Here is a 144179-nt window from a genome sequence, read left to right as displayed (position 1 = left end):
ATCTAATCCAGATTCCCTTCACTCAAGTAGACAGATCCTCCAGGTGGAAAGAAGCTCACCACACATCCCAGGTTATTGAACTGCCCAGTGAATCTCTGCAAATCATTTTTAGAGGTTGCCAATTATACAGAGGGACTATAAACATGGCTCACTTCAAGGACTTCTTAAAAGTCTGAGGTAAACTTAACTTGTTGGCAGCTCAACTAAACTATTACATTACAAAAAATTAAAAACATGTAGTGTCATTGATTCTATATCCAGGACCAACCACAGTATACAAACCTGCCTTGAGCTGTTGGTTTCTCTGACTTAAAATCTAGAAGCCTAGAATTCAAGAACCAGACAGACAAACAATCCAGGTTAAAGCAGAGGTCCCAAAAAAAGCAGGCACACCACAAGCAGGCAGGGCATCCAAATGGAGCAGGCACTAAACAGACAAAGTGTGTGTGGAAGATTATGGCTGTAAAAGCACGATATGTGGCAAAAGCAAATGGACTAATATACAAACCGTAGTGTTGGGAGTAATGGATTACAGAGTAACTGTGTAGAATAAATGTAATGGCATTTCATTAATCTGTAATGCAATAATGTAAGATGTTGCTTTCATAAATCCATTAATCACATTATAGTTACAAACACTGCTGACAACTGAGTGAGTGTTAAGTGTTTAGACTTTATTTCAAATCCAACATTGATCTGCAGATGTGGATGCAGGTGACAGTTTTGGAACCTTTTTACATAAGGCCCAGTTCACCCTGTATTTGATCATATTAGTAGAAAACATCAATGTTGATTTATTGATCTGATTAGACAGTGGCTCCTCCTGGATCCGAGGTTCGACTAGAGTTAGGCCGCTAGTCGAACCTCGGATCCAGGAGGAACAATGCGGTTTTCGTCCTGGCCGTGGAACACTGGACCAGCTCCATACTCTTGCTAGGGTGCTCGAGGGTTCATGGGAGTTCGCCCATCCAGTCTACATGTGTTTTGTAGACTTGGAGAAGGCGTTTGACCGTGTCCCTCGTGGCATCCTGTGGGGGGTACTCCGGGAATACGGGATTCGGGACCCTTTGTTAAGGGCCATTCGGTCCTTGTATGACCGGAGTAGGAGCTTGGTTCGCATTGCCGGTAGTAAGTCAGACTTGTTCCCGGTGCATGTTGGACTCCGACAGGGCTGCCCTTTGTCACCGATCCTGTTCATTACCTTTATGGACAGGATTTCTAGGCGCAGCCAGGGGTCGGAGGGAATCCGGTTTGAGAATCACAGGATTTCATCTCTGCTTTTTGCAGATGATGTTGTCCTGTTGGCCTCATCAGACCGGGACCTCCAGCAGGCACTGGGGCGGTTTGCAGCCGAGTGTGAAGGGGCTGGGATGAGAATCAGCACCTCCAAGTCCGAGGCCATGGTTCTCAACCGGAAAAAGGTGGCTTGCACCCTCCAGGTTGGGGGGGAGATCCTCCCTCAAGTGGAGGAGTTTAAGTATCTTGGGGTCTTGTTCACGAGTGAGGGAAATAGGGAGCGTGAGATTGACAGACGGATTGGTGCATCGGCAGCAGTAATGCGGTCGGTGTACCGGTCCGTCGTGGTGAAGAAGGAGCTGAGCCGAAAGGCAAAGCTCTCGATTTACCGGTCAGTCTACGTTCCTACCCTCACCTATGGTCATGAGCTTTGGGTCATGACCGAAAGGACAAGGTCGCGGATACAAGCGGCCGAAATGAGTTTCCTCCGCAGAGTGGCTGGGCGCACCCTTAGAGATAGGGTGAGGAGCTCAGTCACCCGGGAGGAGCTCGGAGTTGAGCCACTGCTCCTCAGCATCGAGAGGGGCCAGTTGAGGTGGCTTGGGCATCTGTTTCGGATGCCCCCGGGACGCCTCGTAGGGGAGGTTTTCCGGTCCTGTCCCACCGGGAGGAGGCCCCGGGGAAGACCCAGGACACGGTGGAGGGACTATGTCTCTCGGCTGGCCTGGGAACGCCTCGGTGTCCCCCCGGAAGAGCTGGAGGAGGTGTCTAGGGAGAGGGAAGTCTGGGCATCTCTGCTTAAGCTGCTCCCCCCGCGACCCGGCCCCGGATAAGCGGAAGAAAATGGATGGATGGATGGATAGACAGTGGCTGATTCCAGCGTAAGAAACTTTAGCCGCTGTTATCGCAAGGAAAAGAGGACACAGACATGAAACAAGAAAATCAGGCAATGTGGGGTTATTTTCACAAACATTTCCTCTCATTATTCCACCATGTAATGATGCATCTTGGAGAGGCAGGCGCATTGACACCTTCTCAACATCTGTCTAGAATGCACGTCGAACCAGCTTCAGAGAACAATCTGATTTCAGGCCATCGCGATTGCGTTGGATTCATTAACACTTGTTTTTGATCAAAAAGGCGCCTGATGAAAATGGAAGCAGATTTCAAAGCAAATAACAATTAGATGAAGGCAGAGGTTGCATTTTTTATTCATCGTTTTAAATATTAAAATGTGTGTGTTCTGGATTCTTGTGCCTTCTGATTGACATGAACCTCATAGAGTGATGTAAGGGTTGATGAACTGCACTAATATGAATTACTGCTCTGGCAGTCATGTCATGCATCCGTGTGTCAGACATCACACACAGTCAGTAAATCCATATATGTCAGAAAAATGTCACAACAAACATTAGAATTAATGCTTTTCCACAATTGAGCTGATGGCCGGATTACAAAGGCTCACTATCATTTAGTATTTTATATGATAAATAGCAATTCACTGTTTAAATAATGCATGAGAGAGTAGTTCTTGCAGGGTTGTCTGTTCAAAATGGTCAGAATATGAAATCACATCATCCAGATAGTCCTAAAGATGGATGTGATGCCTCTATAAATCTGTGTCTGGGTACTTAAGAAAATGTCTCTTCCTGTTCCAAGGCTTGTCCACACGCTTCAGTCAGGAGGCAGACGAGGTTTTAAGGATCTCATCAGATCTCTAGGTTGCATTTGGCATTAGAGCACAAAACTGTGCTTCATATCACCCATTCCAGTGGCACAGGAATGCAGCCGCGCCGAATGGTGTGGGCGGTACAAGTGTACGGGTGTAAGGAAAGTTGTGAAAATAGAACCAAATGAGAAGGTGCTTCGGTTGAATACTGCATTCAAAGTGACTGGTTCTCAACCCTGTCAAAAAACACTGCCTCATTAGGTTATAAATGCTGCATAATAAGACAAGTCCTCAGTTTTTCTCCGACGTGCAGGGTCACAAGTCCTGCAGGAGTCAGTGAAGACGAAGTGACGAAAATACTAGCAGTGTCAAAAAAAAAAAAAAAAGGACTTTACTTGTGTGCCACAGGCAAACAGGTTGGAAATAATGAAAAATGAAACAAATGAAGAAGTAAGGATAAAAAAGTGAGGATAGAAAAGGACGTGGACGCCGAAACATGTAATGGGATAATAAAAAGGTCAGGGTGGAGGGTGGGTTGAGGCTTGTTAATGTTGATATAGCTCTCCTTTCTTCAAAGGACTCATCCTCATCATTACAACACATCTCTCTCACTCTGTGACAGCAATGGAACAAAGATATTTTTATTTAATCAAGATCCCATCTCTGTTTTCAGGAGACATTTTTTCCCCTTTAATAACATTCTCTTGAATATTAACAAGAAAATGAAACTATGTTAATATAAGGGAGCTTCCATCTGCTTATATGTGGCAATAATTAAGTCCCTTGAGTGGTGCTGTGTGTGTATGTGTGTCTTTGGGTGTGTGCGCGTGCGTGTGTGTGCGTACTGTAAGCACATGCGTAATAAAGCGACGTCAGTTGTTATCAGTTTTTAATGAGTTTTGCAAAGAGTTCTTCATCTTCTTAAGATCCAAATTCAGCCTTCACTGTCTATCATGCAGAGCTACATTTCCTCATCGAGAGAGTGTATGCGCAGTGCTAATGTTATGCATAACTCGGTTGCAACCGCACCTGCAATTAACGGGAATCAATTATGTGCCTTCAGTGAGACTGCAGTGAGAGGAAAGTTAATTGCTGTCACCGTAACAGAAAGTTTCCACGAGTCATAAACAGATCACGAGATTTGTAACTGTAAATACGCAGTGTGCACCAGCACCAGCAGGTCCAACGGCTAAAGCAGAAGCGGGAACATGTGAGTTTCAAGTCCAAATTAACCGCGGGCTGTTTGTGGATACGCACCACACATGCGAAATGAGGATAAAACCGGCCATGCATAGGTAATCCCACCTTAATTGGGGTTTGGCGGAAATTTAATATGGCACACACAGTAATGATCTGCGGGCTTGATTATGCAGATGGGGTCCAGTCACAGCGAGAGCAGGATTTTGCAAACAATGTACCTTTGTTATGTGAGGGACTGATAGTGGTGTATGCGGGGAGGTTTGGCCAAACAGATGACATTTTTACACAAAAAAAAAGAGGAAAGCACTAGAGTAAATATTACCATTTAGGATTCTACCCAGTCGAGTCCTTGAATTTCAAGTGGCCAACCTGTGGTAATAAACTGATACATATTAAAATGCCACAAATATTATGTACACTTTTAGCCTGTTGAGTTTTCTCCTCTTTTTTTTTCCTCAGCGCCTCAAGTGGGTAGATTCCAGCTGTTCCAGCCTCAAACTGTGAGTTCACATCATTTTCTCCATTTAACAATAATCCTTTAGTTTTCTGCTCTTTTGCTTAATTATTGGAATAGCACCGTCACCTGAACACAATCTGCACCAACACCATCCAGATGAAGCCCACTGGTGGCATTGTTTGAGCATAATTAGAAACAATGAGTCATTTTTCCACGATTTTTCAGGATTACTACGGTGGATTATTAATGTTACATAAAAATACTTACAATTTGAAAAAAAGCTTGTGAAGGCATGATTTTGCACTTGGGTTTAATTTGTCTTTTGAACGCAGCAGAATTGTGTGTTATGTCAGTGATAAATGTGCCTGTAGTGAAGTGTGATTTTCAGCTTTAAAACACTATGAATAAGCTACAAAAAAATAGCTACTGTTAAAGCAGTGTTTTTTTCTCCAAGAGTATAGTTAGAGCTGTGTGAGAAAAAAAAAAAAACAGGCAGACTTAACAACACTCTTGGTTCTTCTGCGTGCATATGTGCTAACAGTATGCTGATTCCCACTTCTGTGGATACAGACACTCTGATGTCAACGCGTACCACAGGAACAACCTGTGATTTTAGCACATAAATGATGACCAACACAAGTTATTAGCACCTAGAGCAAAATGAGATACACAGTGATGTGTTATTAATTAAAATGGTCACTGAGATAAAGTAATAAAAGAAAATTAATCACGGGTGCAAGGTGACGAATGAGGATGAAGATGCTGTGACTTCGCTCTGTGGCCCCTTACTACGGAGTTGGAAAGAAAGTTTGGCTCTCGACTGCTGATCTTCTTCTCGGTCTGGGGAGCAGAAAGTTGGCACCACCGTTCGTGGGACACTTTCCCATTGCTAAGGTTGTGAACCATGTGGTAATCAGATTACATCTCCTCAGACCACTGAGAATCCATCCAACCTTTTAAGTGTCCCGAGTTAAGCCGGCTGCCTGGGAGCGACCTTACCATCAGACTGAGACCTCAGGAAGCCCGAGGGGGCTCAAAATTGCTGGATTATTTATATTCTTAATAATAATATAATGTCAGTGTGACGTAAATCTGTACATAACAACATGTTAAGTATAACCATCCATTTTTTTTGGCCTCACAACAAGAAGGACCTGGGGTTCGATTCAGCCTGGCATCAGCACATTCTCCCCGGGTCTGTGTGGGTTTTCTCTGTGTAATCTGGCTTCCTCCCACAGTGCGGAGACTAGCAACCCTTCCAGGGTGTACCCTGCTTCACGTCCAATGACAGCTGGGGTAAGCTCCAGCACTCCTGCGACCCTTAAGAGGACACACGGTTAAGATGGTGGATGGATGTACTAAGTACCAAAACAACAGTTTGCAGTTTGTTGGAACATTTTTATTATTTTTTAATTACTTATTTCTTGTTTGAGTTCACTTGCATAAATAACTCTTTGGACCTCATGTTGACATTTCATCCGCCAAATGTAAATGTCTCACTCAGGACAACCACAAACCTTTTATATGCTTGATTATCGAGTAATGAGGAAACAGGCCACACTTTACCATGCAATTGGTGGTAAGCCATTTGTTCCATTATTTCCATTATATGTTTCCATTATTTATGAGCCCCCCAAAATAGGGTTGTGAAAATGGCTAGGCAGTAATTCCTAAAGAGTTAATGTCACACTTTTGTCAAACCAAAACCAAGTTTTTTATTTCATATTCAGTGTGGTGGTGGTGCACAGGGAACAAATTAACATCTTCATTGCTTTAATTTTAATTTTAATTACAAATGCAAGAAAAAGTAATGAGGGATTTGAAAACACATTTGCATACTGCAAATAAAAAAACAAGCAAATGCACAAATGCTTAAAACAACACACACTTGACAATGTGTCAGTCTTCAGTCCTTCCTTCCTTCAGTCATCAGTAAGACAACAAAGTATTTTAATTTACACGTCAGTCTTGTTTGCTAAACTACATGGTGGCTCAGCACTTAATAAAAAGTGATATGATGTTGATGATGATGTATGACGATGTATATATGATGTTGTTTGATATCGAAAGATATATATACTATATTACCTACCTGAAAGAATATGAAAGTTGTTGAGTTTACAAATAAACAAATGTAGTTTAGATAAAACAGACAAACAGTTATGACGCCTTAACATACTATCTAAAGTGTACAATAAAGTCAGTAGTAGCTTTGACAGGCTGTTCTCGCCTTTACTGTTTTATTTCAGTCTAACTATTCTCATAATCCAAGTTTTAGCAGCACTGTTTGCCTGTTTAAAACAATAACTTACAAGAAATTACAAGAAGCTGAGGATGTCTGGTTTAGCGCTCTGCTGGATAATGTCTGTTAACTATCTAGGTAAACTTTCAAGGTATCTTGGTGCATGCTGTAAGCTCTTATTAGCTCTCCACCGGAGTGCCCCAGAGCACTGTTCTCAGCTCTCCTCTCAGTCTATGCCACATTCCTAGGTTGTATCCCCTGCTCACTGGGCTATGTCTTTTGCTATGCTGATGACACAAAAATGAAGACTCCTTGTTCTCAGCATGCAGTTCTTCTCTATCTTGGACTTACACTACCAGTCAAAAGTGTTTGAAGTCCAGTAGTAACTAGTACTTTAGTTCTGGTTCGATTCACTAACTTCTGAGAGAAATATGTTGTGTTAACATGTTTTTAAAAGAAAAGCTGATTTTATAACATCAAATGATTCCAAAATAGTGGACAATGCTGATATTGTAAATGACTATAGTATTGCTATTTTATAGTTTTTTTTTAATAGAGTATTTACATAAACAGAGGCCTATCATCAGCAAACATTAGTACTGTCAATGTGTCTTCCAATTGCATATTGTGTTTGCTAATGCAAATGTATTGATTGAAAATGGTTAATTGGTCATTACAAAACTCTTGCAATAACGGCAACACATCTAAAGACATGTATTTAGTTGACCTGCCCAATGTTTTTGCTGCTTGTTGTTTTTTTTTTGTTGTTGCCCGCTGTTCTTTTCTCTCTCCTCTTTCCACTCACCCCAACCGGTCGAGGCAGCTGGCCGCCCACCATGAGCCTGGTTCTGCTGAAAGTTTCTTCCTCTAAAGGTAGTGTTTCCTCTCCACTGTTGCCTTAAGCTTGCTCAAATGGGATTGTTCCTTTTTCTATGTAAGTTTCTATACAATATACTCTGTAAGGTCTTAAACCTTAAACATTGTAAAGTGCCTTGAGCTGACTTCTGCTGTGATTTGGCGCTATACAAATAAAATTGAATTGAATTGAATTGAATTGAATTGAATTGATAGTGGTTCTATGTGAGTCCAAACTTTTGACTCGTAAAGACTAAAACCAGTTCTCTCCTGGCACATCACTTCCAATGTCTTCTTCCTGATTAGCTAAATTACAACATTTGCACTGTACCTCATTTATTTAAGTTGCTTTGGATTAAAGTATTCGCCCAATATAATTGTGAACATAAATACTCTAATAGCATGAGCCCTCCCCAAACAAGCAGTATATTTATTATTATTGTCCATCACAGTAAATCACTGATTGTGGACCCCAAGTGAAACTGGAATTACCAACAGATCTTTTAAAAGTAGTTCAAGGCAAGTAACTGACTTTTATTTTGCAATATATACAGAAGGCAAAGGTTGCATGTTTTGGGGATTCAAAATGTACAAAATCACATTTTCCAAACATATAGCATCAACTGAGGCAAAGCCTGGACCGAAGAGTTTAGCTTTAACACATACTGCTGGTTTGTGTGTACGTATCATACATTTATAAAAGGCTACGTTTAAACTGCAGGTCTTAATGCACAATTTGTATTTTTTACTGAGATTTTCTGTGTCTGTCTTTGTGTGTCTCTCATCTATGAGACAGGAATTCATGTCATTTGGGCTGTTCAGACTGCCATAAAAAGATCAGATATAGGCACAAAAATTGGATTTGGGCTGTCTGAACATAGACTTAACTTACTTAAATAGTTGCATGATGTTGTTTAATGTGTATTTAGTTTACCACATGTACTGTTGTATTAGAAAACTATAATTCATTCTATAATAAGATATGAAATGCACACTGTTTATTAAATGAGACAAAATGCACATGTCCCACATGCAGGCCAGGTGTGCAGAGAATCTGTTAGTTAGTTTTGTTTCTTGAGTACACCTTATTGTCTTTATAACCTTTATGAGCTAATATTTGCGTGTATAATAGACTCTTTTGACTGCTTTCTTTTTCTGTGGGTCTTATCATCCCATAGGAACGGGGGGGCTGTTTAATGCTAAGTGCCGATTACTAACACTTCAAGGTTAGCAGGCAATGCCAGCCCGTGCAATGTCTGTCTTTTCTGTATAGCTGCAGACAAACCTCCAGCCCTCAGACCAGACACACTGTCTATCATCACCCCTGCCTTCCTTCTTACTCCCTCAACTTTGCTCACATGTTCAACTTTTCTCATGCTTTCAGTTGTTAGCTATCATACCTTTGTGTGACTCAGGTTGATCTCTCTCTCTCTCTCCCTCTCTCTTATCCCCTCTGCCTAAATGAGTAGGATCGAGAGTGTTCATTTTAAAGCACTGGAGCATCGCTGTAATAGAATAGATCCAGAGACTGTGCTGAGTTCCTGCAAATGTGCGTCTGTGTGCCTGTGTCTTTGTGTCTTTCTGGGTCTTTGTTGGTCTTTATGCATGCTGCCCGTGTGTGTGCATTCAAGGGGATCTAACGTATTGCAGGAATAGCAACTTTCTCTTCCCTCTGTGTGTGTGATACAGTGATACGGGCCGTATGCTTCCCCTCAGCGATCAAATCAAATAGGCCCTCATCTCCCAGTGACGCTCATTCAAAAACGACAGTGGTGACTGACAGGTGCCGTGGGCGCAGCATGCACACACAGACGCACAAAACCACAACTCGGATTTATCTGTCACAGAGAGGCAAAACAGCATGGCTGTGAGTTAGATCTCGACTTGGCTTGCATAATGCATCCAAGCATGTGTACACTCAGGAGGAAGGAGACCGACTCCGCTTAGAAGCATGACATGGGTGATTTGCAGCAGTGGAATCCAGGTCTCGTCTTACCGTGCTGGCCTTTGTTTCTTGTTACACAGAATATGACCTTGTTCAAGAGGAATTAGGATCCTCCCGGTAATAAATTAATATTGTCACTACGTAGGTTTTAATACACACAGGTGAGAACACATATATCCGCACTATTACCAGTATAAAGACAACGGAGCCGGTTTGAAAATATATGTGTGTGTGAAGGGATTAATAAATGCTCAGTGCTTTGCTGATAGAACTGTGAGACAGTACCTCAGGAGACTGGCTCTGTTTTTGGTTTCCACCAATTCCAGAGACAAACACGTAGGTCTTTAGCTGCTAAATCGTCGCGAAACCAAGACAATAAGCTAAAAGGTGCCGCACCACCCGGTACAGCTGAGGGGAACCTCGGAGTGATAATTCTCTGTGGGTCCCACAATAAGATCGACCCCTTTCACATGAGCTTGTTTCATACTAGCCGGTTTGTTGACAGGCTCGAGCTGTCGACATTACTGCACATGCACAACTTCAAATCAAACAGCCATATGGGGTTAATTTCTTGGCAGCACACGTCTTAATGACACACACAGACTTAAGTCTCGGGCTGTGGTTTGGGAGCTTTTCTTTGAGCCTCAGTGTTGGAAAAGAAAATCTGCGATTTACCTAAATTTTGGTTCAATACATCTGGTTAACTCACAAATCCTCGTTTTTGGAGTATGGCCTCCATCATAATCCCCCGATTTGTCTCACTTAACTCTCACACAAGAGAAGAAAAGAAATACAACACAAACACATACTAACACTGGCCGTGTTTTGTTGTACTGTAAGTCAGCTTCTAATTCTGTGTTGCGTATTTCTAATGACATAGCTGTGACAGTGGAGGGAACAGAGCACTACCATACAGTTAACTCAGCTTGTGGTCAACTAAAGCTTGGAATCTTTGCACCACTGGATTGTTACACCAGCTGAGTCGAGTTTACCACTGCAAACACATGTAAATCTGTGAAAACAAAGGAAAAAAACTGATGAATTGATCCAAAATGTAAAATTTCCTATGTGAATTACTCATTCACTTTGCATTTAAGTTTTACAGTGGCTGGCTCCCAGGTGAATTGACCATTTTCATCTTCATTTTACAGCCCCTCTTGTCTAAATGTTTGTGCTATTTTCATTTCCAAAGCACAGCACTGAATCCTCTATTCAGATCTTTGCAGGATGAGAGAAATTGTCTAGTCTGGCTCCCATTTAGTGATTTTCGAATACAGAAAACATGCGAGGTGCATTGAGATGCACATAAAATTTGACTCAGTATGCCACTCGTCTGCCTTTTAACTCACCCACACTATGTGGCAGAATAACTCAGGCTCGGCCTACCTGGGGGAGGCATTGATCTCACAACTAGAGGTTGAGAGAGAAAGAACAAATCAGTGTATGTGTGTGTGTGTGTGTGTGTGTGTGTGTGTGTGTGTGTGTGTGTGCATGTGTTTGAAAAAGGTAGAAAGAGATGCTGAAAAGGGAGAGGAAGGTAGGTAATTCTCTTTACAGTCAAACCCCGAAAAAAGCTGAATATACTGTAATAGAGACACAAATGGACAGAGGCTGAATAAACCAGTAAGCTACTGACAAGTGAGGAAGAAATAGGAACAGACAGGCAAATAAACAAAGAACAAATCCAAACAGTACATAGTACTGTATACAGTAAACCCCTTCTTTCATTATAGAGCTGTGACGCTCTACTGAAGCTGAAAACCTTCTTTTCTACTGGAGGACCAGTAACTCATGACAGTAACAGGATCCACGTTTATTTACCATTAGTAGTACAAACCCAACAAGGCCTTTATGTTGGGCAATCACTGTGAAATGGAAAGCCTGAAGGAGGAGGAAGTTTTGTTTCATAGTAATCACTTTCTACTTGTCTGTTTGTCCTTGATCTGCAGCATGTAGGGCTATTCCCCAACAAGTCAGCAGAACCCCGTCCAGAGTGGGCAGCTTATGAACTGAGGCCCTCACTCGTGAGCGTCAGGAGTCCCTTTGCACTTTAGCAAAATCTACAACGCTCTGAAGAATATTGATGCAGAGAGGTTCTTACTATTGTGCCTTCACACGGTGCTTCTTCAGGCAGTGAACACGTCCACAGGCTACCTTTAGTAGACAGCTATAGCTGGGGGTTGTGTATATGAACATCGTCCACTCATGTGCAGTACAACACATGATGGCATCTCTGGGCAGAACAACAAGAACAAGTACTCTTTTGTTTATGGTATTTGACTGAATAATGTGAAAAAGCAGGTAACATAAAACAGGAAGTGGAACTACTTCGGTGAACAGTGTCACGGATGTTGAAATAAACATCACATATCTTCAATGTATGGAACAAGTCCCTGCTTTACTTTTCTGGCACATGCTGCAGGGAACTGTGGACACACATATATATCACTCTGAACCTTTGCGGACTGGCTCACTTGGATGAGGAAAATCTGAATAGGCCTTAAGTCAGTATGCATATACGCTTTCACGCCATGTTTTTCATGCTGAAGTGAGTCAGTGTTTATAAAGTGAATGGCACTACCTGGATTTGGGGTAAATAAAACTGTACACTATTTGAATCCCGTCTTGCCTCCTCCATGCTCTACCCAGGCTCCACCCCCGATAAAACCAAAAAGAGGTCGTCTAGTAGGTGAGAACTTGTCTTCTCTTCTGTGTACCACATGTGAAAGAACAACTCCAGACAACATCCAGACCTTTCCTTTGAAAGATACCGAGCTGTTTAGACCAGCTTGAGAGCATTCTCTGTGTTGCTGTTAAACCTCACAGGCTGTGAAGACCTGTGGTATCATTAACTAATTGAGGTACCTGAGTAATCAGCTGGCACAGCTTGTATTTATTAGCTGTGCCTTTGTAACCTGTGCCTCCTCCTCTGCCCTTGTCCATTTTGGGATTAGCTTTACTCTGATGTGTGTTGAATATTAGTGAATCATCTGGTCTTTTTAAACAGAACAACAGGAGACTGATAGAATTACAGTCCACATCCAGTCAGCTCAATCTTTTGCTCGAGCCAGAGGACTTATAGGTCTAGGTTTAGTATTATGTTGCCTGGTAAATACATTCGTTTTCATGTTACTGTAGTTCATACATTTTAGAAAACACGGTGCTGTGTGCCCTAAATATATGGGTTGTTACTGAGTGGAGGTAGTGCAACTTATCCATTATTCTTAGCAACCTTCACAGCATTCAACTGTCCTCGCCAAAACTCATAAGAAAACAAATGCTATGTGTTTTATCGTTCTTACTGTGCTACTGTATTTTCCAGTGAATACCAACATATATGCTGCATCTTTACAGTTGCAGAAATACAATAAGGAACTGAATTCCCCAGCAGCAAAGTGAAATCTGGTCTAGTTGAACATGCAGGTTTGTAATCCTGGACAATCTTGGCAGCAAGCACACAGCTACCCTAATCTCAGTCAGTACTAATGTGTGAAGGAAGCTTCCTCACACTGAACTTTATTGCGTGTGTAACAAAGTTGAAATGTTTCCATTCTAGCACAGATGTAAAAAACTGTGTACATAGTGGAATGCCAGTCCTTTAGCCAGTAGGGAGCCAAATCGAAGCAGGAACTTTGGGGTTGAATTGTAATAGAAGTAAGAAATCCTCTTTCAAAGTCCCATTGAGATTTGGAGCAGTGGTAGCTCAGTTGGTGGAGCAGTCACTGAAACCTTGTAGTACCCAGTATGTACTGTAGTACGTGTACTGTAGTATGTACCACAGTACATGTACTAGCAGATTACAGCTAGAACATTGAAATAACAACTTCAGAAGACAGCACTGGTGAGATTCATAGATGTGGACAAGACCACGTTAGAAACACGTACCTAACACTACATATACTGTAATTATACATGTTTTATAGGAGCTTCATGAGATGCTAAAACCTAAATTGTTAATTAACTTTATTAAATTCATGAAGGTTTCAACCTGTATTATCCTTCCACTGTTTCTCCTGGTTTCTCCTGGTAGCAGACTGAGAACCATCAGCACTCTGGAGTCAGCAATGGTGACTGAAGCCTTGTCCTCTACTGAACAGTCTATAGAAACAGATAGGCCGTAGATGTTACTTACTCAGAGACTTCTGAGTTTGACAATCCCATTACTGAGTCATTGTCAGAGTATGACAAAGCAAAGTAAATATACACAGAAGGGCCAGAGGAGAGGGTTGGCGAGCGGGAGATTGGGCGGGAATAGACAGAGGAAGAGAGTCGTACAGTGGAAATGGATGTCACCCTCTGTAGACTTGTGGAGAGCGTAAATCCTGCTATCTGTGTCGTAGATACTGTACTGCTGCTGCCACTGCACCAGAGATCATCAGCACGCACACCCACCCACACACACACACACACACACACACACACACACACACACACACACACACACAGACACACACAGTTCATCAGCACACTCACACACCCTCATCTCAGAACACAGACGGACACGACACACTTAATGTCTTCCACCCCTCTTAGCCCCATCTGTCTGCGTCTGTTCCTCTGCTCTTCCTTCTCATGCACACATAAACACTGTTGTCACTGTGACAGACACAAACAAACACAGCAACGCACACCAGCAACTGAGCGTATCGGGGCGCGCACGCACAGACGCACGCTCGGGCGGGCGCGCACACACGCACGGGGGCCCTACGCCTGCTTGCACGCCGTTCAGGGCTGCGTGTGTTTTTCATTTTTGCCTCCGTTTTCCTTTTTGTTTTCTTACCTTTTCTCTGCCCATTGTGTCACCTCATCACAAGCAACATCATAATCAGCTCTTTTACGTCTCTTCATCCTTCCTTTTCCATCGTCTCTCTCCACCTCTTTCCCATCCATTTGGTCCCTCAGTGTCCACCATGCTGCCTCGAGTAATTAAGCTTTGCTAAATGCCTACAGGATAAACTTGTTTTCAGTTTAACCTGTTGAACCTACCTCCTGTTGTATTGAAATGGCAAGCATGACTTATTCTCTCCCTTTCACTTTGCCTCCCATTGTCTTCCATCTTTTGTGTTCTGTCTGATTTGTTGTTCTTTTCCATTCAGATCTTGTCTTACCTCTGCAAGTTCTTTATTCCTGGCTTCATTTATGCATTTTCACTTTCTTTGTATTCTGCAGACCATTCTTTTTCATTTTAAAAACTCTGTCTCTACTCTTTCTCAGTGCCTCCCACTCTGATCATTTTCTTTCTTTCATCTCCAGCTATTCATTTCTCCCTCTCCTAAATTGCCTACCTCCCCTTGCTTGGATTCTTGTTTTGTCTTTTAAACCTACTCTCCTCTATTTTCTTTTCTCCTCATCTGTTTCTCCTTGTTTACATTTCCCTGATCCCGTCCACCATTCTCCCCTCTCCACTCCTTCTCTCCCTTTGCTATATCATTTCAGAGATATTTACATTCAGCACCATGGACAGCTCCTGTTACGCAGAAAACAAAGAGCTGCAGTGCCACCTGTTGGCCAGCGTCGACACTGCAACGCACACATGATGCTGGAGGAGGAAGAATTAGTGTATTACTCATAACGCCGGACACATAACTTCCACAGGCTCATACATATGTGAATAACAATATAATATAAGAACGGAGAGCTGCTCGTATACCTGCACCCACAAAAGTCAACTTAAAAAGAACAAGCTTTAACTCAGAAATACAGAATACATAGAGGATATTCCACCGGGAGATCTATGAGAGAGGTTAAGCTGGCAGGCCTCTGGGTAATGGCAACCATATATTACCCTGTAGTTTCATCCCACTACATGTCAGGCCTCATAGATGCAGTGCAACTGCGAGGCGGTTGAGCCAGAATGGGGATCTCAAGTCTCATTCCGTTCATGGCAGCCAAAGGGAGGAAACAATAGCATCTGCTCTCCTCTGAGACAAGGAATTTAATCACAAGCACAGCCAGGGTAAGATTTGAATGTAAAGTAGCAGAGTGAGGGTTCGTCTGTGCGTGTGCCTGGATTTGTGTGTGAGAATGTGTCTATAAAAAGGAACAGAGATGTTTATGTTGGCATTTAAACTAATTGCAAATGTCAACAAGGGAGGTGGATGATACTGATACTTGTTGTGTAGGAGTGTGGGAGAAGTGGAAGGTGTACTGTTGTGACTGAAAGCAGAAAGTTTCAGCAAATGAACACAGTCACACACACACACACAAGTGTGTCTACACAAACGCACACAGGGGCACTGTGGGGATTACCGGTGATCCATGACTGGGCTCACACCGGGCTGCACCGGTGTGTGTCTTGTGTCTCAGTGTCCCATCCTACTGGGGCACCAGTTTGTGTGCACACGCGGTATGTGTTTCTGTGAAGTCGCTTGTGTTTGTGTGTGTGTATTTCTGTGTCTGTGGAGGGTTTCGGAGGAAGAAGAAACAGAAGGCGCGAAGTAGGAAAGAGGAGAAATCAAAGCTGCGTGGTGGCGAAGCGAAAGGAGGCAATGACACAGACAAGAAAATGTGCTATCTTTCTCTTTGTCTCCATCCCTCCCTCACTCTCCCACACACTGTAGTAAGTACAGTGATCACAGAAAGGTGATCTCAAAGCTTAGCCAGTCAGAAGACAGTGAGCCGACAGAGAACCAGAAGAAAAAACACAGATAAGGAAGGAGACAGAGGGAGCTTGGGTTGGAACCAGTGTGCAGTTTATATGTTTACAGAAATGAACAGTTGTTTAATGAGAGCATGGAAAGAACCCAACACTGATGTAGGCACATATTCCACATCTTTACCAGTACAATTGGTTTCTAATTATATTTATATGTATATTTTAACATTTTGCATTTCCTGCATTTACATTTCCCTCTAAGCAGATGACCTTCAGTTCTGAGATATCTGCAGCAGTTGAACACCCCGACTCAACAAAAGTAGCCTAACCTGTTTGCAGGCATAAGTGTCCATTTTTGTTGGCAGTTTTGTTTTTGTTGCTGTGCTAAATAAAAAAACACCAGCAGCGTGACAGTTTAGAAAAAATAACATACATATGCAGCAATGACAACATGTGATGCGGCTTCACTGCGAAGCGTGGATTTGAGCAAATGCTCAGCTGAGCGCAGCACACATGTGCACACCAACACATATGTACGCCCTCCTCGACGCGCAGTCATGCATGCCCAGACAAGAGGGATTCAAGTGGTTTTTACATTCTATCACACCCTAAGCGGTTTGGAGAACAGCACGGGCACTTGGAGCTAGTGTTAGTTATAAGTGACAAACAAGAGTTCATTCCTCTTTAGATACATATAGCAAAACTAAAACCAGGAGGAAATGCAAGTAGGAACAGTAAATCCACTGTCACTTTGTTACACTGCACAGCCAAATGACAACAACAGCATTGTGAACCCTCTGGTCAGATCTCGGTCAGTTTTAGATTAACTAATAGCACATGAATCCTTGTATTATTCTTGTTTTTGCCAGTTTATGTTGCAAAAGGTATGTGTACGCCGCGGTTAATGGCACAGACAGAAGCTAATTGTCAGGTCAGGAGTTGGCAATCCTAGAGTCCAATCGATGAAAGCAGATGTGGTGTGGATTAGAGCTAGCTCGACTGATGAAAAGCATTCCCATTGATTTTGAATGAAAAAGCTTCAGCTGATGTGTACTGTGCCTCTCAGAAGACAAACTGTCTACACATGGAGACAATTTAGTAATGTGGCTACTCTCTGTAGAAGTGGACATCCACATAAGATGGCTCGCACCTGAGCATGAAGATCAATGAAATAAAAAAACTAAGTAACAGTTGAAGGCTAAAAGGACTCACTGGAGCTGCTGAGACTCTCTGTTAATGAGTCCACGCAAATCACGGAGCACGGAGGAAGACGTATAACTGCACACTTGATGTTTACTAAAGAGTAGCACTCGCTTTGATGCTACTGGGCACAGCATTGCACAAAAAAGGGAAATGCTGCAATAAAGACCTGGCAGAGAATCACAAAGGAAGAAACCCAGCATCTGGTGCCTGCGGGTTCCAGCCTTCAGTATTAAAACTGACAAATCAATGTATGTATGAGTACGATGGTTTGTCCGAATTCTTTTGAGGCTTTTAATTCTAACATGTGAACACTTGACTGTACTGAACATATCTGTTCACAGAGGAACAAGCTTGTGTAATATGAAAACCTGAATCTCTCGTCCAACCACTTGCAAACTGATGATAGATTAACTTTTTTAACGTTTTCTTACCTCAAAGATAATGTACAACGCTTACAAGAAAAACTGTTTGACTGGCACTCTAATAATTGCATCATCTTGTTTATTGCGCCGCAGCAGCGGATGGAAACCAGCGTCAGTTCACTTTGTCATTTGCTGGATCTGTGGAATTTGTGTTAAATTTTGCATTGCGTGTGCGGTAACGCATCTATTCTCTTTGTGATGCCCCAGTCACAGAAGTACGGTGAGATATTGACCAGTCATTTGTAGAATGTAAATCAATCAAGAGCACGGAGTGAACAGCCAACAGTTATTTGCTCATTGTCATAGCTGCGTTGACCCCTTTGATGCGGGACGGATGACGAGGGGGGCGGGTTGCTTCCTGGATGGGTAGTTCCACTAGTTGTTACTTGAAAAAGTAACAATGTCAAAATGTGAGACTACACTGGATGCATACTTCATACCTCTGTGCTCGCTGATAGGTACAGAAACTCTGGTTGGTGGAGGCGCCCGGCAAAAAATCGGCAGGAGAAAAGAAAAATCCATTCAGCCACCTTAAAGCTACACACAGAACTGTGCACAGTGGGGCCGACGCACTCCGAGGGCAGTGGGATTTCGTGTGGGTCTGTCACAGAGCTCTGACCACAGTGGGGCTCACGCACGCACACACTCGCATATACACGCAGCTTGACCACCCATCACTGCCCTCTGATTAGCACCAGCTTCCACAGCCACCCTCACTCCTCTCGCTCCATCCCTCCTACACACTCCAGTGATTCTCCCTTCTCACTCGGCTCCCCCACATCCACCCCACCCTTTCAACCTCCACCGGGCTTCCACCTTTTGTCACCGCTGCTTGCCCTCTCATTTCTTTTCACACCACGTTCTTTCCTAACTTTCCTCTCTGGCACATTAACATATAAAATGCCTCAAGCTCTCTAGGCTTAAGTGCTTGGTGACTTAATCAGTCATACGCATAGTTACTTACCAGCTCATTCACTCACTTGATTAGTCAGGCACTCGCTGGCTCACTCACTCATTTACCTGTTTACTTTCTTTGTCCGACTGGTTCATTTACTGGCGCTCTCCCTCACTCGCCTGCCTGTTGCCGGTTCACTCACTCTTTACTCTGAACAGTACCTGTTCAATCCCAGTTTAACAGTTATGTTGGTTTGATAGTTTTTTTGTCTTGACAGGGAAAAATACAAGAGAAGAAGTTTAAAATTAAACAACTGCAAGACGATGTTTGAGTCTTAAATTTTTCTGTGATCATAAATGTCAATGGCAGATTTACTGAAGTGTCTTAATTTCCCAGAGCTTCTTTCACCAGTCTGCTCAAATCTATTGCTACTTTTATAGGTTCTTGCATGAGGCCTCATGTGTTTGTTCACTCAAATGTGCAGACTAGCACACGTTAGTGCTGTATGAAACTAGCAAACCAGCTCTCTACAGTCTGAGCCTCCTGCTACTCCCAGCTTTACTCTGTCAAAGAACCAGTGAGACACACAGTCATAGACAAACACCTGTGTCCAGTCTCTCAGGGCTGCAGTCATGGCTTTGGTTTTGTGAGTACACGGACACGTGTGTGGTTGTGTTATTCCATGTGGTTAGCAAGAGAAGCACCATGGAGTGTATGCGTGGCCTGGTGTGTTCATCGATACATAAACACAGACACACTCACGCTGACATGCAGAAGGCTTCGCATCCCTGGTGGTCTCCTTAGGGTGTGTGTGTGTGGGTGGGTCCATTTGCACACACACAAGTGTACATTATGTGTGCTGGCGTGTGTGTGTGTGTGTGTGTGCTTTGGTGTGTGCGTATGCGTGGTATTAGTGCTATTTCATTAGCACTTTTCTTAATTGCCAAGGAGTGTTCTCACCCAAATTAACATGCACTTCTGAAACCTCCCACTAATACGCTGTCACTCACTGCACGCTCACCTAATGTCGAACTAAGATACACACGAAACTGAAAGTAAGTGAAACACAGGAAAACATGCACACCTCTTCAACTTTACAGTACCACCTCCCTCGGTGTGTCATTAATCACCAGGCGGTTATATTGGCACCATCTGCACTCTAGTGCTGTGCTCATCTGCTTGCCCATCACATTGTAGCAAAGCCAGTGGTTGTTCAATCAGGCTGTTGTTGAACCATTTTGGATCTTAGGTTTGTCCTTGCTGAATTCCTCAAGGAGAGAGGGAGAAAACAAAGCAGAGGCAAGAGAAGCAGCCACAGCGTGGCTGAGAGAAGGCGATACGCAGGGAAGGAGAGGAGAGTTGAAGGCTGAGTCACTCACTGACATACTGAGTGAATGAATGATCAATAAATGAATCAGTTTGAGGGCAAAGAGTTGCTCACTCTTTGTGACTGACAGAAAACTGACTGAGAAAAATAACAAGTATCACAGTGAAATAAAAGGAGCCTAGGAATACTACATATATATAAATAAATATGCATGTGTGTATAGATCTATGAAGTCAAAGTGGAGATTTTCATGCCCACGTTTCCTGGTCAGAAAATCAGGAACCTATCCCAGCATGGATGATAACCACATTTAGAGAAACCAGTTGACTTAATCAAGAATGTGTTTGTGTATCTATTGTGTCCGATGTTATTTTTGTTTTATTTCCCAATTATAGAACCACTGTCAATGCTTCATAAAGCTCCAGGTAAGCCTCCATTATTCTAACTTATGATTTGATGCCAGGCTAAAAAGCAGTGCCTTCTCTGGTTTGGGTTTCCAGTGTGTTCAACTTCCCTCACAGCTTTCCAAGCTCAGAATTGGTGGGTTGCAATTTTTAGAGTTTCACAAAACCAACAATTCATTCATCCAGCTCATGCAGATATGAGAAAGTAGGCTGTGCAGGAGAACTTCATACGCAAACATAATGTGCATAGACTGTAGAGGTGAGGCAACAGTTTGCTTTGGAAGAAATTTATAGGAGATTTTTAAGTGTTAAGATATTTTTCATATTATTACAACATACATTAGTTTGTTGTATCGTGTAGTAAGTTGCATAATTATTTGTTTTCAGTAATTATCAGCGCACTGATCAGTGCAATGATGGAACCACAGATGATAAAATGGGCATCTAACTGCTCTGGACGACATAATCTCAGTTAGGTAAGGAGTGACCTGATGTTATAATGTCTTGTACCAACAGAATTAATCGATATCTCATAATATTAAGAAACCAATGAATCTCATTGCTTGTGGTCACAACATGAAAAGATCTTGCAAAACCAAGAAAAGTATCTGGTGGTAATTGACTACCGAGCAAATTTTGTTTTCTTCAGGGTGGCAGCAATCCACTGCTGTACAGTGAACAAGCATACACAGATATTTCATATAATTAATATTAATAAGTTCTTCTAGAGCAGAGACGTCTTCCTTCCTTTTTCACTTTTCTGGACCTTGTGAAAAACCGCGTTGCAGCATATGTAGAACCTTGCATCTGTTACAAATGGGAAAAATACAGATACTATAAAGGAAAATAAAGGGAGAACAGGCCAACAGAAAGTTGCTGCACTCGTTTCTCTTGGTCAAACGGGACTATTACTTTACAGTAATAGTTATTTAGGTGACAAAGCAGCTCGTATCCAGAACTTCATGTTGACACTGTCACACAGATGAAGTTGACCTTAGATCTCTTTTAACTGACGGTTTCAACATTAAGGACGAGAGGCCTTGGGATTTTTTTTACCTTTGAGAATTGAGTTTAGGGCTCATCAATTCTGTTTTATATCTATTGAGCAGTAAACTTTCTTTGCAGGCCACAAATTGATGTCTGCAGTGCAGCTAATGAAGATGTTCATTGGATCCAACTCTTAAGGTGAAAAGGCAAAATAAACCATCACACCTCATTGCTCTTGTGCAGTGAGGCAGTGGAATGGTATGGATGATATGGTATCTGCTTGTCCAGACTTTGTGCTCTATGAAAAATAAGTGTTATCTGATGAACAGGACCAAGGACTTATCGTTGTAATAGTGGATTTTCTGCCTATTTCTGTTTCTTCAAGCTCTAAATGTTAAAGAACAAGGCTAGTCATTTTCTACATTGATGTGTTTTTTCTACAACATCCCATAAAGAGAATCAATTCTTGTATCTACTCTCCATTATGTATCTGCACCAGGTCCTTGTGTATCTTATTCATCTGTACCATAGGCTTCCATTGTTGTTCAAAAACTTTAAAAAACACGTCACACTGCTGCCAATGGGGCATGTGTTTATTCATTACAAAACCGTATTAAAGCAGCAATATGTACTAGCTGCACATGAGAGTCTAAAGCAAACCACTCCAATCCACCTAACCATGCCCCTCCCTCTTCTACTATGCTCTTCTACCATCTGCTACACTGTCACGTTTCATAAAACACCACAAGTAAGTTTTAAGAAATGTATTTACACAACAATAAGTGAATGGAGGAAGTTTAGTGAGGAGAGACTTGGCGGCAGCCGGCTGGACTCGCCTCTTGTGGAGAAACAGCAGGTGACTTGACTGACTGGTCAGCAGACAAACCCAGAGAAGATGACAGTGTAGGAAGTGAATTATGTGGAGAGATGGCCAGTTGGCAAAGTCCAGTCGAGCAGGAGAAAGTTCCAACATCCAATATCCACAAACAATCCGATAACCAGAATCCTCTTGATCCAATAACATCCAATATCCAAAATCCTTATCCTTAGCTCCAATCCACTGGTCCCAAATCCACAGAGAAAAAAAAGAGGAGTAAACAAGCAACTTGCAGGTCAGGGAGTAAATATCTCTGCACCACTGTCAGGCTGTTCATTGAGTCTGACTTCACCGGAGGGTTTAAGCATCTTTTTCACAATAAGTTAAGAAAAAAAAAAAAAAACATTCAACAAAAGTTCAAGTTCAACATACCAGAGCTGTGATAGTACCTACATTGTCTACAGTATCTCCCAATACAGCTCATTCTGCATCACTCGCACTAAAGACACCGAGCTCAGTTGTCATATGAAGTGATTCAGCCGTTTTTAACGTCAATTCAACAGTAAGTCGTCGCAGTTTACCGGATACCTCAGGAACTTGCTAGCTGACAACAGGGGCAGACCTCGCTGAACAAGCTGCGTGGGTGTGACATTTACACGTCTGAAATGTTAGTGATGTCAACAAACAAGACTTTAAAAGAACGTCGGATGATACATCACACTCTGGGAGGTGAGAGAACGCGGCAGATACAAGGAATAGGGTTAGGGGTGTCTGAAAAGAATATAAAGAATATAAAGAATGACAGGGACTGGGTGTGTGGGACAGCACAAAAGAGACATGGACAGCAAGACAAGAAAAGTGATGACAGCTTGTATTCAGACTGGTGTGTCAAACCTGACAGCTTGAAGTGTGTGTGTGTGTGTGTGTGTGTGTGTGTGTTAGTGAGGACACGCATGTTGGCAGCGAAGAGAACATCATAAATAGCTAGTTCAAACCTATCCATATAGGTGCAACAGCACTTCCCTTTCCAAATCCCATACTCTATACCTGCACCTTTTTCCCTCCAGTCAATTTAATCTTATTAACTTATGATAGTGAAGGTCGAGATTAAAGTATCTTTATTTCTAGTAGCCTATGGTTAGTGTGCATGTTTGAGTCCAGCTGGGGACCTTTGTAGCAGCTCACTCCCTGTATTTCTCCTTCTTGTGCAGGTATGGGAAGTACAGATTCTGCATGTGCTACAGCATTCCAGCCCCTCTGTCATGTTTCCTAGTTTATACATTTACAGTACACTGTGCTTAAATGATTTAATGCATAATATTACTGCATTTATTATTTCACTAAAGACATGTTGGTAAGGTTGTGTTGTGTGATCCCTCACCGGTCATAACTTAGTGATCTCTAGTTTATCTATATATATAAGTTCATATAACAACAAATGTTCTTGATCATAAAGATTCTTTATCAGCTGCATTGGCCAACCTTTTGTATCAGGCAGGCTGATTTGGACTCAGCTGGCCCTCATAGGAAAAAAAACTTGTCACATTAATTCCTTAGTGTGTGAACTGTGGAAAAGCCAAGACAGCTCTGCACAGGGATCTCAGGCTGTGTACTGGCTGGTAGAGGGTCAAGAGCGCAACACATTGTTACTGTTTGTGCCAAAAATAGGAGCATTGTGAAGTCAGACAGGTAGCAACAGCAGACGAGATTGAAAATCACATCTTCTCATCTTAATGGGATATTACTAATGGCTACTTTGACTCTGATTCAAGACATAGCAAAATTATTCTTATTTTCTAATTTGGCACTGATTTTTTTTTTTATATAAATTTTCTCACTTAGTAATAGAATTACACTTGTTTTTCAGTTTGGTTGCAGAATTCTTGGCAGCATAATTTTCTGCTTTTCACTCCAGCTACAGGGAACTAGCCAAATTAATGAGTTTTACTAACAGTTACAACTGGGTATCTCTCACAGCAATAACAACAGAGGCAGGGACATTGGCAGAGAAAAAAAACTGGCTCCAGAACCAAACCTTGTGGCACACCATATTTAGTCAGTCAGTGTGATAAAGGATGATAACCTGAGGCGTAATGGGGGATAAACACATCCACTAAATACTAATCCAGAGCTGTTCCACAAATGCCAACCCAATGGATTACAGTGTCAACAAGGATGCCATGGTTCGCAGCTTGAATGCAGCTTCCAGGTCAAGCAGTACTAATGCGGTGCACTCACCAGCATTGACATTCATCAGGAGGTCATTAGTGACCCTGAGAAGTATATGTGCTGTTGATGAAAGCCAGGCTGTGGCTGTTTAACATGGCTATAAAAGCTGCCAGTTGTCTACACCAAGGACTGAAGTCTCAGCCTGGGCACAGAAAAGAAAGCTCTTTATACAGTGCTGCTCTCAGAACATTAGCAAAATGGTCTAAGATGTCCTGACACAGGCTGTGCTCTTTCAAATGTGTTGCTATAGGCAATTATCTTACATTAGGGGAACCAGCAAATGATTTAAAAAAAAAGATAGTTTAGGGGATAATTTGAGTGAATTATAAAAAAGAAAAGATAAAACTTCTATAGTTTGGAAGAAACTGAAATTGGAAATGCTTAGAAATGTTAAAGGTTAAAAATTATACAAGCAATTTGGGGAAAAATGCACTTGAAGCAACTTTCTCAGTTTGCAGCCTCTTTTCATCATGTTTGTAGCTCAGTCACATCCCTTTTAATTGGTAATGGTAAAAATATACAACCATGCTGATTATGTACTGAGTTGGCTTCTGTGTAGACACAGATACTGATGTTCACGCTGAGCCAAATTCTTTACTCAAGTTGACATGGTAAGGATATGCTCAAATGTGGTTTTTGGTCATCACCTATACCTTCAGCCAGCTCTGCATGCTGTTTCAAGAAACGGTCTGGTCCAACAATAACAGCTTACAGTGCACAGTTCTATACCTTATATCTCAACAAAGCAAAGCTCTTTAAAAAGTGAAATACATAAAGGTGAGATGAGGTAAAAATAACTCAAAGTGAAGTTAAAAGAAAACACACAAAACGAAATGACTTGACATATTGAAAAAGTGCTGTAGTTGGCTCAAAAAAGTGCGTTACAAAAGGGATTAAGACTAAAAGTAACATAAGCTATTCTGCTAGCCACTTAGCACTGTGTTACAGACCCTAGATTAGAGAGGAGCAAGGAGTTGAAATGTCAAGTTTGGGAAGAACGTGCTCAGATTGAAATTCAGTGCCATCCTTTTAATCACTGAGTCATGCAGTGGTGCGTGGAACACTGACAAGGTGTGCATGTGCTGGGTGCGAGCGCGTACTCGTGTGTATATCATACACATAAAGAGAGAGAGCAGCCACTAATGGAACCCCACATCCATCTCGTTGTCGCTCCAAATTTAAATGAGACATTTTCCCTTCTTGCCTTTTAGCGATCAGGCATATTAATAAGCCGGGACAAGATGCTGAAAGGTTAGACAACTTTTTTTTTTTCATACCCAGAAGAAACTGTGTGCGTACCGCGCAAAGTGCTGCGAGCCTTTAGATGTGGCACGTGTGTGGAGGTGAGGCAGGAGAGCGGCAGAGATTACACACAGTTGTGCAGATCAAGGAGAGAAAGGTTGATCAAACACGAGTTAGAGGTCCATTTCAGTGCTGACAGTTTCAGCAGACTGCTTCTCTTCGGAGTATTTGTACGTGCTTGAAAACAATAAAACACAGCATGGCACCCAATCCCGTTATTTCCTCCCTCTCCCCTCTCCTCTCTCCCAACACACCTACCTACTCTCTTTTCATTACTCTCCTTCTTTTCTCTTCCTTCCCTCTCTCCATTGTATCTGTTCCGCCGCTTCCCTCAGTCCTTATCAGAAGGTGACAGAATGGTTTCGCAGCACAGCTCAGTCTCCCTCTCTGCAAAAGGCCATGAGCAACTCTTTCCCTTTTTAGAGAGCACTTGTCATTCCTTAATCTCTTTTAATTCTGTCATTCCCTCATTTGCAGGTGGAGGCAGTGGTGTTGGAAGACGGCAGCATTCTCTGATGTTGTTGTCACTTTTACAGCGGATCTTGTTATCGCCTAGCCTCAGTGTAAGGGTGCCTCACTTGGAAATTTCTCACACGGATCATAAAAGGCTCTATGTGACGCATACGCGACTCTTTGGTGATATTTACAATGTGGATGAGATGGACCTGTGTACCGCACAGAATGAGCAGATGTGTGTTGGCCCGTGCATGAGCACGCTAAAAGAACACTGTTCATTGTGCATTGTATGTGCTCATTTTGCAACTTAAGGGTGTGAGCATCGATCATGTGCAGGTTGAACGTGAGCCGCAAAGGCTGCGTTCCCCTGATGTGCTTCAGCTACAGCTCTCCCTCATCCTGCCTACTTGACATCGCTCACTCAACGTATGTACATTATGCAGTTCAAGGAACGCACAGTGTAGTGTAGGTTGGTGCGTTTTGGAGCCAAAGGGTCTACATCACTGCTTTTTTTTTTTTTTTTTAATGAAAGCTGCATTTATTCCTTTTAGGCCACTTGACATCCCCAGAAAAAACCTTAACACATAACTGCTACAGTATTGCCCTTATGAGTAGGTGTTACGTCGAATGCGTTAGCAAGTAGTTGCCTATTTTCACACCCAGCGGACACGGAGCCCATTATTCTATTTAGCATTTGTTTAGCAGTGTGTCACAACAAGATTCAGTCTCCTTTAAGGTCTTTATTTGGTGTTAACCATGTCATCAGGGAAATATCACGCTCTTGGAATCGGGATGTCGTCCCTGTGCTTGCACGGCTTTCCTCCGGGTACTCCGGTTTCCATCTACAATCCAAACACATACAGGTTCATTTATTTGTTGACTCCAAATTGCCTGTAGGTCATGCTTGCCAAACCTCCCAGTTTTCCCAGGAGACCCTTGTTTTCCACAGCCCTGCCTCGATTTCGTCTCACAGTCAAAGTTATTGCGCATTTCTCCCAGTTTATGACAGAGTTTGACACCTTTTCCCCATTTTGTTGTTATATTTGTCAGACATATTGTTGGCGTGTACAAGGTGTACTGCCTTTCAGTCAATAACAGGTGGGAGTGGCTAACAGATAAGCGTTATAGCTACTGGATGGATGGATGAATGGATGAATGGATGGACTGCTTATTTAAAAGAGATTCATTCATTTCAATACCTTACTTTTTAATTTGCATTCAGCAACCGTGTCTTTACCTTCAGGCCTCCTGCCCCTGCCTGATTCTGAAGAAGCTGAAATGAACAGATAATAAAACGGCCATTTTTAGATCTCATTCAGAGTCTAAGGTTTGTTCTGGTGATGTCAAGTGGCCTAAAATGAATGAATACAGCTTTCATTAAAAAAAAAAAGGTGTGATGTAGACCCTATAACCGCCGCCGATGAGGAATGAAATCACAGGTGCTGCTTTCATGAATCCATCTGGCAGTCGTTCCATAGCCTCACACTTGTTCTATCACCAGTCCACCCATGGTCTGGTGGTTTTTGCTGTTGAATGAAATAAGAAGCTTCACTTTTGATAATTTGTGTGTATATGAGAACATTATTTATGAGCACATAGACATCACAGTTGGCTATGGCATGACCCCTCCAAAGCCTCTACTGTATTTGCCTGATGTCATGTCAGTCCCTGGCAGTCGCTCTATTTCGAGTATTCCAAACACCACTGAATGAAAAATACAGTATGATCACTATAAGCTGATAAACAGTTTTTCCATTTTTGACACAGTGATGTAGACTATAATTAGTAGGCATGCCAGGCTGACTGACTCTTAGCACATCAACATGTTGCCAAGTGCGGGGTGTGTTTGCACATACAGTAGTTAACATGCACACATACTGTATGTGCACAACACGCGTCCAAATTTCAAAGACTCCGCGAGGCTATTTTGACTGTGCAAGCTGAGAAGATGTGAAACCAAAAGCAATGAGAACAGTTGCAATTATACATCTTTCACGTGGAGAGCAAGGTGGTATTAGGCAACAAATGACAAGCTGTGAAGAAACTAGGAAGCAGTGGGGATAGGAGAAAGGCAACGGAGAGAAGGAGGAAAAGGAGTCACCCCGCCAAGTGAAACTCCCATGCAAGAGAATTCTGTGAAGTCTGTGAAGGATGCGCCTCCACTTCCTCGCTTCTGCATTTATTTAAAAACTGACACTTTTGAGAGAGATTTTTTAAATCATTTATTCCACATGGTATTATGAATAATTTTCTCTTTCTATCCAGAACACAGTTCTTTTCTGGCTGCTGAAGAGGCTTTAATGATGATCATCACTAATATTGATTTTCTCAGTTTGAAATGTCCTTTTTTTTTTTTTTTTAATCACCGGTGGTCTATATAGGGCATTTGCACATTCCTTCCAGTAAAGACATAACTGTCTAGTCTGTACTCCAGGCTTTAGATCTGTCTGTCTTTGACACACACACACTCACAACCACACACAGTAGGTAGAAGCAGCATTGGCTCGGGCTTGGAAAGTAGTTGGTTTGGGCAAAGCGTCGATGTGCTTCTCAGGAGATAATATGAGATTCAGCCATGACAACAAACACAGAGAGTGAAAGAGAGAGAAGAAAGGAACGCACAAAGAAGGAGGTTAAATATATGTTGAAACAGATTATGTCAGCTTGAGATAGAACGACAAAGAGAAGTGACTGTATACACTATGTGGAGCGACTGACCCAGAGTGAGAAAGGAGCTGTCAGGGAGCTGTAATGTATGTGTAGAGAACGAAAGGGAAACTGACAAAGAGAGACTTATCTCAGTGCGGAGGATTTAATCACAGTCCCAGCAGTTAACCAATAACATCATCATCCTTTTTCTCGCCCTCTGTCTCATTCTCTCCATCCAGCTCTGCAGATTTCCCCTGGACACAGACCATTGATTCCAGGCAGCTTCCCCTCCCTCACAGCTTTCCCCTTAATGGAAAACTAAAGGTGTTCCGGCTCATTCCACATTCATCCGAGTCAAACACAATAAGTCTCCAAACAGAGCTTGTTATTCCATTATCACCAGTGTGTGTGTGTGTGTGTGTGTGTGGCTGAGTGCACGATTCCATAAGGAGCCCTGGCAGAGTTTCATATTTGAAAACAGACCCATCAGATGTCACAATGTGAGTTTTTTTTTTTTACCGCTTGATTCACAAAGGATGAGTCAGTCACGGCAGGAGAGCTGATTGGAAAGACACGTGTCAGACATGAGCTCTCCTGACCGAGTCAGTCTCTCAACTACAGACCCTGAGGCGACCCCCCGAGTACACGGAAAGAAACTTGAAAGAGCCCCTTCCACTTTAGAGGAACTGGTTCAAACACTTTGCTTACATACGTATGGACCAAATGAACTTTTAGAATAGAAATACAAGTGACATTTGAGACATTCTTCCTCATAGTCACCAGTTTGAGTTTTATTTCCTCTGGTACCCAAGGCAGTTTCTTTAGAAATGTATGTCCATAGCTTGTGACAAGACAAAATAAAGCAGCTGCATTGAACAAACAAGACTTAAATCTTGGAACAAAGTGTAGCAATTCATTACATTTAAATTTACATAAAAAAAATATTAATTTCCCTTCATTGTCTGATTTGTTTTTTAGCTTAATTGGACAAGTTAATAAGAATAAAGTCATCTCACTGGGTGTGGTGTGAAAGTACAGCAAATAGAGAAGATGAGATTTCTCTTCTACATGGAAACCGGTAAGAGAGGGCACAAATACACTGATCAGTCACAACATTAACACCATTTAATGGATGAACAACCTGACCAGCCTGTGGCTACGCAGCTCCATGTACAGTACAGCAAGCTGCAAACTGTGTGTTCTGACACCTGTCAATCACTGCCAACATTAAATCCTTCCCATGGTGACCCTCTGTCCATCATACCATTAACATCACTATTATTCTATGAGATCTACATATTGTCTAATTACCTGACTTTCGCTTTATAATATCTTCTTTGACCCATTTTGGCTTGTTAATGTAACCAATAATTAATACTTGAATTCCCAAAAGTTACAGAATGACTGTGATTTAAAACCTTACAATAGTGCACATAGTGTCCCAAGACATATTTACATCCAGGACATTGTGATTATATGATCTGTTTGTTCAGACGCATTAGTCTGAACAGGCTGCAGGGGAAATACTTTCTGTAATAGTTCCTGTAAATAAACTAAACTAAACGGGTCTCATGTCTTATAAGTCTCTCAATTACTTAACAAATGCCTTGCGAAGTATGTCGTTCATCAGTAATGAGTAACAGCATGAGAGCTGTCATGGCAGTCTGTGGACTAACAAGACAATAAAATGTGGGTATTATGTGATATTATTACATTATTATTGTGTAGAATTCATATTGTTACATTAAATAGATACACCTTTGATTACAACAATGTATAAGTGATGAAACTATTATAGACTGATATGACTGTGGTCATAATGGGACTGACTAGGTGACAATTTAGTTATTACTGGGCATGAAAGTCAAAATTATGGGGTGTGTTGGCATAGTGTGATGGATAATAGTACTAAAAAGTAAAAAATCTGGTAGTGGTCCCAGTATGGTTTAGTAATTGGACTAAATACACAATTTAGTGCTGTGTTTGGCTATATTTGCTTTTAGTGAACATGCACCTTCTCTATTCTCTTTACCAAATTGTAATTCTTAAACAGTTTAAAATAACCGATGGTACTGCAAATAACACATTTGTACATATTTCTGTGTAAGTGTTACTTTACACTTACACACCTGTGGCTAAAAGTGTTGCTACCTTTACACCTCGCTCGCTGAAGCAATGTTTTATTCTTTTTGAAAAGAAATTAAAAGCTCTTTTGTCATGCATTACCTCAGAATCAAATGAACAAGCTGAAGGTCCTTATTCTACAAAGAGCTTCTAAAATGCTCTGGACACACTGTAGCATGGTCAACACAAAGGCTACAAGACCATCTCCCAGCAACTTAATGTTCCTGTGGCCCAGTTGTGAAAAGAATTAATGACCATTGGAGTGTAGAAAAAACAAACAAACAAGAAAATCTATCTAAACAGATACAAGCGTTCATACAGGATTAACGTGCAACACTGTCAAGTGACACACTCATGTCTCAGGCTACAAATAGTAAATAACAAAACGCAACATGGGGCCGTGGCACACTTCCTCTGGCCAACTAGTAGGTGCACTTTGACTAAAATCTTAAATGTTACTGATAAAAATGTCTCATCACAATGCTGTTGTGTTAATAGAGGTCATAACTACTTTGCAAGCGTGTCAGAATTTCCAAATCATCCCAGTGTAATTTGCAGTCTGTGATCTTAAAAACATTCAAAACCAGAAACTTGAATCAGTTCTAATAAGCAGTATTTTCCAAACATCATATTGCTTCCAGTCTTTCTCTCTCTCTCTCTTTTTTTGTTCACAAAGACAGCCTTTGCACACAAAGCATGTTTTTTTTTCTGTATGGATTTAAGGCCAAAGTATGAGCCTGAGGTGACTTTGACTCTATAAAAGGTTTTTTTGTTCACAATAGTCCATTGTGTGAATGCTGGAATAAAGTCTTGATTTCTCCAATTCAGCATTAATATGCGTTTGGAGTGTTTGGGGTGAAACAGTCCCTTTACCAGGCAGCCAAAACACATTGAATTATCTCCTCTTACAAGGCAGAGTTTATATAATATTCCCACTGCTTAGTACAGGACTAAGAGAAAATGTGTTCCTCTGTGTTCCGCTCCTTTTTTTCTTCTGTCCTCTTCCACAAGCGGAGTCTGTTCATCTGGAGGAAGATGAAAGGGTGACTTTTGCTCATTGATATAAATAAATGGAGAGAGAGAGAGGGACGAGGCGAGGCCGTGTAGGAGGGGAGATATCCTTGGGGCAAAAGAAGGAGTAAGAGAGAGGGATGAGCCGACCACAGGGAGGAGAGGGAGGTGGAGGGTGAGGGCGAGGAGGGAGGTGGAGAGTGAAGGGAGGAGATGTGCATGGAGAGAAGAAAGAAAGGGAGAGAGAGAGAGAGAGAGGAGCTGTGGGAGACAGCAGAGAGGAGAGGAGAAAGGAGTGATGGTGAGAATGCACGATAAGAACGCTCACTTTCTAAAGATTTTCCACCACACCATCATCAAAGGGTGCAAGTGGTCGAGCGTGCACGAGCGTTGCCTATGTGCAGACGCGTGCACGTGCCAGCTCAGAAGTGTTCGCTTTTTGCTGCTGCCTACACTCTCGCATATACATTTGCATGCGTGAGTGCGTGTTGACTCGTCTGTTAGCATTTCTTGGTTTTTTACGAGCTCATCTGTCTACTTTACCAACAAGCCTCCATGCTTTTGTGTGTGTGTGTGTGTGTGTGTGTGTGTGCGGTTGCTTACCCTATCCACGTGTGTGTGTGTGCGCACAGAGTCTTAATCTCCTCCACCTGCGCTTGTTGAAGTACATTTATATGAAGCACCAGTTAACCTTTCTCTCCTGTCTAAAGCCATGCCGTCGTGACATTTTATTAACTGTGGCAGGTGATATATTACCACACTTCCCACTGTAAGATTACATTACCTTCCTCTCTGCTCTGCTCTTATTCCACTTTCCAACTTCTCCTCTTTATCTCTCCTCTGTTCTACTGCTTCTTCCTTCTTTCCCCTGCATCCTTGTCCTTCTTTCTCTTTTTGCCCTCCTTCTCCTCTTAATATATTTCCCTTTGCCTTCCCATGTGACTTTATCTACCATGGCTATAACGCTGAAGCAGGCGGCAAAGTAGAAAGGGAGGAAGAAGAAAGCCGAGAAGGAGGAGATCTTAATGTAAGCCACTTTCTGAGAGAGACACAGGGAGAAAGAGAAGAGACGTCCCAGAATTGAGAGTGACAGTGGAAAAGAACAGGGTTGAGAGGTAGCGGGACAGGGAAGGGGTGTGGTGTGGCGGGGTTGGAGAGGATTTAAAAGCTCTTTAGCTCGCCATGGAGAGTTCTTTGCCAAGCAGGCACTCCCATCTGGTTGCCAGAGATGACTCTGTCACCATGGTCTCTAAGATATGTGGACTTTAATAACAGTACTTTCCCTTAGTGGAGAGGGGAAGGCACAGAGATGAGGGGTTATTAAGACAGATGTGTGCGGGGCGTAATGATAGCGTAAGAGGAAGGAATGAAATAGAAAGAATGCACAAGAACTGTGAGATGCGCACATTGTTGCTGTTCTACCAGTTCAAATTAGTTCAGCAGCAATATTAGTTCAAGATAGGAAACGTGAGTGATGAGACTGGGAGGGGGAGTGGTGGTGTGTGGGGGGGGGGGGGTGATGTCTTAGACGCCCACTGATGTATGAAAATGAGGAGATAGATGATGGCTTAGTGAAAAGGATGGACAGGTGAACAGATGGATGAAAAGGCAAGGATGATGAATGGTGACTTCTGTGGTCAGGGTTGTGAGTCATTTGTTGATGTACCTGAAAAAAGTCTTATTAGAAACATCAGAATGAGTAATTATCTGTCTTTATGAACATGAGGACTTGTCCACTATATCAGTCCTCAATAATAAACACAAAGAGCACTGCAGCTTAAAATACCGTGGCTGATATGTGTAAGGAAACGCACTGTAACTGAAATCCCAGGGTCAGAAATTTAATATTAACTATGAAAACAGGCAATAATCACTTCAGTCTACAGGTATCTGATGAAGGTCGCAGCACTGAACAGCCCTGCCTTATTTTCTCAGAGTTCTTCTCATTTCCTTAAGAAGCGGTTTTGAGAGTCTTTCTCTTATCACAGCTCATTCAAACTGCATGTGACAGCATTGCATTATGGGCGTCTGTCTCAACTGTCACTTGAGAAATCAGCATCTCTCAGTTTCTCTACAGTGACTTTAAAATATTTGAAGAAAATGACATTTTGAAATTGCTGATTATATTATGGATCGTGTTTTAGGTAAATTTTGGAAAATGTCATGGTATTTATGGCATGTTAATCAGAGCGAAGTGCTACACGTCATGATAATTGTTGTTCTTCTAAGTTAATTATGTGTATAGACAAGCTGCACAAAGTGCAACAATTTCATTGGTGCGTTGACATTTTTTGGACAACTTTTGTCGTTTAAGGGTAATGTTGCCTTTAGGGGGGGAAAGATACCAGTATTGGGTCAAATAGTGCCCTTGTGTATTTTTTCATGCAACACATCAATACTACATTTAAGTAAAGTTGGCTGCAGGTCTCTACAGCCTTTTCTAGACAAACATGCTCACATTTGTTGTTAATCTGATCCTTCTATAAGACAGCTATTGTTATTTATACTAAAACAGAAAGAATTACAGTTACTGGTGTATCTTAAAGTACTTATATTCATATCGATATTCTTTGGCTGTTTCCTGTTGACTGTGCAATATACAAGTGAAACTTAAACAGTACAACAAATAGTTTGCATTGTAAAGTCTGTCAGTAATGACCAGACTGTGTTAGTAAAACCTTAACACCTTATCCTAAAATACAGTTACATACAGTAACCTAACTTTGAAATGGGTTTAATGTCAGGGTGGATGCTAACTTTCAGGATGAAAGTAAAGTCACACAGATGAACAGACTCGCATCAACATTAAGAGCAGAAGGGCATGTGAGGCCATTGAAACTATAGCCTAATTAATAGCTGGCGTGTTGCTAGTCCAGCCTAACTGCTGGGAGAGGCCTACCTATCACACTAATTTGACAGACAGGTTTTGGATGGGATTTGGTCCACCGAGAGTCGGCCACTCACCAGTCCAGTCAGTCACCTTCATAGAGTCTGACACCAGACTGCTTTCCTTTAATTCAAACTTCACATCCAATCACTTTTCATTTTCTCATAAATCCTTTTAGATCCCGCCTCCCTCCCCTGTACTCCTATTAGGTGATTGTGTTTTTAATTTGGAGCAGCGAATGAGCTATTAGCTGTCACTGACACGTTCCCCGTGTAATGCTGGAAAGGAGCGCAGCAGCTGTGACAGTTTATCCACGTTCACTCACTCACTCGCCCACTCGTTCACTCACTCACTCACTCACTCAATGAGCCATCTGCACACACAGTTGCTAACAAAATTAAAGGCACCTACTTTTGGAAATGAGATTAGCCAAGCTGCCCAAGTTTGATCCAATGCAGAGACACTGAGAAACACAGCGTACAGTAGATCTGATGAGGGAAGCTGGCTTCTCCTGTTTCTCGACTGGTAGGTTTAAAAGTTAGATGTGTGCCAGCACTCTGATCACATATTCATAAGGTGGCTGAGAGTGAAAGTTAAAGGACAGGGGAGAAATACAGACAGAAAATGATTTTTTTTTTCCCTGAAAGGAGACAGAGCTTTAGTTAATTGCGGTTGCAGGAGATGTCAGAGCATTATCAGCGTCTGCTTGGCATTGGAGTTGACTGGCAGCTAGATAGAAACCTTATCAGCGAGATAAAAAGTGAGAAGGGGGTGTAGAAACGGGAAGATGTGAGAGAGAGAGCTCAAGTGATGAAAGTGAAGAAAAAACGGGAGGGAGGAGGGAAAAGGATTGAGCACAAAAAAGACACACACACAAAAAAAAAAAGCCGAACGAGGAAGGAGGAAAAATAAAAGATATTATTTGGCTGTATTGTGTTTTATCTTCTTCTTCTCCAACCTATGCTGCTTCACCAGAGCAGTGCGACTGGTTGCCAGTCAGCACGCATCAGTAGTGATGCAGTATTTACAATGTATAATAAATAAACCCCCTCTGTTGGCTTCTTCTCTGTCTGCTCCCCTTTGCTAACCTCCATCTTCTACACATTCCCAGTAGGATCCCAGTTGTTAGTAGGGTCCCAGACTTTTAGCTTTTTGCTGCAGTCTTTCTGTCTAAGGTTAGCTTCTGATTCTCTTTCCCGTGCAGATTCTTGTCTGAGACAAGTTTTTGTTACTTTCATCTACTTTTCTTTTTGTTGCTGTTTATGTTTTTTTCCTCTCTCCACTTTCAACTCTGTTGCTTTATATTATTCTGTACCACCTTCTCTTTGTATATCATCTCTTCCTTTGCTGCACTATACTTGTACTACTCCCATCAAATTCTGATCACATCTTTATATCAAAGATGCCATCCCTCCAGGAGGCACTACTTTCATGTGATGAAACTTACTTATAATCCTTTCAAAGCTGTAAAGCTGAGGCTGAATATTAACACTCCACATTATTGACCTCACCTACTTACACAACGCTTCTTTGGCAGTTTCTGACTCAGAAAGTACTGTTCTTGGTGTACCAACTACAAGCTGCAGAGCAGAAAGCACTAAATTTAACATTTCCACATGAGGTCAACAGTGGAATATGTTAGAGGGAAGAGGACGCAGTGATGATAAAATGTGCTTCATGTTCCGAGTATTTCAAACGCATTGCATTGTATACTATCTATCTCAGTTTCTTGGCTGCCTGAATGACCCAGCTAAACTCAAAAATTAAATGTAACTTATTTCTAACCTATGCCTAACCTAATAAAATGTGGATTTTTCTAAAAAACTATCTGTGTCACATGCTAACCTAGTTATATGATGATGATGATGATGACGTATATACAGTGGCAAGAAAGGAAAGGATGTGAACCTTTCGGAATTTCATGGTTTTCTGCATTAATGAAATAATAAAAGATCTGATCTCATCTAAGTCAAGAGTATTAACAAATATAATGTACCTAAAAAAATCTGATCTTTCATGTCTTTATTGAGAACAACCATAAAAACATCACATCAATACCTAACTCATAGTGATAGTGGAAAAAGTATGTGAACCCTTAGAATAAAGACCTCAAAAAAAAAAAAATTAGTTTGGAGGCATGAACTAGAGCTACTTCGACTGACAAAAATCACTTAAACCTTTTTAAGATTTGAAGGCTTCATTGGAACTGGCTAACATCTGTGTTCATGAGTCTACAGTAGGTAAAACATTGAACAAGTAGGGTGTCTATAGCTGGATACCGTGAAGGAAGCTGCTGCTTTCAAAGAAGAACATAGCTGAACACCTGAAGTTTGTGAAAGAGCACACTGACACTCCACAGCAGTATTGGCAAAATGTTTTGTGCACTGATGAAACTAAGATTTAACTATTTAGATAAGAACACACAGCACTACATTTGGCATAAAAAGGGCACAGCATATCATCATGAAAACCTCATCCTAATCGTAAAGTATGTTGGAGGAAACATCATGATTTGGGCCTGCTTTGCTGCATCAGGGCCTGGCCAGCTTGCAGTGATTCAGGGGAAGATGAATTCCCAAGTGTATCAAAAAAATCTTCAGAATAATGTGAGAATGTCTGTACGTCAGCTGAAACTCTGTAGAAATCGGGTGATGCAACAGGACAATGACCAAAAACACATTTTATGAAAAATTATGTAGAAAACCATGAAATTTCAAAAGATTCACATACTTGCCACTCTATGTAATATTTGACCCAACCTTTATACATTGACTGGATAGCTCTGAGCCAAAGCGTTCTAATCCTGGAGACATCAGCAAGCTGGGAACTGCTTGGTTTTCCTCAAGTCATTTACAGTCACTCCTGAGGAGCCTGCGTTGTGTTGATTTTCCTTCTTTTACCGTTCACTCCCCCTGTTTACTTTTTATCTGAAAACCCAAGGTCTAACAATATTCCTTGTCCAGATTGTGGATGTTGGTTTGATGGAAGAGCAAGGTCTGTTATGTCAGCTATGTTGTCTTAAGTGCACCCAGGAGACTACTAAGCTGTAAATGTGCCCAACATGCCACCAGCATACAAAGGACTGTGTTTTTAATAATAAGAAGTGGGGGAGTATTACCTGGCACACCACCCATATGAATGCACAATAAACCATCTGGTATGTCACATTTGGGGTCATATAAACTGTCGCTTTATATTCCACACACACACAATAGAATTATACGTTGCATATACAGATTCTCACCGCTGGGTTCAACATCTTGCAGCTTCATGCACCTCTGTGCTCTTTACTGGTCGCAGTCTTTAACGAACTTGGTTAAAGGCTTGGTCACACCACACCCTGGCAAACATAAATTCACCCACGTGTCTTGGTGCCATAGTGGCACGTCATTTAATTCAGTAAAGAGTATTACTAACAGGAAAATACTCTGTAGCCTCTGCACACTTACATGCTTGCAAACTGCTTTCTCCTTGTCAATTAGCTAACTTGTTAGTTTGGTCGCTAACAGGGCACTGAAAGTAGTGTTGATTTAGTTATTTTAAGTCCTGACATCAGAAATTCCCAAGAAAAAAAATTAAAAGAAAACCCAAAAATAAGAATAAGCCATAAAATTAACTGAATAAATTTATTGTTGTACAGTGTCATTTACTGTAAATACATGTGAAAGGTATAAATAGATAACAATTTCTACATCTGCCTCTTCTTTTCTACAGAATAATCATGCATTTATAAATATATATATATATATCAGACTCCAAATGGTACCATGGCTGTAGCCTCTCTGGTTCTCTCGCTGTTGCAGTCTATGCTGCTCACTCACTTTTTCACTCAACAGCATTACATAGTAAAATTTTTCTGTGGCGACTGATTAAAAGCGATCTGTTTTTATTCTATTTCCTTCGGCTTAATAGACAGACTGTATCTTTTTGTGAGAGTTTAATTTCGCTCTGCATTATATTGAGCTCTGCCCCCGACTGTGTTAAAATTATCTGTCGAAGTTATCATACGTCACAGAATATCACATGTTCTGCCCGGTTCTACGGATCACTAGCATGTCAAGGTTCAGCAGCAAATATGACAAATTAGTGTCTACTACTCTCCTAGGAAGGAATTTCCTTGGTAGAAAGATATGTCAGTTTTCACTTCTCATTATTTGTGTGTAGGAATTAAAGTAGCATACAGTGCCAGTAATGTACAGTACAGCGATTGTACAAATTAATGGTATTTATTTAATTAGGGGCAATTAGAGAATCTTAGTGAAGTTGTCACTCTGTTGTGCTGATTGATTGGCTTAATGACAGTGTTAGCAGTAACTGACTGAGACTAATGGCTGATCCAGTGACATTCAAACCACTGATTTGTCTCTTATCTTAGTTAATAATATGCAGTTCGTGAAGGACACAGAGACAGTGGTTATACAGACCTAAGCCACTTAGTATTACCTGATTATCAGTGTGTAACTGATTAAACCAATTATAATTAAAAACTGTTTAGTTATCTATCCCAATTAACAGTAGTTGTAGGACAGGTAGAAGCAATGTATTGATAGTGGTTGAAAAAGCATTTGTCTCATGAATACAAATGCTGTTACACAGTTTGCACTGTGGTGAGTGGGAGGGTATCAGCCAATCACACACCTGTGTCTACAGTCACTAAACCATGGATAGATTAGGATTGAGGATAAATAAATACCAGATCATAACATCAGTACTGATGTTAATCTGCATTAGTATGTTAATTGGGAATTCCATTATGTATTAGCATTGAGCTAATAGACTAGTTTTTAGCACATCGTGGCACGCTTCCATTGTCGTCTGACTGGGATGGGAAGTGTGTCATCCTGTTGTAGATATTTAAATGTGCTGTCAGTTTTTTTTTTTTTTTTTTTTTGGTTGATTTATATATATTTTCCTTTGTATGTTTTAGTTTTACAGTGTTTTCATTTGGTGGCAAATAAACAGCCTGAACTTGCAACTCTTGTCTTTCATTTTGGAAACTGTTCTAAATATAAATATCAATTGGCAGAACTAATTATTTTAAGTTTGGTTTACCTGAGATTTAAATAGTAGAACTTTTTAAGCTGTGTGACCACAACACACTGAGTTGTCGAACTGAAAGACACGCGGCTTTAGCTTATTTATTCCAGTTATCTAAAATTATACATTTTTTACAATATAACTTGTGATTGTATTCATACTGAAGTGAATAAAAGATTGAAAATTGAAGTCAGGTTTTTAGTGATCTAAAGCCTCCCGAAGAAAAACAGCAAAATTACATCCTTAGAATTTTGACTTATAAGATTAAACTTTCACTTGGAGCAGCTTGACACACACTAGCCCAGTATTCTGTTTTGATCTGGATTGATTTCCTGGCAATTTATACTATTACCTGTATAGATACTCTATATTCATGATGAAATGAAATCCTCTGTAACCACCTTTAGGCCTCATTCAGCCTGCATTCTGCATTTGAAAAAATTCACTTCAATTATGCACTTCATCTCTTTCCTGTATGGTGTGCTCCCTTTAAGAAGTGAAGTGCAAGTGTAGAATTGATGGAATGCAATGAAAAGGGTTTCATCCTTTTATCAGTTCATAATGCGGTATAGGCAGCCATGACACCTAACCCAGATAAATACTGTAATTACCAGTTCTGCCTCTCACAGCTCACCCGTCTGCCGATCGTCTGTCGTATCCATCATGCCTACACACACACACACACACACACACACATATGCACTGTTTTGGAGTGTCAAATCTGTATCCATCATAGCAAGTCAAAGTGAGATTTAGTGCAGCAGCCCAGTGAGGTAACCACACTGTGGGCGAGTTCATATTAAATTGTCTACTGAAGTGAGCCAGATTGTGTTAGGCCAGCGGATTCATTCATCTATGCTAACGCCTTTTCTGTCTCCATCCATTTCAAGAGCTGAAGGTACTGGAGAGAAGAGAGGACAGGGCCCAGAAGAAGGACAGAGAACGAAAGAAATAAGTAATAATAATGGAAAAGGAGATAAAGGCGAGGAATCACAAACACAGAGTGGAAATAGAAGAAATGCATGGGTCTACTGTGACACCTAATGATGTAATTATTTCTCTGGTTCACTGTATGCGATTAACTACATTGTTATTTCAACATTTGTCATAGTTTTAAATGAGCAAGTTCCGTCTATAAGAGCAATGCAGACAAAACAAGACCTAATGGAATGAAACGCCATGCCATGTACAGTACGTAGCAGCCGCTATACTAACAAGGCTCTATGGTAATGAGCTTGAGGTGGTGAAAACACACATGCATGAGTGGACACGAATGCACACACACACACACACAGAGACACACACCACCTCAATGTGCTGAGACACTATCAGCATGCTCTCATTTTTCCATTACCACTTTTTTAAGTGTTTGTTACTATAGCAACGGGGTGATTTATTTCCCAATTAAGAGTTAGTGAACTTGCTCACTTACAAGCAGTAATATCAAGCAGCACATAAATTACCTTCGAGCGTAATGCGGTCTGTTTGCTATTTTAAAAAAAACAAAGGAATCTCACCATCTTCTATCTCCCAAACAAGTAAACTTCTTTGTGAGTTTATTGTACACCAACAAATATTCTCTAATAATCCTGTGCCGCACCTAATTGGCAATTAATGTGCTTACTAAAAAGGATGGAATTCAGCAGGCATCGCATCCAATAACAGCCCTATTTCATCCATCTAGCTGAAAATGAAGATAAACAATACGGGGATGAATGAGAGAGTTGTCAGGCAGGTGGGAATGTAATGGAATCAATTAGGCAAACACTCATGATTTATATTCTGTGGTGATAACAAAGAAAGCTTAATTTACTTTCTTTTCCCCTCTCACTGATATCACTTGTTTGTAATGTTTATGCAATGATAACACATGAATCCCATTCACACTTGCGACAAACAAATCGAGCGGCAGTGCCTACTTCTCCGTGTATGCACATCCGCTTGTGTAGTATGTACAGCGTGTTTGTGAGGATTTAAAGCAGGAGCATCTGTTCATTATTAACACTGTCTATAAAATGTTAATGTATGTATTAGTGCTGATTAATAAACATGAAGGCAATTTCGGTATGTATCTGGTTGGGGTAGATTATGCTTGCTTGTTTGTGTGTATCTGGGTATACTTTGTCTTCATGTTGACATGAAAAATGTTTGCATGTCTCCGGATGTGTGGATGTGAGAAAAGAGACCCTTGGTTGCTTGACTTTGCAAATGGTTGCCTAACATTCCTCTGTAATGAAACCCCTCTGTTCCTCTTTCGTTTTTCTATTCCCCCTCATTCTCTGCCTCTCTCTTCTGCTGCAACACTGCAGTGTTATTGAGAAGTAGAACTTGTCTGGCCCTCATTAACGTCCCTGGCATTCGCTTGGCTTTGCATCTCTCTTTTCCTCTCCCCAGCCTCTTACAGCTTCATCCCACATTCTACACATGCCATCCTCGTACGCACAACACTAGCAAGCTTCAACTGCAATTAGTACCTGAGCCATCACACATTCGCTCGCACACACACACACACATATACTCTCATGCACAGCAGAAGCATTTAGATCCAAGTCTTTTTTGTGCCCAGCACCACTCTTCCCTTCCTTCACCTCCGCAGCCCTCTCAGTAATGATGGACGTGTTTGACAATAATTAGACAGAGTTAATAAGCATTCAGTTGGTCCAGGGAAACACTGGGACGCCATGTTCGTCTTTGCTATAGGCCTATCTACTTTCACCTTAGTGCAAGACTGACAGAACACAAGACCGATGATGTATTATTGTAATTTAATGTGTTTTAGCTTTGTTTGTTGTGGAAAATAGATTGGGGACTAGGCTGTCTACAATTTAGGCCTAAATTGCACTTTGGAGATTAGGTAAGATGAAGTCCCACATAAAAATGATCAAAGTTGGCTTGTGTTTGTGCGGTGTGGTAGACTGGAATCCGGCCATGCAAGGACTGTGTACTGCAGTGTGTCGATAACTTCTATCGCATTGTACAATCTGATTCTGTTTTTTGGCATTAGCATGCAAAGGCTACGGATTGTCCCAGTATCTTATTAGCTCCAGTATAAATCTTTCATTGGGGCCTCTATCACAGAACCCCTAAAATTAGGCAAAGTCATTACCGGTTTTCGCTTTTTCAATCTCTCGCCCTTTTCATGTTGTGAGATCACTCCTTTATCCCTTTGCGTTCCATTTTTCATCACAACTTTATCCTCATTCATACCCTCAAACACTCTTTAAACTTGAAGAAATGAGGCCCACATCTCTTAGGAACTAGGTCTGGGGTGATCACCAGAAAGTTTATGACACGCAGAATCACCCTTAAGCTGGTGTTGAATGTTTTAGAGCATGCCCGGTCTCTTTTCCAAGGGGGATAAGATGGCTCTTGTGTCTACTTGTCTGCTGGGGCTTAGGAGGCAGCTACCTGTTCTGCTCTCCCCTCTCATCTCTTCACACTAATTAGGGAGAACCGAGTTTAAATCTTCGTAGGGACACACATCCTCTGCCTGCCTGCTCATAGACGGGCGTGACTAATCACATGTATTCACTAAAGTGTTTTACTGAAGATCCTGTCTTGTTTGAATGTGTCCAAAAAACATTTTAGGGTAAACATTTTATTAGTGAGAGACACGCTGGTAAAATACCATGTATTAGCATCTGTGTGTATGTGAACAGTGTGCAGTGTGGTGGCACAGCACCGCAGGCGATGATAAGGTGGGGGCTTAAGCATTGGGCTCTCTAGGCCTAATCACTGCACAAATTTCAAAGGCAAGAACGCCAATTAAAACTCATAGGGCTCAAAATGGGCTTTTGGGCTGCCACGGTGAAAAGCAACACAACCAACATGAAAATCAATTGGCCCCCCCATCTCCTGGTCAGGAGAATTGGTTTGCCAACCAGTGATCCGAAAGGAGCCTCACATGAATACATAGGCTCTATGAGGGGTTATAGCAGGGGCAAGGGGGAGAGGCTTGTGGGGTCATGGAGGGAAGAGATTTGAGAGTCCCCAGTCATTGTGTGCGTGTGTCGTTGGGGATCAGAGACGCTGTGATCTGAACTTCTAAATGTAGGTGGGAAACTACTGTAAGCGAGGGGGACTTTAATACATAGCTATATGAGTGGGGATGGACTGCAGAGTGTCAAGATGAATCAATTCAATATTTTATGCAGATTTCAACTCACTTCATTTATCTGTCATGATGAGTTCCTGTTACACAAGCATTCAACATAATGAGAGGACCTACATTATATTTCACATCGGACCAGTCTAACGATTAGCTCTGAGTTTTGGTTGCTATGTAACATGGATGTAGCTGCAGCCAGAAGTTGGTTAGCTTAGCTTAGCACACATGGCATATTTATTCTTTATAAAAACCCAAAATGTAATAACAGTGGTTATGTTCCAGGTGGGTGCAGTTGCTTCCTGCAAAGTAACACATACTTTTTCTACTGTATTCAAGAGTTCTTGTCATTTACTTGTAAAATTATTAACAAAATCATACAAAAAAAAGGTTGGAGAAAAGTCCAAAAAATTTATACAGCTTTGCTTAAAGCAACTTCTTTTTTTATTTGCGGTCTCATTTAATATCTCACAACTGCTTGGATTTACCTTTTGATCGTTTGAAGGGGACCTAAACCCTATGTTGGTTAAATAAATAGACTAGTTAAAATGTAAGTGTAATAATGTTATCAAACTGTATAATAGTAGGAGCACTTTGTACCTGTCAGTAGAGTTTAATGGTATATTTTTACAGTGTTGTTCTGGTCTATAACACAAGAAAAGGATCTAATGAGCAATAAAGGAAGCAATTAAGCCAAAACATCACACATTTACTTCAATAGGTAAACATCACACTAAAATATGATTATGTATCAGAAATATGATAAAAGTTGCACTTGTCAAACAAACAGAAAATAAAGAAGAGTATCAGTATGTTGTCAATTTGTAAACATACTTCATTATAAAAGGAAATCAATAAAGCTGTAGGAATGATTACAAAATTAATTACAGTACAAATGTAATTCAAGTGCATCCCTTTTTTTTTTTGTTTACTGTATTAATGTTTGTTGTGTGTCCCCTAAAAGTCAGAGGGAAAAACAAAATCACCAGAACCTGCTGTGTTTATCTCACTGAGGTGAAACACACAGACTACACAGAAGGTGAATGTCAAAGTGAGCATTTCTTGCCACCATCCACAGTGTAAGCACTGTAGGGTACACTCTGCCGAGGCAATTTATGGTGACATCCAATACCTTCTGATGTGTCTGTGTCTGCGTGTAAAGGCTAATGTGCTCTGACAGGCTGATAACATATTTCTTGTCATATTGTTTAACATCATTAACTAATAAAGACTGATTGCCCTTTGTTCCTCGTCAGTAGCTGTTTGTACTATTGCCCCACAGCTATAGTGTGTGCTGTGCGCTTGTGTGTGTGTGTGTGTGTATATAGAATAGACAGACCGAGAGAGAGAAGGGAAAGAAAGTGTTTTTGAAAAGTTCAGGGCTTTCCCTTCCACAGATCGGATTCCGGCTGGACCCAACCTTCTCCCATGATGCTTTGTAGGCGGAAATTTTGGAAATACTCCAGGCGATGGCTATGAGACAAAAAGAGAATCCAATATATGGTGTGGAAAACGATTCCATGCACATATAGGGTGTAATGTATAGTATAGTCTTGACTCAATAAAAACAAAAGTATTTTGCTAAGGATACTTCATGTGTACAAAACCTCAAACAACTACACAACAGTATACTCACAAATTTGGTTGTTGACCTTCCACTATCTCCTCCTTGGGGATGGGATAGAGAGCCTCATATGTGCGCTTCTCTCCTGAGCCATGGATGGCATAGGAGTTCATCTTGTTAACGTTGGGAGGGAAGTACGACCAGGGGACGAGAGCTTCACCCTTCCACGTGTCCCCTGTAATCTTGGTATTAAATACCATGGGCAGTTGTTGCTGCAGAAATATAAGGAAAAAGGTAAGATATGTTTATTACATAATATAAGAAAGAATCTTCACTCCCTTAATCTCTACCTACCAGGAATGCTTGGCCGGCGCCTGACAGCAATAATATCAGGTGTTGTCCATGTCTACAATAGAATCAGGGACAAGATGTTTCATTGAAGTATTGTATTGTGACCGTCTCTAAACATATGTTGAAAGACGTGCACAGTACAACAGCTCTGTACTTACGGACAAAGCTCCACCTCCAGGTAATTTTCTGTAGTGCTATCAAGGAAGAAGGATTCCACAACTGAAGAGATAAAGGAAAAAAACATGAAGACCTTAAATCCTACATTAGTACATTACTAAAAATATATTGTTTACCTCATCCTCACCTATTCCAGAGAATAAAGAAAATAATTATGTAATTTGAATAGTTTAACAATGTTCTACAAATATAACAAATAAACTTTCAAATAAGATGTGAAGACCAGTGCTCCTGTTAACATAGCAGCGTGCTCATTATCTACCTAGATTATAATGAGGCTGGTTTCCAAACTAATAAGTAACATTATTGAGGCCAAATATGTGGGGCTCATTAATCAAAAATTGAGCTTACTTAAGGTCAATTACATAGAATTGTTAATACTCTACCTCATTACAGGGTTTAATTGCTATGTTAACATAATAATGATAATACAATTACTATTATGGCCTCATAAACAGAGTTACTTATATGATAGAGACTAAATCACTAAATGATTTCCGGAATGGTCCTGTATAACATGTATAAAATTATGCAACCTATAAGAATAGGCCAATAAATGTGACCTTTGATAAGTTTTTAAAGTTCAGTTTGAATCAATATAATCCAGAGTCCAGAGTGTTTTGAAATAAATTATACACTTGTTAATTGTAATGAGTTACAGGAACAGTTTGACAGTCATTCACTTTCTTGCCAAGGGTAAGCAGCAGTGTTTATTTATATGTGTTGTTCAGTATAAAGCAGGACCTTAAAGACAACTATCTTAGCTTAGTATAAGACTGGAAACGAGGAAGAAGCTGAATTATAGTTTTTACACTGTTTTTTTAGGAATGCATCCAAAATTATATTTCTATAGTATTTCCTTGTCTAGAATGCTGCATAGTACTGCACATACAGTGTCTCTAGACCTTTACTGCTACAATCTTTCCCACCTTCGTAATTCCAGAGCCCGGGGAAGGTATGACTGGGGGGTCCTGCAGGAGCTGCTGGGTCATTGAAGAAGGGACCAGACGCCTCAATCTTCAACCCTCCTGGTCCAGGAGAGAAAATGATCTTGATAGGGTCGTGATTTACAGGATTGCTATCCCAGGTGTGCTGGATGGCAAACTCCATTTGCGTACGAGATCTGGAAAAAAAAAAAAAAAAAAAAAAAAAGAATTCAGTCAAGATGAGAACCTGCATTGTAACTACAGTGGTGCAGTAAATAGCAAACCTACAGAGATTCACAGCACAGCAACATGTGAATAAGAATCACAAACTGAAGTCCAAGAGCTACCCTCATGCTGTCAATGAATATAACACTTCACTGGACTGAAATGCCTCCGACTGAGCTCATCCTCATATACTTATCCTCATATACTTATTGTTGGGCTCTTTAGGTAGTTTGTTATCAAACTAGGTTACTGTCAGATACAATGCTGTTACTCAGTAACTTTTCACGACAGTAAAAGTGACTTCCTGGTGGAGAAATATGGAAATATGGAATTAGCAAAGTGACTTACTTAATGTCCCGGCTTTGGTTTCAGAGTAGAAGTAACCAGCTAACTACCCAGAAGAACAACACAGCTTCAGTATCATCAGTAATAACACTTCATCCAGAAATCAAACTTAGCAAATCACATGACCAGCAGGAGAGCTAGTCAGTAAAACGTTACACCGCTCCGTTTATAACATTTTACTTTCTGAGTGACCACACATGCTAACCGTGGTGAAAACATCTGATATATTTACACCCACAAACTGTCCCATATAATAACTCAGCTCCACCTGATTGAAGCGAAGTGTGGCTAACGCGAACTAACACGCTTCAAAACATATCCGACTGAAGCTCGCTAACACAGACCGGAACCTTTTAGCGTGTGTGTGTGGGTTGAGACGGAACTATTTCAGCGCAGCACTTCTTCATTGCCATTGGTTGTTATTTGTTTGCTTCAAACAGGACGGCGGCCCGGAGAATTCAAGTATAAAACCCAAATATGATTCTCTATTTTAAAATAGCGCTTGTCAAACAACACATATATATGTCTTTGGAGTGGCAGCGTTATTTGGAAATCTGTTAAAAGTCAGCTATTTGCTTAACATATGAAAAGATTAGTTAGCGTTAGCTAGCTAGTTAACCTAATGTTAGCTGAGATTGATTTGCGTTACCTGTTAGCCGCATCAGTGAACCACAGGTAACGCAAGCTAGCAGTGTGTTTAGCAGTTTTGTTAAGTCCGTAGTTGAAGACATGTATTGCTGAACCACATTTTTAAAGCTACCGCACTAAAACGTTGCCTTGCAAACAGCTGTCGACATGTCAACTTCAGTGGACAAACTATACAAGCTTCTGTTTTCACGCTAGCGTTAATGTTTACGTTGCGAGGTACTGTGGACCGTTTTTAACGTGTTGCTTCTGTCACAGCCTCAGTATGGATGCAGAAGTGGAGTTTTTGCGTGATCAAGGTGAGAACTAACCCCTAGCAGGGCAGGGCAATGTTGTACATTTCAAAGAAGTTACCATGACATTACGAGACAGCCCTAAAGGGAATTACAGCGTAGAAACGTTTCTCATTAGCGACACAATAACTGTCTGCGAAAACACTTATTATAAATCGTGTGTCCCATGTATAATAGAATGCATGTATATTATGGGGAATATTAATAATAATCCCAGAATCAGTGTTATAAACTATGCTGGGTCTAGTATACTTCTGTGTTAAATAAGTTATAAACAAATGTCTTTAATTTGAAGGGCATGCGAGGCTCCTTAAGAGCTGATGAAGGCTAGTAGTGAATTTTCTCCAATACCAAACTAAGTCTCAAAATGACACACACTACAGAAAACTTTGTTGATGGTACAAGGTTTTACTTTTACTCCAGTAGGACTAGCTGTTTTGTAACTGTATCTCTTCTACGAAAAGCTTGATGATCATGGGTATTGGTCTGTTTGCATAATTCATAACTCTATATTTCTGTCTTCTAGTTTGCTGCATGCTTCTCACACCTCTCTCTCTTTCTTCATCATCTTTGCTCCCTTCTTATAAAGTTTTCCCAGCTGTCATTTATTATGTTTGTATACTGCTCTATGATCTTTTGAAAGTTTTAAACAAAATTAACCTCTAGCCCTAAATTTGGACTCCACTGGCAAATACTCAGTATGTATGTATAATATACTTGTAATGGCCTTTTTCAACTTGAACTGTACCTGATTGGTAAATGGTGCTAGAACCTAATTTGTGAAAATGTACATTTGTGAGGACATCTTGTGACTAAATAGTGGGTGTTCTTGACCGTGTGTCTGTTGGACTCCAGTTCGCAGGTTAAATTCTGCTCTAAGTCAGTATCAGCATGGGAACGGCACCCAATCAACATCTTCTCAGGTAGAGACACATCTCCATATAAATCTGTAAACTGATAAATATATGAATAATTTAGGCATATTGTTTCAACAATCAGTGTACTTCTCCTAAATGTCTCAGAGTTTTTTCTTTTCAAGGTAAGTGTGTCCATGACTTGGACAACAGTTTTAGACCACACATACATTTTGTATGTAGTAGACTGCCACTAATTCTCTTCAATTGCTTGTATGTGCTACATAAGAACAGATCTGTTTATATGACATGTTTCCTGTTGTGTTTTGGTACATCTATGTTAGAAAATGAGTTTCTAAGCAAGATTTACCCTACTGAAAAATCTGTTCGTTAATGTAAGAAACCAGACAATTTTTACTCCTACTTGATATTCATAAACTTTAACCCTTTTCCCCTGCATATCTTATGTTTATCAGGCTGAGGGCGTGAGACACACAGAGTCTCCTCCACCCTGGATCTCCGACAGAAGGTCAGCCTCAACAACAGTCTTTCTAACATGAAAGTGAATTTGGTTTTGTTCCTACTCTGGGCTACTGTATGGGAGTAAACAACCATCTGTTAATATGAATGCACTGGAGAGCAAATACCTTTTTCCACACAAATGACATCATTATTCATCTGTGTTACAGTGTAATGGCGCCTCTCATAGCCGAGTATGATCGGCACATGGATGAAATGACTGAACAGCTGCAGCGATACCAGGTGAAAAAACAGTGAAACAATGAGGCACAAAATCCAATTCTCACAGTGATATGAAATGTGAAATATGAAATGTTATGAAAAGTCTGTGCAGAGCCATCAGAGCGTACCTGCCTACAGTTTTTAGCATATTACGTACATAATAAAATATCTTGACATCATCTATGGAAATAGTCTAAATAGATATAATGTGAAGCAGTGGGATTGAAAAATATAACCTTCTAAATTGAATAATAGAAAGCCCACAATTTTAAAAGTACGACGGATTTCTAGATCTGCGTTTGTTTTCATGAGCCAGAATACATAAGAATACTCATTATTTATAGTTAGATTTGATAAATGTGGAAACCAGGATTTGTTTTTTGCTTTCAGGTGCTCTAAAATGTATTACAATGTCTTAACTGATCAATAACACTGAGTGTTCTTAAATCAACAGGCACTGATGACAGATGTCAAAGTGAAGTTAGACAGAGTTGTTATGGAGAACGAAAGGTAAGAAAATTCCTCTGGTGTCAACACAGGGAGAGCGGTTACACAACCTGAGACAACAGCACACAATTACCACATCAGTCAACACCTGAAAAGCATTTTTATTATGACAATATACTTAATTTTCTAATTATACACTCACAGGCTATACCTGTACAATCTTATACTAACAAGTACATAATATAGGTTTATTACTGACGACATAGTAGGTAAGAGTGATACCTCTTACCTACTTTTTTTTTCTTTCTCCAAGTAAAGTCCAATTGTGGGAATCTATATCAGTTCCATCATATCTAAATTATGAATTCCTGCTATAAGATGTTATATTTAAAATCCAAGACTATCAGCAAATGTGAAACATTTTTTAAATAGATGACACCTTTTCCAGGCTGCATGCAGAGCTGAGAGAGTCTGTTGAGAAGCAGCTACATGCCCTGCCGGTAGCTTCAGGAATAGAGAGCAGCACACTAGAGGAGGAAGCTGTCATCAAAAACCTCCAAGAACAGCTCCAGCTCTCTGAGCAGGTCTGCATATGTCTTTATGTGATGTCCAAACCCATGTAAATTAAGTGCAGAAATGTAATTAGTGTGTTTACAGCTCTATCTGTTGTAGTGTATTAAATAGAGGAATACTCTAGCAATATAGGAAAGTTGTTTGCTGTCCTATGGCCAGTCTATACAGCAGTCAGCTATATTACCAGTCTGTCACAGCTCTTTGCTGCCATGCTACCCTGTGTTTGTATCCACCAGGTCCATGTCTGGAGCAGCTCACGTGCAATTGTGTCCGTTCCTAACAATGGATTAGTTAAATTATTTTTATAGAGAAAAATGTCAAACATTGTTTGACTGAATCATCTTCATTGTGAAAATTTGACACCTTTCTTTGTCATAAATGGTAAACACAATATATTGGTCTAGAGTGGACTGTTAGGCAAATAAAAACTGGACTAGATTGCCTTGGTCATTGGGAAACTACAAAAGTTTTTACTTTATAGGATAAAATGATTAAACGGCAAAATAACCAGTGGATTAATCATAAAAATGTGATTTGGCGCCTCAAATATCATGACCAGCAGCCAACTAAAATGCTGAGCTGAAGAGAAAATCATTATTTATTGACATTGTTATACAAATGAAATGTAAATATAAGTTAATGACTACAGCTGTGCCGCGAGATCAGCCAGACTGATTACAACAAGTGACGACAGTGAAGTTTAGAAAGAACAAAAGGCAAATTCAATCCAGGCGAAAAGCATCTGCTACCACATCTGAATGAACAGCAAATTTGTTGATTCTCTTTTGGCTTGGGGAAACATGGGTGTCAGCAAAACAGTTTCCAACTATATTATAAATGTGGCTGTTAAAGAACAAACACAGAACAGTCTCGGCAAAAACGTTTTTTCTGTCGACATGCATATTCAGCCTTACTGAAAGTTAGTTTTGGAAATCTTATTGTTCTTTCTGTGCATTCAGTAGAGAGCGTGGCTTTAGTCACATGTCAAGTAACAGAAGACAAGACAAGTAATGGTTTGCTGAGTAGTGAGTCACATGTTGGAGTCACTAAGTGACAACAGCACCATTAAAAGCTGTTCTTATAATGAAGTTGCCATTCTGGCACACAGGGTTTACTAAATGCACAAAATAGTTTGGTGGTGTTCTTCTCCTCTAATTCTTAATAAGAAGGCACAGGCTTCTACGCATAAATGCCTCTGACTATGTGTAAATGTGTAAGTATATTTTGTGGGTGTTTAGGAGCGACTGCAAACCATGGAGCTGTGGCAGACAGCAGCCCAGGAGCTGGACCGCCTTCAGCAGGTCTACCAGAAGACCATCTCTGACAGACAGATGCACGATACGGAGAGACAGCAGCTCAAGGTTCAGTATTCCCACATCAACATGCATAGCGCATCATTAACACGTCAGCTTCTCGCCACTAGATGGTGCTGTTATCACAGCACAGAGGTTAATTAGAGCAGTTTGGCCTCAGCTAATGCTTGATATAAGGATTAGGTAATTAAAAGCAGTTAACTTTCATTGAACGCCCCCTTTTCTTCCTGTCACAGGATCAGCTCGTTCAGTTTCAGCAGCACACACACAAACTCCAACTGGCCAATCAAAAATTGGAATCGGTAAGTGACGGTTAATTAAAAGCGTGTTTAATTATTGCCTCCTAATTAGCCATGGCATCAAAATGCTGTGCACTTCACCGAAATGAACCCTGCTCTGATAATTAATCTTGTAACCAAGTGAGTCAGTTCTAAATCAGTCTGGTAGTCAGCCAGAACTGTCTTGGTTGTATTAAAGACTGCCGCCTCACTTGGTTATCCTTTAACTACCTTAGCTGTCTCTTTTTCCAACACTTACTTGTGTTTCTTTCTGCACACTACTCTACTACTAGTCTGTCTCTCACTAACACTGACACCTTAAAGCCAGACAGTTTAACCTCTATTTATAGAGACAGTTCACCTGACTCTAGCTTGACCTTGGAGATTAAAGCTTACAGCATACTGCGTATACTTGTTAACACAAAAACCCATGAACACACACATGCTGGTGCTTGCTTAGTACACAATACAGTGTGTGAGGAGGGAGTAATACTATATCGATGTGATACATTTTTTATGAGAGGGCAAGCCTTGGGCTTTCCCTACTCTGACTTCTCACACAAGCAGCCTTTTTCAGTCACTGAATGTGAGAACGACTGACTTTGTAGCTGGAAAAGACTGACAGAGGGTCCTTAGGGTTTGTTTTAAAAGGACATAGAAAGTTTAGAGAGGGAAGTTTAAAGGGAAAGTTGACTTCAGCATAAAGTTTTGAGGTGTGTGTGTGTTTGAAGTCATGCCACACAAATGGCAGTCTTGTGTCTCTTGCCACACACAGACAAACCAGCAGTTACTGAAGACGGTGACAGAGCAGAGCACGGAGATGGAGGAGCTGCACAGCCAGCTCAGGTAACCAAATACCTCAGAGATTCAAAATGGCTGCCTCCAGAGGCCTTGCATTTTTGGAAGCAGAATACCATGTAAGCGATATACTCAGGTTTGACAACAATCTCTCAGAACATGTGTTCTGGACAGGACAGATAATGCACTTGTAAATTTCACGAACTAACACGTTTGATATTTTTAATTCTAAATGGTAAATAAAGCAGCCATACATACATTCAAAATGGCAGCTTTTTAATGTTGTTATATGCTTTACCTGTTATTTTCTCTGCTGTCTTGCTGTAGGCAGACCAAGGCTGAGCTGAGAACAGCCACAGCAAAGGTGGAGGAGATGACGAAATTGCTACAGAATGTCCAAGACCAGATGCAGAGACGGGTGAGAGAAGGAAAACAAATGATGAATAAAAGGGATATTGCATTCTAGCCCACTAATGTCAGTGGGGATGGTAGTGGAGAACATGTAGTACTAAAACATTAGAAACAGCAGTACATGATTCCATAAATCAATATAAAATATAGTTTGGGTTCTGAGCTGTAGTACCCACCATTTGACCTTATTTTTGATAGTATTTTAAACAAGTGAATTTCAATATGTGGCTTTGATAAAAAAAAAAAAAACAACTTTAAAATAGTTTTTCTAATCAATCAGAGAATTTCAATGATTTCTGTTTGATTAGTAAGTTTTGCAGCTTCTTATTTTGTCTAATTCGGTGATGAATCATACATGAGGGGCTTTGCACAGAGTGGAGACAGAGAGACAGGGGGCTAGGGTAGCTGGAGCAGAGTTTGAGGACAACATGTGGCCTTAATCTCTCATGAAAATGCCCTTTTCAGGCAACGCTGATCTGATACGACGCGTGTACTGTGTGTGTTTAGGAGGAAGATGTTGCTGAGGCTCAGGGCCGAGAGGACGCAGCAGACAGAAGGCTCCAGCAGCTTCAAGCAGCCCTGAGCCAGCTAGAAGCCAGGTAAACATGTATTTCTCTGCTGCTTCACCTGTAATCACTTTTCCACCTTCGCTCTGACCTTGGCAAGCATTTTAATCATATATGAAATGTAGTCAGTATTGTGGAATTCTCATCAATGTGACATAATTGTATAAATTTGTCATTGTGAAATTGAAAAATCTCAGCATGTGCTAGCAATTACACATTCTATTTCTCAAATGGACTAAAAAATATAAATATTTAGTAGCGGCCCGGCACAACAATCAACATCAATTTGAAAAAAAAAAGAGCTTGTTAAAGTTTGGAGGTAGTGCTGTTAGCCCAGAGGTATAGAGTCAGTTCCCTGTCTTTCCAGCTGCTGTATGTTCTCACTCCTTTTTTCTATTGCCAGGCTAAAAGCTGCATCTCAGGAGGCAGAGGCAGTTCGCAGAGAGCAAACTGTGTGGGAGAGGAAGGTGGGGGAACTCCAGGCTCGTTGCACCACCCTAGAAGAGGAGAAGTACGAGGCCCTGGCCAAAGTCAGAGAGAGTGTTCAGATGGCAGAGGAGGCTGCATTGCAGAAGGATCAGGTGACTAAAAGTCACTCTTATCTTTCCCCTCTCTTGCTCGATTGTTTCCCCGTTTTCTTTCTTTTCCACTGGTCAAGCTTTCATCACAGTTTGTTGTGTTCCTCTGACAAGTCTCGACACCCGTTTCAGCACCAACAACTGAAATGTGGAACTGTGTCTGTCTTTGGCTTCTCCCTTCAGGCCCTGTTAAGAGAGAAACAGAGAATAGAGGAGCTGGAGAAGACAAAGGAGGCCATCAAACAGTTGATCCAGGATGCTGCAGTCCGCACCAGGAAAGAGGTAGGCAGTTTAATGACTTCCTGGGCAAGAACTGCTGTGCTGTTTTTGTGTGCCTCTCTGTGTGTGAGTAAAATCTGCTTTTCAACTACCAGTTAATAAATGACTCATTTTTTTTGAGTGATGTTAAATCATGTGGTGCTAACTTTTTATATTTTATATATTTACATAAAAATGACAGAAGCTGCAGACTTTTTGTTTTATACCTTTTACATGTAAGTAGTTTCTCCAGCTCTCTCTGTTTTTTTTTTTTTTTTTTTTTTTAACTAATGCAAAAGCAAAGCCTCACTCATTTGCCTTGTATAACCACGGTAGGAGACATGGTGATTAATGTTATATTAATGGGTCTTTTTCATCAAACCCTTCAGCTGTTTAATCCTGTTAATGAGGCCTAGTATGACTGCAGCTCCAGTTGTCATCTTAGTATCTGGATGGCCTTTACAAGTTGATGGCATTTTAAAGATGCATTAGACTTTTCATATTTGTGGGCCTTTCTGTGGATTTGCTTCTCTACCTTCTAAGTAATTTCCTCATGAAGTTAGAGGTTGAGGCTGAGGTTAAACTTTACAGCAAAGGTGAGTCATCTTTCCCCTTAATCTTCTCTCTCTCTCTCTTTCTCATCTTAGCTTAAAGTCACTTAGTGTTGAGATAAGTATGGGTAATGAAGAATTAATCCCAAAACTGCTTACGTTAGTAGTCAGATCTCAGACCTGCCTAAGGATTTAGGGATCAGTCAGACAGAAAATAAAGGTTTGTCCATAGTTATCCACTATTCAGATATCTACAGTATAAGGATGCTCTGTGGAGGTCTGACCACTTGTGGTGCTAGGGAGCAGTATACCTAAGAGTGGCCCCCTGTTTGGTTACTGTCCTCTGTAAATGCGTTAATTCATATGATAAGCAGTCCTGTTGACGCTTTTGCCCGATCACTCTGATAGACAGTTGGTGGCAGTAAAGTGTAACAATAACATGCTAACACAGGTTTTAGCTAAACATTGAGTTTAATTGTTGCGTTTTTGTAACTAAGACAATCCAGATGGTCCTTTTTAAAAAGTCCTGTAAATAAATAGTTTTTATTTTGTGCACATCTTTGAGAACAACCTTTTTTTTTTGTATGCCCAATATTATAATATTATTAATATTACTGTTTGGGAAAGCATTCGGCATCATATTTAAAGTGGACAGGAGAAGGGTCACTGCCACTGCCTCATCCATACTACCTACGCAGATATACTTTTATATGCCAATAAGACGTTAGAAGCAATTTGTTGTTGCCTTACTACAATAATTTTGCCATAAACCTAATCATTCAGGAAGTAGCTGCATTTTGCATATGCGAAGAGCAAATCAAGTGACAGGAAATGAGGGGACAGACAGAGAGACACAGCTGTTTAGAAAACCACAGCAGGACTCTACGGTACTATCATGGGAATGTTACTGAGGTCTCTCTGTCATGTTGCTGTAGTAGTATTTTCTTGTGTTCCCTTTCAAAACCTTTGTCCCTCTATTTTTTTTTCTGTCTAGGCAGAGAATGCAAATCAGTTATTATCACTGAGTATTCAACTTAGTGAATACATTACATTAAGTTAATGCTAGATGTTTATTTGCATCTTGACCTTTAATTTCATCATCCTACATTCAGTTCTCGCTGTGCTATTTCACAGGCATTTATTGCTTTTCACACATGATTACCATTTTCTCTATCGCTCTGCTTTTTCTGTTTCCCCAAATAAATGCAAATGCCTGCCTGACACATTGGAAAACTTTATTGCAACAAAATGGTCCAAGCTAGAAAATCTTTACAGCCTCAGAGGCGTGGGCTGCTAATTTGCGTGATTTTGATCATTTTATGTGTTTTTGCCAGAAGTCAGACTAAGCACAGTCGCAGCAGACGTCTGTTGATACATGTGACTTATTTTTTTCAAAAATGTTTAGACTTAACTTTTAAACGTAAGCTGGTGAGAAGTCTTCCCTTCACTTTAAGTATCTTCTCTTGTGTCTAATAAAAGTTAATGTCTAAAGGAAAGAACAATGCCAACCCATTACACTCCTCAGACACCGATATCTGAGCTGCATGACTTTATCTTAACAGGTGGAAAATGTGCGTAAGCAGTGCAATGTTCAAATCCATCGTATGGCTGAGGAGCTGTCTGCACTGCAGCTGGTAAGAACCTGTCCCTGCTAAGGACAAATTTGTTTCAAAATCACACTAAATCCTTTTTTCAGCCTCTGCCTGTCTACTGGTCTTTTTCATCGTCTTCAACCCTTCTTCCACCTCGCTCTAGGAGTGTGCAGATAAAGAGTCTCAGATTGAAAGGTCCCTGCGAGAGAGAAAAGCAGTAGAGGAGGAATTGGAGAAGGTATATATGGAAGTATATATTAGAGCCACAGAATGAAAGAAGCTGCTAGTCCAGAGTTCTGACAGTGAAGGAGTGGAGGCAATGCTGCTTTTTGTTTTAATGCTGCCTGTAGTGGTTTCTTCTTTTTTTTTTTTTGTAAGGTGTATAAGGAGGGCAGGGCAGAACCAGAGTTCAGGAAGATTGATGTCCTTCATCAGAGGTGTCTAGATGCAGAGAGAATGAAGGAAGACTTGAGCCTCACTCTACAAAGCACCCAGAAAAAACTGAAAAAGATGGAGATGGAGTAAGTGGGATAGTTACTACTTAGCCTTATAGACAGGAGGTTAATCTTTCTATGCTTCATCTGTTCCTTCTCATATGCTGGCGTGCTTCAAACAACACTTTGTCCTCTTCTCCCTTATCTCCTGATCCATCTGTAGCTACAATGAGGAGCTGTCCCGGTGTCAGGAGGAAGTGCGGCGCCTGCAGGGCTCTCTGGCTTCCGCTCGAGATGACTGTGTCAGCATCAGCGAGGAGCGCCTCCAGCTGCAGCAGGAAAACTTGCAGCTCCGCAGGGAGATGGATGAGCTGCGCAAGGCCACTTTGCTGGTCCAGAAGAAGGCCAAACAACAGGTTTGTTGAAATGAAGTGACCTGCAGGGCAATATATGCAACTACACAAGCTGTGCTACAGGGCTATTCTAGTAATTAAGGTGGAGAACCTCAAGGAAATACTTCAAAACAATAGTGGTGCCATGTCTGCACTGTTAACATGTCAACTGTGTATCACTAGCGCTATATGCATATAAATGTAACCCAGCATGTATTTCTAGGCTTGTAGGATTGTGCACTGGGCTCTAAGGTCACATGCTTCAAAAATGCATGTGACCAACACTTTGTATTGGACACAACTGCCTCCTGTGGAGACACACACTTAGGACCAAAGCTGCTGCTGTTACCCTAATAATGTGCTGCTCGTGCTATGCTTTCTGTAATGGCATAAGTCTTAGAATAGTGCTCGCAAACACTTCTAAAATCGCAAACTTCGAGCACACACACGTAGAAGAGAACATATTTTCACGAGTGAAAACATGTGCTTGCTAGACATACTCTCACCTGATCAGTGGGGTGCTGAAAGCTTCCTGATTTAAAGTGTTATTCAAGGGTTAGTCATTTTTAAGGGGAAAAAATGTGACTAATGTCTCCCACATGGTTGTGTTAGAGAAGTCAAGGACACTTAAAAGCAGAAACTACATGGTGGTGTTAGAGGGGATCACCAAAGTTATTAGGCTATATGCTCTGGCTACCTTAAATGTCATCAAAAATCCATCTGAGATATTTCACTAAAAGCAAAAAATGCCAATGCCATTGGAGGTTAAATCAGCAGATCAGCACAGTCAGAATGATTGATCCTGTACAAAAGTTCTTTCCAAAAGTTGTTGAAATATATTAGATCTCAACCAAAGTGTTTTAACAGCTGACAGTCAGATATCACCATCCGCTTGAAAATAAAGGAAGGAAAAATAACTCATGGGTAGAACAAATGATCAGAATCTGTGCAGCAGAGACCAGTTCTCAAAATACAACTTGATATGATCTTTCATGAAACCCTCCCTGCGTGTTATGTTTTTGAAGATGCAAAGAACTTTATTAATCCCACTGGGAAAGTACCCACATCATTTAAAACTCCATACCATCAGTTTGCAATACAGGATTTCTGTTATAAATTTGTTGTCTCCAAGCCCAAGCTGAGATATCTGTGGTGACAACATCAGTGTTATTTTCTCAGACTCCCTCTAAAGCCTCAGGAGACATTGTATAACCGTTTTCACTGGCTCAGTAGTTCTCGTCACCATAAATAAACGGAGCTTTATGTGTTAAATCAGTGGAGTGCCCCTTTAACAAGAGTAGGGCAAAAATGAAAGCAGTAGGGAAAGAGAAATGTATTTGTTTAGCCTGAAGTGTTCGCCAAACAACCATTCTGATTAACAGCTGGAAAGCTATTACTGAAAAGGATGTTTAGAAACTTGCATGCAAAGAGGTGGGATAGTTGGCAAATATAGAAAAAAAGGGGAAATAAATTATATATTTCACACAGGTTTAGCTTATATAACCGTATTAAATTACAGTATGTGTTATGACAATGTAATGTAGACTTAAAAGCTGTGATATGCGAGTCCTCTGACTAAATTTCTATTACCTATTTCAGACCAACTCTGTGTCTGCTAACCTCCTCACTACTCTGCCCTCCACCAGGTGTCACAGATGGAGCAGGAGTACAGCCTGAAGGAACAGGGACTCGATGCGCGTGTGAGGGAGCTAGAAGAGAGCAGCCGAAGCTCCAGCGCTGATCTGACTCGGCTCCTTACAGCGCAGCAGAAAAGCACTCAGCGCTGGAAGGAAGAGGCCAAGAATCTGGTTCAGGCCTTTGAGAGTAAAATCACAGGCCTCAAGTAAGAATCTGTAAAAGCAGGTGGAATGGTAATAAAGAGAAAGGAAGAATAGAAATATAAGCTGAGAAAGTGGCTTTGGGGCTAAAATGATATAAGTTTAGATTCTTATAGAATATAATAGTAGATTCTTACTCTAATAAAATTTGTCAGTATGGTTTTACCTTCTTTTTTTCTTTGAAGTAGCACGTTGGTAAAAAAGAGATAGAAACCTAAGCAAATATTTTCTGGTTAAGTAAACACTGAAAAGTGACAAACAGTCTAATGGAAACTTGTGAGTAACTGACAACTGGTTGAGACTGAGTGAAATTATTAATGTTTAATAGCTATTTAAAATGCCATACGAATAGTGATATTTAAAAAAAAATGCAAAGAAAAGAATCTTCTTCCCAAACATGCATCACTGCCCAAGCAATCTTTTATCACAAAGACTGAATCAAAGACTAAGCAACAGAAAGGTGGAGCACCAAAGATTCTGATAACAGTTGAAACAAAAATTGACTTACCACTTGAAGTTGTATTGCCCTCAGCGACAGCTGTGCTATGCTGACTTGTATTGGAAATATACTGGAAAATGTGCCAGAACACTTGAAAACAAAGCTTTATAAATGTGTTATTTTTGTTATCTGTGCAAGGTTGGTTGGCTCTTATTGTTTTGTTTCTTTCAGGGCAGAGCTGAATCGGCAGAAGCAGCGTTCACATGAGCTAGAAATGCAGCTTGAAACTGCCCACAATAGCATTGCTGAGGTACGACACACAAACCACTTTAAAGTCAGTACTTAATACTTTTAAACTAAACATGAGTATATGGTTTGTCCTGCACCGTAGAACACAACCTTCTAACTGACAGGAGGAGCTACTCTTTAATGTTCATGCCTGTTCGGCTGCTGTTAGCCTCTGCAAATGTCAGGCCTTCGTTGTAACAATGCAGTCAGACAAGCAGATCCAAACGTACAAGAAGCATGTGGCATTTTTCTGGAAACCTGCAACATTAGCATTAGGAGCTAAGCAATGTGTCAGAGACAGTTGGGAAAAGGTCAGCTTTATGCAGTCCATCCATGAGCATCACCAGAACAGATGCAAACAGTTTGTACTGTATGCATAAGGAATTACTTAGTACGTTTGCTATTTCTAGTCTGTCGCTGCTCTGCAGTACATTTCAGAAACTGGAAATAAGGCTGCAATATTATGAACTGAATCAATATGATGCTTCGCTGACAGTTTCCGTATATTTCTCAATGCAAATTTTGCCAGTGGATACTGATAATTATGTTTCCTGAAACTTGGGTGTGTTACACACAACAGTTTTACTGCAGTGACTTTTGTGTGTTTAGACTTCAGTTACCTGACTGGTATGTGTGTGTTTGTGCAGTATGAACGGCAGCTAGCAGAATATCAAGAGAAGACAAGTCGTCTCCAGAGACGACTGACACAAGCTGAACAAAGGGCAACTACTGCTACTCAACAGGTATGTGTACTGATATGCCGTTAAGAGATATGGTGACATAATGTGACTCTCACGCGGAGCCATATAGATAATTTGTTATCTGATTGAATAGTGATATTATTTACCACATTGCTTGTGCCATATCTTTGTCTTTTTCTTAACAGCTAACTACACTGGCATCACAGCGAAGGAAAACAGCCGTGGTTGATCCAGAGACTCTATAATGGCCACTTGTCACTGTGTTTTGGAAAAAATAATGCCCTGTATGTTCTGAGCACTTTGTTGTTTTTTTGATAATATGATGTGAACATTTTGGTTAAAGGGACAAGACAACAATGCTGATGTGGTGCCTAACTGGCAGCAACATGTTTCAATTGTAGGTACTAATGTTGTACCAAGACTGTTTTAGTGCATTTTATTTCTAAGGATGGAAAAAATAACTGATTTATAGTATATGAAGTGAACTTTTTTAAATTATAAAATAAAATCAGTGCGACTGGAAAGTTTGCTTCGTGTAATAAATGTGTGATGTGCTACATTTATCCCGGGAGCGAGGAGAGTGATGAAACGTGAGACCAGCAAGGTGCCATTGTTTGGCCGCGTTGCATGCCGGGAGTGAATCGTGTTGCTAGGAAACCGTAAACCTCACCGTTGACAGCAAACCCCTGCAACACATTGTATCTTGTTTTTATAATAGTAACCTTATAAAAACATTTTGGACCTTAATATTTGATAAGGTAGGCATGTTTGAATATCTCTCGCAGACAATGCTTAGCCATTAGGTCAATTCTCAGATATATTGTTATAATACAAGTTGGGAAAGTTTACTAACAACAGTAGCTGTTAGCGTAGTGACTTCTTAAAATGACGTCATTTCGCTAGCATTGACAAAGTTAGCATTATTTACGTGATGTAGCTTAATATGTTAACTCAGAAAAGTTGATGCCGCGCTTGTTCACAATTTATTTTAGCATAGGAACTAGATTATGTCATGCTCATTACACTATGTGTGAATTTTTTAAATAGCTAACGTAAAAGTAACTAGGCTAACGCTAGAGTTAAATTGTTCTTAGTACTTCACCGTTAAATATAGTTAATACTTAGCTACGTCACTTATGTAACTTATGGTTTAGTATCTTACATAATACAACGTGTCTGTCAAGTTACTTTGCTACTTTTTCTTCGATATGTTTATCTTCCTTTCAGCTGGCAGAGCCTGTGACAACACATGACATGGCCTCTGCATCTACTAGTGCCTCTCTTCCTAGCCTGCGCGGCCAAAGCAGGGAAAATGAGTCCAGAGGTAGGTCAAGGCCATTTAAAGAAAGGCTGTTTAGATTATATGAAAATGTATTAGGAAAGTCTTATGTGTCACATAGTATAACCAAGACGCTCTGGCTAGTGAACTGTTAGGTGTCATGTCAGTACTAAACTTTGATTCTGTTTGACATCTTGCCCCAGAGGGGCTTCACAAACTGCCTGCACTACAGCGCTCCACCATAATACCACGACCGCCAGTCCATGTCAAAGACCCACAGGTGAGACAATATGAAAATCCATCCACTGCACACCAAATTTAGATTTGCCCATTCATACTGTTGGTTTAAAGTAAAGCACAGCCTTCAGACAATAGTTTTCTGTAGATATAACTTTTTTCTCCTTAATGTCAGGCTGTGCTGAAAAGACGTGTAATACGGAAACAACCCAGTCTCAGTCACCTACAGGCTCGTGAGCAGATGTTCTTTCCAGGATGGCACACGAAGTCACCGACAATACAACATGTACAGCAGCCACACAGACACCGTGAACAATTGCCTGTCCAGTTACCTCCTCTGCAACCTACCACCAAGGTCAGTGATGTTTGGAAAGAGGATTTTAAAACACAAGACTACAAGGATAACTCTGACAAATGTATGTTGTTAATACTGTGGTTTAGTAAATGATAAACTCTAAACAACATTAATTTAGTTTTTAGTCTTCTAGGCTACCCATTTAGCTTCCAGAATAAGTGACAAAATAGTGCATTAATGTCTGAAAGGTTTTGAAAAAGTCTGGTGCAGGCAATAGAAAAATTATCTTTGCTCATGTCTCTCCACAACTAATTCTCTCCTCCCAGAAAGTGGTCTCAGCTCCTACTCTCCCTAGAAGACCCTTTTCAATTAAGAGTGGTGGACAGCTGGACACTCCCTCCAAAGTTCAAATATATGAGTACAGTAAGGATGAGTATTTGATGATCAGTAATGCAGGTGTGGTATCGGTGTGTGAGGATGAGTTTGATTTTGTAACCCTCAAGCGATGGGAAGAGGAGTATGAATACCACTGCAAGATAATGCGCATCCCATTTTTTGCCCTGTTCAAAAAGTGGAAACCCTTCTATTTCTGGCGTGTCAGAGTTCGTGCCAAGAAGATTCATATGGCCAGGGAAGCCCTCAAAAGCAACTTGTTTATTATCAGCCAGGTAAATAACTGTGTTCAGAAACTGAAATGTGAATTTTGTGTCAGTCTGTCCATGCGGTCACTGAAAGGAACATTCAAGATTTGAATTTATGTGAGTATTATGGATATTATTTTATTTAACATATATATATCAAACAGTCCCTCAGTCCTGCACTGATAGACATCAGGAAAATGTGTCATCAAATTAGTGACACAGGCTTGTGTCACATAGAGAAGAAACACACTTACACACTGCAGGAGTTCCAGGACACCCAGTTAAAACAACTGAAAGAGGTACAATTGGACTTTCATACAGAAATTGGACTTGATGTTTGAACTATGTTCATAGATTTTTGTGTTTTAACATTTACTATTGTATGCCTTCTCAGAAACTCACTGCCCTATTCTTTTCATTATATATCAGGTATCAAATGATTTGAAGAGGTTTCAAGACCTGGTAAAGGAGGTGACATTTTGTGCATGTCACAGCTATATGTTGGAACCTCAGTCTAAATCTGATAAGCCAAGTATGTAAACACTGTACAGAGCATATGAATACACAGAGATGTCCAAACTGTACATAGATCACAGTGTTGATAGCACTCTGCTTGTCACAGATGATCAAAGGGAGAAGAAAATGATTTCTCAGATCAACATGACTGTTCTCTCCAGTCGTCTTATCTGGTAGGTAATTTTTCAACTTTTGCTTTCTTATCATTCTTTTTGCTTTCTATTTGGGTGTACAGGCCACTTCCTACCCCCCTTTTTGTAAGTGACAGAAGACATTTGGACATGAATTCCACTGTGCTAACATGGTTTGTTTTCCTTCTACTGCTGCTATGAAAAAGGCCTTAACCCAGTCCATCCAATTTCTGTCCCTCATCTACCCAGCTTCATCCGTCTTGTTGACTATTTAGTTGTCAACACTTTGCACTCCTTGGTGGTGAATGCAGTGACTACACTACTGGCCATGCTGCAGGAGAAGATACAACAAACGCCCAGCCAAGACACAATTCAGGGGTGGGACCAGCATACTGGAAATGCTGATGAAAAGGTGGATAAGAAGGTATTATAAAAATAAGGCCACTTCTGTCATTATCTGCAATTAGTTAAGGCATTAAACAGAATTTATTTCGGTTGGTGTGTGTCTTTATTAGCTTCTCGAGTCAGAAACTCCATGCCATGTCCAACCAATGTTCATCTCTGAGCTGATGCTGGACACCAATGCTTTGACATACAAACCCTCTGAGGAGAACTTTCAGGTTTGTTTTCTAAAATGTTATGATCTGTTATACTATAACTTATCGTATGACCTATTGTTACTATATTATAACTTTTCGTTTATACTTTAGTTATTAGCATTTAATTGCAATACACTGTGCTCCTAAAACATGTGTTTTTGTGTGTTTGTTTTTTCTTTTAGGAGACCATTTCAGAGGTCATTAGGCTGTTTGAGAAGACAGTTATGTCAGTTAAAACACTCACGGCACATCCTGAGTTTGATTTGATGGTACCTGAAGAGTTTGAGGTAGTAGAAAAAATACATGAACCTTTTGGAATTTTGTGTTTTTCTGCATTTGTCATAAAATCGTATCTGATCTTCATCTAAGTTAAGAGTATTAGCAAATATAATGTGCTGCCCGAAGTGAAGCCAAAGAGCACATTGACACTCAACAGCAGTATTAGCAAAACATTTTGTGGACTGATGAAACTAAGATTGAACTATTTGGAAAGAACACACAGAACTACATTTGGCATAAAAGAGTCACTGCATATTAATCGTAACGTATTGTGGAGGAAACACTATTATTTGGGCCTGCTTTGCTGCTTTAGGGCCTGCCCAGCTTGCAGTGATTGGAGGAAAGATGAATTCCCAAGGTATCAAAAAATTCTATATTGTGAGAATGTCATCAGCTGAAACTCTGTAGAAGTTGAGAGATGCTACATGACAATAAACAAAAACACCAAAGCAAGTCCACAACAGAATGACTTCAGAAAAACAAAATCGGCCCTTTGGAGTGGTCTTAATGACTTAAAGAGAGCCACACATGAGACGTCCAAAGAATATGACACAGCTAAAGCAGTTCTGCAGGAAGAATGGGCTAAAATTCCTCCTGAACATGTCTGATCCACAGCTACAGGAAGGACCTGTTTGAGGTTATTGCTGCCAATGGGGGGTCAACCAGTTATTGATTCCAAGGGTTTACATCCACTAACATGAAAATTTTTTGTGTTATTTTAGGCGCATCATATTTAATACTCTTGACTTGGATGAAGATCAGATAACATTTTATGACAAATTAATACAGAAAAACATGAAATATGAAAAGGTTTACATTCTGTTTCTTGCCACTGTATGCATATATGGAGGATAACCTTAGTGTTGATAATGCTGATACATTAATAATGTTACTGTTTTATTAGATTTTACATTTTAATTAATCTGTAATATTGTCGTGTGTGTGTGTGTGTGTGTGTTGTGTGTGTGCGCGTGTGCATTTGTTAACTGTTAGAAACTAGATCATAGATATGAGAAGGGCCCCAGTTTGGAATCCATCGTAGAGTCTGATGGCCACCTTCAAAGTATTATCCAGAAGATCAAGGTTAGTTTGTAGTTTGCTTTTTCTTCTATATCTGTCTTGTTTGTACAGTGCTTTATATTTGTGGACCTGATTTGTTTTCCACTTAGGAATCACTCCAATTTGCTTTTGATGCGGCAAAAGTATATTCACACACTTTTGAGCATTTCCGACTTTTCTATAAGGAGAATGACGGTCTGGATCTGGATGTGATGCGGCAACAGGATCATGGTGATGCACAGCATATCAACACAGACATTGTTTGTGTAGCACATCTCCCACTCACAACACGAAGAGCAGTTCAGTCGAGAATAGTGTTTTTTTTATTAGAAAGTTGCCTTTATTAACAGATGCACTTTCTGCTGCCAACACTTTGTTTTTTTGTGTGCCTTTTCTTCTTAATATTCTAAAAGATGCATTGTTCCTTTTATTTACTTCTTGCAAGTGCATGTGGTTATACTTTATACTGTATATACAGTATGTTTAGCAGAACATTGCTCCATAGTGTTACAAGTGGCCATAAACAACCTTTCATCTACCTTTAAAGGTCATATCATAGCTTTATTTTATACATATACCGTATTTGCCAGAGAATGATAGTGATAGATTTTTCTTCTATATAATGTAAAAATTGATTTACAGAAATTCTTATTTCAGACATAAGAAAAATGTCATGTAAAATCAAGTAAAATTGAGCAAAGCCTTTTTAAATACACCACCATTACCTACCTGGTTTACATTCACAAGCAGCATTGTCAAAAACGTCAAACCCTACTGTACCATTTAAACAGCCACAATAAAGAAAATGGGTCAAACAGTATGCAAAACACTGACAATTTGTAGTTAAGCAGGCAAAATACCAAGCATTGTTGTTTTAGATTGATTGACTGTTAACTCCATTTCACAGGTTTGTCCTTCTTTAAAAAAGCACTGGAGTTATACCACAGTGAGCATAAGGAGGCCTTAGTCATCCAGCAAAAGAGGCATCTTGGTTTGCTGCTTGTGGACAAAACCCAGCTCAAAGAGAAGCTTGTGTCTTCCCCTCTCCGCTGTCTAGAAGTATGGACAAGCATATGTGCACACAAAATCTGAGCATGCACACGCACATTTTTGCCAAATATCATTGATATGGATAGATTTAGTATTTAACATTTTTGCTCCGCCACCTTTAGCTGGCTTGAGCATTTTGTAAATTCTTTGACCAAGACAAAAAAATGAATTGAATTAAAGGGGAGTGGAGTTTTACTGGGTTTAATATATCTCACTAATATGAAAGTATAGGCAAGGTCCACTGACCCAGTGAGTGATCTGACTAGAAGGAATGCTTTGCAATCCAAAAATGTTAACAGCACATAGAAGTAATTGCTTTGCTCTGAATATCCTTTCCAGGTCGTCAACGAGATGCTCACCCAGCTGGCTAAAAAGAAGCTAGATTCTGTCATTGCAGAGGCTTGTGAAGCCCAGTTCAAACTAGAGTTTGCTCCCTCTACAACAGCTGAGTTAGCCAGCTCCCTCATATTCCTGGATGAGATTCAGGAAAGGGTAAGATTTTTACAATAGAACAATTTTTTTTTAAAAATCAAAACAGCATGAATTTCTCTTCTTTTCTCCATCTACCTTTCTCACATATATATTTTTTTTACTTTTTGTGTTTGACTCCATCCTTCTAAACTTTACATCTTCACTTTCTTTTTCTCCCTCTTTCCAGATTACAGTGTTAGAGGAAGAGCAGGAGACAGTATGTCAGATGTACAATCTTATCAACATGTATTCAATTCCCACGCCACCTGAGGACCTGGTTGTTTTCGCCACCTTGCAGCCTTCCATTAACTCATTGCATATCATCATTGATAAGGCAGTGGCAGAAAAGGATGCCAGCATGGACAGATTTTGCACTTCTATGCACATGGACATAAAAGAGTTGAATAAGGAGGTCATGAACATCAAGCTTAAGTTACAGGTGTGGGAAGTTGAATTAAATATTGGTGTTATTCAAATATAGACACGGTCCTAGACTTAATTTGCAACCTATTAAGTTGTTTTAATATCGAAGCTTGTTACAGAAGGTGTGTCTATGTACTGCAAATGTCTGCTTGTTTACCCTGTGGTTTGTTGTAACTAGGATCCACAAATCTTAGACATCAGTGCGGAGTCCTCCCAAGTGCATCTGCTGCTGGAAGAGATCCAGATTTCCATAGATGAGATGCAGTCCCAGGCTTCCACCTACACCTCCTACCAGAAGAAATTCAAGGTACTGTAATTCTCTACATTCTACATGTAATTCAAATTGATCCTTCCAATAAAACATGTCAGGACAAGTCATCAATTTGTTTTGTCCCTTATATGGGATAATGAAGGTGGAGGTGACCAAGTTTGATGCCCTGGATGATTTAACTGCAGAGTATAGGCTGAAGCAGCTGTTGTGGGACTGTGTGGAAAAATGGGATGTTCTACAGGACGGATGGCGGCAGGTGAGGTGCATCTAACAAGAGTGTACTGTTTGTGTAAACTTGAACATTCATAAGGTATAATGTGAAGAGAAGTGTTAGCAGCTATTCCTCTATTCTAAGCTTTACTGAGTTTTACTGAGCTTTACTGAACCCACGTTCACTCCTCCCCAGAGCACAATACAGCAGTTGGACCTGGAGCAGTTCAGCTCACAGGTCAACAAATATAGTAAATATGTCAACCAGCTGGAGAAGGGTCTGCCACGTAACAACGTGGTTACACATGTAAAGGAAAAGGTGGAAGTCATGAAACAGAGGGTGGGTATTGTGTATTGAATGACATATACATACAGTTTAAGGGAAGAATAACACAATTTATGTTATTGCAAATGTTCCAAACATGGAGAGCAAGCATGTACTGGTTATATAGCCAATTTGCTTTAGATTCTGTCTAAACCATATTAACTTGTTTTTCTTTAGCTGCCTGTGATCACTGATCTTCGCAACCCGTGTATGAAGGCAGAACACTGGAAGAGCCTAGAGTCTGTTGTGGGGACATCCCTGAATGTAGAAGAGCTTACTGTGGCTGTTTTGGAGGAAATCAATGTCTTTTCCTATGGCATGGAGATACAGGAGGTAACATATAAAAATAATTATAGATGTGAGCTTTTTTTGAAAAACGTCCTACCTCTGATTATTAACTCTGTGAAATAATTAATAAATAATGTTACATTATACATCTTTATGTTACCTGAAACTGGACTCTTGACTTTTAGGTGTCAGGACAGGCTTCGGGAGAGGCATCAGTGGAGGCAATTATTGCAAAGGTGCGTAGAGAACCTCTTGATATGTGTAAAGATATTTTATGTCCATGTACACTATATTTATTAAAGAAACCACACTTAACTGTTTGTTAAAACATCAATTACTTTTGATCATACAATTTTTGCACCCACATATGCCGATTTAATGACTAAGATGACTCAAGTTACTTTTACTTTTTAAAATGCAGGTCATGGCACATACTCTTTGTTTAGGAAACCATTGTTAACACATCACTCAAAGAATCAAAATGGTGCTGCAAGGAAATAGCACTACATTTTTCTACTGTAAAAGCAATGCCCTCTCCACCATAGCAGACTGACAATTTTGATGAAAAGGAGAGGACAGGCAGGCTTTTCACAATAGGAAAATAATGTGTGTGTGTGTGTGTGTGTGTGTGTGTGTGTGTGTGTGTGTGTGTGTGTGTGTGTGTGTGTGTGTGCGTGTGCGTGTGTGTGTGTGTGTGTGAGAGATTTGTGGGGGATGTACAGAGTTGAAAAGAGTGGCTAGATATATAGTATTTCCATTTAAATGAACAGTTTTCTTATGCTTATTCCCTTTTCTTACCAAAAGTTAGATTGATACTAGTCACATATCTATGAGGAAAAGCCAAGAAGACTAATTAGCTTAGAATAAAGTGTGGAAACAGAAGAAATAGCTGGTCTATCCAAAGTTTTTGAAATCATTTTTTCAAACATTTTCATTGTTTTCTTTTGTTTTGTTTTGTTTACCTTTTTTTATCCAGAGCCGGGCTAGCTGTTTCTTCTAAACATAAGTCTTTGTTCTAAGCGGATATAAGTGTCCTGTAACTAACAAGAAATTGAATTAGTCTCATTCCAAAAAATATCAGATTTTCCTTTTATACATATTTATATTTCTGAGGACAATGAAAACCTTGTTAACATACTTTCAATACCTAGAGTATATAGTTAAATTTTTCATTTTTCATTTTCACTATTCATAAACAAAACAACAACATCTGTAGCATCAAGTTATTTTATATAACAATAGAACAATAAACTGGAGTGATATGTTAGTATAGCTAACTGATTTAGCATCTGTACAGTCTTGATACATAAGTGTAGCCAGGAGTACAGAGTCACTTTGTCAAAATGAGCTGTGACCTCTATTCTTCTCCCTGAAATATCTCTTTGTCTTTAGAATAGAACACATACATGCAGAAACATGTTTCGGGAATAAATTAAAGTGACCCTCTGTTGTTTACTCTCTGCCCTCTTAATGAGCCATGCAGGCAGAGGAGGTCTGGAAGACCACTGAGTTCACTGTCCTGTCTCATGGGGACTCCAAAGAAGTCTTCATCCTGGGAGGCACAGATGAAATCCAGGTAGTAACATTCTAAACTCCCAACAGAAGAAGAATCGGTTTTAAAAAAACAGCAGTGTTTGAGCATGTCTGAATGTGTGTTTCCATGTTTGTTTACTGTGAAGGTACTCTTGGATGACAGCATAATCAATGTGGGTACAGCAGCATCTTCTCGCTATGTAGCTCCCATCAAGCTCAAGGTGGATAAGTTTCTGAGACAGCTGAACCTCTTCAACCAAACACTGGTAAAGGTGTAGAATAGAATGGTGTAGACTTATATTTAATTCACCTCCAGGTCTAGCTAAATGCAGGTTTTGACTTTGATTTTGGTTTCAAATGTTACACAGTTGCTCTCCCTAGTGGCTGCAAAAGTAGTTATGCTTTGTTAATGTTTATTGATTTCTATATGTCAGGTAATGTAAAGAAAGACTAAACAGTATCACATTTAACACTGCAGATTACTAATTATTTTTCTTTTAGCCCTTTAATTCTCCCTGCTTTTACATTGTAATCACTATTTATCCGACTGTTCGAGTTGTTTCTTCTCCATTTCCTCTTTGAATCTTCCTTTTACAGGATGAGTGGCTTACATGCCAAAGGAACTGGCTGTACCTAGAGAGTATCTTCTTGGCCCCAGACATTAAGAGGCAGCTACCTGCTGAATCCAAGATGTTTCTTAAGGTGGACAAGTCCTGGAAGGAGATCATGGCACGAGTGAAGAAAATGCCCAATGCTCTCAAAGCAGCCACACAGCCTGGTGAGTGACCTTACAGCATGGGTTAAAAAATACAAACGTGAATAGCACATGCTCACACATGCTCACAGATGCACAGGAAATTACACTGTCACATTGAACACAGCCTTTTTATCCTGTACAGATCTGTTGGAGACTTTTCAGCACAACAATGCTCTTTTGGATGAGATACAGAAGTGTTTGGAAGATTATCTGGAGTCAAAAAGAGTCATCTTCCCCAGGTACACATGCTTGGTTGCATATTAGAAAAACACACTTTTACCATATTTGGCATTTTTATTTTTTATTACCAACTTTTTAAATCCTGTGGGAAATGAGTGATATTCATAGTTACTCTATTCCCTGCAGGTTTTACTTCTTATCCAATGACGAGCTCCTAAAGATCTTGGCCCAGACAAGAAACCCTCAGGCCGTGCAGCCACACCTCAGGAAGTGTTTTGATGCAATTACGCGGCTAGATTTTGCATTATTACGTGAACAACCTTCTGGTGCTACAGCAACTACTCTGGATGCTGGAGAACAGGAGACCATTTACAGCAAAGACATACTGAATATGGTCTCTCCTGAGGGAGAGAAGGTCAGGTTTAAGTAACCTTAACACTTTTAGTCATCATTCTCCCCGACTGTGTTTTGCTCCCCCTGTCCATGGCAGAGAGGAACTTCTTTGTTATAGTCCTTGCTGGAAAAAAAGAGAGAAAGTGAAAAGAAGATCACAATTTTATGCTACTTTCCTTAATGTACGTATATCTTGCGTAATAGTTATCCTGTGACCAGGCATGTTTAGTGACATTTTGAGTTGACTTACTGCTTAGACAACCCTAAAAGAGTAGTAGTAGTAGAGTGCTTGCATAAAATGTATTCTCAAATTTAAAAATGCATAAAACATATACAAACAGTAATTAAAGCAAAAACCAGACGTGATAAATTACAAACATTATGTAGTATCTTTTAGAAACTACAGATTAGTTGAGAACACAAACACAAGAAAAAGTTCATAGCAGCTAATTCTAGTCTGCCAATGTAGGAATGACAAGCCTTGTCCTCCACTATACAGTAGGGCTGGTCTGTGACTGCTGACTGTCTTTGCTCTGGATTTAGATTTCTTTGTATGTAATAGAGTCCTTTCTCCTTTGCAAATTTTACGACAGCTATCATTGTGGTATTGTTGATATCTCAAATTCTGTATCAAGGATAATGATACATTTTTGAGTGCAATGACAATTTTGCATGCACTGATTGCTCATTCACTTGCTCTACCAGACTTTGCGACCCCCCACAAGGGGTTATTAGTTATCACCCTCCCAGTTCTTCAATCACAAATGGTAAATATAGGTTGAGGGAACCGACCATAAGAATTCACGGTGAACCTTTAATAAAAACACAAGACAGATGTAATCATATTCTCAACTGTAACTAATCTTGTCTTCCTCTGTGTGTAGGTGGGCTTGACTAAAGGTTTAAAGGCTCAAGGCAATGTGGAAGATTGGCTTTGTAAAGTGGAGGAGGCTATGTTTGTCTCGCTGCGACGCCTCAGCAAAGCCGCAATCGCAGACTACCAGGTGACATCTAGGGAGGAATGGGTGGTGGCTGGACATCCATCACAGGTACTCATACAGATGACACACAGAAATTAGTTTTTTTTTTATATAGTTGTGAGCACACTTACTGACATTATGCATTATCTAACCTCTTTCCCTGAACTTAATCATGTCAACTAAATGTATAATTTTTAACCCTTTACCTAACGCCAAGCCCAACCAACTAAACCTAACCCTCAAACAACTCATCGAAGTTGTGAGGATTGGTTAAAATGTCTACTACTAAGGTAGTGAGCTAAACATACTTGACATAACTACATAAAGACTTGCATAAATGCGCATGGACGACAAACATGAACATTTTTAAGAAACAGGCTCGTATGTAATTGCTTGTACAGTAGACCATAATAAACTGGATGGGCTAAAAACATGAACATATAGATAAGTTACAGTGAAAACAGTTGTTTTGCTCACTTACAGGAGCCAGAACCAGTACTAAATTATTGCTGTTGTCTAAAGCCTGGATCGATTTTGCAGTTGATTTTCATCATTTAAGTTGATGCTTTGAGCTCAGTCGTCTTTTTTCTCAGACAAGCATTTCTTATGAGTTTTTCTGTTTGTCCACAAGGTGGTGCTGACCATCTCACAGATGATGTGGTGCAGGGATATGGATGCCTGTCTTGAAGGAGACCATGACCACTTTGCTGCCCTGCAGGAATTTGAATTGACCAACGTTGATGTAAAGTGCACTGGTTTAAAATTAAATTGTATAAAATCAGTTATTTAATGATTTAACACTTATGTTTGACCTTATTTTTACATTTTAACTTCAACCTACTTAGTCAGTAATGTGTGTTTTTGTCTGTGTGGTTGTGTATTTGTGTGTATTCTAGAGGCTGAATGCCCTTGCAGCATTGGTACGAGGACAGCTCCCTACTTTACATCGTAATATCATCACTGCTCTCATCACCATTGATGTCCATGCCAGAGACATTGTCACAGATCTAGTCCGACAGAAGGTACAGTATTGCAGTGTTGGTACAGAAGGGCAAATACAGATAATCATCATCAAGCAGCTCTTATCTTCACTTGTCTTTTTATGCTGTAGAATGATAGGTACACATATTGACCAGGGATTTTCAGGTGACAAGAAAAGTTTTCTAACAACCAACTATCTTAGGGTAACATGATCCTTCTTTTTCAGGTGGATACTAAGTCTAACTTTGAATGGCAGAGACAGCTACGCTACTACTGGGACCTGGATTTGGACAACTGCGTAGCCACAATGGCTCTGTCTACTTACATTTATGGCTATGAATACCTGGGAGCCTGTCCCAGGCTTGTCATCACACCTCTCACGGTATTACCAAATTTAACATAATAAAACTATTCATAAAAAAAATAGAAGCACAACGTTTATCATTAGTTAGAGAAGCTTTCACTGAGGCAGACTTTCTTGAGCACTGTGTTATCTAATTTAGCCACAGACATGTACCACAGTGCACGTGCATGGTAGAACAGAAACAAGTAGCATGTCATGTGTTTATCTGTCACACCCAAAATCTTACCCCTGGTCTGTATCTCACCCTGCTCTTATGCTCAGGACCGTTGCTACCTGTGTCTGATGGGGGCTCTGCAATTGGACTTGGGAGGTGCTCCAGCTGGGCCAGCGGGGACAGGCAAAACAGAGACCACCAAGGACCTGGCTAAGGCCCTGGCCATCCAGTGTGTGGTCTTCAACTGCTCTGATGGCCTTGACTACAAGGTCAGCAATGACATTTGAGTTTAGTCTGAAAAGTGCTCGCTCATATAACTGTAATTGCAAGGTAATACCATTAGATGGCACTATGACAAAAGCATTCAAATCACATGACCTGTGCCAGTTAAAGCACTGAAAAACAGACTTTTAGTTATCTGCCTTAAGCCATGTTTGAGCTTGAACATTAGCCAAATCTAAATAATTAGAAATATATTATTCACCACACAGGATTGGACGATTGACTGATTAATATGATTGATGGATCTTTTGATTCTTATAGGTTCTTTGTTGTTTCTGTATGTGTAAATAATTCATTAAATTTTATTATCAGTTATAATCAGATGTCACACACATGCTCATATGTTCAAATACAATAACCAGTTATATATAAGAAAAAATCTTTATTTTTTTTATTTTTTTGTCTCAAAAATTCCGTTAGGGTCTTTAACCTTGAGACACACTCTGCATTGTAATTTATTGTTAAATAGTGTTGTGATGTGCAGCTCTAAGCACATACCAACAAGACAGCTGGAAAGCAATTCTCTTTACACCTGCTGTACCTGAAATGCAAAGTGCTTTAAAGTATCACAGCCAGGTTTTGTGTGTTAATACTCAGCTCCATTGTGCCTTAGATGACTTACAAACATTTAATTGACCTTAAGTACTACTGTCCATGATATATTATTACATTTCAACAGTGTTCTTTGTAGCTCTCGTAGAAGAAAATGTAATGCATGCATAGTGGAATTTGTGTAATTGTAGTTACAAATGTACATATTGTGTGTTCTTAATGTGGCAGATATTTTTGGAACTATATGATTTAATTAAGGTATTTTATTTTATGGTTATTTAAAAAAAATCACTATCAATTGCCACAGAACAAGTTGATCCCAAGCTGATTTTAAAGGAATTATGTGTATTAATGTAATTATTAAAACAAAACATCAAACAGTTCTTTAAAGAATGTAATTGACAACCCAGGCTTGTATATGTCACTGCATTACGATCTTCCTGTTGTAATTTTCTTCCTGTTTTTAATCCATCACATGTCTCTCTTCCAGATGATGGGTCGTTTCTTCAGTGGACTTGCCCAGTCTGGAGCTTGGTGTTGTTTTGATGAATTTAACCGAATAGACATTGAAGTGTTGTCTGTAATTGCTCAGCAACTCATAACAATACGAAATGCTAAAGCTGCTAAGGTACGCCCTTACTGTACGTAGAGAGATTATTAGGCACTGCTATGACTTTGGCTTTGTCTGTGTAAAATGATTTGCTAGCTTTACATCTGTTCTGTAAGTACAGTAGCTTCAGAATGTAATTTAAAATGTGTTTTGGAAGTTCATTAACCTATATTGAAATTTCTAATTTACAAAAGGATTCAGATTCATTGATTTGCACTCCTCATTGTGGTCCGGTGCTTTCTGTTAGCTTTGGTTGTCCTTTAGATATATTTAAAACCTGACTGGGGTCCACCTGTCAGGTTTTATACATATTTTATAAAGGCACAGACCTACAAATATGAGATCTCATAATTCACACTGAACATCAGAACAAAAACCAAACCATGAAATCCCACTCCCATCAATCATGCCTATATAAACTGTCCAAATCCAAGTGTACAAAAGATGTAGGAACTTACCCATGAACAAAACTGTAATTGCTGTCCAAGGGGTTCCATGTACACAAATAAAGAGTCTGAATATTTTTGTGAATGAGAATTTCAGTAACATGTTTTTACTTTGTCATTATAAATTAGTGATTGTAGATATTTACATCTGTCACAAAACACTAATAATTTAAATAGATGAAAAGCAGTGTATACTATGTGACATCACATTAAACAGCCAGCCAGCTAGTTTGCTGTTGTTTGAGATGGTTAAAAGACCATCATCTTGGAAACTACTACAACTAACATAAAATAAAGAGGAATGAGTGCCACACATCACTTCTGTACACACTTGACTTGCTTGTTAAGGTGTTTAAGACATTTTACTCAAACATAAAAACAAATATCTCACTCAACTCTGTTTGCTATGCAGCTGTCGAGGTTTCAATTTGAGGGCCGGGAGATCAAGCTGGTGATGACGTGTGCTGCGTTCATCACCATGAACCCAGGCTACGCTGGCAGAACAGAGCTACCTGACAATCTTAAAGCTCTCTTTAGACCCATAGCCATGATGGTGCCAAACTATGCACTCATTGCTGAGGTAACAGGCTCTGTGTGTGTGAGTGTGTTGTTATATACGCTGGGTTATTTTTCTATTATGTCAGTTTCCCATTGCCTTATTTCTCTTCTCTGCTGATTCCAGGTGATTTTATATTCAGAAGGTTTTGAGTCCAGTAAGACCCTAGCGAGGAAGATGACCCAGATGTACAAGCTGTGCTCTGAGCAGCTGTCCCAACAGGACCACTATGACTTTGGCATGAGAGCCGTCAAGTCTGTCCTGGTCATGGCTGGGTCAGATCATCACATCAACACTAAAACACATGTCAATTCAATTTTACGCAGATATAAACAATCATTTGCTTTTCTGAAATATCCCAGTCTGGACCACTGTGATTGTGACACACACCAACACACACACCTTAAGACATTCAGTATATTTATCCCCAGTGCACCAAAGAGAGCGTGCTCTGAAAGGTTGTTATTGTTAGATGTAAAATCTGCTACTCAGTGCACATCTGTATTATTGCAGAACCAGTAATCATTAATGGATTAGACACCCATTGTTATTGCTGAACTCACTTTTTTAGCAAGTTTTTCAACAGAAATAAGCACTAAATTCACTTTGTGTCTGAGTAAAATTCCTTCGCCTGGTCAAATGTGCATGGACATACCTCAAATGGTAAAGCATTGAGACACATGAAGAAGAAGATTAGCTGGGCAAAAGGAAGATTTGAGAACAGCAACAACACAGTTGTTGCTTAACTGCGTGGGTGCACAAATAGATTTAACGGATCCTCTTGACCATATGTAGTGAAGTCATTCCTACGCACGCTGGTTATTAGCTGAAGCTCAGGGAACTCTTGTTATCGACTTGTGGTTCATTGTTTGTCTTTGCCTACATATTACTCCTGTGAGCCTTCTCCTACCACGCTAGGCACACATTCATTATGTCCCACATTAATGTCTAATGTTTTTTTTACCCTGTTTTTATACAGTCAAGTTGAGCCAGCTTGTTGTGAAAATTAGGTTGTGCAATATTAGCTCACCTTGCCTGCTTGTTATCTTTATTGCATTCATTGCACTGTATTTGCAATGAATGTACTTTGTATTATAAAAAACACGCTTGATGTATGATAAACTTTACGTGAAAATGAATGCAATTTGTAAAGCAACAATTTACGTGTTCGTAGGTCTCTGAAGAGAGATAACCCCAACCTCAGTGAAGACGTGGTTCTTATCAGAGCTCTGAGGGATTCCAACCTCCCAAAGTTCCTCACTGATGATGCTTTGCTGTTTGGGTGAGTCTATAAAATACGGTGAGAAGTGCATCTAACTTACGGTTCTTCAACTGCATACATGTTGTAGTTGAAAATAGAAGGTCATTTAAAATGGATGCCAGCACTGTGTGAGATAAATTCTAGTGAGTAAAAGGTGTGATGTTTTTTAATATTGTTATATTGTACTTGAAAGCAGTTATTTTCTTTTGTGTGTCTGAAAAGTATACACTGAAGATCAAAATTAGAGAACAATTTATGAACACTTGATTTTCTCGTAAATAGTGTAATCGTCATTGCTCAACATTTAAAGCAATTTTTGTTGTGTACCATTCTACTAGAACAGTGTTTTACATAATAGTCAAATTACTTAAACATAAAACCTTAATTTTGACAAAAAAACACATTGTTAAAAATTTGACAACAACAATAACTGTAGCACGGAGAAAGATAACAACTAAAGTTTTTGAATGTTACAACAGTCAACAATTAGTAGGAACTGTACAAGCCCTTGCTTTGAATGACTAGAGCACACCTGAGGCCACAGGGCATCACTATTCTCTCACACTGCTCTGGAGTGATTTTGGTCCACTCTTCTTTCGGTCTCTTCCACAGTTCTTTAACTGCAGTAGTTTTTTTGGCCATATCTTTGTCTTCAAGGATTTTCCAGAGGTTTTCTATTAGGTTTAGATCAGGACTCTAGGCTGGCAATTACATTATTTCAATGCTTTCAATTTCAAAGAACTGCTTTACCCGTTTGGCTGTGTGACAGGGGGCATTCTCCTGCATGAAAATTGTTGGCTTACAAATGCAGAGAAGGAACTGCATGTTGTGGAAGAAGGTCCTCATAAACATTTGCATTCACAACAAACATAATGTTTCCTATCGGACCCAAATAAATTAAAGTTGCTTTCATCACTAAAGTGGACTTTGGACAAATCTGTTCACATATCATGCTCCTCAGCAAAGTCTAGCCTTTTGATTTTTTCAGCTAATGAGAGGTTTGGTCACTGCAGAGCGGGCTTTCAGTCCAATTGCTCTTAAATGTTGAGACACTGTATGATGAGACAGATCCTTACCCTGCTCAGTAATGAACTGGTGGAGCATCTGAAAGTGTTCTCTAATTTTCATCAGTGTTCTTTTTCCAATATTTCCAATTTTTTAGATTCTGTGTTACTCTTGTTTAGATCATTTCAATTAGGACTAAGCAGTGATTTTGACATTTAGGAAATTGTAGTCTGTTGTCTAATTTTGATCTCTAGTATATATGTGTTCATTATGCCATTCCGCGCTGCAGTGGTATCCTGTCTGACCTGTTCCCTGGCGTTTGTATCCCTGAGCATGACTATGGTGTGCTGCACTCCACCATTCTGGAGTCTCTGATTAAGAGAAACCTGCAGCCACTTCCCAGCATGACCAAGAAGGTACCGTAAAAGTGATGATCTTTTATTAGTTTGAATATATTGAATTATTATTTTTATTTTTTTCCTTAAAACCAAAAATCTATCTTAATGTGTGCTGTCAAAGCCTCCTGAAGCTCATTAACCTGGACCTCCAGCAATGCAGAGATGTTAACTTCAAACATGTATTTGCTTCTAACCAATCAAAGAATCTCAATTATTTCTGCATTAATAATAACTTTTGAGCATTCACGTTTATTGCATCTATAACAGAGCATACCAAAGCAGGAAGGAGGAGGAAAGTGGATGGATTTTGATTCTGCACATTGTATCTCTAAGATTAAAAGATAAATAATTTCAACCTTCATTTCTTTGTACTGTCAATAAAATACTATGAGAAGAGCATGTTAGATTGTCACTCCATGGTTTCTGACTTCTCTACCCCAGACTGGGGCACTCAACCCAAAACCCAGCTGATGTAAATCTTCAAAAAAATGTTTGAAATATTTATTATGTTATGAGAAAAAAATGTATATTGTATATATTGACCCCAGAGATATTGGATTTTTATATTGGATTTGATGTGTACTTGTATAACTGCTCCATGTTTCCAATATTTTCTCTGCTTTTTCTTTTTTTATACAACTAGGTGATTCAACTCTATGAGACCATGTTAGTGCGTCATGGTGTGATGTTGGTCGGGCCAGCTGGTGGAGGTAAGACCACTGTATACACCATCCTGGCAGACACACTGGAGACCCTCCATCGCACAGGGCACACGGCTAACAACCCCTTTTATCAGCCTGTCAAGACCTATGTCCTCAACCCAAAATCTGTCACAATGGGAGAGCTCTATGGAGAGGTACTGTAGACAGGAGTATGAATAATACAGTTGCTTCTTAATTTTTTTTCTCTACACACATTAATTATTCACTTCAACTCCTTAGGTTAACACACTAACACTGGAGTGGCGTGATGGACTGATGGCTCTGAGTGTCCGTGATGCAGTCAGTGACACAAGTGATGACCACAAATGGGTGATCTGCGATGGGCCTGTTGATGCTCTGTGGATTGAGAACATGAACACAGTGCTTGACGATAACAAGATGCTCTGTCTGGCTAACAGCGAGCGCATCAAACTTACTCCATCCATACATATGGTGTTTGAGGTTAGAGCAGGATAGAGTGAGAGGAGCATTTGTTCTGTTGAGTTAAGAAGTGACTCTACTATATGTGAGGCTCCTTTATTTAGATGCCTTCATTACCTGTGTTTTTCAGGTCCAGGACTTGGCTGTGGCATCGCCAGCCACAGTCAGCCGCTGTGGCATGGTATATATTGATCCTGATGAGCTCAAATGGATGCCCTATGTGCAGACATGGATCACTAGTCTTGGAGACAAGGTTATGCATGCTCTATCTCTATTATTCCCTCTCTATTTATTGTAAAAGAGATTCAAACAATTGTTTAAACATCAAATCCAATGTTAAAAGTTCATGTTTTTCAACCTTCATCAATGCTGTTGTATTTTGTGTGTGCGAGTGCACTGATATATGAATTGTAATCTACCTTTTCAGACCATAGTGCAATTACAGCTTCAGCATAAACATTGATGACAGCACATCACATCAAAGTTTCTAGCTTGCAACGTTAGTTGTGATACTCTTTAGCATAACTTAACACAGCAGTGAGAGCAGGTCATTGCTCCTATCAACTGTCTCTCTGTCTCCACGTCTAATTGACTGAGCCTTTTTTTTTTCTTTGTAGAGAGTGTACTAATTTCTTCCTTGCTTCTGCTGTCTCTCATTTTTCTCAATCCTTTGTTTAGTTCAACCTCTCCATTAGGCTACGTCAATTAGGTTTTTAACATTCTTTTGTTAGTTTAAGTGTTGCTTTATGCTTTGTATGAGATAAATTTGATTATACTTTCAACAAATTTGTTAAAGATAGAGTTTATTAGAGTTTTTAATTAAATGTGTATTGATTTTCACTTAGATGTTTTTACTGAGAGAGTCCGATTCTCTGCGTCTCTCAGGGACAGGGAGAAGATAACCCATATTTATTGTTCTTGTTTTTCTTCTGTCTAATACAGTTCCCCGTACTATACCTGTTAAGATTATGTTAGTGCTTATGTAGTTAAAGGATTGTGTAAGCTTAACCTCATCATCCAACGTTGTGGTTTAATTTGTTCATTTGCAGAGTAGGAAATACAATAATTGTAACATATGTCATATATGCACTATTTTACCTGCACACATCAATATAGAAACATCCTCTACCAAATATATTCAGCTATGCATACACTCACAATATGCAGAAAAAAAACTTTTGCAGAAGAAATAAGAATCTAAGAAAGTGAAAGCTTATACAAAGACGTCTTTAAATCTGAACATAATAACAAAATAACATTACAATACCCCAGAGATATTGGATTTTATATTGGATAAAAATATAAAATTAAAAATAAAAATATAAAATTATAATTCCATCATCTGTTTAGTAAACATTCTTCCCTTCATCCCTGCTGTTTATCTAGCTCCCAGACTCAGTGCGCCAGTACCTGCTGGAGCTGTTTGAGCAATATGTGGAGAAGGGTCTTCAGTTTGTGTTAAAGCATTGCTCCCAGGCAATTCGCCAGGTGGACATCAGTAAAGTCACCACGCTGTGTTTCCTGCTGGAGGCACTGCTACTGGGCCAAGGAGGCCCAGACCTCAAAATGGTACATTAAACACAAAGTTTACGGTCGCTTTACTCTGTATCGGTTGGTGCCACACAAAGACCAATTTTGCACAATCAAACAAAGTTCTGTAATGACAAATACAATCAATGTTTGACAAGGGCATGTTGGAACATACTGTGGCTTACTGATTGAGCTTGTTTGTCTTTTGTGTTTGTCTGTGATGGTGTCAGGATCCCAAGTATCTGAACGGTGTATTATGTCAAACCTTTATATTCTGCTACCTGTGGGCAATAGGTGGCAACTTGACCAGTTGTCACTGGGATGCTTTTGACTCGTTTGTGACAGAGCAGTTTGAAGACAACAACAATGTTAAGGTATGTACCTGTGCACAAAGACAAAGGTAATACCTGAAAGGTATTCAGGCAGATTTTAACTTATCATCCACCACCTATTATTAATACCCTGATCAAGACAATGATGTTATAACAGCATGCAACATGTACTGTGCTGTATTACCGAAAGGTTTTTTTTGGTATAAAAGCGAAAATGTGAAAAGGCCTGAATGTAAGCTTATATTGTATATTACCATAGTAATATATTATATCATATATTATCTAAGTACTTTTGTTACTGTATGTACTGTATCTATGTGAAGCACAGCTAATCTAAAGCAGGATACTGTGTTATCAGTTGAAATGAAGACAGTGAAATGGAGTGTGCGTATTTTACATTTTAATAATATCTTCAGTGGACTACAAGGAACATATTGGAAAGTTAAATCAGATAACAAGGATGTGTTTTGTGCCAAAGGTTTAAGTCTGTTGCATATCATTATTCTACCTCACCTACTAGTCTTATAAAATGATTTGCAAAGACATATGGAGAAGAATTTGGAGGCTGATATTATGAGTCCTTCAGTCTAACAGGAAATGGAAATTTAATTGTTTGAGTGTTCTGACTTGGCTGGTGGTTTGGCAGATGATTGAGGGAATATCTCACTGGCAGAGACAGAGCACAGTAGGGTAGGAACATGACTGACTTAAATAAGAATGTGAGTGAACAACTAACTGAAATGTTCATGGCGGCAGCATCTGGAACGTCCACATGCGTCCACATCTGTTTATCTGTGTGGGTATAAGGAACTGATGATTTTGTGTTAGTGTGTTTATCGTGAATGCTAAATAACTTTTACTTTAGAGAACTGTTTGCGTTAGTACATTTTGTGTGTTTACTATGAGATTAATTCAGTGCAGGCAGTGTGTGGCTGTGAAGCTTTAGGGAATATAAACTGCACACACACCCATCAGTATCAGAAGTATGCAGGTAAACAAACATACAGAGTACATACAAATTCACATTTCACAGAGAAAACCTCCGAAGCGCTACAAAATACAACTTGCAAAGCAATTAGCAAGGGAGTAAATTTAGTTTCTTAAATGTTGTTTTTTTTTCTAGCTAACTACATACAGAAGAAGATACTTTTCTGAGATGCATTAAAGCATGTATATGTGTGTTGAATAATGTGCATTTACTTGTACTGTGTAGCTCCCAAAGTATGGTACCCTGTGGAGTGTGTACGTGAACTTTAATCACAAGCGTCTGGACCCTTGGGAGACGATAATCCCTTCATTTGAATACAAGAGAGAGCAGCCCTTTTTCGAGATGCTGGTTCCTACTACAGACACTGTCCGCTATGGCTACCTGATGGAGAAACTGCTATCTGTGCAGCGTTCTGTACTTTTTACTGGTGATACTGGAGTGGGAAAGGTAAGGATTGATGGATACTGTAGAATCTGTAGCACACCACACTTTATCTCAGAGTGGTCTAAAGGATATAAGTAATGTGAGAGAACCTATGTACAATGCAGATAAATATTTGCCCACTCATGTCCTTTAGCAGACATTACAAAGTATATTGCTATATTTTTTTATTCTCGCCCCAAGATCGTTCACATTTTGTTGTCATTTTGTTTTCAAGATAGTTATTATAATTTTGCTGAAAAAAATAAAATGCTGGTGTTGTATTTTAGGTGTGAAACTAGACTTAGATATGAAGAAGTTGGGTTCAGTACAGTACTGTCACTCAGCATTTCTCTGTGTCTATCATTGCAGTCAGTGGTGGCTCGGGGCCTTCTTAACAATATCCAGGAAAAGGCAGGATACCTTCCAGTTTATATCAATTTCTCTGCTCAGACGTCATCCTCCCGCACACAGGAAATCATTGAATCCAAACTGGAAAAAAAGAGGAAAAATGTCCTGGGTATTGCTTTTTAGTTGCTTTAGTACAAAATAATTAATATACTGCAACATAAAAAAACTGTTTTGGTGGTATGTATTGTTAATGATTTATAAAACTAGTGGAATTGTCATTGAAAGAGGCAGTTTACCTATATATCTACAGTGAGGGAAAAAAATATTTGCTGAAGAAATTATCGTCATTATATTTTATGTCTAACATTCCAATGGTTGACCAAAAAAAATTTCATTTCAAAGAAGTTAGAAACTGAGTGAAATAAGTATTTGATTTCTGGCTCCTAAAAAGGGATTAGGAGTGCTCCCTTTAAGAGAGTGCTCCTAATCTAAGTTTGTTACCTGTATAATAGACACCTGTCCACAGAACAAATGAATTCATAACCTAAACTCTCCACCATGGCCAAGACCAAAGACCTGTCCAAGGATGTCAGGGACAAGATTGTAGACCTACACAAGGCTGGAATGGGCTACAAGACCATTGCTAAGCAGCTTAGTGAGAAAGTGACAACAGTTGGTGCGATTATTCGTGAATGTAAGATGATTTCAATGCAGCTGGGACCACAGTTACCAAGAAAACAATTAATAACACACTACGCCATGAAGGACTGAAATCCTGCAGCACCTGCAAGGTCCCCTGCTCAAGAAAGCAAATGTACAGACCCGTCTAAAGTTTGTCAAAGAACATCTGAATGATTCAGAGGAGAACTGGGTGAAAGTGTTGTGGTCAGATGAGTCCAAAATCGAGCTCTTTGGCATCAACTTAACTCGCTGTGTTTGGAGGAAGAGGATTGCTGCCTATGACCCCAAGAACACCATCCCCACGTTAACATGGAGGTGGAAACATTATGCTTTGGGGGTGTTTTTTTTCTAAGGGGACAGGACAACTGCACCACTTCAAAGGGACAATGGATGGGGCATATACTTACATAAATTATAGACTGATAATTTTTTTGTCAATGGGTAAACATACAAGATTAGCAGGGGATCAAATATTTTTTTCCCTCACTGTAGTTGATCATTGTTCATATCATTGTCCTTCACTTTTGTGTTTCCTCAGTCCATCTACACAATCTGTCAGTCCTTGGATGTGTTTCTCCTTCACTCTTCATCTTTTCTCCTCCCTCCTTGCAGCTGCTCCTGGTAATAAGAAGGTTGTGGTCTTTGTGGATGACCTAAATATGCCCAAGCTGGACAGTTATGGCTCCCAGCCACCCATAGAGCTTCTTCGTCAGTTCCAGGACTTTTCAGGATTCTATGACAGAAGCAAGTTCTTCTGGAAGGAGATTCAGGTACACATTTATATATATGAGATGAGCTACATCATCATGGCATATTCTACAAGAATATCTGCATGCAACTTATTGGAGTTCAGCAGTAACCAGCAGATGTGTGTTAAACTAGCTCCAGTCTATAACACTCAAGGTCGTTATGAAACAAAGTCAGTTTTTATTTCTATTTCCAAACGTGTTAAACACAGAAGATACAACTGGCAAACAAAACTGTTTTGGCACCCTGCAGTTTTTTGTGCTAAGCAAGGCTATACCATGCAGGGGCTGCAGTTGACTCTCAGAAATGAAATTGATATTGATGTTCTCATCTAACTCTGGGGAATGTTGCAGACAAACACATTTCCTAAAATGTCAGTGTTTATTAAGTGTTTCATATTTGTTTAAGATTTGTTATCTGTTAAGTTAAGAAATGTAGCTACAGCTCTTTACTTTTACAGTCAGCATTAACAGCCACAGTTTACACAGTCAGCATGAACTTAGATTGTTTTCTAGTTGAATTTAAATGAGGACTGTCCGTTTGTGTAAGAAACCCATTTATCTTGTGCACTATTGTTTGCATCTGTAGGATCAGGTACCCACATTTCTATATATTTCTAGAAGATTTAATGCATGTCCTATACAACCTCACACAAGACTGATTAAACTTCAGACCACATGTGATGTCTTGTAATGTGATTCAGTCTGTATGTAAGTGTGCACAAAGAAAGTTAGGCATAAGAAAGAAACTAAGAATGAACCTTTGTGACAATGCACTACACCACTGACAAGGTTATTCGGATGCAAACAGTAAATACGATATATTCTTCAAATTTTCATTTGGAAACAAAATGACAGAAAGCAACTTCATGTTTTTGTTTCCTTACTATGAAAGTTTTTTTTGTTTCATTTTTTGCATTATATGTAGCCTGAGTTTAAAATCTCATTGCGTCCAAACACAGTACAGCATAAGGCAGCTACAAATGGAGAGATTATATTTTTGTACACTTACCTGTATCTTACTTATTACTTTCACTGGTATGAGTTATATTTTTTAGCATCTGGAAAAATAAGACGCATGTAGCCCTAATAGATTATTTGGATTTAAGAATCTGCTGTATGTTTTTTCAGATCACAGAATGACAAGCTTTTCAGCAGCAATACTGTTCTTGCTTATGTGTGGAGACATTTAATGACTGGGTTTCTGATAAGAGATATCTTCACATTATCTATGCCTTTTATTCTTTTGTAACTATGGCAATCCCTTCTCCCTTTCTGCCCCTCCTCCTGTTATTCAGGATATGACCATTGCAGCAGCATGTGCTCCTCCAGGGGGAGGACGCAACCCAGTGACCCCCCGATTCATTCGCCACTTCAGCATGTTGTGTCTGCCCACACCCTCGGAACACAGCCTCAAACAGATCTTCAGAGTCAGGAGACACTTAAACACACACATACATACCCACACAATATGCTTAGAGTTATTGCCCTCAATGAGTTGCTACATTTACAGGGCTGAGGACATGCCACGCACTTGTACACAGTCAGATACTTTCTTAGCTCTCATTTCTGTTATTGTATCAATGCTTTAAATTATAGTATGCTCCTAAAATGACAAGCTAAATGTACGTAATGTTGAAAAGCTGCAGTCATAAATAATTACATAGTTAACTGGTTTAGCAGTCTTATTATGCAGCCTGAATGCAAGTTGTTCAAGTATCTCTCTCTATGATATCTCACTCTTGCACTTGCTCTTGCTCCCACTCGTTATCATTTCTCCATTTCACCCCACTCCCCATTACTAATTTTCTTTAATCACACTTTATTCCTTCTTTCATGCTCATTACAGCCTCTTTTCCTTCCCAACCTTCCTCTAGGCTATCCTCAATGGTTTCCTCAGTGAGTTTTCCCAGGCAGTGAAGGACTGCGCCGGACAGATTGTGGATGCAGCTGTGGAGATTTACAACCGTTTGAGTGTGGATCTCCTGCCCACTCCAGCCAAGTCCCATTATGTCTTCAATCTCCGGGACCTCTCCAAGTGTGTCCAAGGTGAGACATGAGAACCCTACTGTATGTAGCACATACTTGTAGACAGTTTATTGGACACCAAGGACTTTGCTAACTAATAACAGCCCTAGGGTGCAGCACACGCAGAGGGTTGTGCAGTAGAAACCCTTTTATGTCAGTTTAATTTAATGTTGGTTTTAATTTTAGAAATGTTATGGAGGAAAATATGGACATAAATATGAGGGGGATAAAGGAAAATGTGTATACAATTGAAACACAGAAAGGACTGGAGGTATTGCACATGATATACACCATCATTTTTCTTTACCAGCAAACCCCAACCTTTGGCTTTGCTGAAAGACCAACAGAGACAGATAGTATGTAATCTTTTCACCTTCACAGGATGAGCACAGCTCTGATTTATCTCTTCAAGCCATATTACCAACACTTCTAAGCTCTGTCTCAGCCTCATACTCAATTGTTCCATTCTTCATCCTTCCCTTCTTCCTCCCTTCCTTCTTTTACCCAGCAGTCATCATCACACCACACAGATGAACTAAAGTGACTTCTGCACACATGTATGCACTACTTATTCAACGTGCATTTCTTAAACATGCAGTGGTCTGTGCACTGTGGTGAATTTGTTTCATCCTCTTTTGTGCAAATTAAAGTGACAACAGGTGCAATGGGTAAACAAAAGCAAGACAACATCCAAAAAGTAAATGGTTTTGAACTTGGTTACCACAGACAAATGCTGTCTCCTTATCGGGCCTAACTGATTCTTCTTAGGTTTTATGTTTTGCTTGTGTCCTTGTCAGTTCTGGTAGCATTAGGAAGTACTTGCAACCAAATTGGGTTGCACAGGTAGTCCAAAATGGTACGTACAAGAAGTTCCTGGCACAGTCTCAAGAGCATGGAAGGAGACCAGGACCAATATTTGCACTTTGTACTGTGAGAGCTCTACAATATGACCACCAGAGTCAGGGTACATTGAGTGCCAGGAGGCAATGGGATAAAGCGTGTTCCCCTAATTTTTAGGATCAGTGCAGTATGCATGGAAAAGGTATTTGAGGTGGAAAAATGCAACTCTTACACTTTCGATAAATATTTTCCTCTCTTGATGTTTAGGTATATTGCAGTGTGAGTCTAGTCAAGTAAGAGACAAGAACCAGATATTCCGTCTTTTCTGCCATGAATGTCAACGAGTGTTCCACGACCGACTCATCAACAACCAAGATAAGACTTACTTCAACACCATCGTCTGTGAAATGGCCAGTAAGAACTTGATCACAAAGACCACACACAAAATGTGGTCTTGTTGGACTACTAAGTGTTACTCTACACTTTCCACTTATTTTGCATCTTACTAAATGGAGAACATAATTTTTTCCTTTCTACCTTTCCCTGTCAGGCAAATATTTTGGCATTAACTTGGAACCCTCATATTTTGTGACTAAACCCATTATATTTGGAGATTTCATCAAGGTCAGATTCTTCTCATAAAAACATATCATACATTCAGAAAACATTACATTTAATAATTTTACCTTACAACATTTATTTTGCCTTTTATTATCTGCTCTTCATCTCATTATGCCTGTAGGTGGGTGCAGAGAAAGAAGATCGTCTATATGAAGATCTCACTGACATAAGCAAGATCCAGACTGTTCTCCAAGACTACCTTGATGATTATAACATGACCTTTTCCAAGGAGACCAAGCTGGTTTTTTTCCAAGATGCCATTGAGCATGTCTCCAGGTGTGTACATGTGAAGTTGCACCATGAATTTTAGCTGTAGTTGGTCATTAAACTACTGTATGACATAAAAGTTACATCAAACAAGAAGTTACAATAACAACCATAAAATATCTGGAAAAACTTTGCCTAGGAACTTTGCAAATAGCAATAGTGTTTAGTTCTAGTTTCTCTTGTATATAAAGGCATAGATTACAAACCATGTATTAGTGCATTCATCCATTTGCTTGCATACATCAAGACATATATTTGATTGACTTATCTTTATCAACAGTGTTGTATCCAGGCATATACAGTACCACTAACCATATTTTTATTAATATTAGTGAGTTTTTAGCAGTCTAGTTTAAAAATCACTTAACAGTTATTTGGTCTCTCACCTTCTAGGATTGCCCGTATGATTCGGCAGGAGAGAGGCAATGCCCTGTTAGTAGGAGTGGGTGGTACAGGGAAACAGTCACTTACTCGGCTGGCAGCCCACATGTGTGGGTACCGCTGCTTTGAGATTGAACTCAGCCGAGGCTATAACTATGACAGCTTCCATGAAGACTTGAGAAGACTCTACAAGATGGCTGGTGTGGAGGGCAAAGATATGGTGTTCCTCTTTACAGACACTCAGGTTTGAAAGAAGTTAACTGAATCATCTGAAAGTAATATGCATTTCTTTGCATACTGTATTTTGGGGCATCTAAGTATATTCACACCAAGCTATTTTCACTTGTGTTGTAGATTGTGGTGGAGGAGTTTTTAGAGGACATCAACAACATGCTGAACTCTGGCGAGGTACCCAACCTTTTTGAGAAGGATGAGCTGGAGCAAGTACTAGCTGCCACCCGCCCTAAAGCCAAAGAGGCTGGAATCAGTGAGGAGAACAGGGATGAGGTAAAAACAGATACAAATCGTTTTTTTGTACCGGTTAAAAGCCAAATAGAAGTATTCTGAACTAATTACAGTCAAGCAAGTGTTGTCTGCGTTGCAGTAGTCTAAGCGAGTTGTGATAAAAACATGGATTAAAATCTCAAAGTGATGGCGTGAGAGAAACGATCTCACTTTGACCAGTTGTCTCAGATGAAAAAAGCTGGACCTGACCACTGACCTGATCTGTGCATTACATTTGAGATCACTTTCCAGCGTTACACCTAAATTTGTTGCCATAGGTTTCAAATACTGACTTAAGGAACCTAGGTCAATTCAACTGTAAGGCTTTGAGGCTTATTCTAAATCAGTGTCTAAAAACAATCTGTTTGTTAAGTTGTTTAAGCTTAAGTTGTTAAAATAAAATCAAGAGATTGTATGAATCAAAAGCTGCAATAGGTTTTAAGAAAATAAAAAAGTGAGTGGAAAGAAAACACCTGCCTCCTGCTACTAAACCTCCAGAAATTATGACATTTTTTCTACATATCTGTGCATCTTGTTTGTGTCGTCATGCCTTTAGGTGTTCCAGTATTTCATTTCCCGTGTGCGTGAGAAGCTGCACATTGTGCTGTGTATGAGTCCTGTGGGTGATGCTTTCAGGTCCCGCTGCCGTATGTTTCCTTCATTGGTCAACTGCTGCACCATTGACTGGTTTGTGCAGGTATTTTGTGATAGCAATTTATTTTCTGACCACATCTGTTGTGTTGTATGTATATTATTTTGCTTGCTCTTAGTTTGTAAAATTTCAAATTTTTATCACGTAGTTTGTAGAATACAATGTTAGAAAAAAATCAACGTAATATTATCTGGTACATTTAGTACTATGTCTAGTACATAGACATTTATTGGGCTCAATTACCAGGTTTAATAGGACAAAAGACCAGGTCCTGGGTACTGTACCTAAAATAGAATTCCTTTTCTATTCTGACAAAATTTCTTTGTTTTTCTGACCTATTCTCTCTCTCTTTATCTCCATTTTGTTTTTTGTACAGTAGTTTGTTTTTTAAATTACACAGTATCATTCAGTTTTTGTTCTTTGTTAGCACATGGCGCTTTTGTTTGATTTCAGGGGCAGAACCTTGTAATTTGTTTGTTTGGTGTATTGAATTTAGATATTATTCCCTTTACTGAATATTATGCCTTTACTGCTACTGCTTTGTTAGGCCACTGCTCAAATAAACTAAAGTTAAAAGCTAAAGCCACATTTCCATGTCCTTTCTTCAAACCTGATCTAATTCTTACTTCTCTCCCCCTGTACCCTCTGGTGTCCAGTGGCCTCGTGAGGCACTACTCTCTGTCTCGAAGGTCTTCTTTCAGAATGTAGACTTTGGAAGTGAGGAGCTGAGGCAGAACTTCTCAACCATGTGCGTGGAAATTCATGTTAGCGTCACTGACATGGCTGAGCGCTTCTACTCAGAGCTAAGACGTCGATACTATACCACACCCACTTCCTACCTGGAACTCATCAACCTCTATCTCAGCATGTTAGAAGAGAAGAGACAGCATTTAGTGCTTGTAAGTCTAACCGTAGAAATGCACAACTATTATCAGTGCCATTGATTTATTTGTTGGACGTGTAGTTGATGAAGAAGAAAAAGCAGCTAATGTAACTACACTAGTGTAATCTGTTATTTTTGTGAACATATTTCTCTCCAACTGTTAATGTGTCTGTGACTTGAATGCCGCCAGTGTCTTATTTTGTAGCTTGTGTCTGCAAGCATTATACTGTATGTATAATACATCAGTTTGTGGGGGTGTTCATGTTTAGGCCAAGGATCGTGTGAAGAATGGTCTGACCAAACTGTTGGAAACCAATGAGCTTGTGGACGAAATGAAAGTGGATCTGTCTGCTCTGGAGCCAGTACTTAAACAAAAGTCCACTGATGTTGATGCCCTCATGGAGAAACTGGCTGTTGACCAGGAGAGGGCTGATGAGGTATGAGAGAGAAGTGAAGTGCTGTTTCTACTGAAATATCAACTATTATCTCTTAAAGGGATTTAAAAAAAAGATTAATATTGCTTTGTCATTGCTATAGTATTTGTGCATAATACTGAAATATATCCTCTCTTCAGGTGCGTAAAGTAGTGACAGAAGATGAAGCTTTGGCCAAGGTCAAGGCTGAAGACACCCAGGCCATAGCTGATGATGCCCAGAGGGACCTGGATGAGGCTCTGCCAGCCCTTGAAAGTGCAAATCAGGCCCTGAATTCTCTTGACAAGGCTGACATCTCTGAGATCAAGGTGTTCACCAAACCACCAGATCTGGTCATGACCGTCATGGAGGCTGTCTGCATCCTGCTTAACTCCAAGTCAGTAGGCTTTAATCTATCAGTATGCTTTTTAATAAAAAAACACTTCTTTTCTAGTAACGTCAGAAAAACGTGGAAGAGCATGGAGGAGAAACTGGATGTTTCAGACTTTGTGAAATGTAACAGCTAATCTCTACACTATATGATATACTATAGAGATGATATACTGTATTTCTGATTTGTTCAGCAACTCAATCAACTGATATCATGTAACACAGTTGGAAATAGTCATCTGTAGACACTGTCTAATTCTATCAGAACCTAAGAAATTATCAGTGTCAATCCCATTCCTGTCTAGGAACAGCAAACCAACTAAATAATGAGCAAGAATAACAAACAAGAACATATACTCACCTGGTTTCTCTGTCCCAAACAACATTCATCAGGAGCTTAATCCTTTCACAGTCAGTCATTATGATCACAGTCCCCTCCTTCCTCATCAGTGATGGAGGTGGTTGATAATAATTATGAATGTTATTATGTCATTTTAGAAATATATAATCACAGTTTTCTCTGTTGTTTCTATTGTCATGCTGTGAGATTTAGACTTATTTTTTTAATGCCACGTTTTTTTTAACCATCCAGAAGGATTACTCTACCAATGTCATGACCTGTCAACACTTACATTTCATCAGTCTAAATCCAGTCTTCCCAAATATCCGATCTGTGTTAACCTTTTACCACCGAGTCTTTTGGCCACGGGATAGTGACATTATGTAGACCTTTAATTTAATGCTAGTGCTGTGAAAAATTACAATAATATGACTGTACAATACTGTTCTTGCTCTCATCTTTTTTTGTTTTTTATGTCCTCAGGTATGATGTGTATCTTAGTGTTGACTTGTGTGATCTGATTTTTAACCATTTTGTTTATCTTGAAGCGAATACCCCACAATATATTTATACCATGACCTGCTGTTTTACATTAACATGTTATCAAAAAGCAGTGTTTCATTCTTATAAATTAAATTTACATAATATTCTTTTTATGAGAATAAGTTGAATTAGACTGTAAGTGTAAGCAACTTGTTATTTTGACAATAAGCATACTGTACATAATATTTTTTTACAGATTTACCACACATAATAATTACTATTCTTAGTTCTCTTTTTTTTTACAACTCCTCATAGTATGCCTTTCTTCTCACAGACCAGACTGGCCCAGTGCCAAGCAATTATTGGGAGATGCTAATTTCCTCAGGCGTCTGATGGACTATGACAAGGACAATATCAAGCCCCAAATCCTGCAGAAACTGCAAAAATACATTAACAACCCCGATTTCATACCCGAGAAGGTCTGTTTGGATTTCATGTCAAACACTGATATGTTAAATACGTTAGAGTAGATCTCAGAGTACACAGATTATGGTGAAATTGGAGTTAAAATACTTGGCAGACATCCAAGTTGGAATGGAAACAGGAAAATAACTACTTGTGTATTATGGTACATATACACATGCCATTGCAATTAGCTATGCAGATGTTGTAATTGCATAGCATAGGCTATTAATTTAGTGAACGTTATAAAGCATGTTTTACTATCTGTTACTTGGTGTTGCGGCTGTTAGGTGGAAAAGGTATCCAGAGCCTGCAGATCAATGTGCATGTGGGTCAGAGCCATGGATCTTTACTCCAGAGTCCTCAAAGAAGTTGGCCCCAAGAGAGAAAAACTGGCCAGGGCTCAGGTCAGTGATGTAAAGTACAGTGTGAATATACACAGTACAATAATTACAGTTTTACACAGAAATTCTGTTTAGCTTATATGTATTAATAATATTATTTTGCCAATGTCATGTTTGCCATTTAATTGCTAGTGGTGAGATTTTAAATCACCACTGGCAGTTCATTTATTACAATCAAAGCATTCATCCAATATGGAGGAGTGCCCTGAATAAAGTAATGATAATAGAAAATGTCCCACATATTGTCTCAATAGTTTATTAATTGTGTTTCCCTCTCTTTAATGTAAACCCATGCAGGCGGAACTTGACATGACAATGGCAACCCTGAGGGAGAAGCAGCAAAAGCTTCAGGAGGTGGAGAACCAGATAAAGGTCCTACAGGAGCAGTTTGACAGAAGTGTAGCTGAGAAAGAGGATTTGGGTAAGGGGGTGTTAGTTTACAGCCATTTCAAATCCTACCTGGCGGTATAAATTTGTGTATAGAAATCTCAAGTGATGGAGCAAATACTACCAGGAAGTATTCTGTTTTAAGATATGTCTACTATTTATTTTAGTGTTAGAGAATTTTCTTTCTTGTTGTTCAGAATTTAAGGGAAAGAAATTAAATTTTGCTTTTATGTGTTAATAATATTATGGTTGTTTTTTTTTTCTTTCTCTGAGTCTGTGACCCTTTGCTTTTTTGAAAGTTAACACCATGGCTCTGACACAAGCTCGGTTGACCAGGGCAGGGAAGCTAACTTCTGCTCTAGGTGATGAGCAAGTACGCTGGGAGGAAAGTGTGGCCCAGTTTGAACAAGAGATCATCAATGTTGTAGGGAATGTCTTCATTGCAGCTGCCTGTGTGGCTTATTATGGAGCATTCACGTCCCACTATCGACAGCTGGTAAGTACAGTGTGTTTTGGTATAGTTACTCACATATCACTGCTATAAAGTGCACTGAATAAGTAAATAACTGGACCTAGTTGACTTATAATTGTACTTCTATAAGATGCTATCCTTAGTACAATAGTAGTACAGGACTGAATTTGGATATACAGTATCATCTATTGTTCTTCCTTTCTCCAGCTAATTGACCAGTGGATTATACAGTGCCAGGAGCTGAATATTCCCATCAATTCCAGCTTCAGCCTCATCAACATCCTGGGTGACCCTTTTGTCATTCGCCAGTGGAATGCAGAGGGACTGCCTCGTGACACTGTTTCTACAGAGAATGGGATCCTGGTGACACAGGGCCGCCGCTGGCCTCTTATGATTGACCCACAGGATCAGGTGAATTAGAAATCAGGATCAAGGCAGATCAACCCGGGGGAGCAATATTTTATTTCACAATGTTTTTCCCTTTTTTCTTTGCATATGCTGGGTTGAAAGTCAGACAAAGTTAGATATTCTGAGGATGCCCTACAATTGTGCACTCCCACAATGCTGAGATCATACAACATTCTTGTTTTTTTCACATTGCCTGCCGTTGCTTTAGTTCCCCTTTTGTCACATCAAAGGATAAAACTAAAAGGTTATTTTTTCTCACCCTCAGGCCAACCGATGGATCCGCTCCAAGGAGGCCAAGAATGGTCTAAAGGTGATTAAGCTGACGGACCCAAGCTTTCTGCGTACGCTAGAGAATGCCATCCGCATCGGAATGCCTGTCCTGCTGGAGGAGGTAGGAACACAATACCCATGACATAGTGAAGAAGCTTTCTCTTACATCATACCTTCAACATACTGTAATGATACAATACCTTTCTTAATTGTCTAATCCCATAATTCATTTGGGGAATTTGGATTTTATGTTTGCACATTCTTCTACTCCCATACTGTGTATGAACAGTTAAAGGAGTCGTTGGATCCAGCGCTGGAGCCCATCCTGCTGAAGCAAACATTTGTAGCTGGTGGGCGAACGCTGATCAGACTCGGAGATTCAGATATTGACTATGACAAAAACTTCAGGTTCTACATGACTACTAAGATGGCCAACCCACACTACCTGCCAGAGGTAAAGACGTCACACACATGCATAGGCACAATATCAGCTCAATATGAAGTCTTAGGTCCAACATCAAAACACTGGCTTCCTGAGGGTTTTTTCAGATGAGATCCAAACATCTCTCAGCTGTGGCAGGCAGGGATTTTCATTTTTAAAGCTAATATAAATGTGCCTTTTTGAAATAGATGGGGCAATTAGTGCTCAGCTTCCAGAAATGTCAGAGACAATCACAGGCTTTCAGGTATTGTAAAGACCTATGCATTTTTATTCAGCACCAGCCTACGAGATGAGCAACACCCTGTGAATGCCAACTTTTTCTCCAGTGTTAATTCAAGCCACCTGTCAAGGCAGGAAGTGAGAGCGCATAAAATCATTTGACAGTTGTCTGTAAACCTTTCATATTGGCTGTCATCTGTCCAGTCATCAGCTGTACAGATTAGAATTTTGGCTAACTGTGGTATATTTTCAAAAATGTAATCAATATGCATTGTCCCTGTCAAATAAATGAATAAACAAAAAATAAGCAAATGACTCAAAAGTGACAGGAGAGTTAAAGTTGTGTGTGTGTGTGTGTGTGTGTGTGTGTGTGTGTGTGTGTGTGTGTGTGTGTGTGTGTGTTCCTCTTGCCTTTTAGGTGTGCATCAAAGTTACAATCATTAATTTCACTGTGACCAAGTCTGGCTTGGAGGACCAACTACTTAGGTACATAGACACCCATCAAAAATGGATATTCTGCCATACACAAACCATCTGATTGACATTTACAAACCAAACTAGAACTAGAACATTTTCCGTACATCTACACTACACTATTTGTACTTGCACCTTGACCATGATCTCAGAATTGTTTTAATATCTGCGACCTCACTTTCTCCTCTCAGTGATGTTGTGCGCCTGGAGAGTCCACATCTTGAGGAACAGAGGAATGAGCTCATTGTGCGCATCAATGCTGACCGCAACCAACTGAAAGGTATTGAGGAGCGCATCCTTAAGCTTCTCTTCACCTCTGAGGGGAATATACTTGACAATGAAGAGTTAGTTCAGACTCTGCAGGAGTCAAAGGTAAATTTGTGGTTAGACATGGATGTTTGTCTCTTCAAAGTAACTTTTAGTAGTCTTCCTGTTATTCTCCTGTTCTTTTTCTTCCATTAGGTGACATCAGAGGCCATAAAGCATCGTCTGGGGGAAGCAGAGGCCACTGAGCTGATGATCAACTCTGCAAGGGAGCGCTACCGACCTGTGGCCACCCGAGGCTCAGTCTTGTACTTTGTCATCGCCAGTCTTTCTGAAATCGATCCAATGTACCAGTTCTCTCTCAAGTACTTCAAACAAGTGAGTGGATGCAAGCAGCTTTTTATTTTAGAAGCCACAGACATAGTTGCATCAGCCATTAAAAGCTTTTAACCAGAACACATTTTGAAAATGTTAGAAATCTCAGTCTAATACAATAACACTGAATCTCTCTCTCTATTCAATTTTTTTTTCCAAAACCTCAGCTCTTTAACTCCACCATTGAGACATCAGAGAAGAGTAGTGTGTTAGAAGAGCGTCTCCAGATCCTGCTGGATCAGATCTTGCTCAACTCCTACATCAATGTGTCCCGTGGCCTCTTTGAGCAGCACAAGCTCATCTACAGCTTCATGTTGTGTGTAGAGATTATGAGACAGCGTGGTGAGATCTCTGAAGCAGAGTGGCAGCACTTCCTAAGAGGAGCTGCTTCTTTGGAAAAGGTGAGAGGGAGAGTCAAGTCAAATGCATATGAAACATTTTTGTATGGCAACAGTTGCTGCAGTTTTTCCTTTTAACCATAAATAGAAAGGGCACTCTTTATTGAGTGTAAATAATCAGTTTATTATATCATACTGCAATACTAAGCAAACATTTGTCAGTCAGAGCTAAAATTATTAATTAAAAATTTAATCTGCAAATATTTTGTTCATGAAATAAGTTGTTTTAGTTTCAGCAAACTGCCCTGCTCAGCTTTTCTGTTTTATATCACAGTAAACTGAATAGTTTGAGGTATTTGGGCAGAACAAGAGATTTAAAAATCTTGGATTGTGGGAAATTTTAACCTTGTACCTCACATGAAAGTCACTGGAGAAAAGCATCTGCCTAATGACTTAATCTAACTGACAATATACTTAGTTAGTTGGTGTGAGAGAGGGGGATGCAGAGGATAGGGTTAAATAGAGGCAGATGATTCACTGTGGCGACCCCTGAAAGAGAACAGTTGAAAAGAAAAAAAGACAAAGATTGTTTATTACTGTCCATATGATAGTTGTTGTAGTATGAGCAATCAGATGACAACATATAAACTGAAAAACTAAAAAAAAAAGGTGTTTAGCTAGAAGCACAGAGATGCAGTTATGCAGTTTAAAAGTACCAGTAGTTAAATATCATTGATGTAGATGTACTCCCCAAACTAGAACCTTAGAATGCAAGTCGAAAATTGCTGAATTCATCCTTTAACTTCACTCCAACCTACGCCTATTGGAGGGTGTATATAATTAAAGTTATATTGTAACTCTTTTCTATTTTAAGTTAAAGGGCTACTTCCCAACACTGTTCAACCTTGCATGTAGTTGGTACAACAAGCTGAAGACCTATTGAGTTGAATAGCTGAATGGCATCTGCTCGGCTATTCAGGATTTGAATATACTAGAAAACCAACTGCCAGCAAGAAAATGTTAACTATTGAAGCCAGAACAAATTATAAGGCATAAGTCTTGATTGCCTGCAGGAACAGAAAGATAACAACCCATTTCTAACTGTGTCATGAGTTCTGAATGAAGAAAAATGTTTTTTTCTTTGGCTTATGAGTTTTCTAATAATTAGAATTAAATAGAGAAATTTGTTACAGCTTGTTGGCAGGTTCCTCCACTTAACTGCAGATAAACAAGGTGGTGTTTTATTTTCCCCTTCAACTATCCCCACAGGTTGGCCTGTGGGCAGTATCTTCTTCCTCTTATATTGCCACAAAGTGCCATTCAGGCATTCTCTCTTTCTTAGCCAGCTTGCTGACAAACTAGTGAGACTGATAGAAATGCAGACAGTTGGGAAGACAAAGGAACATATGAGAAAGTCTTTCTGTGGAGAGGTTGACAAAATAAATATTTCTGTGAAAGAGAGATAAGAAAATTGGAGTATCTCTGTTTCTCAGCTGCCCATCCAACGTGCATTTAGCATGTTAATATGCTCTAAGCAATCACTGCAAAAGCATCGGTACCTCATGTCAGATGTAAGGCAATTGTGAAGACCTTCAGTGGGGTAAATGAAGTCGTCTGAACTCCTGGGATTCCAGTGCGGTCAGAATAATAATCTTATTTTTTCATTGAGTGATTCTATCTTTATTTTCTGTATATTAACTCTTATCTCTTAACTCTGGCTAATTTTGAATGCTTTATAAGTTTGTCTTTGCATGTTGATGCCAACATATCAATTATCCATTGTGTATACCTTTTTTAGGTGTTTTGAATTATATTGTCTTATAGAAATCCTTCACTCTACTTATTCTTTATTGAACACACTTTATTGTGTTCAAGGTCTGTCCTCCTTTTTCCCACCTTCAGTCTTTTTTACTGTTGTAATCATCTGCTTTTTGATTTCGCCCTCTCCCAGGACTTTGCAGAACAGCCAGGTGTACCATGGCTAAGTGATTTTTACTGGCAGACGTGTTGTGAGCTGGAGGACACACTGTCCTGCTTCAAGGACATCTCCAAGGAAATTACCAGAACCCATATCCACATCAAACTAGGTAATAGGTTGTTGTTCTAGCAAGAAGCAGCATTTTTAAAACATTATGTTACTGTAAATATAACAATGTGTGACGTGTCCAATTAGTCACAAAACCTAATTTTTCACTGTCAGGCCTCCGTTGATCAGCCACAACATCCCATTCATCTAGTGCTACTGCCCAATAACATTAAAACACCATAACATTAAAATAACTTGTCTAATGAGTCTTTAACGGTTTCTTTATCTCTTGGTGTACAAAGCTGCTGCTGTATGTATTATTGGATACTTAAGAAGATTTGTGTTGCATTAAATGATGATTGTCTATCCTTTAGGACGTTTCCAAGCATCTATCAATCCAGAGACGTGGGAAGGCTATGTGTCCGAGTTGCTACCTCTTGGGGAGTCCAAAGAGGAGAAAGAGAAAAGCAGGATTAGGGGCAACTGGAATGAGAGGTTGGGCGCCTTCCAAAAACTAGTCCTTATCAAGAGTTTCATGGAAGAGAAGGTAGGCATAGTCTATGAGTCTACAGTATTATTAAAGTTTTAGTGATTTAGTGATCCATGTCTGTTGATCAGCTTTTTAAACCAGCAAATTGTGCTAAAGTACAAGCTCTACCCTTTTCTTACTTAGGTATCTCTTACACTGATGCTGTTTCTTTACCTTTACCTTCACTGTTTCCTTTCTCAGGTGGTGTTTGCAGCAACAGAGTTTGTGATTGTCAGTCTGGGAAAGCAGTTTGTGGAAAACCCTCCAGTTGACCTGGCAAACCTTTACAATGACATGTCCCCCTCCACGCCCCTGGTCTTTATCCTCAGCACAGGATCCGATCCCATGGGTGCCTTCCAGCGCTTTGCAAAAGAAAGAGGCTATCTTGACAGGTAAAAAGAAAAAGGAGCTTCGCTAAAGAGATGTTAAAGAGGAATGTTGTCTACAGTTGCAATATTGTTCCAGCAGGCTCAGTTAGAATCCCTCAAGCTTTGCCGTCTAATAATTTAACTAAACTGCAACATAAAATATATTCTGATTATAAGACATGCATCAAACTAATTTTTATATTATTCAGTATGTACAGCTGTATGCAGGTAATCACAATGATATTTCCATCTCTCTCTGTCTGTATCTTCAGAGTTGAGTCCATCTCACTAGGCCAAGGCCAGGGACCAATAGCAGAGAAAATGATCCATGCAGCACTGAAGAATGGCAACTGGGTCTTCCTGCAGAATTGTCATCTAGCTGTCAGCTGGTTGTTAGCCATGGAGGAGCTCATCAAGACCTTTGCAGAACCTGGTAATGTAACATAAGCACACAAACACCAATTTGTTAGTGGGTATTCTATCACTTTTCATATTCGTATACCGGCACATGATCAATTACTTATATCTACTAGAATACATTTTGGCCCTTGTGGATATCTCTGAAACTTTCCTGTCACAGCTCTAATGTGTGGTGGTGCTGAGCTCACTGCAACTTGGAAAACAAATGCCACAAAAATGCACTGCAATGTGCAGCACAACATAACTTAGCTCACGGGGATACAAACAACTAAATGACTGTCCTAATGACTGTTTTGGCTGATAGTTTTCCATATCCTTCACAAATGACTTTTTCTGTAGTCACATAGACACTTGAGTATTGAGTAATTATTATATTGAGATTGAATAATTTTTGTCTCTGTTCTTGTGTAGATACAATAATCCATGAGAACTTTCGTCTGTTTCTAAGTTCCATGCCTACCAAAGTATTTCCAGTTACAGTACTCCAAAACTCTGTCAAGGTAAACCCACATACTGCAATCCCACTGTAATCTCGCTTCATTTGAAGGGTGTCTGTCAAATACTGCTTCGAGGGATTTACATTCTCAGTAGATACAAATGTGTTGCATTCATCTACACTGTGGAAAATTGAAAAAGCTCCAGCTTATATAGGATTTACATTTAGTTATATTTAGCAGAAACATTTATCCAAAGCCACTTACAAGGGTAGGCAGGGTAAGCGTAAGGAGGTTCTTGCCTACGGCCCACTACTAGATGTAGGCTACAGCTGGGATTTGAACCCCAGTATCCCACATGGAAGGTGGTGATCTTACCACTACACTTACCAGCCACTTAAATGTCTTCAGTGCCGTACATGACTTGATTATCCAGGTTTCAGGATTAGCACCAAAACAAAACAAATATGATGAGTAGGAATTATGCCCAGAACAGTGTAAGTGAGAATTGTGTGAGAGCAAGCAGGTATATATCTGTGCTTACTGACTGTCTGAACACAGTAGGAATAGCCAGAACCCAAAGATGTGTGCGTTCTTGTCCTTTGCAGCCATCAAGTGCTTGTGTGTTATCATTGCCAGGTGACTAATGAGCCTCCTAAAGGCCTGCGAGCCAACATGCGACGGGCCTTCACAGAGATCTCGAGCAGTTTCTTTGAAGACCACATTCTGGGACGACCGTGGAGGAAGCTCATCTTTGGAATTAGCTTTTTCCATGCAATTATCCAGGTTTTATGATCATTACTTCTTCTTCTGCTTCACAATATGTTCTAGTGTCTTGCACACTGTTTGTGTCTTGTCATTTTTCATTTGCTCTTTTTTGTGTCTTGTCTGCGTGTGTCAAAGGAGCGGAAGAAGTTTGGTCCTCTGGGCTGGAACATACGTTATGAGTTTAACGACAGTGACAGGGAGTGTGCTCTGCTTAACCTCAACCTCTACTGCAAAAATGGCACAATCCCCTGGGATGCTCTCATCTACATTACTGGTAAGAAGCCCACACAAAGGGATGGACGTTGTATGTTTATTTACACATGTACAGCACAACCCAATGTATTTCGGGGTGTTGTGTGTGTGTGTGTGTGTGTGTGTGTGTGTGTGTGTGTGTGTGTGTGTGTGTGTGTGTGTGTGTGTGTGTGTGTGTGTGTGTGTGTGTGTGTGTTAGTGTGTGTGTGTTAGGGATTTTTTTTCTGTTGTATTCTGTGTGGTAAATTAGCTCTTTTGCTAGTGTTTGGCACAGAGAACACACTGTTGTTTTGTCAACAGCACACACATTTTCAGCATCAAGTGAAATGGGACAGCATTTGTTTATTTTACAAAGCAGGACAGTTTGGTAACATGATTTCACTCTGTTCTGCAGCTGCGATCCTGTGTTTGTTTAACTCTCACTGAGTGAACTTTTACCACTCTTTTCCTCTTGGCTGTCTGCTTATAGAAATAAAGTAAAAAGACCAGATGCTCCCAGATATGTTAAACAGAACTAACACAGGTTTACATTTACATTTCCACCTTAGATCTTAGAGGTTTATCTCTCTTATTTTAAATTTAGTGATAATTATGCATTTTCAAACATAAAAGTGAAAACGACTTTTTGAAATGTGGTTCAATTGTCTTCCTATATTCCAACACAAATTACATTTCAGCTGAATTCAATTATGCTAACTTAACATTGTTTACCTTTGTCTTCAAAGTTATTATTAAGTGAGGAGGAATCCTGTTCATTAACAACACTCATCAAATCTCTAAAGTTTATTTCTTTCCATAATCTGGTTTTCAATTACACCTCCCAATGATTATGTGTTGTGTTCAGTCTCAGTGGGGCACACCACATCATACTAATGTCTCACATTGATACACTAATACTTCTGTGTTATTAGGTTTATCCTTATTTCTGACAGCCCTCATGAGCCAGAGATCTCCTCTTTGAGGAAAAGAGTTTGGGCTCAAACCAAGCATGATATTGCCTTTCCTCCTTTAGAAGGAGCAGCTCTTTTGTCTGGTGTACAAGGAAAGAAAGGGCTCTGCAAGCCTTACCATGCCTGCAGCTTACTAAAGGCGTCAACATAGATTTGTCTGATTAATCTTTCCTTTTCATACTCTCTTATGTAACTGTGTGGATATTTACAGATATCTGTGTATTGTAAGTGTTGAAATGTCAAATGTTAGCTATAATTTAAGATTTTTGCTCTCTTGGTAATATTTCTTCTATGCTTCAGTTATGCCTGCCACAGTTCTTTTCCTCTTTTGTCTTGATGTCAATGCCTGGTTGCAACACAGGTGTTTCCCTCTCTGTGCTGGGCATTATTGGACGAAAAGTCACAGAGTAAAACCAAATGTTTTATTTGTAGATTTGAAATAAAACATGAATTTGAGCGTGGCACTCAAAAATCAAACTTAAAAGCTGAGGCACAAAACACAAAAGTGAAGTCATCTAAAAGTTACAAAGTAATTTTTATAGCATAGGTCTTTGTGTCTGTCTCTCCAGGTGAGATCACATATGGAGGCAGAGTGACGGATGCCTGGGACCAGCGCTGTCTCAGGACTATCCTCAAAGGCTTCTTTTCACCTAATACTCTGGAGCCTGGATACACCTACTCCTCCTCAGGTACTGTTCCGTCTCCTATGCTCCTTTTCTCTCTTTCTCTATACTGTATAACATAAATACTTTATCTTATGGACTTCCATACAGCAGTCCATTTTTACATTGCATCCTTACATATAATTGATTTCCTTTCCAATATTGTTTTTCTCATCTTTGTGTTAAGGCATTTACTATGCCCCGGATACAGATGAACTAGAGCAATATAAGAAGTATATCGAGAGTCTTCCAATCATAGATGATCCTGAGGTATTTGGCATGCATGACAACGCCAACTTGGCCTTCCAGGTGAGGAACTATAATGAAATGATAAAAACAGTGTCTCTGAATTATATAAACCAAAGTTCTTAACTAATGAACTACAAAGAACTTTATTAATCCCTTTCTTAATATGATTGTCTTTATTTAAAGAGGGGAATTGTTTATTATTTGAATGTGTTTGTTTTGCAAATGGCATATTCAAGATTTAATCTAGATGTATTTAAATAGTTGATGGCCTGTTATGAATGCATTTCATCATAGAGTTCTTCATAGAGTTTGACAATGCCACAGTAAAATATCAGAGTGTGTATGTTTGTGTTTACCCTCTCAGCGCCAAGAAACTATGACTCTAATCAACACCATACTGGATGTTAACCCGCGCTCTTCAGCCCAACGCGGAGCTAAAAGTAACGATGAGATAGTCTGCGAGCTGGCTGAATCTATACTAATCAAGCTACCTGGTATATGGACATACACAAACACACATACTCATACATACACTCACAAACATTTAGAATGAAATTGGTTAGCTGCTGAGAATGGGTATTGTCATGAAAATCAATAATGAATGCTGTTTTTGATATCAGTCTGTCTATATATTGATTTGTCCTTCTGACTGTGTGTGAGTAGAGTGTGTGAACATGGATGAGGCTATGGAAAGTCTGTTTGTACGAGATGCGTACGGCCGCCTTAACTCCCTCACCACTGTGCTGGGCCAAGAAACAGACCGATTCAACAACCTGCTGAGAGTTGTAAAGGTGACACATAAACACACACATTCAAATGGTAAAGATCATTTCACAGAAGCTACACAGTGGCAGAACCATACTGCTGCCATACAGTGGCCAGGCTGAGATCAGCATTCACTTTGGGGTAGAAATGAAAAATCAGTATCATAGCTTAATGTAAATCTCATTGGAGTTTCTCTGTTCCTGTGTTGTTACTGTGAAGCAATCCTGGGACATGTAATGTTTTTGTCACAAATATGAGTGCAGTTATTGCTTAGAAAGAAAATACATCTTAGAAAACAACGCATCCTCGCCACAACGGACCCCATCAGCTTCGTTTTATGTAAAACTATGAAGATCTCCTGCTACACTGTTTGTGCAGCAAATTCTATCTCTGTTAGTTTTATCCCATATCAGTCATGGCCAGTTTATCTCACTCAGCCAGTTGAATAATGTTTCTTTAACAGTTTGGGTTAAAGTTTCCTGTCATGTATTGATATCAGAGACACTGCACCATGAGCAGAACATGGGCATACTACAACAATAAGACCCCTTTTTTATTATTTCATCTCATTGCAATATTTGATTCTCTTTGTGTTTCCCAGATGTCTCTAGTCACTCTGCAGAAGGCCATAGCAGGTCTGGTGGTGATGTCAGAAGAGATGGACCGTATCTACACAAGCTTCCTGAACAACCAGGTCCCCACCCACTGGGCAGACTCTGCTTACCCTTCTCTCAAAACCCTGGCTTCTTGGGTCAGGGATTTGGTTCTCAGGACCATCTTCATCCAGGTTTGGAAGAGAATGCAGATACTCTCACAAACATATTTCCATGTTTCGTCTGTGTGAATTATGCAGAGCTGTACAAATTGATTTAATTAAAATGTCTCAATAAATACAAAACAGAAAACAGTTACTCAGAGACGAGTCAAAACAAAACGCGGTTGGTGACATTATTCACTTCCTTTGACTGAAGTATTTTACTTGTATCACTGACTCCCACACACACTGAATAATGTGAATATACAGTACATCCATGTGTGTGTCTGCATATGTGCTTGTATTTGTGTGTTTTGCTTCATATGTGTGTTACATTCTGCAATGTATTAAGACACACACCATCACTCCCTTTTTCCTCTTTTCTCCTGCACGCCCTGTGTCAGCTCTTGGTTTATCTCCCCTTGCTTAAGCTGTTCTTCCGTAACACTGGTCTGAACAAGTGCCTTGCACAATCACTAAAACTCACTCTCATTACGTATAAGCAAAATGGTCAAATGGGGTAGAGCTGCATGACTTCATTAAGTGATGGGTAGCCGCTGAGTCATACTGCACATGTTTTCTACCTCAGAAGCGAGAATCCACCTAACTGTGCCAGTACAAGTTGAGTCACTTTCAGGTCCCATAAGTAGCAATCTGTAATGCACCATGGCTTGTCTAACAGTGAGCATAACACATTAAAAGGTTTAGCTATTTAAAAATACACACATTTAATTGCATCTCTCTCACTCACTCTCTCTGTCAACTTTTCTGTTGCTAGTCTTGGATCACGCGTGGTCAGCCTAAATCTTTCTGGATCTCCGGATTCTTCTTCCCCCAAGGGTTTCTTACTGGTAAAACAAATCAACACCAAAATATCTTCATGGTTTAATTGACCCATAGCAGTACGGCACATTTCTAAGCTGCTAGTATAATACACATTGCAGTGATCATTCTGATCATTTATCAAATTATGCATGGAAATAACTTCTGATTCAGCAATATGCTTAGTTGAGATGTTCTTTGTGTTGTCATCTGCCTGCTGACCTGCAGGGGTCCTTCAGAATCATGCCAGGCATTACAATTTACCTATTGATGAGCTGAACTTCCGCTTCAACATGGTGCCAGCATACAGGGACCAGGTAGCGGTCTGTGAGGCTCTACGCGATGTGCCCAACAATGCTCAACTTGACATGGATAAGGAGGTACAGCACTAGAATGGAAGTGGGGATTTTGTGAAGTTAACATATTCTGCTAAATTTAATTTGTTACAGTTGTACCCATAAGATTATTTTAAAAGTGGGGTCACCAAGCAGTGTAGAAGTTAGGGTGGACTGTGCACCATCCCTGCTTTGTGTATAGGTAGGAAAACTTGGTGTTGCATTATTTCATCTAATGTCTTATGTGGCATACCTAATTAAGATATAAACTGCCGCCATAAAAAGTAAGAAAAAAAAAAAAAAGTATTACAACAGGATCGTTGGTGCTAATGTCAAGCAGCAGAAGTCACTAATGTCTAAAGGAGAAATAATAAATAATCAGAAGTGTATACGAAGCAACACTGCTGCATAATTTACTATGAAAACAAAAGATATGATGGAGTCAAAAGAAAGGTTTAGTGAATGATTAAGTTGTGTTTTCTTTTATAACTCACCTTTGTTGCAACTCATTTGTGTATACAACAGTTACCGGAGCCAGAGGACGGCGTGCTTGTGCACGGTATGTTCATGGATTCCAGTCGCTGGGACGATGAGAACATGGTGATTGAGGATGCACTACCTCGAGTGATGAACTCCATGCTGCCAGTGGTGCATTTTGAGCCTCAGCAGAACTATGTACCTGAATCTAACCTCTATCAGGCCCCATTGTACAAGACCTCAGCCAGAGCAGGGACTCTGTCCACCACCGGTACATACTGAATCATACAGACATACAGTTGTTCATTTTAAAGCATTTGTGTGACACATTTTATACTAAATGATAACACTAAGACGATGATTAGCAATTGCTTTAGCAGAAGCTAATGGGGATTCAAATAAATACATTGTTTAGAGTTTTGGGAGTACAAGGTTGTAGTGCAGAATGTAAAGAGTAGTAATTTGGTTTATGCATTTTATTTCTGTCTCCTTGCAGGTCACTCAACAAATTTTGTTGTGACAGTAATGCTTCCTTCCAAGCGACCCAGCGACTACTGGATATCAAAAGCCTCTGCTCTCCTGTGCCAGTTGGATGATTAAGTTTTTATTCAGGGACAAAAAGGGAATTTCAAATGTGACTGAAAGACATACCTCTATGCACTATTTTGAATTAACATTGTATCTTTTTTGGAATTATTTATAACAATTTTCACAGGCACAGTTTATGCTGAAAGTGCACTTCCTTCACATACACACTTAATAAACACTTCTGCACTACCCTTGACTGATCTTTCTGCTTACATCGAAACACTCACGCACCAGAGGAGATTAATGCCAGTCATATGCAGCAACGAAGTTTTATCTTGCTGACACTTGATGAGAGTTGTGCAGAACATCCAGATCTTTGATGAGGAGACATTTCATCTCCACAGTGATAACATCATATAGTAGACTGCCATACTGGAGAGCTCTGTTCACACTAAGTGGTAAGTCATTGGATGGATGTGCTTACTAAAATGTACAGTACACTTACAGCCTTGGGGAAAGAGAAGTCAAAGGGATTGTCAGCAGAATACATACAGAAGATGGATGAACAGAGATGGGTAGACAGACACACAGATGTTAATGGTTCACAAGGAAAAAAAAAACACAACATAGCTAGGAGGGATGAGTTGAGACAGGAGACGTGATGATCATCAAATGATGAAATGTTTCCGCCACAGCCCCCACACACATCAGCGGCGAATTTATGTCACTTAGGGCATGTAGTGTGCACGCATAAAATATAGCACTCCAAACACATTAAGTACACCCACTGCTGTACTGGGGCAGGGTCCAGACACTCAATCTCTGTCTCTGTCACACACACACGCTGCCTGCTCCACACCTTAGTGCTCCAGTAATGGCAAGCAAGAATGGGTATATATAAACATTATATTGAACATTAGAAAAGGAAGCAGCTGAGACGAGAATAAAAAAAAAAAAACTGCAGTAGCTCGTGCTAACGTTGCTGTAGAGTGTAGAGAGAAACGTAACTTATTCACTGGGGGGAAAACTTCCAAATTTCAAACCTTACAATATTTAAAACCAACGCTCCCCAGTTCTGCACCAGACTTGTGTGCACTGACTTGTGTTACTTCAGTGGCTGGGGTGTTGTGAACATTTTGGAGGTTGAATGTCCTTTTTCTTATCTGTTCCCCTGTTCTTCACTGTACTCCACATGCACAGCCTACCATGCATTGTCGTTATTGCACTAACTAACACTGTGTTATTGTACAGGGTTGCGAGCTGTGGCAGAGGCAGATGAAGTACGTGTCATGGAATTGCTCTCCTAAAGCTGTAAATGGTGATGAGTTGTCTGGCTTTGTAGGCTTTTACGTTCTCTTCATCAGGGTGTCAGGACACTTCAGAGGTGAAACCTTTCTATTTATTAACCTCACCTTTATGCAGATTAAATCAAGGTTAGTTCAAATAAACACAGTTTTACTGGCTGCACATTAAATTATATTTCTGCTCTGTGTTTTTTCGTCTTACGCTGGAAAAACACTGTGATTCAGTTCAGTTCTTTTTCAGTTTTTATTTTGTTTTTTTTGCTTTGACTACTGCATGCACAGTGACAGCACACATGAATAATTTTGTGCAGCTCTTGTATCATCAACAGTAACATCCACTGACCCTCTCCTTTATTAACTTCCTCTCTCATGATCAATCCTTTTATGAGCCAAGTTTATGCACTGTGAATAACTGTGAATGTACCGTACTGTATTGTTATGAGGATTGAAGTCATAATGAAGAGGGTGGAAAAGGATTGAAGGAGTAAATGAGATTATATGGCCCAGTCACTCTGAAACCAGATTAACAATGCTTTATCATCCCACACATACACACACACACTTTCATCCCGGGTGGATTAAGTCAGAGGGAAGAGGACATGGTTGATGTCTGAAACAGATGGGTCCAAAGGAAAATTGAGGGTTTTTTTTTATGGTGGGAGTGGTGTTTGGGGCATTAAAACATAATAGAGGAGTGTGAGTGATTGACGTATAAAGCACGCCCAGTTGATGACAACAGCTGTAGGACAATGGGGACAGCTGTTAGCATGAGCGTTTGACAACTAATGGACATGTTTGTAATAATGAAAAGCGCAGATTGACAGTGGGTCAGTCTTGCGCTATCACTGGAGTGATGTGTCATTTGGTTTAATGACGCTGACAGCATCCATTTGAGCTGAACAGAAAATGTGTGATTACCAAGTGTTTGCATATATCAGATTAGATTGTCTAGGTCACACAGGTTATTTGACAATAAACGATTTCATTAAAAGTTTCGCCACAGCAGTGACTTTCAGGTTTTTGGCCAGATACTTTTATTCTGAATGCTGTGACTCACGTTTAAATGAGTAGGTCAACATATTTGGACAAACATCGATTCCCTTTCTTGCAGAGTTAGATAAGAGAATGAGCAACGGCATTGCAGCTGGAGAAAAGTGTAAAGCTATAGGCAGCAACTGGTTAGTAGAGATTTTTGTAGAGAGTTTTTGTATAGAATAAACAAGTGAAATGTGACAGGCCAGAATGAACAGTATCTCTGAACTATGTCATGTTAGGGTCATACAGTATGTGTTCAGGCATTGTCTGACGTAGTGCAGAGTACCCATCTGAAGACCAGAAGGCCAGGTGCGTGCAGGCAATTATCCTACAAAACAAAAAGCCATTTAGATCTCACACTACACCAAGTCCACAGAGATATGTTCCAGCTAACCTGACATCAGCAGTGCCACCAAACAGAGCAATTGTTGTTCCCTCCTCCCCACAACCCAGGTGTTCCATCCCAGGACTAGGAAAGAGAAGCAGCACAGGGACAGTCAGTGGGTAAGGGTGGAGTGGGGACACTGGCTCTGTCAGTTCAGTTGGTTGGCTAATGGAAGGTGTGTGTGTGTGTGTGTGTGTACGGGTGTGTTTATGATGTGATACAGTGTCTGCATGTTATGAGGCCTGATTTTACATTTGACCAAAGTGAACACGTTATCACTCTGCTGAGCATTATAGTGTCTGTGTGTGTTTGTGAGTGAGTGAGTGTGTTTGCCGGCAAATGTCTTGACTAATATCACGGGCTGTAGGAAGATTGGAACCCCCCTGGTGTGGTCTATCTTAGACATTCATTCCTGCTGGGAAATGAGAAAGGTTGCTGAGCCTGGGTGGCTGTGTGTTACATGTTGGCTTATCTGAACTCAGGTTAACCTATCAGCTCAGTGTGCAGAGAAACTGATGGCACTTCTTTGCTCACATAGAATGTATTGACAATGAATGATGGGAATATGCTAATTAGGGTTTTTTTGTTTGTTTAGTTTTTTTTGCCAAGAGTTATATGAGATTAATATTAAAATCACCAGTCCCTTAAGATTTATAGAAAAAAAAAATCTCCCAATTCCTGCCAGTGTTATGTTTTATGGTAACTACGTTGCACAGCATGTGAACATCACCAAACCAATCACATGCTATGATTAACCAGACACTTGAGATGACAAGTTGCCATTAAACTGTCTGTCCAGCTAGACTGACAACAGCAACCCTTTCACTTCAAGAAAGGAACAAGGACAGTCTGACAACTTTAGTGAGTGAAAGCATTTTTAAGTGTATTATTTAGTGAATTAGCATGTCATCCGCTCAGATGCCAGCAATTAACACATTTCTCCTTTATTTTTCTCAAAATAGTCATGATCACTTATGTACACCCTTCAAGCGGAAATGAATCATAGGAGGCAAATACTACAAAGAAAGAAATATTCAAAATACAACACTAGTGATTAAAAAGACAATGAACAGTGACTTATAACGGCTTCATTTGAAGAGTACTTTTTAACATTAATAACACAACTTCACATGTGAACAGATTTTTGAGTTCGTTGTGTGGTTACTGCTTCGACAAAGCGTTGACGTTTCAAATGCACATTGTCTTTTACCCTGAATTCTCTTTATATTTTCATCACAGTCTTAGTAAAACAAAGCAGTGCCACAAATGCTGGTTAGACATCAACATGATTAAGTAACAATAAAAATTATCTACATAATTGGATGTCATGTCACTTCAAGTCAAATGTATGTAGAAGACACTTCTCATCCCATGTATCATATGAGTCTTTAGAGCTCATCCTGTATGCCACATACTGTCCAAGATGAATCACTGATCAAGGATTTACATTATTCCTTAATCTACAGCATGCTTACTTGAGCAGCCAAGACCCCTCTCATGGACTTTGACAGACAAAATAACAAACCCAGCATGCATTCTGGGAAAACAACATCTTTGTTCTTTCTATCCATGCTTAGCTTTCCATTTTCACTTTCAGTAATCTGCGTAACTTAGGCTCTAAACACGCCGTAGACAGTAATAAATACGAACAAATCAATGCATTGACTTTCTGGACTCTCCGCTGGTTATCTTTATCAATCAAAACTCACTATGGCTGCTAACTTTCACATCACATTAAGTTTACTGAAGCTCACTAATTAATTTATACAAGAACAAAAATGTAAAACTACTAAATTGTGTTGATTAGTGCTTTCCCCTATATGCTTAAGCTAAGCTAACTGCAGTGCCTGGGTTTAGTGCTACACATTATAAAGTGGATGCAAGAGAAAAAGAACATATTCTTATCTAATTCTTAACAAGAACCTCAAAATATTGAACTGATCTTTGTGATATTAAAACCTAATCTCATGTATTATTCATTCATCATTACACCCTGATCACATAGGGGTGTAAAGATTATGGAATTCTGCTTCGAAAAGCTTTATGGAAGTAACATACAAATTGCTGCAGATACGGTGTGTTGCTTGTATCCTTCTTTCATTTCCTCTTAATACACTTGCTGGTAAAATTGCCAAGTGTTAGTGTGAGAAGTCTGTGAATTAGTCACGTGTACGAAAATGGGAGTTCCCACATCACTGGCTGTTGACTCTTGTAGGGGACACTAAGAAACAGGGTTTATCACAAATCTGGTACATAAGGTCTCCTAATAATCTGTGTTGCATGTTGTGGCTAGAGATTATAGATGAATGTGCCGGTTCAGTATTAGACAGTAAAAACAAAAGCACTCAGCGCTATAAAAGAAAAGCACCAAATGCATCCCATCTGGAGTGATGTCCCTTAAGAATATATTTAAACCCCCCCTCATAACAACAGATATTGTCTTTCAGTCATTACTTGCTCAGATCTTTCTTCATCATTACATAACTAGACCACAAGTCAAATAGGCATTGAACTCAGGTCACCGTTTAATAAACTGTCACATTTATAGGAACGAGACCTGCATAAGAGCTGAATATGGAGAAAGTGAGAAGCAAAAAAGAGGAAGAGCAGGAAAACAATGAGGCTGACTTGAAGGACAGGAAAGGTGAGAAAGAAACAATCTGTACACCTGTGAAAAAGATAAATCTGCAAATATTTTGATCATTTTCAAAGGAAAAAATTTGCTGTCGCCCACTTGTAAAGTGTTTCTTTGTTTCGCAGCTATCAGTAAACAGCGTGTGTCTGGGTTTAGGACTATGGAATAAACAAATCAATCTGAACACATCAACAGAGAAATGATAAAGGGCACTGAAAATGAAAGTAATGGTTTTGTAGTTACTGTGCTGCTAGTAACAACATGTCAGTGGCAGCAAATTCACCAACTTAATATAAAACGATTCAATATCAACTTCACCACATTTATAAAGTAAGATCTGCATTTATTTACAAAATACAAGAAAAAAATGCTAAATTTAAAAAGAATACAAGCTGGAATGTTGATTTCTGTTGCTGTTAATTGGACTGTTTGACTGTACTGTATATAACTGCTGAGGACGTTCAGAGTCAGGGGGGGAAGCAGAAAAGAAAGAGCTGGATAGGTGAAATAGTATGAATAGTATTCAGAATAGAATAGTGAATAGTTTATTCTGAAGAGACGTGAGGCCCAGGTGGTGGCAGGTAAATGAGCTGGTGCAGCAGGGTTACATGAGAAGTGCAGCAGTGTGACTTTCTACATCGTTAACTACTACATGTAGCCTCAACCTCCTACGTGGCATACTCATTGTCCAGCACTACCTTGAAATGGAAGAAAATCAGCCCTATACACCCAGAAATGACTAACAAATATGTAAAGACAGAGGGGAAGGTTTTTGCTCTGAAGAACTGTGACTTGAAACAACACTTTAAAAAGCAGGATCTTGTTACTTCACGTAGTAGCAGGGAGACTTGTGCGGCGCAGTTGTAACTGTGGATCAGGATTTTAATGTTAGGTTTGCCTCTCATTTTTCCCTCTCAGAGATGAGATCAGCCTTATGTGAAGTCTTTGGACACAGCCTCAATAAAATTGGGAGCTGACATGAGAATGGTGAAGGTGCAGATGATGGAGAAGAGTGAGAAGGCCACCAGGCATAACCTATCCACCACCGCCGCTGCAAACTTCCACTCGCTGCAGATCGCCTCTCCCTCGTCCTGCTCCCGGAAGCGCCTGGCAATGTACTGCACTTCCTCCAGGATCTGGGAAATTTCCGGAACGTGCTCCAGCAGCAAAGTCTGCCGCGTCTGCTCTGAGTTGACGTTGTGCGGAGAGGTCTCACTGCTCGGCGGGAAAGCAGGGTTGTCTGTGCCCAGTGAGTGGTAGCCAAAGAATAGATTCATGTTCCCGTTGGTCGTGGTCGACTGGGTGGTTGCCTGTCCTGGTATGGTGCCCATCTGAATGCTGCTGGTGCTGCTGTGGTGTGGAGGAGGGTGGGAGTACTTGTAGGTCCCTGGGGTGCTGGAGTTCACAGCTGTTTTGTTTTCCTCTCCAGGCTTTTTCATGCGGAGAAACCATGCGCACCAGTTAAGGAGGATGACACGAACCTGGAAACAGACAAGGGGATTAGGCAGAGAGTGGGTGAGAAACGGAGGAGAGATTAGGACAGATTATAGGTGAAAAGAGGAGTTGTTGAAGAAAAGAGAAAAACAGGCAAAAGAAAGAAATGGAGAAACTGAACTTTTACTCACATTTGTCAACATTTGTGTAAGGGGTAATGCGCAATAACCCTATAGAGAGTTTATTTATTATTGTACATACCCATTTAGGCATCTTCCCTCCGTGTGGGTCGTGATGATGAAACTGTAGTACCAGGACCGTTACCACCACAGACAAGCCAACGATCATCATGGTGCTAGCAAAGTATTGAGCTGAAGAGGAAAAGAAAACATAAACCATAATTAATAGACTTTATTGAATTGAATAAATCACCTGTTTTACTTTATGAGGGAATTTGGAATCTCATATTTTTACATATTAAAAAAATAGATGATAGATTTTTGACAGGACTGTTGCCAAATCATTCAGTACATTGATGAATTTATTCCTCCCGGCAAACCTAAGGTTATAATTGCCATAATACCAGGGACTGGTAGAAAGATGACTAACGTTTCATTTTCCTATTTCACAAACCAACCAAAACACATACACTTGGAGGTATTGCAAGCCACTGAGACGTGGAAATGTAAAACATATGCTTGCAGGCAATTATGCTACCCTTTCCATACACACACACACAGTCATGTTTCATCTTGATCCAGCTGTGATGTCAGCAACCTCGCTGAAAGGCGGACCAATCAGATTATAGCGTATACATTTGCATGTCAGAGTATAATTGGAGCTCTATCAAAACTTGTCAGAGTGAACGTTGAGGAGCATTTTATTTTAAACTTCAGCCTATCCATTCTGTTCCGGCTGCTGTGTGTAAATACATCTGCTCCAATAAGGGCGAGTTTGCTAATGATTTCGTTTTACATCACTGAGCTGACAAATGATGCTGAGCAGCTTCCCTGTCTGTTGCCTCCCCTCCCATCTTATGGGCGACTGCCTTGTCTCATCTGGTCTTTATCAGTATGGTCTTCATATGATGCAACATTTTGTTGTTTCCTACTCTGAGAATAATCCGCACATCCTGCATCAGCAACCCCCCACGGCCATCCCCTCCCCTCCTCAGCAACAAAGCATCTGTGTGTCTGTGGAAAGACTGAAATGTTTCCTTTACAAATATCCCTGCGGTGTGAATATGAGGTTTGAATATCTCAGCAGTGCATTATTCGGTTGTTCTTTTTAAACTGCAACCTATTGTGGACACCAGCCTTTCCATATTATCACTCTGACAGACAAAATACTTTTAAGACACAGTTAATGAGGAAAAATCTCCATCGTCAGTGAGATCTGGGTGCGCAGTCAAAAAGCAGCCATAGTCTCTACAGGTTTAGAAGTTGAGAACTGAGATACCCCCTGACACATGTGAGTGACAGCCAGGCGAGAGCTGAACACAGTCTCGTTCACGTCCAGTGTACACTAAAGCACAAAGTTAGTTTACTGTTCAATGTGAAGGAATTATACAGAAAACAGAAGCAAAGCTAATTGCCACAGTCTCGGTTGACTATTTATGATATGTATTTAACATGTTACATAAGTTACCAGGGCTTATAAAACCTGTGTACAGTATCTGGCGATGGCACATCATCAGAAAGTAGCACAAGATCTAAATAATGAGCTCAAAACAGCCCAGTGCCACGACTACAGATTTGCCACAGGTCAGCTACTGTCAACTATGTTGTATCTCTATGTGTGAAAGCATGCTGAACATCCATACCACTTTCAAACTGTGATCAGAGTGTGAAGAGAACCTTAGCTATTTTCACTGCAAGTCATATACAGTGGCAAAAAAAAAGTATGTGAATCCCCCCCGGCAGCAATAACCTCAACCAGGTGCTTCCTGTAGCTGTGGATCAGAGCTGCACATTGTTCCGGGCACAACTGCTTTAGCTCTGTCATATTCTTTGGACGTCTCATGTGTGGCTCTCTTCAAATGGTTCCATAACATCTCTATTGGGTTGAGGTCTGGGCTCCGACTTTGGCCACTTCAAAAGGTGGATTTTGTTTTTCTAAAACCATTCTGTTGTTTGTTTTGGGTCATTGTTCTGTAGCATCACCCAACGTCTACAGAGTTTCGGCTGACGTACAGGCATTCTCACATTATCCTAAATCATTTATTGATACACTTGGGAATTCATCTTCCCCTCAATTACTACAAGCTGGCCAGACCCTGATGCAGCAAAGTAGGCCCAAGTCATGATGTTTCCTCCACCATACTTTGTGACTGGTGATGTTTTCGTGATGATATGCTGTGCCCTTTCTATGCGAGATGCAGCAGCTTCCTTCATGGTGTCCTGCCACAGACACCCTGCTTGTTTAATGTTTTACCTAGATGTAGATACTTTGCCTAACTATAGTCTTGATTTAGATGAAGATCAGATCACATTTATGACAAATTAATCCAGAAACCCTTGAAATTACAATTCATATATACGTTTTTATTGCCACTGTAAAGTAAAGTAGTGGATGTAATAAGGAGAAGTAAATATAGGCAAAATATGCCAACAATCTCCTCACAGTTCAGAGAGACAGGTTTCCCTCTGCTAAGCTAAGTTAAAAGGCTCCTCTCTGTAGCTTCACATTTACATCACAGACAATACCGCTTAGAGAAACAAAGTCATTTTTGAATAATCTTTACTCATTATTATAATGAATGTCTGTCACAAATAATTGTTTGGAAAATATCCCTTGTTCATTTGTGATTCATTCCAAGTGTTTGTCTTTCTTTTCACTTTCAGTGTCACATCATCATTCCAATGAGCTGTAATTAGTGCTGACAAGTGTCTTACCAATCAGGGGGACAGAGTCTGAAGTGGCAGGCATGATCTCTGCTACCAGTAACATGAACACTGTTAGGGACAGCAGCACTGTGATGCCTGGAACAAAGACAGTAGACAGAGAGATGAGTAGAAAAATGCTGTCATCAAAGTCTGGTTTTCTCTTAAATGTTGACTTGAGTGTACTCAAAATAAATGCAGCTGGCTGCTTCAAACAGCTGAGGATTTATTTTGGGATATTCTTCTTTTTTATCTTTTTTCCTTTTCCCCTCTAGGGAATACTCACAGTTATATGTTTACTCTGACCTTGTCTCACACAATGGCATTTTAAAACAAGCTGACATTTTCAGGCCCAGGTGAAAATATTTGCCATGTTTATAATGGAGCTTTTATTCATTTTCTGATGAATCAAATCCAACACAAATGCTAATCCGCAGCCATAATGTCAGCATTTGCATAGAGCAATGGCAAATAAATGGGTTAGCAAGCATCAAGACGTGGTGGGCTGAGATCACTAAAGCAGGGGATTGAGATGTAGTTTCGTTTGCATGTATGATTATAATCATGAATCATTGTCCGTCTGTGTTAGTGTGAGAGGATGTTTGTGTGTACACAGAGCCATACCCAGTGAGATCTTCTCTCCCGAGTCAGCAGGGAGCAGGAAGACCAGCAGGGCCAGACCGGAGATGAGAACGCAGGGAATGAGCAGGTTGAGGCCGTAGTAAAGTGTCCTGCGCCGCATGGTGACAGTGAAAGTCACATCAGGGTAGGGTTCTTTGCAGCATTCGTAGTACAGCTCATTGCGCTTAGCTGGCACACCTGGAGGAGAAATAAAAACACATAATTGGTGTGGAATGGTTGAGAGATGAGGTTTTTCATCCAATAGTCACCAGATTGACTCCCTAAAAAGAAAGAGTTGGTGAGGAGTCATTTGGTTGTAGGTTTAATATCACACAAACATTCTGTTAATTTTCCTTTTTCTATCTGAAGGTAGAGTTCCAGGCTGTATCAGCACAGAAACGGAAGATGTGATGTTAAAAGGTTTGGGATTTTGAAATAAACATATAGTGTGTTCTGTTAAACATATTAAAAGCTGCTTCTCCTGAAAAACTAATTCACTCCTGTCCACATTAATACCGTATGTAATACATAATGTCATGAGGTAATCTTATATATAAAACAATAAGCTGCCCAAGACTTGTGTCTAGCAAGGTCGGCTTTTCTTAAATTACTGTCAGGCACAACTTACTTTTTATTTGTGACAACATCTATAAGTCCCACACAGACCCTAAACCTAGTGTCCTGCATCAAAAATAATGTGTTCTTTTTTTTACCAGAAGCAAATCCCCTACTTAGTGGTAACCAATGAAGACTCTAGAATAATTGTAATAGAATAGTAACAGTAAAAAAGAAAAATGTCCAACAAAAAAGAGATGTACACACTGTTACCTTAGGAGAGGTAATTCATTCTGTAGACCTGTCATCTGCACTCAGACAGCTGAGGTGCAGTAGGTGCCCCAGGGCGTGTGAGAAAATGCAGAGAAAGTTGTAGCAAATAAAAGAACCATGAACGTTTGCAGACTGATGTGTCCTACTCACAAATAGACCTGAGCTGTATCAGCATTATACGTGCTGTATGTAGAATGAGAGCAGAACAGTTGGTGTTATGGTACAATCCTAATGTACGTTCAAATCTGAACTTCCATCCATCCATCAGCTACAGTATAACCCCTAATCATTGAGTGTGACAGGGTGGGGCGGCCATGTAAGAATGTGTCAAATTCAAATTACTCATTAACACCCTAATGCTTCTCAATATAAACTGATCTTCTAGATTAGCAACAAAAAAACAATATTACAATACCTTGTTTTAAAAAAGTGTGTGTGTGCGTAGGTTGTGCATCCAAATCCACATGCGTTTGTGTAGCTATGTAGATGACTAGTGAGCTTGACTTTGATAGATTTCACAACAACAATCCTTTCAAAGTGGACCACAGGTTGTGTAATGCCGTCTGCTTGATTAGAAACAACCTTGGAAATGTGTCTCTGTGTAAGTGTGTATTTGTACGGCTACATTGTGAGGACCGTGCTTGTGTTTTATACCATGGAAGTGAGGACATTTAGAAAAGGTGTGGAGTGTTTTTGTTTTTATTTTTAATTTTTTCTCACTTTCTAATATCTTATAGAGTTGTTTTGGGTTTAGGTTAGGGTTAGGGTAAAGGTCGGGGCACACTCAGCTGTGAATGCATTCTGTCAGAGATTGTCCTCATAAACACGCGTGCGTGCGTGCGTGCGTGCGTGCGTGCGTGCGTGCGTGCGTGCGTGTGTGTGTGTGTGTGTGTCAGACAGAGCAAGAGAGGTGATGAAGGGAGAGTCATTTGTGGCTCACAGTCAACAGTCATTGGGGAGTAAAAATCAACCTAAAGTGCCCTGAATTTGATTAAGGCTGCAGCATTGTTGTGCAGCTGGATCAGCCAGTCATATTCAGAAGTGTTTAGTGATTCTGAATAAAGCCTTGGTTCACAATCAGCAGCATGTACAAAATACATAACTTATTTTTGGCGACATGGTGTGTGTATGTGTGTGTGTCTGTATGAGTGGGAAAAGTGTCCATTCCCATAGACATTAGGTTGCACAGAATCTATTTCACATAATTGAAGCTGTGTCACCTGAACACTGAGGGGAAATAGCCTTTTTTAGCTGTCTATTCATTTGACAGATTGCAAACCTGCATATGTATCTGCCACATCATCCTCTATGTGTGTGTGTGTGTGCGTGTGCGCTCACATCTGAGTGTGTGCATGCTGGCATGGCTATGTTCTGAGGCACCAGGACAGTGTGTGTTCTTGGCCAGCTTGCCGCCTGGCTGTGCCTGAATTAAGTGAACCATCCCAGGGCCAGCTGTCCCCTTTGCACTCACACACACATGCACGCCTCAATCCCTCTATTACCCTTTGCCAGCTGGGTACACTCATTCTGTGTGTAAGTATGTTTGTGTAAATGTGAATTCTTCTGTTGGCCTCTGATTAACACACAAAATTGGGTTAGAGATGATGAGAGTCGATCATTTGCACATGGAGAGAGACAAAAGAAATAAGAGTAAGGCTCAGAAGATTTTATTACCTTTGGTATCTTGTTTTAAACCTTTGTTTAAGAGAAGAGAAGAGACAGATGAACTGACTGAGGTAGTGAGCACCAAGAAAGAAACAAGGTAACACAAAGAATAATAAACTGAGCTGGTTGAAAAACAGGAAAATCCCAGTGTTGTTTTGAGTCGTGCTGTTCTGACATGCCCATAAGCAAGTTGACACTGGTGAAACACTTGCTCTTAATGCTCCATTCCATCAAATCGAATATGACATTATGGGTCTACTGGAGCTAATGTTGGAAGTTTTAGTCTGTTTGTGAGGTTTTCTAGTTGATGTTGAAGCATATCCAACAGAAAACACATGTATTTTTAATCTGCTTTGCATCACATTTTCCTTGTTATGACTCTTATACATTTGCTTTTGTAAACCCACAACAGATTTGGTGTACAGTATAATGAATGTGCATTAATGGTGCTTTCTGTTTTTTGTCTTACCTACAAGGTCCCATTCCCCATTGGGTATGTAGGTAGAAATGTCCACATCCATCATCTGGAGGTCTAGCAGCCAGCCGTTGTGTGTCCAGGAGCCAAACTTGAGGTCACACTTCTGCACATCAAATGGGAACCATCGTACATCAATGTAGCAGGTACTCTTCAGGATGCCTGGAGACAAGAGTTGAATTGACACTTCCTTTGACTACTCTGCTTAATCAATAGCTACTGCAAACTTAGAAATGGGCATTTTTATGCAATAACATTGGTCAAACCATCAGTTGATACAGGAGGTTACTGGGGCCTCTTGTCAGGGGTCATCATGGGAAAACAACAGATGTAATAACATACAGTGCATCGTTTCTTGCTGGATATGGGACATCGTGCCCAAACTGACTCTTGTCCACCACAACATGTCACCTAACTAAACCCATGTTTAATGGGATGGGTGTAACACTACTACTACTAGTGTGTTACACTAAATACAGAGAATCTGTGATATTGATAATAATGTTGTAATGATAATAAAATAGACCATATAATAGAGTAAAAAAGAAGACAAAGACTATCTTACCTGGTGGAAGGTACTGGCAGGATCCTGAAGCATTGACCAGCACATTTGTATGGAATGTAGCATCAAACCTCTCATCAGCACTACACAGAGACAGAGGAGATTTGTTTAAGAAACCCTAACTGAACATTTGGGGGGCAGTGGGAAGTGAACCGCCAACCCTGAGGTTTGTAGACAACCGCCCTACCAGCTGATCCACAGTTGTCCCTTATTATGTTGGTTGACAGTGCAAAAGTACAAACATTGTTGAAAAAGCCAGTAAACAGCGAGTGAGACTAAAGGTGACAGAGAGTGGCAGAGACAAGCAGGATTAGAATAGATCCAGGCAGATAGTGTTTAATTTTACCAATCATCTTGAACAAACACGCTATTGAGACGTCCTTCAAACAGCCAGGGATTATGTACACTCAGAAACAGACATCATAATCAGAAAATTACACATTTCACACAATAGAATCAAAGTCATTCCTCACAACGTGCACATCCGAGAACAGTTGTTCTTGGACTATAATTGCATATGTTGAGGACTCTTTTGTGTTAGATGTAAAATGTGTCTGCATTCATTGCTGTAAAAACAAAAGCATGTCAAAGTTACAAAAGTTCAATATTGGTTTACTGAATACCTTTAACAAGAGTTTTCTGAGAGAGATTTCAAAACACCTTTATGATTAAAGTATGGATTGGGCTGCATATGTCAGTTCAAACCCAACCAGAGCCAGTGACTATAAGATAAACTCTATTAATCTTCAAAAGAAAATCAAAAAATTTATGTGTTGGGCAAACCTGACAAGCATGTTATATACTGTATGTCCAAACCTGGACCAAGCCCTGGAAGAACATTTGTGGCCTTCAGAGTGGAAAACCTTCTGTCAACTTCGGTGACGCTTTCCTCTTGGTACCAAGACATTTGTGGTACAGAGGTGAATATCTCAGCATCTACTGAACAGATGTCACACACACTCCTTCATGAATTAGAATTACTAACTGGGTCCAAACCATCATCAGGTTGAAGGTTTAATTTGTCTAGCACTTTGATTTGTGATTAAATATCAACGAATAAAAGAATAAAAGTCTTTCCTTTCAGCCTGAGCTGTAATTTATTGCTGTTTAGCATACAGTATATTAGGATGCTTACATGCTAAACTAAGATGGTAAACATCAACAAGTTCAGTTAGTCATGGTATTTGCATTGTTACCATCAGCATTAAGCTCAAAGTACAACTATGTCTAAGTACAGTCTAGCAGACTGTAGGAGGTCTTGTGAAGGTATTGTGCTGAATAATGGAACAGACAGACCACCAAACAAACAAGCAAATGGAAAAGAAACATGCTCTTGACTGATGTAATGAAGCGGTAAAAGGCTTCTTATGATGACAACATGGTATTTATTCATTTATTCATGCCTAGTATAATATTTATTCATACCTTTTGGGAGGCTGTGTCCCCCATAAAACACTGAATGACGTACATTCTTGACAGAGTGCACTGCATTTGAGCAGTAAATGAATGCTCACCCAAAGCCAGACAGTAGCCGGACTCCCAACATCATCTGTTATTGTCCATTAGTACATTTCTTCCACTTACAGTATGAGACTGAAACCATAGGGAGAAAGTGATATATTGAACTTTCCCTGAAGGCTTTTTGTTGGAGAGATAGAACATAAATATTAGAAAAGTGCGTTTGGACCGTGCCCAGGAGACATTTAACAGGACAAGGTTTTACCCAATGCAGATTTATATGCATCAATAATCTAAATCTAATCACTCTTTTCTATTAGCAGAAGGTGGGGAAACAAAAAAAGGCTTTGGGAATTCTTTGGAACTGCTGCAATTGCTCTTATCCATCGCAGGCATTAAATTAGCTAAATTAGCATTTGGCCCTGTAATAGTATATAGAATAAATCTATAAGCAAGTTAATTGGGCGGCATTAGCATTTAAAATGAGAAGGGTTCTATTTCTCATTCTCAAAACCATCTATCAAACCATAAACACAAGATATAAATAGAAACTAACTATGCTAAGATATGAATAGTATAAAAGTGGCAGGTTCATTTCATTTTTTGTTTGCTCTAACATAGAGTTGTTCCCTTTGTTCTCCTAGTACTCAGTCAGATACTTGGAACCTGCGGTACCTTCACAACTCCTAAGAGCCAGTTTCCTTAGTCAGAGGTCAGCACACCAGGGCCCCAATCTCTTGGTGTTGTTTGACGAGGCCCAGTTACGAGGAATGCCAATCATGGATAGTACATGCATTTGGCAACACTGGGCTTAAAGACAAAACGCTGGCTGTCACACAAACAGGATTGAGGCACACACTTTTTGATAGTCTCTCCTCAAAGACATCCATGGCGTAGATTTTACAGTTGGTTTTACAGATGCTAGAAGTTTCTTTACCATCACATACCTCTACAGTTGCTGTGGGACAGGGGGCTACGCCTGTCGGTTTTGAAAAGTTTAGAAAATTGATGAATGCACTCGATTCCGAAACCCAGTCACAGTTACGACTTTTTTTTATTTCTCATCCACTACTTTTTCTTCATCTCTGCTGAAGTTGAGCTGCTACAACGACTAGAATCAATAAAAGCCCATCTTATCTGATCTCTTTTCTTGCTTTCTTGCTTTTGCTCTATATAAATTAGCGATTTTACTCATGATTTATACTCCACGTCTAAGGAATGTCAGTTTCAATCTAGGTTATGTGTCAGGACTGTAATGTCGTTATCATTAGTGATCACTGATCCCCTCCATAATCTGCTTAATGTTCTGTATGATCCTTTTAGATAGCCAACCTCTTTCTCTCCATCTCTCTCTCACACACACACTATTTAAGCCAAGTTTCTACCCCATAAAAGAATCCTCAATCACCTTGAACATCCCTTTGAAAAACTTGCCCCATCAATCAATTTCTACCCTGGCTTGTTTCTTATTGTCTTAGTGTGATTCTTTAGGTGTATGTGTAAAAAAAAAGCGTTCGTTTCTAAATAAGCAGAGGAAGGAATGATGCATTGCTCCTCTTTTGAATACTCTCTGCTGGGTCTTAATAGTCTATTAATGGTTAACAGTCACACAAACTTTCCCACCGGTGCCTTTTACAGTGAGCAACACTATAAACAAGCTGTTCTAGACACATAAAAACACCACTCTGACGTTCCTCATGTGGCACTTCTTTGCACATTAAAATGATTTATATTAAAAATGAGGGGGTCTGTGTGTAAGTACTGTCTTCCATCACTTTGTTTGCTCGGTGAAACTAAACTTGTAGATACCAGACTGTACAGCATCCTTTCTCCATCGCTGTGGCAGATATGTCTCCATCTTATCTAATGTATAATTCCAGTAACTTCCAAAGCAAGACAAAGTAAAGATAGAAAAGCCAATTTCCCTGCTAGGTAAACACATTTTATTTCCTTTTTTTTTTTTGCATGTCTGTCATCCAACTGTGTTATAAAGCCCAGAATTCCATAATTACAGTTCTTTTATAGTTTCTCAGAAAAAACAAAGGGGACTATGATTCATATCTCTAATATGTGCCACACAAAGTCAAGTGATTCAACTGTTTAGACAAATGAATTTGATAAGAATTTGAAAATGCTTTTGTTCAGTATGTCTGTATGCAAGAGAGCAAATACTCTGGATGTTATTAATGTATCATTAAGACAGTTGATCGTGAATGTAATGAAAGCCTAGAGAGCTGCTTGTTTGAGGACAAAACTGTTGCTAATGAAAAGTTCGATGCACAAATGTCTGTGGAAAGTTGCTCACTGCAAAGTTTTGAGGTACATGTATGAATTGTTCTTAAAAGGGAGCATGTTCAGTTTTCATCGTGAATATCAATGTCAGAAAGACCAAGAAATCACATTTCTTTGTGTCTCTACAGTCTTGCTGAGCAGTGGCAGAAAGGTCAAAGGAGTCTCCTCTCTGTCCAAAGATTAGACATTAGACAGCCTAGTTGGAATTCAAGAAACCAGCGAGTTGTTCAAGAGGCAGATTACTCTCAATTCTTTGACAAAGCAATTGTCACACGTTATAAGTCTCTTGGTGCAGTGTTCTTATTAGAGCAATACATACTCTACAGTGCTGCACAATAGAGGCAAGAGATGCAAAGCCCCCTGGGAGTCATGGTGTACGTACTCCCTAAGGGAATCAGCTTAATCATCTCATTAAGCACGGCCGTAACCGAGAGTGAAATTTCATTTGGGCAATACTTCTGTCAACTGTGCTATTAGGTGAACAAAGCCCAGGCAATCTAGAGCATGTGCACATGTATCAGAAAACAGGAGATGAGAACAGAAAATGTAAAAATCGGGAGAGTGTTTAAAGGGGCAGCAGTAGCTCAGGTGGTAAAACAGTGGCTGTCTATGAACCTGACGGTTAGGGTTAAGGTTGTCCTAACTATTTGTCAAAGTGTCCTTCAACACAACACTGAACCCCGAGTCCTTGGAGCATCAAAGGTGCAGCTTGTCCACAATGCAATTTCCCCACTGTGGGGACTAATAAAAGAGAAGAGGCAAAAGATTAGAGTGTCCTTTTCATGACAATAGCTACTGATCAAAATACAATTAACATTTCTTTATCATGTGCTTCAATAGTCGATATACTTTATTAATTATCAATTATATACATAAGAGTCAAACTCTGTGTAAATTGCTAGTGGCTGTCAGTACAATGTAGTAAAATTCTGTTTGCCTGTGAATACTGGTTACATTAGCCCATTGAGAAATGAACAATTAATTGATAATGTTGATAGGGCATTATAAAACATTTTGAAACATGTAGTGTAAACAAGGTTTTTGTGTACTTGTGAACAGCTCAGTATTCGATTGGGTATTTGTAGCTACAATGTATAATACATTAGTTGATAGAAAACAAAAAGCTATTTAGAAAACTGATGCATAATTTACGTTGTCACCATAAAATACTGTATAAGGTTCTATGTGACGATATTTATTTATTTATTTATTGTAAAAACTGAGTTAGGTGTTCAGCATAACTCAGGGTGGTAAACTAGACTAGCACATTTCTGATACATTGCTAACTCTGTCTTGGTCCTAACACTACTTGTATTTGTTTATAACTTCTGTTCTGAGGATTATAGCGTTCTGTCAGAAATCAACCTTTGATGAACATTTACAAGTAGTCCAATAAATGCTTTAAATTATATCTTGATATAACACAAACTTGAAGAACTGTGAAGATTCTTCAGAACTTTTAGAGCGTCATCGTTGTCACATTGCGCTTAATGCTAAAAATGTTTATTTCTTCTTTTTGCTGACTAGGATATTTCAGAAACGTGGCCCATGAGGACATGGGAAAACTAGGGATCTAGATGGTTCCATGTGGTAGTAGAGATCTGTGTTGTTAGAAAACAAAACCTGGAATTCTAAATATTACAGTAGCCAGCGAAGGGGTGCAAGAACTGTGCAGCTGAAGTGTGACGTGAAGTATGTGATTATGTAATTTAACAAGGAGAAAAACAGCAGATGGAAAGAGGTGAACCTACCTGTTGTAGAGCAGGATATCTGGGACCCATATCATATTCGAGGGGAAGCGAATGTTCTGAACCCCGGGGTAGCTCTCTGGGTTCCATGAGAGGTAAATATCTGTCCAATACTGAAATAAACAATGGAGACAGGCTTAATTAACACAAGCAGGGTGTTATATAACAAGTGGTCACTGTAAGGACACAAAAACCAGAAAATAAGACATAAAACTATTGAAGATAGTGAATAAATGACTGGAGAGATGCCAAATGCCACTTTAGTCTGTTTACTTTGGTTTCTTCACGAACCATGCAAACCAATTTGCTGTTGTTGTTTATGATGCCTTGTTTGGCAAGATAGCACATGAGCGACCTTCCCTGCTCTGACAGCAGAATGTGTGTCACATCTTAAATAGCGCTGGTACAATGACACACACACTGCATACATAAGCTGTGCGTCACAGCATCTTTGCTGAAAATAAATGTTGGCACACAACATTTATTAACGCAAGACAAAAAAGAAGCTTTAGAACTCTCTTTACAATTAAGATCAACCCTAAATCACGTGAAATCTAAAACTGTTGCTTCACGCAGGCTGATACACCAACAACTGTTGGCTCTTATACTTTGTTTCCAACTCTGATAATGAAGCCTGGCAGTGAAACATTGCCAAGTCAACAGTTGTTGGCACTGACCCCTGCACTCACATTTGAGTCAGGGCCCATATCCAGCGAAAGGCTAACTGAGCCCGGCATCAACGTGTTCAAAGCACAAAGACTGAGGGTGTGCTGTGTGTTGCCTCTGTGCCTCTTTTCAAGACTTAGAATAAACAGCAACATACAGTACTGTGTATTTCTGTGTTTGCATGAATATCACCAGGCACATGCAAGTCTGTCTGTAAAAGTGATTTTACAATAAACCCAGTCATAATTTCTTCAAAGCCAGGCTGTCCATCTAAAAAGAGCTTGTTGACATGTATCTCCACTCACGCAGCTAATGACTTAATCACTACACTTGTCATCTCTGGGATTTGGCCGCTTGGTGCTACGGCGCCTTCTCTTCATGTTTGTTGGCTGGAAAAGCACAAGTAACAGCCAGCAGAACACATCACAGCTCAGTAACTTTCCAGAGACTAACAGCTGAGGAGGACACTAGGCTACATAAGGTAATAACTGTCTAAGAATAGGTTTGGCTTTACATAACAGAAATGTAAGAGAGCGTCACTAATTTGAGACAACTAGCTTCTTATTACGAGCCTGTGAAATTCACTCTCTGAATGCAAATCTGAGGCTGATACGTTATAGGATATAAGCGCTTATGTACCTCATGCAGCCAAGAAGAGTACCGTTCAAATATTAGCATCGATTGATTTTTTCAATTTGTAGTAAACATTTGTGTTTCTTTAATGTTTGTGATGACATCCCAACAAAGGCTCCTTTTGCTTGAACCATCAGAATCAAATTACAGTGCTAACTGAATAATAAATTGTTCATATGTTAATTGCAATAGTTTCACATTTTACAATTTTGCATTTGTCTTTGCAACTGCGTGCAAATGTTAAGTTTTTCATTTCTTTGCCCCGGTTTTAGAATTTCTGCCTTCGCTTCAAAACAATGGACGTAAATTTAATCTCTATCGTTCATATTCAACACTAATATACCATTATAATATTCCACAAATAGTGTCCCAGTTACGCTGGATAATCCAAAAGCTTCGTTGTGGTGAGCAGGTGTTAAATTCTGTGTTCCTTTGTGAAACCAGTGATGCTGTTCTTGAATAAACAAGTTACTGATGGGTTTTTTTGTTTGTTTGTTTTTTTTGACAATTTCTGTGAACTGTCCCTTTAAAGGGTAATCTTATCTCAGAAGAGCTGGATAGAGAGGAGAACATTACATTAACACCCAGTTCTTAGAAAACCTAAGCTCATTCCAATTCTCACACTTACAAACCACATAAAATCCTATCCATTTGGATGAGGGACACTCATTGCCTGATAAACCTCAAATCCTCCTCGATGCGGCAGACGTGAACCTGTCCCCTTTTCTCTTCTGAGTGTCTGTGAGCTACTTAATGTACTTCTCAGGTCTCCTTCAAAATCTGCTGCATCTGCAAAGCCCACCTAACACCGAAGTGGATGCCATTATTAAAGAAGTGAGTTCCTGAATAATTGAATGATTGATAACTTGTGAGGCAGTCAGCGGCCAACTCAACCTGACCTGAGGTTGGTCTGTGCTTAATAGCTGATGTGATAATGAGGCTGTTGTATTGACTGTACCTGATATAATGTTTTCCCTAAGCTACGAAGCGATTTAAAGCATTTCTTGTACTGTTAATTCATTTTCAGCTTCCCATTATGTGAGAGATGTCCTGTAGCTGAGCAGCTTAGCTTCCTCATGCTTTGATGATGGTACATGGATGCTGTTAGCAACCTGACATGAATGTTCATTAAACTCTTCACTGAACAGCAATTGTCAATAAATAAACAAATAAAAATAAAAAACAAAACAAAAAAGGAAACAGAAATAAAGAACAGCAATTGTCTGGGGACAGCGTGGCAACCGTAACTGCGTGTGCCAAGTTTCCATCAGAGGAGGTGGAAGTAGTCTAGAGGGTTTGGGAGAACATAACAAGGAACATTACAACAACACGGGTGTGAAACAAACAAACAAGCTGGCCAGACTGATGTAGCAAAGTAGGCCCAAATCATGATGTTTCCTCTACCATACGATTAGAATGACATTCTCATGATGATATCCTGTGCCCTTTTACACAAAATGTAGTTCTGTGTGTTCTTTTCAACGAGTTCAATTTTAATTTCATCAGTCCACGAAACATTTTGCCAATACTGTTGTGGAGTGTCAATGTGCTCTTTCACAAACTTCAGGCATGCAACTGAACTTAACTTTCAACTGAAACAAACGTACAGACTCAACATCCCTTTGTAGTAAAGCAAGTGTAAAATAAAGACTTAGAAAGGTCTGAAAACAAAATGTGAAGGCTTAATAAGATATTTTTATCCTCATCAAACAATAATTTAACCCATGCTGACAATCAACCATAGAATAAATAATATGCTAACTGCCCTTGTTGGTAACAACCTGCCTTTTTATTTCAGAGAGAAAGAAAACCAACACTTAAACAATGTTAACCCTGTCTAACTATCTTTAGACTTCTATTTTACATTTTGTCACAAGGCCCTTGAAAGTCATTGAAATGTGATATATATATATAATTGCAAAACCAGTTTCTGTTGTAAAACAAGAGGTCATTAGTTACATCCTGAAATCATACTCTGTTGATATATGTCACATTTTGAAAATGTGAATTGCAGAGCCCACAGGACACAAACATGACACATTCACACACTTTCCAAAAATATACTTAGCCGCAATTATCACAGAGTGATCACACAACAAGTGCTCGAGGAGGAGACGTACCAGCTGCAGCCAGGCATTTGTGATCAACACTTGGTTCTTTTCATCCTGGAGGGGAAACAGAGGAGAGGAAGAATAATCAGCAGCGAGTAGATGTTGCTTTAGACTGATAGTAAAAAATAAACAGTACATGTCTGGCAAACATGAGGTGGGATTATGAGGCACATCAGTGACGAAGTCAAACTGTACGAAGATTTCATGCTTAACCATTTTAACAAAATCATAAATAAAAGGAGAAAGTGTGCAGGGAGCAGAGGGTGACACTGAGTGGAAAAGATGGGGCTCTTCAACAAAGAGATGAGTTTACTGCAATTTCTATCAACGTCACGTTAACAGAAACACACAGCGGCTCCGGCTGCACTTTATGATTTCTCACAGGGGTCAGCTCGTGGCGAAATGGGCAGCGAGATGAAAAAGTGGACAGTGCTCAAGTGGAGAGACGAGAGTACGAGGAATCAAGAGTGACAGAGAGAGAAGCAGAAGAGACGGGCTGCGATAGGTCAAGACAAACAGACAGAAAGAGGTCAGAAGGAGACGGGAAAAAAATCTGAGGTAAGAACAGACTTAAGAGTGTGTTTTTCAGAATGACGACAGCTGGCACGCCGTCACACATCTGTCTGACAGTGATAGTGGGTCACAGTAGCATCTCCTCCCTGTGTTTCTTTGTGCATTAGCCTTTTTTTAATATTCACACAACCACTGAAGTGACTTATCACATTATCTTCGTACCATGACGGAAGCAGGAATAACACAACTTGCTCAACCCTTTGTAAACTTTCGCTTTCATGTTATTATGGTAAATTCAAGTCTTGAAAGAACTTCACGCACTTTTTTTCTTTGGATTCCTCATCCCACCAGACTTAATCTACTGCATAGTTTTCTCTCTTATCACACGATTTCACACACCTCTCTCTCTCATTTGTTTTTGTGAAGCTTTCTTCTCTGGCTCCCGGGACAGTTTCAGAGGTGAAACTTGCTTGTTCCTAAGTAGTGAGACAGTCACGGAGGAGTGTGCTTGGATTTGACCTCAAAGCCTACTTTGAACACAGTAGTCAAGTGCCCATATGTGCATTGACTGATTTATTAAACCTCTTTTGATGTGATTTATAACATTTTTTCTTTCTCAAAATAAAAGACTGTTCTGAGGAGACTGTTCTCTGCTAGGGCAGGTTTACCTAGCTAAAAATAATGCAACACAATACAACAGTCTGCATTATTCAGAGATGTGTATTATTTTTAGTCCACCTTCATTGACAAGAATGGGATGGACAAATGTATGCATATGATTGCTAATGTATTTCAGTGCTCAACCACAGTCACGAACTATTAGTCCAGTGCACAGTATTTGCAAATGTGAATCATTCTGTTTTCGTTGAATCATTCAATTTATTGCACTGCCTTGCTATTTAATATTGTTAGTTGATTCAACTCAATTCATATCTTTCAAAGATTAAAAGACGTGGGTGATGTCCGAGTGCTCTACATCGTCGCCTGGGCCTCTTAGGAGAGGAGTGATCGATCGACTCTGAACATGACTCAGACTCGAAATCAACCCAGGTAAAGGATTCTTACAGAGTTTACTTTCAAATAAACAAATGTTGTGCTCACATTGGTGTGTTCAGTGTATCCAGTGGTATGAAGTGCATGTACTGATATACTGTTACTTCAATCTCATGCTACCTTACAGTCATACATGATGTCACAATGGGAACGGTTTCTACACTGCCTGCTCCCGAGGAGGGGAGATTCAAAACTTTAAGTCATTTAAAAACAAGTGGGGAACAGAGTTCAGTGACTTTTTAGTACGGCAGGGCCCCCGCCCTCATTTGAATAACTAAGGGAGTTAAGCTTAAGTACTGCTCCACGAACAGTACTGTAAGTCTGAAACTGGCCTTAGAGAGGACAGAAATGCAGGCGGATACTGTGGGTTACCACATGGTCAATAACATAAGTAAAGTCATACTTACTGTTGTATTAAATGCTTATTTTTAGTGAAAATATCATTAAAAATACAATGCGTATGTTAAGAATCTGCCTGAAACATATGGTGTAAATAAGACAGATAAGCTCCTGTGTCATTATATAAAGATGTATAAACTAAACTAAACTCTGTGCCATGAATAACAAGCTATGTAAACTCTCTGCTCTTGCTTCTCCGGGCAGATCAAATCAATTCCCACACAATCGCCGCTCCTCCCCCTCATCCCCGCCTAACTCTTATCTTCACCTGTCCTTTCTGAGCTGCCCCTCTGTTAAACACCCTCTTTTCTCCGCCGCTGAAATAGCACAGCCTTCCATTGTGTGCGACATGTTTCTGTCTCTCCAGCGTGCGATCTGGCGCACAATCGTGGCGATTTGGCTTTGCTGCGGGGTCGCTGTGTTTTTCGCTCTATTTTGTACCCGACCCCTCTTTTGTGGTGTTTTGTGGGATTTCACTCGACTTCAATGGGCAGTATCAGCCCTGTCACACCCTCTCTAAACACTATAACCGCCTCATAAATCTGCTCTGATTGATTTTAGACAGAATGGAAAGGGATTGGACACTTCAGTGAAAGCTCCTTAACTGTATTTTAAAGCAAGTCGTCTAATATCATATGACAAAGGAAAAAAAACAGGTTTCATTTATATGAAATGAAACTTGCAGTACATTGCTCCAGAAATGGTTTTTCATTTGTGTAGTTTAGTTTTACCTCCTTCCTTTTTAACTCTTTCCATCTTTTTGTTCAGTGCAGATCAGATGATCAGTGTTTCAAACATGGGGAGGAAAAGAAATCCCGAAAAAACCTGAATCATACCCCCACTCTTGTCCTCCCTACTCTTGGCTTCACTTTGGATTTTCATCAGTTTCCCGCAAAGCAGATCTTTAATGGGCCACTGTGATATCGAGGATGAATAAGATGCCCTCTTGTTTTACTGGTTCAACAGATTCGAATTTCAAAACACGCTGTGCAGACAGGACTCAGCACAGCCTGGTTCAGCAGCAGCACAATGAGAAGCGTCTCTCCTCATACACCTCTTTCGTCTCAAGTAGTCTAGAATCAAAAGTGATCACCAAAAGACAACTTTTCACAAAGCAGCAGAACAGCTGGTCGATTGATCAAGACTCGGCGGCTCTTGGTACTGGATGATGACTAGTCCTGTGCTGGCTTAGCATTATTCATGGTGATGAGCCCACTCTGTGGACATCAACCTGCCCCAGTTCCCCAGATAGAGGGTTACCCAGTAGCAGATGGAGGAATCAAAGAGCATATTTCACACACACACACACACACAGACACACACACACACTTGCAACTAGCTTTACATTATTTACAACTGTCCAGCATCATTTCACATGGTCTTGTCAGTTTATCCATTATGTATCAAGTCAGTAAACAATGTACATAACAACAACTTGTAAATCATATTCAGTCTCTGTGGATGTATGGCTTAATTTTATGGATGACAGTTGGAGTTTCTGCAAAGACTTACTCTAAATTAGACTTTTTCAAACCAGCAGAAACCTCATTCGCTGTCCTTCAAAAAAAAACAAACAAACCCCAAAACCTGAAAATCCTATATTGCATCCCAGCATACCGTTTTTACCACCATGCCCTTATCATGAGGAGATGTACACGTCTAGTGACAGAGCTGGCTCAGGGATGTGATGGGGTGTCAGCTTGGGTTTTTTGGATGAGCGCTCTGGCTATGTGGTGGGGCTAACAGGCAGGAGGTTATGTATGGGTTTATGTGACAGTAGCTGCGTGAGATAAGGAACAGGAGGAATGCATGATGGAAAAAACACAGATACAGATGGAACAAATACATAAAATGAGATGTGACACAAAGTCAACTCAAACCACTGAAGTGTCGATTGAAGAGTTGCAGCTTTGATGTGAAAAGGAGTGAAGCTTGACAGACAAAGAAAGGATTGTATTGTGCGGTTATGAGGTTATTTGTACGTTGGCATGCGTCTTGTGGGTGAAAAATGTACAGGAGGACACACGGATATAGAATGTGAACAACTTACAATGCTATACATGAAGATGAAGAAATGGAGGTATTTGAGGTGTCCGAGTAATCAAAAAGTGAAGTAAGCAACTAGTTTAGCTCAGTTTAGCAAGAAGTGCAGGCAGAAAATGAATACTGGAAACATCATATTGACTATTTATATATATATATGTATTTATTTATTTATTGCTGGATGCAGTGACTTCTTGCACTAAAGTCAGGAAATATTTTACTGTGTGTCATTCACGTGAATTTGACCAAGGACGCATTGGTCCATGTTATTGTTCATCTCTAAAGTTGACTTTGTGTTTGGTCTGAACTGACAGTACATTTAAAGGTTCCTGTTAGATTACTGAACAGTCAGTGGCGACTGCAGGAAGTCAATGATCCACTCTAAGAAATGAAGTGTTCATGAAAGTAGTTGGGGAGTGATGAGCAGCTGAGAAGGAGTCAGCACTGAGACAGAATTTTCCTGTTGAATCAGAAAGGAGACTGAGGGCCTGTAGAGCCATGAAAAAAAAGGTGGAGGGGAGAAACAAAGAACTTGCTCTTCAAATGACAAACGTTCTCTCGTGGCTCGGTGCTGCCACTGGTGGAATAGTGAAGTTAGAATAGTGAATTTAAAACTGAAGAAGAGGACGAAATGCAACAAACACAAGGTATGTGCATTAGCATGCGCCGCAGCCACTGTAACTAAATCAGATGGGACATTTAACATAAACATACACTTACACATAAACCAATGCAAACAAACACACACACACAAACTCACCACGTCTATGATTTGTAGCAGTGTGAGGCCGAGTTCCACCACGATGGGTGCTGAATCATTTTGGACAGGTCTCTCCAGCCGGTTGTAGTTGACCATCAAGTCGCGGTACAGCTTCCTCTGGTACACACCACCGTGACAACCTGGAGGAAAAAGAGGATGGACAATGAAAATTGGGAGAGAAGAGGAAGAAAAAGGGGAGGGGGCACAAAGGACATAGTTTGGGATGTAAGAAGAGAAAAACTAAAGAATTCCAGTAGTGAAGCAGAAAGAGAAAGAACAGGTGGAAATGAAAACCTCACATCTTTAACAAAGACTCAATCAGACCAGCAGTTTACTAAACATACTCATACATAAAAATCCTGTCCCCCAAATATTAATGTTATTAACACTGTTATGTATGTTCCAACACTGTTCATGTAGCGCAACAGAAATCCTCAAGAAATCCTGATTCAGTCACAATATGTATGTTGAAAGTAATGAGCACATTACTAACAGTCAACTTGAATTGTGTTGATTGTGCTTTTGTTTTTCCAGCGTTCATTAGACCTCATCAAAGTGTCTACACTGAACAATGAGGCCCCCTGGTGCGAAGGCTGTTTCTCCTCCACCAAAGCTACTGTCATGGTAAAAAACATGGATGTCCATGGTAGCATGTATGTGTTTGGACAGCGGGACCCAGAGAGAACCCAGGCACAGGGAGAACATGCGAACTCCAAACAGAAAGGCGCTCGACCAACCTGTGAATTCATACCCAGATCCTTCTTGCTGTGTGCACAAGAAGTGCACTCCGAGTGGACTTGTGCGTTCACACGTGCAGCACACAGCTGCTTGTGGTTTGTTTATAGCACACCAGCAGAACAAATCACATGATTAGAGATGAGGCTGTATGTCTATAACTCAGGTTTCTTGAAGTGAGATCCAACAACAGAAAGCTGGTTTTTATCTCCTTAACGTTCTGGTTCTCATGTTCTGCTGAGCAAACCAGCTGAAAGGAAACGCCCCCCTTGCTCGCAGTGAATACTTTAAGCAGCTACCTGCTGTGTTCACACATGAGCTCACTCAGACTTTATGCAGACTTTGTACCAAGGGGCTCGCAGGATAAAAGCCTGGTTTATCTCTGAGCTGAATAAATGGGACGTTTGTTTCAACGTAAAAATGTGAACACTCTTGCCTTAATTTGATGTAGATTTGTTCATTTTTTAGCTGCTTAGGTAGATGTTTGAACTTACAAATCTGTTCCAGCATAATTAGAATGGTCTCTTATGTAAACTTCAGTCTTATTTATTTGGTTTAATTTAATTTAATTTATTAAACACACTTAGCTTCCTTAGCCATTCAGGTGGTTTCAATTATTAACTTGTTTGATTTGTCCTGTTTGAGCCAAATCATGTATATTTGCTTCAAGCTACAAACAAGACCATAATGCATGCTGGGAAGTGTATTAGTTTGTCATTTTAGATTATTTAAACTTAATTTAGTGAGAAACCACAAGTTGATTCATCTTCTTCACCATTCACCATCAACTTATTAATCCTTTACCCGATAATAGATACATTATATATGAACGCACTCAGACTTGTGCCGTGTTCAAAGTGACTAGGTTTGACCTTGTCAGATTGCCGTTGCAACTTCTACGGAAATGTGACCAGGGTGCTCATTCATTCAGACACGAAGCCACACTTTCAGACGCCTTTCACACTTTCTGGTGATGTGGTATGAGAGGGACATGAGAGAAGCCATACATTCAGATGGAAAACAGAGGTGGAGGCCTTAGACACAATCTGTCTCTAATTGATCATGCTGCCCTTTCATCTGTACCCAGGAAAATCAAGACCACTTCACACACCCACCAGGAAGGTCACAGTTAACAACCCACTTTAATAGGGGGAAGGAGGGGCTGTAAGAGGTGTGAATATTACATCTACTCACACACACGCCCTTCCTTTATCCACTTAACGAGCCTATTCAGGTGAGGTGTGAAGTGAAGTTAGCCTGTAGGAGAAATCTGAGGTCTCCTAGCACCTTTTCTTAGACTGTAGAAGCTATTCACTGTAACCCAAAGCCTAATATTCTGAATTGAAATGATCATGTGTTAAATTGGAAAGTTTTTTTTTTGTTCTGATGCTGTGCGTTACTGAAAGTACAATGTAACTGTCAATAATGTAAAAACTGGACCGGTGTGTGCACATAAACCGAACCAATCAGGACTGTGTTTTTTTTTTCTACTTTCAGACCTCCTCATCATTCTCCTCTCCTCCTCCTCTCACGTCAGCCAGAACTGAAAAGGTCTCAGCTTGCATCTCCCCAATGACCCTTGTCCAAATTAGATGTTGTCTCTACATATTCCAGCAATTACTGAGTGACAGCCAGGATGCGATTGCACCCTCAATGACTGAGTGGATGACTAATTAGTTAATGAGGTGAAAACAAACAGAGTGTGTTTGTGTGTGAGAGTGTTGGTAAGTGTCAGATCGGGCACCCCTAAATCTTGGAGTGACAGGAAATCTGCCTAATGGGTGAGAGTGGCAGGCAGCATAAGTGTTGAGAATAGATGGAGTGAAGCGAGTCGAGCCAAAACAAGCTGAACAGTTGAGAGTGCTGTCAAAGAGCCACTGTGAAAACGAGCATATGACTGAGAGGGTGGCAACAGGACATAAACTAATGTTGATCTAATACAGTCAAACATAGCCAATCCCCTTATGTCTTGCATTATGCATTATTACTGGATGCAGCTGTTTTCTATGATCATTCGTCTTGTCTTTATGAAATGTTCTGAACAATGTATTTTCTAGTAGAGGATCACACTGCACTTGTAACAGGTACAGTACAGTGTCAATGTAATTAATTAAAATGAATTCAAAAAGACCCACCTAAATCAAAACTGATGCAGCCAATTTAAAGGTTTAAGTTACTCAATTAGATTCACAGAGATCACCTGAGTGCATTGAACGCGTTTCAGTTTCAGATTGCAGTATCAATACAGCTGTATCTGGAAGAACCAGACTCAGACCAATCAGACATCATCATTAATTAGTTGGTTATATTTTTATTAATATATAATAATACATCTTCAAACAAAATCACTAGTTCTATAGCCAAAGCTGTTGAATACATGTAACTGTGTAAAAAGTAGAATATTTCCCTCTTTTAAGAAGTTCTGATTATTGATAATCTCCAGACAGCTGTGTGAGATGTGTGTCAGTTGGACCCAGTCCCTAAACTGTGGGACCAGGGTCTAATATTAAGGCTCAGTAGAAGTGTTTGGACCTGTTTCTAAAGTGGCCTCAACGAAAATCATCTTTACTGTTACTATTTTATCATATATTGACATAAAGACATAAGATTGCAGAAAGACAAAATCTTAGAAGAAATGGAAAAATATGTTTTTTCCCTCAAACTAACGACATTACAAGTCGCTGTGATTACACGGACAATATGTTTGGACTGAAATCATCCTGATTAGAGATTCCTACTGCTTATGGACGCTGAGCTGATACGATGTGCGGAATACGGCATAAAGTGGTTCTGTCTGCTGTGAGGCTTGTGCTCTGATGGAAATAGAATAGAGTTTTCGAGAGGTCCCATTTTGAAAAAGATCAATTCATTCAATCGAAAGTAATGACTAAGACCTACATTGTATCTAGGGAACAATATGTTCTGTAGTCTGCAAAATGTAAACAGGAAAAAAAAAAACATTTTTGTGCCCCGGAAGTTTGTGCTTGTGCGTAAAGCAGTTTAAGAATCAATGAACAAGATTGAGCCCTCCTACATGCCCACAGTCTACAGATTCTCACATTGTCCTCCAGAACATTGGTAGGGTCAGAGGAGCCTTTGGTCCATTCTTTACCCTCTACATCTACACACACAGATGTTTGACCTGCACAAGTTGATTATTTGTGTGTCTATAAAACTGCACATGGTCTGTTTAAGCTGCAGCATCACTGATCACTGTGACCTGCCATTAGTTTGGAACCTGTAAGCTGCGGCACTAAGACAGCACTCAAAGACAAAACACACTGACAGACAACCAAGATTAAATTCGAGTACCCAGATGAGCAGACCACAGTCAGTTACACCCCTAAGCAAAGTCCTAATCTGGGCTTTCCCCATCTTGTGTACACCATATTGGAGCATTTAATGGCCAGAAGGAAACCCCTAACAGCTTGCTGCTTGCAGCAATATTAACTTCACACTGAGGGGGATGTTTGAGGACAGTGGGTCAAAGACTGATTAGAGCAGAGGGAGGCAGTTTGGCTCACGGACAGTAGTCAAATGAACAACACAAGGGAGACTAATAAACACACGATAAGTAAAAGAGAGCACTGTGAAAATGTGGGCACACTCTGTATTTACAATACAGGCGACGTGGAAAATTACAGCTTAAATACAGGCTGAGAGCTGATAGGATAAAAGACCTGCTAAATGTATTCGTACTCCCTACTGCAGGCCAAATCTCCATCCTAAAAGCCACTGAGACAGCTGTCACTTGCAATTTGCTGCTTAAAGGCTTTATATATTGTTGCTTCTGCTATTAAACATCCACATGTTGACTCACGCGTGATTAGTATTTACCTAGTGGATGTTCCCTTAATCTTCTCCATCAGTGCACAATAATGCATTCTTCACATTATCGTGTTGCACTTGGCATTATACTCTCCATCCAAAATGCTTCTCATTGAAGTGGCTAAAGAAAAGTACCGGTAAGTGTCTTTTTGGAGCTGCTGAAGTTGCTGAATGAATTTACCATAAACTCCTGTAGATACCATTCAAGTCAGGAACAATTAACATGACAACACTCGCACAGACTTAGCCACCACAGAGACAGATTAAATATTGATTAACCTCAAGGCGCTCTGGCAACTTCAGGCAACTTTCCCAAGTTTAAAATCGAATCACATTAAAGCAGCTGGTTTACAAATATCTGTGAAAGATCAATACGTATCCACCATCTGAGGAGTTAAAAAAAAAAAGCACAACATCTGGTTGACTCAACTTAGATTTAAGAATAATATAAAACAAGTCCAATTTGCTTGTGGAAATGGGTTGCAGGGAGCATTTCCTCTCACTTAAGGGTACTCACAAACATGACATGGAAAACAAGTAGCCTGCATGCATCATCGAACATTTCTTTGTTAGATATATTTGATATTTGCTTCAACACATTTTCTTGTAATCAGAAACATGTTTTTGTAGTGAAATTCTGTTTTCTGTTGATGTTCATAATGAACAGATCAACATTTTCTTCCCACTAAAATGTCCAATCTGTGTGCAGCATGATTAAACTTTCTGGTTAGGTGTAGGCACTCACAGCACTTGGTTAAGGTTAGAGAAAGACTGTGGTCTGCCTTATCCCAACATCTTCATTAAACCTGAAACAAAACCACAATCTTTCTCTAATCTTAATTAATATAATAATATAAAAAAGTGGAAATAAACATTATGGCACTGTTTAAACTTCCTGGTTTTTTTCCTAACTTGCTCACGAAATGTGATCTGATCTTCACCAAAGTCACAAATATCAGAAAACTCAATAGAAACACATACTGTAACTGGGTGAACCCCCTGTGGCAGCAGTAACCTCAAGCAAGCACTTCCTGATTAGACCTGCACAGTGTTCTGGAAGAACATTGGACCATTATTACAGAGCTGCTTCAGCTCAGCCAAATCCTTAGGACGTCTGGTGTCTGGCTTTCTTGAGGTCATGCCACAGCATCTCCAATAGTCTGAAGTCTGGGCTCTGACTGGGCCACTCGAAGAGCCACATTTTGCATCTCCACTGTCATTCTGTAGTAGATTTACTTTGATAGTAAGATGGATGGAATTGTACTGTGGTTGCAGGGGAACATAACTCTTAAGAGACACGGTTACATCGAGGTGACTTTAGGTGTCTAAAAGTAAACTACAGTTAGTCAGGAACCGTAGGAAAGAGCACTTCTCACCCTGGATGGTGATGAATGCTGTGATTAAATCACAGTTTTTATTTTGATTTAGATTCCTTCACACCCAATGATCGTGTTGAGCTCATTTATCATTACAGGAGCATCAAATGGAAAGTTTTAACTTTTATCTCTTTTATTTGTTTACAGTGTTAAATAAGTATGTTGTGGTCAGCGATTGAGGCTACACATGGCATCCAAAGGAACTCCTGGAAGTGCAGAAAACCTATTTGGAGTAGAGGATGATAAAACATTAATCAGCCGTTCTAGACTGTACTAGACATTTTCCTTGTAAATCCAAAGATGCTCATGAGTGGTGATCAGGGACATGAGACACTGTCAGATATTGTCCAGGGACTCACGGACAGTATTTGATTACAATCTTATGTCCTACTGTACGGCGAGTATACTGGATGACTATGCAGAGTGCCTTTTTACCTGCTTGTGTAATTGTAATTTGGTTACTTCATGATAAAGCCCTGTTTAATCAGGGTTGTAATCTCTACAGCATCGCACAACCTGGTAGGAGAAGCTGTGAGGACACGTCTTTACTTTTACCATGATACCAATCAATTTCTGAGCCTGGTTGATCACATCTTCCTAGTTGTGTGACATGTGTCTGTGTCACATCTATTCCACTCAGTCAGACCAGAGGCAGCAAAACAGCAGGTTCCCTCAGCAGAAGTCAAACATGTATTTCAAAAAATCCATCTAGAAATATGGAGCACAAAACAAGGATTGAAACACATTACAGGGATTTACCCTCCTCTGAGGGTGCTCTAGCCATGTTCCACTGGAGTCCTGCATCTAACCATCCTTTACCCAGAGATTACACTGGAGGGATGAACGGCCCCAATGGGCTTTGTGCATCACCGCCTGGACGCCTTCCTTATTCAGGGCCAGATGTTGTTGGTCTGTTAAAGAAAGGCTCACTGCCCTAAACACACACTGACCCACACAAGGCATGCTTGAAACTGTAGAAACACAGCCATGTATTAAGGTACGGGTCAAAGGATTCTCCCTTTAAACACACAGCAGGATAACACCACTCCAAACTCTAGTGAATGTGACCAAAGACGCGTTCATGCCACAATGTGGTGAAGTCACTTAAACCCTCCTTTAAATGACATTTCTGGATACACATTACAGGAAACGTTGTTATAGGATCTATGGGATGCTGTGCGCATGTCTTTTACAGCTGTGAATACAGATGTTCCTGTCGCGCCAGATGTGCACAAACAGCCAAACTAACACTCAGACTACGTCGCGCAGCTTTTCGTCTTTATATTAATGATTCTCAGACAGAAAGTGACACACTACATGGTTTGTTTTTTTCTCCTTTGGTCTCTTTTGACCCATGCAGACAGAGAACAGATGGAGGGCTCCATCACAGACCCACCTTGACAGAAGAGCGTCACCCACAGGTACACTCCGATCAGTCCTGATACAGTTCGGTCCATGGCGGCGGCGCAGCACAGGTCCCCGTGTAGCCGGTGGAGATCTCAAACTTAGACAGAGTGCAGCTTTGTCAGACTGCTGGTTCCTCTCTCTCTCTCTCTCTTTCTCTCTTTCTCTTTCTGCCTGCTGTCGGATGCTGGAGGAGACGCGCACACACACACACACACCCCTCTCTACGTCTTGTCTCCTTGCGTTAGGGTCGCCCGTCACCTCAAAAGTCACTTTGGATTCTCCCCCTCTCTCTTTTCCCCTCTCGCCGCGCTTAGCTGTGTTTTTTTT

At 40.0% G+C, this 144179-nt stretch overlaps 4 protein-coding genes across 7 annotated transcripts; 2 read left to right on the top strand and 2 right to left on the bottom strand.

Moving 5' to 3' along the window:
- Positions 1–44742: 44742 nt before the first annotated feature.
- On the bottom strand, positions 44743–47986 carry c1h4orf33 (chromosome 1 C4orf33 homolog). The gene is made up of 6 exons (XM_026358754.1): positions 47646–47986; positions 47076–47269; positions 46128–46188; positions 45973–46024; positions 45691–45890; positions 44743–45527 (listed from the first exon to the last, which is right to left on the bottom strand). The coding sequence occupies exons 2-6, from the start codon at positions 47254–47256 to the stop codon at positions 45431–45433; spliced, it is 591 nt and encodes a 196-aa protein (XP_026214539.1). The 5' UTR covers positions 47257–47269; positions 47646–47986; the 3' UTR covers positions 44743–45430.
- A 60-nt stretch (positions 47987–48046) lies between these two features.
- Positions 48047–62147, top strand: sclt1 (sodium channel and clathrin linker 1). Of its 2 annotated transcripts, none has more exons than XM_026360911.1 (22): positions 48047–48104; positions 48546–48586; positions 49436–49503; positions 49911–49963; positions 50124–50196; positions 50630–50685; positions 51071–51206; positions 52434–52556; positions 52745–52810; positions 53562–53632; positions 53912–54002; positions 54503–54594; positions 54965–55142; positions 55323–55421; positions 57511–57582; positions 57704–57778; positions 57919–58061; positions 58198–58390; positions 60013–60209; positions 60875–60953; positions 61579–61674; positions 61818–62147. In XM_026360911.1, exons 2-22 carry the CDS (start codon positions 48553–48555, stop codon positions 61875–61877), a joined length of 2055 nt encoding a protein of 684 aa, XP_026216696.1. In that variant the 5' UTR covers positions 48047–48104; positions 48546–48552; the 3' UTR covers positions 61878–62147. The 2 variants fall into 2 exon arrangements, with proteins under 2 accessions (XP_026216696.1, XP_026216695.1); XM_026360910.1 differs by lacking the exon at positions 48047–48104 and adding an exon at positions 48131–48317.
- Positions 62148–62290: 143 nt separating this feature from the next.
- dnah6 (dynein, axonemal, heavy chain 6) lies at positions 62291–109084 on the top strand. Of its 3 annotated transcripts, none has more exons than XM_026360264.1 (82): positions 62291–62390; positions 62860–62956; positions 63115–63191; positions 63324–63503; positions 63770–64111; positions 64249–64383; positions 64514–64616; positions 64707–64773; positions 64981–65143; positions 65247–65351; positions 65513–65617; positions 66603–66692; positions 66779–66899; positions 67576–67727; positions 68058–68210; positions 68377–68628; positions 68791–68919; positions 69026–69139; positions 69290–69433; positions 69596–69751; positions 69892–69942; positions 71190–71282; positions 71386–71505; positions 71837–72017; positions 72139–72235; positions 72363–72591; positions 73454–73618; positions 74181–74291; positions 74446–74571; positions 74757–74912; positions 75156–75317; positions 76373–76510; positions 77351–77518; positions 77621–77769; positions 78669–78776; positions 80050–80176; positions 80802–81014; positions 81100–81321; positions 81431–81553; positions 82687–82869; positions 83061–83204; positions 84376–84597; positions 84943–85090; positions 86215–86372; positions 87647–87778; positions 88226–88397; positions 89484–89630; positions 89767–89840; positions 89959–90113; positions 90498–90729; positions 90840–90992; positions 91546–91686; positions 92298–92540; positions 92794–92961; positions 93099–93334; positions 94485–94629; positions 94903–95019; positions 95314–95437; positions 95703–95899; positions 96083–96286; positions 96549–96674; positions 96843–97007; positions 97633–97700; positions 97880–98060; positions 98151–98330; positions 98495–98728; positions 100617–100752; positions 101066–101238; positions 101422–101612; positions 101861–102021; positions 102420–102508; positions 103082–103228; positions 103346–103484; positions 104982–105101; positions 105262–105383; positions 105688–105817; positions 105987–106114; positions 106690–106875; positions 107621–107693; positions 107893–108044; positions 108525–108747; positions 108973–109084. In XM_026360264.1, the coding sequence occupies exons 2-82, from the start codon at positions 62887–62889 to the stop codon at positions 109074–109076; spliced, it is 12120 nt and encodes a 4039-aa protein (XP_026216049.1). In that variant the 5' UTR covers positions 62291–62390; positions 62860–62886; the 3' UTR covers positions 109077–109084. The 3 variants fall into 3 exon arrangements, with proteins under 3 accessions (XP_026216049.1, XP_026216048.1, XP_026216050.1); XM_026360263.1 differs by having other exon boundaries at positions 64981–65155; XM_026360265.1 differs by lacking the exons at positions 62291–62390; positions 62860–62956 and having other exon boundaries at positions 63116–63191; positions 63770–63866; positions 64016–64111; positions 64981–65155.
- A 6211-nt stretch (positions 109085–115295) lies between these two features.
- LOC113161250 (neuronal acetylcholine receptor subunit alpha-7-like) lies at positions 115296–143954 on the bottom strand. The gene is made up of 10 exons (XM_026358731.1): positions 143842–143954; positions 136507–136646; positions 131748–131792; positions 128332–128441; positions 122834–122913; positions 122263–122430; positions 119304–119498; positions 118692–118778; positions 116059–116168; positions 115296–115844 (listed from the first exon to the last, which is right to left on the bottom strand). Exons 1-10 carry the CDS (start codon positions 143900–143902, stop codon positions 115296–115298), a joined length of 1545 nt encoding a protein of 514 aa, XP_026214516.1. The 5' UTR covers positions 143903–143954.
- Positions 143955–144179: the final 225 nt, after the last annotated feature.

This window comes from Anabas testudineus, chromosome 1, assembly GCF_900324465.2.
Source record: "Anabas testudineus chromosome 1, fAnaTes1.2, whole genome shotgun sequence".
Classification (NCBI taxonomy): Eukaryota; Metazoa; Chordata; class Actinopteri; order Anabantiformes; family Anabantidae; genus Anabas; species Anabas testudineus.
The sequence above is the reverse complement of the archived record's forward strand: the minus strand, read 5'-3'. Positions and strand labels throughout refer to the sequence as shown.

What these genes read in the sequence shown, in the direction of transcription:
- c1h4orf33 (XM_026358754.1), bottom strand. Translation starts at nt 47,256, where the DNA reads ATGGAGTTTGCCATCCAGCACACCTGGGATAGCAATCCTGTAAATCAC. An exon ending in GCGCCGGCCAAGCATTCCTG is followed by an intron (nt 45,891 to 45,972) that starts GTAGGTAGAGAT and finishes ATATTTCTGCAG; the next exon opens with CAACAACTGCCCATGGTATT. An exon ending in GAAGGTCAACAACCAAATTT is followed by an intron (nt 45,528 to 45,690) that starts GTGAGTATACTG and finishes TTTGTCTCATAG; the next exon opens with CCATCGCCTGGAGTATTTCC.
- sclt1 (XM_026360910.1), top strand. Translation starts at nt 48,265, where the DNA reads ATGTTAGCTGAGATTGATTTGCGTTACCTGTTAGCCGCATCAGTGAAC. An exon ending in CGGAGAGACAGCAGCTCAAG is followed by an intron (nt 52,557 to 52,744) that starts GTTCAGTATTCC and finishes TTCCTGTCACAG; the next exon opens with GATCAGCTCGTTCAGTTTCA. An exon ending in AAGACCAGATGCAGAGACGG is followed by an intron (nt 54,003 to 54,502) that starts GTGAGAGAAGGA and finishes GTGTGTGTTTAG; the next exon opens with GAGGAAGATGTTGCTGAGGC.
- dnah6 (XM_026360263.1), top strand. Translation starts at nt 62,887, where the DNA reads ATGGCCTCTGCATCTACTAGTGCCTCTCTTCCTAGCCTGCGCGGCCAA. An exon ending in TGGCTGGACATCCATCACAG is followed by an intron (nt 73,619 to 74,180) that starts GTACTCATACAG and finishes TTTGTCCACAAG; the next exon opens with GTGGTGCTGACCATCTCACA. An exon ending in ATACACCTACTCCTCCTCAG is followed by an intron (nt 105,102 to 105,261) that starts GTACTGTTCCGT and finishes CTTTGTGTTAAG; the next exon opens with GCATTTACTATGCCCCGGAT.
- LOC113161250 (XM_026358731.1), bottom strand. Translation starts at nt 143,902, where the DNA reads ATGGACCGAACTGTATCAGGACTGATCGGAGTGTACCTGTGGGTGACG. An exon ending in TGCTACAAATCATAGACGTG is followed by an intron (nt 131,793 to 136,506) that starts GTGAGTTTGTGT and finishes TTTCCCCTCCAG; the next exon opens with GATGAAAAGAACCAAGTGTT. An exon ending in GATATCCTGCTCTACAACAG is followed by an intron (nt 122,914 to 128,331) that starts GTAGGTTCACCT and finishes GTCTCTGTGTAG; the next exon opens with TGCTGATGAGAGGTTTGATG.